The 144,179-nt window shown below is 35.8% G+C and overlaps 1 protein-coding gene across 3 annotated transcripts; it reads left to right on the top strand.

The window, feature by feature from the left end:
- The first annotated feature begins 46,931 nt into the window (after positions 1–46,931).
- Positions 46,932–124,656, top strand: CHD1 (chromodomain helicase DNA binding protein 1). Of its 3 annotated transcripts, XM_030325563.1 has the most exons (37): positions 46,934–47,411; positions 49,502–49,697; positions 71,820–72,021; positions 72,972–73,079; positions 74,108–74,172; positions 76,825–76,974; positions 77,104–77,375; positions 79,337–79,562; positions 80,020–80,120; positions 80,346–80,524; positions 81,440–81,567; positions 82,321–82,537; positions 83,225–83,314; positions 84,381–84,571; positions 85,287–85,475; positions 87,196–87,358; positions 88,434–88,586; positions 91,421–91,492; positions 91,945–92,094; positions 98,381–98,529; positions 98,917–99,013; positions 99,122–99,217; positions 101,132–101,308; positions 103,713–103,873; positions 105,175–105,216; positions 106,562–106,692; positions 107,412–107,550; positions 107,772–107,922; positions 108,910–109,032; positions 109,851–109,979; positions 110,432–110,695; positions 111,049–111,189; positions 116,394–116,572; positions 118,258–118,354; positions 119,345–119,396; positions 119,895–120,105; positions 121,866–124,656. In XM_030325563.1, exons 2-37 carry the CDS (start codon positions 49,645–49,647, stop codon positions 122,209–122,211), a joined length of 5,394 nt encoding a protein of 1,797 aa, XP_030181423.1. In that variant the 5' UTR covers positions 46,934–47,411; positions 49,502–49,644; the 3' UTR covers positions 122,212–124,656. The 3 variants fall into 3 exon arrangements, with proteins under 3 accessions (XP_030181441.1, XP_030181423.1, XP_030181431.1); XM_030325571.1 differs by lacking the exon at positions 110,432–110,695 and having other exon boundaries at positions 46,936–47,411; XM_030325581.1 differs by lacking the exons at positions 110,432–110,695; positions 119,345–119,396; positions 119,895–120,105; positions 121,866–124,656 and adding an exon at positions 118,598–119,326 and having other exon boundaries at positions 46,932–47,411.
- Positions 124,657–144,179: the final 19,523 nt, after the last annotated feature.

The following is a 144,179-nucleotide window of genomic DNA, read 5'->3' as shown; positions in this document are numbered from 1 at the left end:
TGTATATGTCCCCCAACTGATTTAAGTGAGTTGTGCTTATCAATATTATTAATAAAATGTTTATTTTTATTAAATTATAAGTAACTACTAATACTTTAATAAGATATTCTTAAATTTAATACAATATTTTTATTATATTATAAACAAGTGCCAAAATATAACAGTAAAATTCAAAACAAAAGAAATATGAATGTACAAGACAGTTTTTATCTATAAAAACTAAATTTAATGCCTTATAAAGACTCAATAAAGGTGAGTCATTTTTAAAAGGTTGCTAGCAAATTAGACTGTTCATGGCAACAGTAAAAATTGGGAGAAAGTCTTAAAAGTCAAAAGAGGCTGCACTCAAATTGCTTTGTAAGTATCATTAATTCTTATTTCACTTTAAAGAAACAGAAACTACGAATCAGAAATGATGCAATTTGTGTATTCCATTATGACATTTTGAGTATTTTTTCATACCAGAAAGAAGACATAAGTAGACTTGCATTCAAAGAAAATTCATGAATTAATGGATATGCATGTATTAAGTTAAGATAAAATATTTAAGGTAGGTTTGTGCTTTTTTTTTTTTATTTCCTAATCTTTATTGACTTTTGGTGTGAACCAAACAATTCTGGGTCATCTTTGGGTCCTACTATTAATGTTTTTGAAATTTGTAACTGAATGCATTTATGTAGTGCTTCATGGGACTATATTATTTTATTTCAAGGGGAAAAGAAATGGCATCATATTACCAGAGGATGTTCTGTTGTACCAGGGAATAATATATAGGGAGAGTGTGACAAATAGGTAAGTGATAACATAGTCTTCTCAGAATACAAATAAGCCATAACTTTAGAAACAGCCTTAAATAGCTAAATAGGATTTTTGGAGACTTCTTTGTTTTTTCACTTAAATTTTGTTAAGTGAACCCAAATTTTAGTGATAGTCTATAGGAATTAGTGAAAATAAAGTCATGTAATATAAACTGAAGTTTAAACATGATTTCTAGCACAAAATCACACTACTATTGAAGTTCATCAAGTTTTTATAAGGATATAGTACTCAGTTCCATCCTTTCTTTCTATCCCAAATTATATCATTTAATTTTAAGCTTTTATTTTTCTAAATTTTTTAATGTTTATTTATTTTTGAAAGAAAGAGAGAAGAGAGAGAGGGGAAGAGGCAGAGAGGCTCCTAAGCAGGCTCCAGGCCCTGAACTGTCAGCACAGAGCCCAACACAGGGCTCGAACCCACAGAATGGGAGATCATGACCTGAGCCAAAGTTGGACGCTTAACCAACTGTGCCACCCAGGCATCCCTAATTTAAGCTTTTATAAAATGCATAATGAATGTGCTAATCTGCAGGTGACTTTCAACAGACTAATTTTGCTGGGAAAACTGTGTAGCTAAAGAAGTAGTTACCCATTCATCTCTTTTTAGTGTGCTAACACACTTTAGAAAGCAAGAGATGAGGAGCAATATTAAATCCAGTGTTCAAAATTAAGAATTTTTACATAATGCTGTCAAATCACTTTTATTTATCCAATATTTATAAGCTTTATGCTTTCCATTGATTGGCTTTCTCATAGCAGGAGAACTTTTTAGTCACGATAACAAGTGACTAAAAGAAAAATTTTATGCCTAAGAGAAAATCTGAATTATTCTTACATTTAATTAAACATAAACAAACTTCTTAAAGTCCACATAAACTCCTGTCATAACTTGCCTGTGTCCCGTTAAAAAACATCTTCATTATCTCATTTAATTTATATTACTAGGAACAGTGATATGTTTAACATTACAGTAGAACGACTGATTAAAGCTTTAAATAAAATTCCATAACTCTTCTCATTAGAGCAGTTTTATGTGACACATTATGCCTCAAAAACTTATAATAAAACTCTTCTCTCTACTTAGGGATCCCAAAAGGATATAAAACACATTATGAAGTTCTACAATGATAATTAATTATGAAAATCTGCACTCTTAATGGCACATGTTTTTAAGTTGCCCCCCCTTTTTTAAACAACCAAGGACATACACTTTTTAAATAACTGCATATCCCTCTTCACTTATAATGAATATGGAAATGAAATTATTTTGCTCTAACTGGATAGAAATCTTTATTTCTTCATTTAAAAATTATTTATAGAATGCTAAATATGCCTGGCACTATTCTAGATGCTGGAAATCTAGCAATAAATAAAATAACCCTTTTGGAGTTTATATTACAGTAGAAGGAGGTAGACAATAATAAAATTAATAAGTAATTGATGACTAAGTTTTTCAGCCAGTGACAAGGGCTCAAAATAAAGCAGGGAAGGCAGATAGAAAGCATGGGGGATATGGGGGAATACAGAAGGCAGTTTGAAATTTTAAATAGGATGATCAAAATAGGCCTCACAAAAAAAGCTATTGGTAGGGCTTGCAGACATTTGTAAAGACTTTAACTACTATATTAAGTGAAATGGGAAGCTTTTGGAAGTTTGGAAATAAGTGACACAATCTGACTCATCTTTTAAAAGGATCCCTAGCTGCTGAGTTTAGCATAGAATGGTAGGCAGTGCTAAGAGACTGCAGGAGTAAGGGAGAATGCAGAAGATAAATTAAGAGGCTACTGTAGTAATAGCCAAATTATGGCAACAGCCCAAGTGTTCATCGATAGATGAATGGGTAAAGAAGATGTGGTATATATTTACAACGGAATATTATTCAGCCACAAAAAGGAATGAAATCTTGCCAATTGCAACAATACAGATAGAGCTACAGAGTATAATGCTAAACAAAATAAGTTAGAGAACAACTAGTACCATATGATTTCACTCATATGTGAAACTTAAGAAATAAAGCAAGTGAACAAAGTGGGGAAAAAAAGAGACAACACCCCCCCCGCCCAAACTTTTAACTATAGAGAAAACACTGATGGTTACCAGAGGGAAGGTTGGTGTGGGGATGGATAAAATAGGTGGAGGAGATTAAGCATACACTTATCATGATTAGTGCTAAGTAATGTATAGAACTGTAAAATCACCATATTGTACACCCAAAACTAATATAACACTGTAATTTAACTACACTGTAATTTAAAAACTTAATAAATTTCTTTTATCTGGTAAAAAAAAAAAGGCTAAAAGACTAAGATGGTTTAAAAATCATGAAAAAACTTTGGAATTGGGATATCTTTTGAGGGAGAATTCTAACAGACTTGGTAATTGGATGTGAGCATATTAAAAAAAAAAATCAAAGACTACTCCAAATTGTAAATTCCTTACTGTAAAACAGCACTCCGAAAAAATTAAATTAAGCCCTTGTTAAATAAGAGCATCTTTAAAAATAATAATAACAATAGCTGTATTACCAGAAAAGCCTAGATTAAGCAGCTATAAGGAAAGAAAAGGAAAGGAAAGGAAAGGAAAGGAAAGAAAAAGAAAAGAAAAGGAAAAGAAAAGGAATAGAAAAGAAAAGAAAAGAAAAGAAAAGAAAAGAAAAGAAAAGAAAAGAAAAGAAAAGAAAAGGGGAAAAAGGAAAAGTCTCAAATAAAAGTTAATTTCTTCTTTTAATACAAAGTTCATTGCTGGTTCAGGAGTTGTTCTGGGGCAGCTGTGTTCCACAGACTTTCCAGTAATTCAGATTGCTTTCATGTGTTGCCTCTTTCATCTCAACCTGAGCCCTCCTTCATGATCAGCAGGGAAAGAAAGATGAAGAATTGCAAATGGCCTTTTCACTACTCTGCCTTAAAGTGATATGCATCACTCTGTTCACATTTCATTAATCAAATTTAGCAGCACAACTTTATTAAACAGAGAGGGAGATGAGGACTAGCCTTCCATGTGTCAGGAAGGGGAGAAGAATGTATATTACTAAAAGCTAGCATTGTCTACTATATTGACTGACATTATATAGCATTTTCTATGTGATAAGCTATGTGTGCTGTGGCCCACAAATAAAGACTTCCAGTGGTATGTTCTCAATGGTTACCACCTTGATTAGAGCAGCACTTAGTCATGTTCAGTCTGGGCTTATTGTCCTAGACCACAACAGATGAGACTTCAAATGCTTGGGAAACTACCATTGACTTGGATTTACAAATGCTCTGGGAAAATTCAACTATTCCCAGATATGTACATGCAATAACAGGACAAGAATTATGTCTATCAGTTTCTACCTTAATTTGTGGGTCATAACATACCCCAGGGATGGTATTATGGTACCAACTAGAGACATACCCACGCAAATAAGCCACATGCTTAGCAGAATCCATGCTTGGGTATAAATATTCATAAACTCTGTTCTTCCAGTGTTTGGATATCAGATTTTATGTTTTAGGAAGTTGATAATGGGTCTGAAAAGATTAATGGAAGAAAGCCCTTCCCTGGGGCATTCTCCAACTTCATAAATGTTACTCCCTGACAACAAACAGTTAACTTTCACACCTCATAACACTGAAAGAAATCCAGGACATCAACATGGCACCATATAGGATGAAGATTCCTGAGCCAAGGACTGAATTTAGGCTCAGTGTTTCTGCTATGTTGTCATTTCCCTCAGGTCACTCATTGACCTAGAAGTCCAAGGGACTGTTAAAACCACTTTGACTCCCTCACATCTTTAAAAGGCATCCCACTACATTAATTGTCTCAGAGCCATTCTGCAATACCAAGTGGTGGTGGACAGGTTAATTATAATCAACAACTTATCTTTTATTCAAGGCCATACTCAGCCCCAGACATTACAATCTTTTGGTCCTCAATGGTACACCAAAACATATTCAGTTCAAGTTCAGTTTTTAGAAAATACAGACTCATTATAAAGGTGGAGAGATTTTTATTATCTTAAAAGCAAATGTAAAAATCCCTTTTATTGAAGAAGAGCTATTTTTACTTGGAAAATACTTAAAGTCAAGGGAAGGAGCTGGGGTCCTGAAAGTCTGGGTATTAGCTGGTATAAACACTTAAAAGGAAGGGAAAAGTAACTCTTCATAATAGAAATATAATAGAAGTTTGAGCTTCTGGGGAGTATTTGACAGGGGAAGAGAAGTGAGTTAAGTTGATGGATATATGAGCGAAGGGTCAGAGAGAATAAACCCCCACAGGCATGATTTCTAAGAAAGAACTTAAGAAATCAGTGATGTCCTACAAGAAAATGAACTGTGACATGAAACCATTCCTCCTTGTCCTCTACAGTAGCTCAAATGAAGCCCAGATTTATCACTAATATTTTAGTATGAGTCCATTTTTATACAGAATATCTGAGTTCTGCAACTTAGATGATATAAAGTAAAACAAATTGAGCATAAGGGGATGCAGTAGGCAAGGAAGAGGCAGTTCTTATTGTTACCTTTGTTATATCTTAAGACCACCATACCCAGGTTCTCTCATGACTGTCCACCAGATGGATTGTGTGACATGTGTTCTAAAAGAAATACTCTAATCTTATTACCAGCCAGTGGTTGTGTAGGAGAAATCAAAAGTACATTTAAGAGAAGAGTCAACAGTAGAGACAAAGGGAAATTTTTAGATCTTTTTTTGTGAAATTGTCTTACTTGATTAAGCCCATAACTCCATATTCTCTAAAATTGTTGCCTATCTCAAAAAGTATGGCAGATACTGTTTTAGATACCCCAAATTCATATCTTTGCCTAAGCACACAGATAGATGATATTTCCCAGCCTCCATTGCAATTAAATGTGTGATAAGATTGAGTTCTAGACAATGAAATATAAGCATCAATGACATGAGCCACTTTCAGCTTGACCCATAAAAATAGATCTCCTACCTGATTGAAGAGATCTTAGAGGAACTAGAATAGGGCACAGTCTGGGCCCCTGAAAAATACTTGGAAGCCCTCCCAATCAGGGCCACAAAAATCAGACTGCAAAAGAATAAGAAATAAATCACTATGTTAAACCACTAAAATTTGGCATTTAACTATTACAGTAGCTAATATTACAACTTAATTAATACAAAGAATAACAGTTTTAACTACAAGAAAAGACTCATGTTTTCTGATGCTTAAAAAAAGTCACAGAATTCTGGAGTTAAGCGTGAAATAAGAAATCATCCAGTCCAACATGTTCTGCATTTACCAAACCCCAAGATTGTCAATAATTCTTCATGAGCGCTCTTCTAAATGACATAATTAACTTCCGGCTCCATTTCTCACAGGCTCTCACTGTTTCCAGACTGGGTTTGCATATAGCTTCCCCAAGTATGATATATGATATCTTAATTATTCAGGAATGGTGCTTGCTTTTAGGTTACTCCCAAGTGGCAATGTAAAGTCATAAGCAAATTACACATTATAAATAACAAGTTTTCAAGGTGCTAATGTTGTTTTGGAAGAAATTATACTCCAAACATTTCTGTAAGCATATAAATAAGGTTCAATATTTTCCTTTCAGATTAGTAATATCTAGGAATTTAACACTTAGACTATCGTTCCTGTTAAATAGTTATTGTGATTTTCCATGATTTTACCTTAGGAATATGTTTATTTCTCCTGAATCTATCTTTCTCATTATGGTTACTCTGTTATTTCAAAACAAGCTCCCACATATCTGTCACTGATGAAAACTCTAGATTACTTTTGATCTTTGGCAAGCCATGATTCTTCCAGAAGCATCTTTTCAATATGGATTTTTTTATATATCCACACTTGTAAATATGTAATATATTTTTTGTATCACAAACATTTAGTCTCTATTTAAGAATCTTATTTCAGTGCTTAATAACATTAGCAACATCACTATATGATCTGCTTGATGAAATATTGTTTTGTGGTAAATCTTTCCAGACCACCTTAGGGCTTTCTGCTAACATGTTCTATTCCTTTTTTTACAAGCAGTTCACATTTAACCTTAAAGGAAGGACTCGGTTCACTTCTGTTGTACAAAAATGTCTTTATATCTCATATTCCTTTGCTACTATAAAAGTTTATATTATAGCAGGTAATATGCAACAAAATATACCTTAAGCAAATTGCATGTTAGATGGTTTATTTAAATGTCAAAGTAAAACTTTGTCTTTTGAACCAGTTCATAATAAGAGCAACAAATTTCAAGTTCTGTATATTTTCAAGATTTGTGTTCCATTACAGAGTCAGTAATCTCTTGAAAGGCCATGGAGCATCAAAATAGTTCTCTAATATTTGAAACGTGTAGTCTTCCTGCTTTGTAGTAACAATTTCCATTGCATGTTTTCCAGCATATCTTATTTGCTTCCTTGCAAGATAGATCTCCTTTTTCTGACAAAACAGTAACAGAATTCCCATCATGTCTTAATAATTACAATCAAGATGTTTCATAAAACTTATGTTTAGTGTTACTATCTAGAAAACAATTTGATGAATTTTAGTATTATTTTAGTGGGGGGTTGTTTGTTTGGTTTTGAATATTTGTGATTCTTTTCATCTAACCCAATGGAAACATATACAGTTATACTGATCAAATAGTGATGTTTTGTTTTCAGAATAAACAAATACCATTCCTAACTGTAAGGCTTCAGAATAGCTTCCCATTATATTATTTTTATGGACAATATCTATTAGAAAAAATAATATTTCTAATGCTTCCTCCATCTTAATGTCTCATGCATTATTTCTCTTTTCCTCTTTCCAATGACTTATCCTAGTGGGCTAGTTACTGATACCTTTGGATCAGTATGACTATCATAGATTCCTAATTATTCGCTCTCTCTCTCTCTCTCTCTCTCTCAAAACTTCAGTCTCTTCTGTACACAATGGTCTTATTATTTTTCCTAAAATTATTACATCAGATCATTTTCTCATTCAATAACCTTCTATTGCTGACCAAAGTAGTAATTTCTTGGTCAATTGCATCTTATTCATTTTTGTAACCCTCACTCTAGTACCAAGTTCATCTACACTAAATAAATTATTTTAGCTAATGTCTTCAAAATTATTCCAAGTGGTACTAGAGGAGTACAAAGCAAAAGGCAAGTAATTCTGCAAGGCAAAGAGGAAAGTAAAGAAAAATACTATGTAATGAGCTCTTAGCATACTATCTTATATATTCCCCTCAACAGCCTGTGAGCTAAATATCATTATTTTCATTTCATAAATATGAAACTAAAGCTAAAGCTAAAGCTAAAAAGTTAAGTGATGGCCAAGTGCAGACAGCTAGAAAATGGCAAGCCAAAAGTCAAAGATGGGTTTTACTATAAAATCTTTTTTTCCCCCTTTTTCCGGCTCCAGGCAGTGCCATTCTTGTGTTGAAACACACATTTTGGTTTCTCAGCTGGGAAAGAAAGGGAAATTCTATGATAAGGAGAGGAAACAGTATGAACAAATAGGCTTATACACATGGGGCATTTGGGAAAACTTGAGTTGTCAACTATTGTTGAAGCACAGTTCCACCACTTCTTCCATTGGTGAATCAGGTAGATAGGCTGGGGAATCTGTCAGTGTTCTAGATCAGGACTTGGGGTAGAGGGTAGATTTACCCACTAAGCAGTTAGCGATATTGGTATATGTGTTACCAGCGATACTGGTATATGTGCTCTGGAGCAAGATGGAGCTATCAGCTCTCGTATCTTCAAAGGTAACCATTATTCTAACTTCTGAAATTTAGTTTCTGAAATTTTTATTAATGGGACCATGCAGTTATTTAACATCTGGTTTCTTTCAGTCAACATTATAAGATTCATCCATAATGTGTAGATAGAAATAAAATATGTTCATTTTCGCTGCTGAACAGTATTCTATTTTATAATAGTGCCACCCATTATTTATCCACTTTTTATTATTATTTTATTGTGGTAAGAATATTGTGGATTAACTGTAAGATCTATCTTTTTAACAAATTTTAGGTGTATATTATTGTTGATTATAGGTACAATGGCAGAAAGCAGATCTCTAGAGTTTATTCCTATTGATTAACAACTCCCTATTTCCCTTTCCACCCAGCCCCTGGTAAACACCATTTTTATCTTTATGAATTTAACTATTTTAGATGCTTCATATAAGTGAAATCATGTAGTACTTGTCTTTCTGTATCTCGTTTATTTCACTTAGCATAATGTTCTCAACGTCCATCCATGTTGTCATAAATTATGGAATTTTCTTTTTTAAGGCTGAATAGTATTCCGTTGTATAACATACACACCATGTTTTCTTTCCATTTATCCATTCTAATTCCATCTGGATTGCTTCCTGTTTGTAGTCATAGTAAACAATGCTGTTATGAATTTCCAGTGTAGTTTTGATGTTTATATGTATGTGTTTCTATTGGGTGTATGTCTAAGACTGAAATCACTGTCCATGGAGTGTACATATGCTTAATTCTAGTAGGTAATATCATTTTTCCAAAGCTGTACCAATTATACTTCTACTAAATGGTATGAGAGTTCCAGATCAATACCAACACATGATATCCAAACCTACATCAACTTTTAGTATTGATATTTTTAATTTAGCCATTCTGGTCACTGCCTAATGTTAATTATAGTTTTTTTTTTAATTTTTTAATGTTTATTTACTTTTTGAGAGAGACAGACAGACAGAATGAGCAGGGAAGGGACAGAGAGAGAGAGAGACAGAATCTGAAGTGGGCTCCAGGCTCCAAGCTGACAGCACAGACCCCACACGGGGCTCGAACTCACCAACTGTGAGATCATGACCTGAGCCAAAGTCAGACGCTTAACTGACTGAGCCACCCAGGCACCCCATTGAATTATAGTTTTAATTTTCATTTCCCTATTGACTTTGATGAGTGCCTTTTCATATATTTATTGAAAATTTGAATATTATATTTTATGACATATCTATACAAGTTTCTTGTCCCTTTTACTACTGTTATCTATCTTTCTTATTAATATGAAGGATTTATTTGTTATATGCATTGCAAATGTCTTTTCCTATCTTAGCTTGCTTTATCACTCTCTTGATGGTAGCTCTTGATGAAAAAAAGTTCCTAATTTTAATATTATCCACTACTTCAATATTTGCCAGTCTTTTCCTTTATGGTTAATGTACTTTATAATGATGGTCAAGAAATCTTTGCCTATAGAAATGGAATGATAAATAAGAAGTGTCTCTAAGAATCAGGAGTCAGTTAAGAACAAGATCAAAACAGATACAGAAAAAGAGCAAATGAACAAGGTCAAGTCTTGTATCTTTAGGTTCATGGTATGTGGATGTGTTTGGATTACTTAAGACTACAGAGTTGAAATGGACACTACATCCGACTGAGATCCCCTCTGCCAAACAGGGCTCAGTCTAAGTTTCTTTGCAATGACATAAGAAAAAGCTGGTATATATTCAAAGCTAATCTTGGTAGGAGGTTAATTGCAGCATACTAGGTTACCAGTGTACTACTTTTACTATGTACTCAGATTCTGAAGCTATCTGAAGCTATCCCATCTGAAGCTATAGGTCCTAGATGTAGAGCAGTGTGTCTGTCAGCCAGGTTTGGCATGAAGAAATAAAAGATAGCATAAATGAGCAGGGGTAAATATAGGGGGGGATACTAAAGGGTTGGTTCACTCAGCAAATTATTTTAAAGAACCTTATGAATTATCCTTATAGAGATGCAAGTGTAAATGCCTATAAGGTAGAGAAAGCCATCCAGTGTTTCCCATTGGTCTCTGTCTGCTTTGATATTTGGTATAGGTTCTATACACTTTATATTGTTCCTTCCATATTGGACAGTATATTATTCAGGTTTTCCAGTTTTGAGATTCAAACTGACTTCTGGAGAAAAGATAGGAAGGGGAGATAAATCTCTGCTTTTTTAATTGAAAAAAATCAAGATGTTTATAATTTCAGGCATAACTAAATATTCAGGGACTCAAAGACAACTTGGTCTCTGTCTCTCTCTCTCTCGCTCTCTTTTTTTCTGAAGTCTATGTATTTGTAAGAGCTAATTACCAGTGTAACATACTGGTAATGAACACAAGTTCTAGATCCAGAATTGTCTAGGTTCAAGTCTCAGCTTTACCACTAGCTGTGAAACTTTGGGCAAAACATTTAGCCTCATTTACTGCATCTCTAGATTGGGGATGATAAATCTTTATCCTGCCTCTAAGGATTATTGTAAGACTACAACAACTTATAAGACTACAAGTTGTGTGGTTGACTGTCACATAGTAATTGCTCAATTCATATCATCTAGCCATATCTTGATTCTGTTTTCACCTGCATTAACTTCAATGTCAGATAGGTTCTCCTTAAGCAGGCTTTTCACACATGGTGGCAAAATTGTCACTAACAGCTCAAGTTGTTTATTATTGGTTTAAATCTGTTATGAAGAGAGATATTTAGCTCCCCAGCAATTCCAAATATAGCTCAGAAATTATCTTCCTGTCTTCTGTTGCATAGTTATCCATGACCCAAGTACTATGGCTCGATTAATGTGATTCTCCAACTGGATCACATAATCAATCCTGGATCAAAGCCAGGAGAGGATCAGTCCCAACCTAATAAAGTGAATTAACAATGGAAGAGAGGTGATGCCCTAAAAAAAGCTGATGGCTTTGCCATAAGAAAAAATAACATGCTGGCCAAGTTGAAACATTAAATGTCTAAGAGAAGCAGGGACCGTACAGGTTTTCTGGAGCAGCTCATCCACGTAACAGTCAGAGCCTTGTATTTGGAAGGACAGGAAATGGGGAAGTAAGGATGGAAGCTTTGATTGCATGAATGTTGTGATTAGCTGAATGGGTAGAGCAATACACTGAAAATTACACTGTAGTGGATTATGCCTTGGGCTTGTATAGTAAGTAGCAGTGGAAATAATCTTCTAAAACATGGTTGGTGTAGTAACTGGTCTAAGACGGTCAGTGATGGACAAATGGATCTGAAGATACAGAACCTTGAGCAGAGAGTGTTGGAAGTATGTAGAATATCAGGAATAGGTAGTTTTTCTTAATAAATCATATGACAACAATGACTAGGGGAACTGAAGTTTCAGTAAAGAGAATGAGGCCTGCCATTTTGGTGAACACATCTACCAAGTTTCTGATGTGGTCTTTGAAAGATGTAAGTATTTTATCAATCTAGGGTGATGGTTTTGCAGATGGGCTAGGGGGATTGGAGTGAATAAAGAAAGTCTTCCAGAATGTCCTAATCCCAAAGAAAGAGACAGCTGGGTTGTGCTATAGTATAGGGCATTGTGTTTAAAGAGGGAGAACTGAAATTTCTAAGACCAACATCAGCATAAGAGTACAATTAAGACTTATGTCTGTATTTCCTCATTTAAATGGTGGAGCATGATGTTTTTGTCTAGTTTAGGACCTGATGGGGGCTGTGTCTGGCTTACTACCAGACACTAAAAGGCATAATCTCTACTTGTTGTTTCTGCCTAATTGTCTCAATTATTGTCAACTGTGGCCAACTAGTGGACTCACAGTCTGGGCCAGCTTCCCAGTCAGCTCTCTCTTGAGGTCCTCCTGATCTAAGTTATAAAGTGTGGGCCAATTTCAGGCCAGTTGCTGCTAGAAGAACTTAAATTCTACACTTACACTTTCCAATACAGATGTGCTAAATATTCTGTTAGGGTAGGCTGGACATTTCAAACATAGTCTAGAAGATGGCCAGAAACCCACACACAATTCACCAATGGGAAACTGCTAGGTTACCTAAATAAAATTATGAATTTTCTTATGGCTAATTAGCAAAAGACTAAAAATATTACTTTTTAGATTCCATTTCCATTCATTAGAAAGTATTTATTGAGCACTTATTATGTGCCAGGAAACTCTGTGTGTGTGTGTGTGTGTGTGTGTGTGTGTGTGTGTGTGTGTGTGTTAAGTTCTGGGAATGTTTCTGTGATTACAGCAAATAAAAATTGCTGCCTTTATCTAGCACACATTCTAGTAAGGTAGGACAGACATTTTAAACATAGTAAGTAAAATGTACAGTATGGAAGGAAATGCCAGAATGTCTGAGATTTGCTTTAAAATATATCAAAAGTAGTGGGGGTATAGGTTAAATAACATTAGTAAAATATTGATAATTATTGAAGCTTGGTGATGAGACATGGCAATTCATTATACTATTCATACACACACACAATTGTTCATTTGTGATAAATGCTATATAGAAAAGTAAAGCAGAATAGGAGAATAAATGGTAGTTGGGGAACTATTATAAACAGAATGGTCAGAGAAGGCCTGTAGGAAGGTAACATCTGAGCAAAGATCATAGGGATAGGGTCACACATTTACTTCCTACACTCAGATATACAATAACTGGGGTATTTTCATTTTCTGTAACCTATCTGATCTTCCTTATAAGCCCCCACTAGCTTTTGGGAAGCACATAAGAAAAAATAAATAAATAAATCTAAACTTAATCCTGTCCAGGAAAACCGTAGCCTAATCTACTTGTTGCTTCAAAGGTGCAGGATGGGACACACTAATGAGGCAATGCAGACACACAAACTTTTATTATCTCTATACTGAACACGAACTTCTCAGTTAAATATAACAGGGCTAAGGCATCCAAGTACTTTCTATGTATGCAGGTCTATACATATTTATGCCTCACCCGAGTTTATTACCATTTTTATGTTCTCATCTTTCTTCCACAATTTCTCTCCCTTACCCTCCAATTGCTACCTTGTTTTTCCACAAGGTAACAATAAGTAGACCACAGGTTGCTCTACCGCTGTTTAACCATGACTTCGTTTTCTTATTTTCTCTTCTTATTAAAATATCATTATCATGAAGAGGGATTACATTGCTCAGGACATCAGGAGTGTGGCCTTCTACAGCCTAAGTCAGTTAGAGCCTGTCCTTTGGTCAAACTACAATTGTGGTCTTTAGCTCCTCCTATGCTTATCATCATAAGAATGTAAACATTCTGCAGTTGCCTCATCCTTATCTATTTTTCATAATGTTTTGCTGACCTTACACTTTCCCCTGAATTCAGTGACCTCATACATTTTGCTCTGGATAACCCACATTAATATAATTTCATCCTCTAATAGAAGATATTTTCCTTCTGATCAATTCTACTCCACATCAAGGATTTGAATAGTTTAATCCTTCTGATTCTCTCCCTTAAGCTTTGCCTCAGACCCTGCTCTCCCGTCCAGAAACTGACTGAACCTTCCTTTTTCTGTCTAATTGAATTCTCCCTTTTAAAAAACCGCTAGGCTAGTTTTTTTGTTTGTTTTTTACTCTGATCACAGTTCAGTGTGTTGTGAATAGTGTATTAAAAAGAAATGAAATTATAATGAATAAAGTATATCAAAATACATTGCAAACAATAATTATGTAACAGCTTCGTTTCAGCTATAACAGAGATAGATGATAGATAGAAAGATGGTGGATAGATAGATAGATACTGAATATAATACATACAAGTGAACTGGGTCATAACACATTGTTTTCTATTGTGATTAGTGGTGCTTTGAAAGCCCAATAGCTATCAGGCCTAGCTTTTGATATGTTAAATGCAAGTAAGAGGAGTTTGGGAAAACCTTTTCACTCTCCAGGTTTGCAAGACAATTCTCTTCCTAGAGAGGTCAAGAAAGTCAGCTTTTGAGTCTAAAGCTCACCAATGTCCTTTTTGGTGCAGCTTCTTTTGTATAATAGTCTCTAGCTCTTTTTTGTGTAAGAAGTCTCAAACTCTGGGGGAGAAAAGATGCAAAAAAAAAAAAAGCACTAAATTGTATCAGTGTTATATTGTAAACTATTACCCTATTAAACATGCCAATTATAAGTCTTGGGCTTCCATGTAGATTTGCAGTTGCTTAAGCAAGAAAGGCATTTTTTCTCATTGACCTCCAGACATGTTTGAGGAGATGAAGCAATGTCGACCTGCAGATCCCTGGGACAGCTGTGGGAGAAGATGCTGGTACCTGCAGGACAAGCAGTTTCTCTTCTTAACTAACTAGTTCAGCCAGGTGGGTAGGTATAAATATTATGGTCAGCATTCCCCTCCCTCATCTCTGGGCTTCAACAGATGTGCTTATCCCACTAGACTACAAGCATTTTCGTTGACTGCTATATCATTAGCAATCAGAACTGCATCTAGCGTTAGTGTATACTCAAAAAATTTTTTTTGTTGAAAAAAAAACTGCTGATTTAAAGTGTATTTTTTGCACCTATCTTTAGGAAATGTATGTTCCTGGAATCAACAGCAGCAGAACGCCCATTGTCCCCACACAGGGATTAAGTATTAGGCTGCCTGGGCTACAGACCTTCAAGCATGGGAATGACCACGGTAACTACATTGATTGCAGAGGCCCAGAATAAAAAAAGGTAAGTCAGAATCTCAAAATTCAAGATTTAAGAGCCAGAACATACACACAAATGCCAAGTTCAGGAAGTAGAAGAGATGGAGTGAAGACTCAGTGTGTGTATAAGAAATGGACCAGAACCAGGGAAGTGGGGCCCAGAATGGGTTTTGCAAACACCACCGAGTAGTGTCTTTAATAGGCCTACAGTTAAGTGACCTATAGTGAATTAGACTAAGAGGTACAGGACTGAGAGAGAAAGTGGGGGATGGTTAAAGGAGCAAAACTTGATATTTTGGGGGGCTTTTGGGCAAAAAAAGTAACAAAAGAGAGAGAGCCTGAAGAAAGTCAAGGAAAAAATAGATTTGGGACACATTTGTTTTATTGTAATCTTCAAGATTTGGTGATCAAGTGTTTGCAAACTCTTAAGAATAACAATATTAAGGTAATCTACTTTGAGGAACTGAGAAGATAGTGATTGTATTAAAAAGGAATGGAGACTATGGGGGAGCAGTTTTGTTCGTTTTATGAGTTTACTTCTGAACATAATGAAGTGTCTGTAAAACATTCAACTTGAGAAATCAAAAAGGCCTTTGGAAAATTTTATGTACATCTTAGAAAAGACATTAGAGCTGGAACTAAAGATTTAGGAATCCAAAGCACCTGGGTGGCTCAGTCAGTTGAGCATCTGACTCTTGATGCTGGCTCAGGTCATGATCTTGTGATTTATGGGTTCAAGCCCCCACATCAAGCTCCTCACTGACAGCTCGGATCCTGCTTGGGATTCTGTCTCTCCCTCTTCCTGCCCCCTCCCCTGCGCTCTCTCTCTCTCTCTCTCAAAATAAAGAAATAAACTTTAAATAAAGAAAGATTTAGGAATCCATTTGTAAGTGTTAATGAATTTCATAGGAGTAATTTGAATGTAAAGATTGCTCATGGAATCATATAGAGAAAAAAGAATGAAGCATGGAAGGATGAGGTAGTTTAACATTTAGGGATATATGGAAGAAGATCATCCAGTAAAAGGAATATAGATAAAATAGGGCCAGTGGTATTTAAGAAAATTAATTTGTTATTCAAGTCTTATTTTCTTATCCTTCCCCCATGATTATGCTACATGTGATAGCGAAAATTAATCACCTCATTCAGATTCTTCCTTTCTCTCCTCCATTTCCACATATACAAATATGTATATTATTGCAGATTGGGATCCCAGGAAACAGACTCTAAGATTCTAAGATCTGCATGCAGGGGTCCCATGGAGGAGGGAGATTCTCTTGGAAAAAAGATCTGTGAGAGGTAAGAGAAATAGGATGGGAAAGAGGGAGAATTTGCTTATTTTTAAAAATGTGTGTGTATGTATGTATGTATGTATGTATGTATGTATGTATGTATGTATGTATTTATTGAGGCCAGAGCAGGGAGGGGGCAGAGAGAGAGAAAGGGCAAGAGAGAATCCTAAGCAGGCTCTGCATTGATGTGGGAGGGGGGCGCGGGGGTGGTGAGAGGAGAGGGGTTCAATCTCCAGACTATGAGATCATGACTTGAGCAGAAATCAAGAATCAGATACTTAACTAACTGAGCCACCCAGGCACCTCGGAAAGAGGGAGAATTTGAACTGTGATGCAGTTATAACACAGGCCTCAGTTAACCCACTTGGAGCTCGGAAGCCCCTTGAGAGAAATTCCCGACATCAACAGAGGGTGTAAATTTGATGCAGGAGTTTTTTTTAGGTCAAGATGAATTTCCAGAGAATACAACTATGAACAGTCAGCAGCCAATACTCTAGGCAGATGCAAGCATGGGTGTCTCAGTCCTTAAAGGGTTGAAATCTGGGTGTAAAAGCACAGCATCCACTACAGACTCTCGTTTATATCTTCATAGGCGTGAGCTCGCTCACATGTGTGTGTGTATTCAGTTATTCTCTGGTTTATCAGTCAGTATATAGTAAAAAAATGATTACTGATGACAAAAGCATTTTGGCGATTTAACAAATATGTTGGTACACTGACTGAACCTGCTGTTGTTGTGAAGCTACTAGTAAGAACAATTTTCCAACTCATATCCCAGAGGTGGAAACAGCATAAACCTGGGTGGGAAAACCAAGGTCAAGAAAGCTTATCTCTTCCCTAAGAGAAACAGTCAATTAAAATGTCTATTTTGGGGTGCCTGGGTGGCTCAGCTGTTTAAGTATCCAACTCTTTATTTCAGCTCAGGTCATATCTCATGGTTTGTGAGGCTGAGCATTGAGGCAGGCTCCCCCTCCACTGGGATTCTCTCCCTCTCTCCCTGCCCCTCCCCCATTCTCTCTCTCTCACTCTCTCTCTCTTAAAATAAATACATATTTTTTTAATGTCTCTCTTATGCCCTGATCTTTACAGTTTGCTTATATTGTAGCATTAGAATGGGAACTGTATTATATTATTCAGAGCTACCTACATAATAACAAATGAGATGTTTGCCAGAAATTTTCACAGCCTATCATAGTGCTTACTAAGGATAATTTTTAACAGACATATAGACATAATGTGTTGTAATGATTTTTTTTTTTTTTTTCTGGAAGGGACTTACACTATTTCTGCTTGGGCTCATTTGGAGCTCTCAGAGGCACTTATATGACAGTGAGGGCCAGGCTCTGGCCAGGACTCTGGTGTCTGGAGGTTATGTGCACACAACATAACCAAGGTTTTAGCTTTTTGGTGGTAAGGAGGGGGAACCATAGTTCAGAGCAGGGAAAGCCCCCAGATGCACCATAAGCAGGGCAATGCAGAGTTCTTACTGACTGAATAATAAAAGAAGCATCTAGTCAAGCAAAGTAGTACAGACCTGGGATTTCATATGCAATTATTTTTATAGATCATCCAAACTTAATACTATAGTACAAAGCAAATCTAAGACTTCCACACTTTATAAAAATATGTTTCTGGGTTGTCTCAAATCCTCTTTGTAAAGAATTCAGATGTATGTAAATACTAACATAGTAATAGAAATAGTAGTAGTCAGTGAAAACCAGGAATAGGATCAGGAAGAGACGTCAGATTTATTTGTGAATTCGGGTAATACAAATTAATAATTTTTGACTCATTTTTTTGAATTATTAAATAATTCTGAGGGGATAAACTTGACTTTATTCAAGCCTAAATTTCTTCAGATCTCTTCTAAATCTACTGCAAAGTTCATAAGTAGTTTCCATTTCATGGACACATACTAAAAAAAATGGTTTGTTGTGTGGGTGATATTAAGGACAAAATCAAATTCTGCCATCAAGTGGTTACATAGTTTTGGATATATCACATAAACTCTTTAGGCTTTCATTTTCTTACCTATAAAATGAGGGGTTACACAATTACTAAGGATCCTTCATGCTATAAGGGATACATTTGAGGTATAAATGATTCATTAGTAATGAATTTTAAGAGCTTAAAGAACATAAAACTGAAGGAAGCATCTTAAAAGCAAAATTATAGAATTTTGCCTCTGACATATATGCTAAGCTATAGAATTCTTGAAAGTAGTCTGTTACTGCCCTCTCCTGTTAATTATATGGTGAAGATAAGAAATAAACCATAAGAAATGTGAAAGGTACTAATAGGTACATGAAAATATACACAATATCACTAATCATTTGGGAAATGAAAATTACAATCACAATGAGATATCACCTCACATCTGGCCATCATCAAAAAAAACAAGAGACAAGAAATGCTGATGAGGATGTGTAAAAAAGGGAACCCTCATGCAATGTTGTTGGGAATGTAAACTGGTGCAGACATGACAGAAAATAATATGGAGGATCCTCAACAAATTAAAAATAGAACCACGGCATGGTCCGGCAATTCCACTTCTGGGTATGCATCCAAAGGTAATGAAAACCAACTCGAAAACACATGTGCACCTCTATGTTCACAACATTATTTACAATAGCCAAGATATGGGACAATCTAAGTATCCATCAATGGATGAGTGGCAAAGCAGTCATTTACCCTCCTACCTATACACACAGTGGAATATTACTCAGCCATAAAAATCCTACCATTTGTTTTGTGACAACATGGACAAACTTTGAAGGCATTATGCTAAGAGAAATAAGACAGAGAAAGACACTCTATGACCTCACTTGTATGTGGAGTCTAAAATAAACCAAAACCAAAAACCAAAAACCAAAAAATCGAAACTCAAAGAAAAAGAGATCAGACTTGTGGTTAACAGAGGCAGGAGGGTTGGGGGAGAGGGAATTGGAGGAAGGTGGTCAAAAGGTACAAACTTATAGCTATAAGATAAATATGTATTAGGGATGTAATGTATAACATGATGACTACAGCTAATACTGCTACATGATATATAGAAAAAAAGTTACAATAATTCCTAAGAGTTCATCACAAGAAGAAAATTTTTTCATTTTTCTTTTCTTTTTATTGTATCTATATGAGAAAATGGATGTTAGCTGAAGCTATTGTTGTAATCATTTCACAATATATATAAATCAAACCATGATTCTGTATGCCTTAGTGATGTATGTCAATTATTTTTCAATAAAACTGGAAAAAAGTAAACCAAATATGAAATATTTTTATTTTAAACTAACTTATTAGATTCCTAATACCTCTCCCAACAAATATTCATTTACTCAGAAAGGAGGAAAGATATTAAAATACTGCATTCATGTTGAGATTGATCAAACATTGTAAATTTTTATAGTTAATAAAAAAGCCCATGACTATCACTGCATTAAGAAATTGATTCAAGGAAATAATATGCAACATATGAGGCATCATGAATTCATGTTATTAAATTTAAGTGTAACACTTCCAAAGCAAAAAACAAAAAAAAAAAAAAAAAAAAAATTAAGTGCCATAAAGGATCACAGCTGATCTCATCACTATTTTGCCTTTGAAAAAACAGCAAGGAAATTTCTTTTATATGCAGGCTTGCCAAAATCTCAAAGTTCAAGGATATATCCCAAATATCTTTAATGTCTCCTGACAACTAATGCTGCTATTAGGTATTTTATGTATATTTCCTGTTTTTATTTTGTTTTCTCTTGTCTTTGGTTGTTGTTGTTTTATTCTGAGCATCAGAAATAAACATTTTACCCTACAACCCAGCAATTGCACTACTAGGCATTTATCCAAGGGATACAGGTGTGCTGTTTCGAAGGGACACATGCACCCCCATGTTTATAGCAGCACTATCAACAATGGCCAAAGTATGGAAAGAGCCCAAATGTCCATCAATGGATGAGTGGATAAAGAAAATGTGATATATACACACACACACACACACACACACACACACACACACAATGGAGTAGTACTCAGCAATCAAAAAGAATGAAATCTTGCCATTTGCAACTACATGGATGGAACTGGAGGGTATTATGCTAAGTGAAATTAGTCAGTCAGAGAAAGACAGAAGTCATATGACTTCACTCATATGAGGACTTTAAGAGAGAAAAATGATGAACATAAGGGGAGGGAAACAAAAATAATATAAAAACAGGGAGGGGACAAAACAAAAGAGACTCATAAATATGGAGAACAAACTGAGGGTTGCTGGAGGGGTTGTGGGAGGGGGGATGGGCTAAATTGGTAAGGGGCATTAAGGAATCTACTGAACTCATTGCTTCACTATATACTAACTAATTTGGATATAAATTTTTAAAAAAATAAAAAATAAAGTTAAATCAAATAAAAAAACTGTACAGCATAGCACATTAACATTGAAATATAAATTTTGAAATATAATTACTAATAACTGTATTACCAGGTCATTATTTATTAAATATTGATATGTACAATCTGTGCATTAATTTTAGAAATGCTAGCATCTTGTAATGAATACATACATTACCTATAAAAATAAAATTCACAGGGAATAAGACAAAAAAAAGAAATAAACATTTTAAAATTGCTACATGAATTAACGTCTACATTCAAAATGCAACATTTTATTCACTCAACAACTTTTTTAACTGTTTATTTAGGTTTTGAGAGAGAGACAGGGCGGGGGCGGGGGGAAGAGATTGTGAGTGGGAGAGGGGCAGAGAGAGAGGGAGACACAGAATCTGAAGCAGCCTCCAGTCTCCAAGCTGTCAGCACAGACACAAAACAGGAGATCATGACCTGAACTGAAGTCAGAAGCTTAGCCGACTAAGCCACCCAGCCACTCCAGCAACTTTTTTAAATTGACATGTAACTCACATACCATAAAATTCACAACTCTAATGTATACAGGGCAGTGATTTTTAGCTAAGTCACAAGGGACAACAACTATTTACCGAATGCCTACCATGTTCCAGGTTTCTGGTCAATTTGATCTTCATGTACTATCAGAGTTTTCAAATTACAACATGAAAATTCCTTATCTATACCACATAAATCAGGCAATGTTGGAATAATTCTTAGTTCCTGACCAGAGATGAATTTAGCCAATACAAAAAATGAAATATGCTTCCAGAGTTAAAGACAATTCAGAGTACAATCAAGTTTTGTTTCCCCTTTGGCATAGTCTGCCTTGTTTCATGAACCTAGATTAAATCTCTGTTATCACCTGGATAGATGTGGAATGGTTTATAAACAGGTAGAAGGAGATCATAGAATTTTCGGGCTGAGAAGTGCCTTAGAGATCACCTATATCCTATATCTCCACTGAGAAAATCAGGGAACCTAAGACCAGAGAAGGTTAATGACCAGCTCAAAATCACAAACTCAGAGCATAGCTTTCAAATTCTTTCCTAGGGCTTATTTCTCTGTAACAGTTTCCCAGCTGCATTTGTTAGGGGCCCAGGATTCTTGAAGGAGCCAACAGGACTTCCAGGACGACAGAGAGGTAGCTGAGTGGAAGAACCTCTGCAGCCCTCCCTTACCTTCAATTCTACCATCTTTACTTTTACTTCCTTGATTGCCTATGATTCTAAACAAGTTTTTGTTTAAAGATAGCTTGCCTGCTAAAAAATAAATACATTTAAAATTTTGGAAATGCTTAACACCCAAAAAATAAATAATCTAATTTAAAAATGGGCACAAGACATTAATAACATTTCTTTTTTTAAAAAATGTTTATTTGTTTATTGAGAAGGAGAGAGAAAGAAAGAGAATGAGGGGGAGGGGGAGGGGCAGATAAGGAGGGAGAGAGAATCCCAAGCAGGCTCCATGCTGTCAGTGCAGAGCCTGACATGGGGCTCAATCTCATAAACTGTGAGATCATGACCTGAGCCAAAATTAAGAATCAGAGGCTTAACCAACTGAGCCACCCAGGCGCCGCATGAATAACATTTTTCTAAGGAAGATGCACAGATGACCAACAGACACATGAAAAGAAGCTCAACATCACTCACCATCAGAGAAATGCAAATCAAAACTATAGTGAGATATTACCTCGTACCTGTCAGAATCACTAAAATCAACAACATAAGAAACAACAGGCTCTTATGGCAAGGATGTGGAGAAAGGGGAACCTTCTTACACTGTTGGTGGGAATGCAAACTGGTGCAGCCACTGTGGAAAATAGAATGGAGGTTCCTGACAAAGTTAAAAATAGAACTACCCTACGATCTAGGAATTGCACTAGTAGGTATTTACCCAAATAACACAAAAATACTAATTCAAAGGGATACATGCACCCCAATGTTTACAGCAGCATTATCTACAACAGGCAAACTATGGAAATAGCCCAGGTGTCCATCGACTGATGAATGTATACAGAAGATGGGGTATATATACACAATGGAAAATTACTCAACCATGAAAAAGAATAAAATCTTGCTATTTCCAACAACATGGTTGGGGCTGGGGAGTATTATACTAAGCCAAATGAGAAAGTCAAATACCATATGATTTCACTCATATGTGGAGTTGAAGAAACAAAACAAATCAGCAAAGGGAAAGAGAGAGAAAGAGAATGAAGGCAAACCAAGGAACAGATTCTTAACTATAGAGAACCGATGGTTACCAGAGGGGAGATGGATGGGGGGGATGGGTTAAATAGGTAACAGGGATTAGGAATGCAATTGTGATAAGCACAAGGTGACGTATGGAAGTATTAAATTATTATATCGTATACCTGAAACTGATATAACACTATATGTTAATTAAGTGGAATTAAAATAAAAACTTTAAAAAAATAAAATAAATTTTGGAAATGACTGAAGTACTCCATATTGTCCAGAGGAGGTATGCACCTTATTACTGCACACAGGGTAAATATTCTGCCTAGAAAACTGCTCAACACCACCTAAACACTTCAGAGATTTCTTACTAAATGATATGTTTTACAAATTGCTCCTTTTTCATGCTAGCAGGATTTTAAAAATATATTGTCCATATTTGAAAGTCTAAAAAGGAAAGCATTTTTTCATTTACTGACCTCATATTCAGGTACTGAAACTACAGAAAACAAATACACATGGGGAGATGATTGTATTTATTAACTGAATGTAAATATACATGAAAAAAAACCCCAGATTCCTGACTATAGTTTCCATAGTATTAATTAATCCGAATTGAAAATAGATTAGCATCTTCCCAAGAACACTTGATTTTTAAAAGAATTTATAAAGGCTTTAAAGTCTAATTATGCCTAACGGAGCAATATAGACACTTTGCCAAATAGTTTACTCAAATATATACTCAGTACTAGTATCGTACTTCTACTAATATAGTATTTATTTCCTAGGGGAACCAGTCTTCAAGGAGTACAAAAGGCTGATCTGACACTTAGCGTGACCAGCTGAACTAGGGGGTAAAAAGAGTGGGGTGAACACAATAGATTACCAAAACTCTGAAAATCATGTCAATAAATTGTCTTCTGTACACTTTGATACTTTCTAGGTCACTTAGTATATTAGTTTTCCCCAAGAAAGTACCACAGATTGGGTTTCTCAGAAAACAGAAATTTATTTTCTGAGTTCTGTGATGCCAGAAGCTCAAGATCAAGGTGTCGGCAGGGTTGATTTCTTCTGGAGCCTCTCTCCTTGGCTTGTTGGCCATTTTCCCCCGAGTCCTCACACGGTCTTCCCTTCGTACCCATTTTCAAATTTCCTTTTTATGAAGACACCAGTCATATTGGATTAGCTTAATTCCCTCTTTTAAAACTTTATCCCCAAATGCAGTCGCATTCTGAGGTACGGGGAGTTGGGACTTCAACGTATGTATTTTGGGAAGGCACAATTTAGTTCACAATGCTTACCATGAAGCAATAAATGCTGCTGGTAAATGTTTAACAAGCAGCTCTCCAAAAAGGAAAGGTCCTGCATGGTAGCATTTGCTAGTTTCTATGATAAAAATTCTCCCACCACAGCCTATTTCAAGCTACCAATGTGATTTCTCTGAATACAGATTTAGGAAGGGATATGCCACAACACACCATTTTTAAAATTATTTCTGCCATAGAAATATATAGACATAACTAACCTTAAGAGAGAAGGAGTCAACAAACTTTTCCGTATAGTGCTAGCTAGTAAATATTTTCGATTTGCTCACCCCTTGTGTTGTAGGAAGAAAGCAGCCATAGGCAGTATATAAACAGAAGGTCATAGCTGTGTTCCAGTAGAACTCCACTTTCCCGTTGGCCTTTGCCTGGTGATACGGACTTGGAGAGATCTAGTGTTGTAATTGCTTCTTCAGTAGCTTTCAATCAGCCCTCCGTATTTCAGCCTTCCTTCCCATCCCCTGGATCAAGTTCTTTGGCCACTCGTTGCTGGCACACCTGAGCCTTCTCAGGCTAGATCAGTAGGGCAGACATGGAAGTGCACTACTTCGATCTCCCTTCAAGATAGAACTTGCAGTTCAGCTGCAATTAATGCCATTAAAGTAATTGCCTCTACCTGCAGCATTTTTGAGTTTTGATACAGCATTCCAGTGGAGACAACCTCTTCTCTGGTAGCCCACAGCCAATGACTGAGCGTGGCAATCACACTAGGGCACAGCCATTTCTCCCAATGTAGGATTTCCCCAACAGGCAATATTTGTTCCAGAGCTCCATGTCGTGTTGTGTGAGCTTTTGCCAGATTTGTACCATAATCTGAAAGCTTTGTTTCCCGATGCTGCTGTCTTTCCCTTTACCTTTCTTCCAATAGACTTCCTGTACAACTAACTTCATGTCATCTTTTTCTTGGAACACTCAAGGCGGCACAGTTGATAAACGGTGTCGTCTGAGAAAGCAGTAGATGGGGTTTGGGAAACTAAATCAGAACTGTCCCACTGTCAATGAACCTCACCACACATGGTATCTGGGGCACGGAGAGGCCCTAGGAGAAATGTGGTGGCCCAGTTATGCCAGTTGGCGCTAAGGCAATTATTCTGAAGCAGAGGAATGCCGTGGCTGGGGCAAAAATTTCAGGCAATTCAAAAGTGTGTGTACATGTAGGAACAATACATACAAGGTCTTATTGAGTTGCACAAAGGCCTACAAAAGGTTAATGAAAACCAGAGAGCAGTTAACCAAGTGAAAACTCACTACTTCACTAGTAGCTTCCAAAGTCACTCTTATCCCCTACCCTGGGAAAACAGAAAAAGCTTGAACAGCAAACTCAAAACTTAATTAATCAAGAAAGTTTTAAAACAATTGAAGCCAAGGATAGGTAACTTGTTGGACAACTTGGGACCCTGACACATGGGATATGGACAGCTGTGCGGATGCCCCCAAAGATTCTGGGTGCTGAGACTCATCTGAACACTCAGAGCCTACGTATGTTCCCCACTTTTCTGATTAAAAGTTAGCACTCCCTTCAGGCAGAAAGTTACTATAGTGAGTGGTTCTGAACAAAGCAAAAGGAGGCTCTCTCAGAAACTTACCTCACCTTCTCTCATGGCTGCCATACCAATAACTAGGGTTAAGTCATAGCATAATCCACATGGGAATAAGCTACCCCTGATTTATATCCCAAAGAAGAGCAAGAACTAGTCAGCATATACTGACAGCAAACAGAGGAGTATTTGGGACTGGATTTTCAGAGTGCTTCATCAAGAGAGCTAGAACATAAACTAGACAGGGCTGAGCTTATTGACTTGGAAGCGTTCTTGGAATATGGGATTTAACACCCTGGCAGGGTCCCAGGGGGTGGTGCAAACCTCCAGTTAGGATGGTTCCTAGAAGTCTGGACAAAGTACTGGTATGCTGAGAGATGTTGAAATACCTGAACTGCCATGGCAAGCAATGGAGGGCGAGATTTAAAAGATCAGAAAAGTAGATATATTATTGAGGCCAGGAGCCCACAGGGAAGATTATGTTCCATGAGAGAGGTCAGAGGATACACCATTCACCAAAACATTGGGCATGCCCTGGTAAGAGAGGCATTACCCTTACAAAGAAGTTCAGTGACAGCTTGCCTTTAAAGGCCAGAGTTCATAATAGGTGATATTATCATAGAACTTGGCTTATTAACAGCAACAGGAATGTTGGGACCCAAATGCACAATAGATCCAGAAGACAAAACTTAATGCTAGAAGTCAGGGTATTCACAATTATCCTAATAAGTGTCAAAACCAGCATGATAGCCAAAGGAGTTAACCTGGAAAGAGTTGTAGAGATGTTTTCTAGAACTCAGTGTTCCTAGGGGGAGAAATTGATGGGCAGTCAACAAGGATACTGCCTAATATATGTAATCAAAGAAAGCAAGAGTGGATGAAGATACTTGGTCATAATAGAAACAAAAGTCATGATCCCTTGCCCAGTTACCAGATCTGAGCTCATTTTCAGGCCCAGAACCTGTTGATTATAGAGGCAGCCAGGTCCTGGAGGAAAGGATTCCACAATACTATGGAAAATAGATATTATACTGATTCTTCTAGTTAGTCCTTCTCCCAAAGGAACCTCGGCCATTTTCTCAGGTGACTGAACATTAAGGAAAAGGAAATATCCAGACATTTCAGGGAAAATTGGACATAGGGTATGAGTTGACATTGATACTTGGAGACCAAGAGTATTATCCTGGTCTCCCCATTAAAAATAGGAACATATAGGGCGCCTGGGTGGCGCAGTCGGTTAAGCGTCCGACTTCAGCCAGGTCACGATCTCGCGGTCCGTGAGTTCGAGCCCCGCGTCGGGCTCTGGGCTGATGGCTCAGAGCCTGGAGCCTGTTTCCGATTCTGTGTCTCCCTCTCTCTCTGCCCCTCCCCCGTTCATGCTCTGTCTCTCTCTGTCCCAAAAATAAATAAATGTTGAAAAAAAAAAATTTAAAAAAAAAATAGGAACATATAAAGGCCAGGTAATAAATGTAGTCCGGGACAGATCTGAGCTCGCAGTGAGTACAGTGTGTCTGTGGAAACAGCTAGCGCTCTCATTTCTTCAGTCCCTAAAGGTTACGAGTATGAATGACATATTCGGCAGTTGGAGTAATCCCCACATTGGGTTTTAGCTCCTAAAGCAAGAGCTGTTACAGTGGGGAAGGCTAAATAAGAGTCTTGGAAACTAATACCCCGTTCACTTCTGACTAAACTACAACAAAAACAAAGCAATATATCTTATTTTGGGTACAGATGGTAAAGATGAGTGCCACTCCTAAGGATCACAAGGATGCCTGGGTGGTAGTCTGTAATGGTTAATTTTATGTGTCAACTTGACTGGGCCACAAGGTGCCCAGATATTTGGTTAAACATTCTGGGTGTGTCTGTAAGAGTGCATCTGGATCCAAATTTACATTTGAATAGGTGGACTGACTAGATTGTCCTCCCCAATGTGAGTGGCCCTCATCTGGATTTATTGAAGACCGGAATAAAACAAAAAAGGCTGAATAATGGAGACTTTTCTCTGTCTGTCTTAGAGCTGGGAATCAGTCTTCTGCCTTTGGACTCAGACTCAGACTTGAACTTACAACATCAACTCTCCTGGGTCTCAGGGCTTTGGACTAGGACCAGAACAATACCATCAGCTCTCCTGGGTCTCCAGCTTGCCAAATGCAGATCTTGGGAATTAGTCTCTAAAGCATGAGCCAATTCCTTAAAAAAAAAAAAAATTAAAGATATATATATTTATCTATCTCCTATTATTCCATTCCTCTGGAGAACCCTAATACATGGTCCCTATCATATCTGCATTTAATTCACTTGTCTGCCCCCTGCAAAAACTGGGTGAATCCTGGAGAATTATCATATACTACCATAAGCCCAAACAAGTAGTAGCCTTGACTGCAGCCCAGGCTTGGCCTGTCCCTTTAATAGAGCATATTAATATGGCTTCAGTTACAAAGTATATGGTAAAGCAAACTGAGCACAGAATCTTCTGGAAGTTTATGCTATTTTACTTTTTTTTTTTTTAATAGCTGCCTCACACACACACCTCATTTATCTGAATATTCTTGGCCAGTTCTTTCAGGTTTTCAAAATCATTCCCAAAATTTTTGTAGAAACTAGTTTCCCTTCTTAGTTCACCAGTTTATGTAATTTTTTTCAATGACTTAACTACAATAACAAGTACAACTAGCATTAACAGGCTTCAAAGAACAAACACATAATTTAAAATATGCAATTCAACTTATAGGAGCAGAAATGTATATTGCACTAGAGTAGCTTACCACCTATAAGCCTTTAGAAGTTCGGCGTGCTGATGACAGCAGTCAGTGTGTTTTACAGAGGGAATAGAAAGGGTGGGTTCTTCATTCCAAGGAGGTGTAGTGGATTTAAGATTAAGTGGCCCTCAGTTGTGATTATGTTTATACTCAGAAAGGACATGATTCTCCTCTCCTTCCTAGAGCCATGTATGTGTATATGGTGGGGGTGCAGATGAAATGAAAGGCAGTGGTACAGAAATGTACTTTTGATCTTTCCAACCCTAAACAGATCTGATCTTATCCTTTGCCTGCCCCAGACCATTGCTAGTTCTCATTGCTCTCAAGACAAATAAAAACTCCTTCAAAGTGCTGTGTAAATCCGTTCACCAGCTCGGAGTCCCTGTGTTTTCAATCATATTTGTACCTTTTTCCACTTCCCCCACCGACCCTCCTGCCCTGCCAAAGCAGAGGGGATCATGCTTTTCCACTTGCTTATGACTTTGCCACTCAGTCTAGAATGAAATTTTCTTTCTTCTTCAGGGTGACTATATAATTTACTGTCCATACTGGTACATACTTGAGAGCAAAAGGGGATACGAACCAGGTGTGACAATGGGAGAAAATACAAAAACTGGGTTGTCAATATTCATTATGGGCCCACTGATTTCCTCACTTCTGTGATCTCAGTGCCTAACACTCAGAGGATGCTCCAAAAATTTTGGTTGAAAATTGATTATTATATTCTATGATCTTCTCCTACTGCTGTTTTTTATTTCCCTCTAACACATATAGAAACTGTGTGAATTATCGAATGTGCCCTTTCTTCATGGCAACAAATTCCAGACTACATAGCAAGAGGACACAGGCTGGATTTCAGCCACTACTTTCCTCTCACGCGGGCATTTTTCTGTAGTGAAAAAAAAATTAAATGTGTCTCCAATTATTTATCCTATAAAAAATTAAGTGGTTGTGGGAGATACAGAAACACTCCACTAAAATATATGTTAGACAACATTTGAAATCTGGATGAGAAAAGATGCAAAGTGAATTTGTAGTAAGAGGAGGAAAGTATCAAATTATCCATCTAGAATTTTATGCAGAGTGAACAAGAGAGCACTGTGAAAATCTATAGGGGAACGATAAATTTGCTTCATATTGAAACAGGAAAATATTTTACAAGAGGAGCATGGGTCCATAATATTACTTAGAGAAAGCATACTGTCAGTATCAAACTAAAAAAAAAAAAAAGAAAAACTGATACTCTTATTGCTCAGAAACAGGTTATAACAACTGTATACATAAAATGCTCATTTTGTTCCAAGAAATCTTAACAAACAAGAATTCAGTATTGTTTGGGTTGTTCAATACTTCTGCAGCATAGTACATACATTTAGAGATATTATCCACTGGGCACTTTAAAAACAGACAAACCTGCTAACTTTTTATCTTTTAAGAGCCTGCCTTTCTTTCTATGTGCACTCTCTATACCCCACTCTTCTATTACCATTCTCTACATCTAGGATGTCAGATACTTTGGTTAAAAAGTAATTAAAAAATCATTTTTTTAATGGACTCAGTTTAAAATTCTACACTTTAGGGTGTCTGGGTGGCTCAGTTGGTTGAATGTCCGACTCTTGATTTCAGCTCAGGTCATGATCCCAGGGTTGTGGGATCCAACCCCGAGTCAGGCTCTCTGCTGAGTATGGAGTCTGCTTGGGATTCTCTCACTCTCTTTCTCTCCCCCTACCCTCTACCCCTCTTCCCTGCTCATGTTCTCTAAAATAAAATAAAAAATTCTAAACTCCTTTGGTTCTTTTTGAAAAAGTCTAAAAAATTAAAGTACATGGTTAAAAAAATGAAGTAGTTTTGATGGACTAACAACTAAAAGAATAACCGATGCCTCCTTTCTCTTCTCTTCATCTCTGGGCCCTGAGGCAAACACTTTTCAGGTATTTAAAGCTGTTTCTTCTGTTAACAAGCCCCATTTCCTAAATAATATATATTAAAAGCTATTTTATTTCTTTATTTACATATTTTAGACAATGTCTCTTCACTTGTTAAGAGACTTATTAAGACAAACCTGATAGGGCAGAGGACACCTGCGTGGCTCAGTTGGTTAAGTGCCCAACTTTGGGTCAGGTCATGATCTCCAGTCCTGACAGGGTTTTGTCAGGTAGGATGCCTCAACTTCTAGTAATATCAATCCACCTCATTTAAGAAATAAGAACTGCACTGATTTCCACAATTGGAAGCCCAGAGTTTATTGTGAACCCGAGTCCACTTCCAGTGGCACTGGCTCCATTTCTCTGTGGTTCCCTCAGTTCTACTATCCTCAGTATGATGTCCCCATCCTTAGACTGCCTCTCCTGTGGAGGTAAATGGGTTGTAGGAATTCCTGGTTTCACATTAACACAGCTGACATCCAAAAGAAAGAGGTCATTCTCCGATTTTTCACATTAAAACAAAGAAATCTCTTTTTCTGAATACCTAGACAAACCCCCGATAGACCTCTACTACAAATTGGGTTATATGTTCATTCCTGAACCATTCCCTGTAATCTAGGGGATGCCATGAATTTATTGGCTTCGAACTGCCCATCCACAGATTTATTAGAGTAGCAAGGGGAATTGGAGTACAATAATTGATTTCCTCAGGATGAGCTCTAAAGGGACTACATGGCCACTATGCAATGGGGAAAGGGTGGAATGGATGTTGGATCAGCAATGCCAACTTCCACCATAGGCATTTAGCACTCACTTACTACATCCACCCCCTACCACTCCAGGAGGATTACATTGCCGTATGTATTAAAATCCCTAATAGTGTCAACTTCATGATAGCCATGAAAAAGATGGCAAGAGGGTACTACAATTTTATTTCCTTTCTGTAGAATGTTTGTTTTACCTGTAATTTTTAATTGCTTTTAAAAATCCTACCAAAAAAAGTTACTTTTAACGTATCCTCAAACTTTTCCACATGTTTCATCGTATCAACTGATCAGGAAGATTATCTTGTAGTAGGGAAGAAAACAATAGGCCAGTAAGACAAGTAAAATGAGATAACTGTAAATCCTAATCACTATTTGTATGAGGAAAATAAAGAAGGGAACTAGCAAAAGTAACTGAGGAAAGCCTCTTTAGAGAATGCTGTTTAGAGGGCCTCTCTGAGGAAGTGACATCTGACCGGAGACCTACAGGATGACGGATAGCCTGCAGGAGAAGAGCTGAGAGAAGCATTCCAGGCCTAGAAAGGACAAGAGCAAAAGCCTGCAAGTGGAGAAGAATTTGGCAGGCTTGCGGATAGAAAGGAGGCCAAGTGGCTGGGACATAATGAGTAGGGGGGAGAATGATGGGGTAAGACTCTGCAGAGCTAGACTGAAGTGAGGTCATGCAGGCTCTTGGAAGACCATGGAAAAAGGTTGGATTTTTCTGAAAGGGTGTCAAACAGTGGAGCAATAGGATTTACTTTATGTTTTTAAAGACACTCTACGGATTCTTTGTTAAGAGTAGATTCAGAGGGTGGGTGGGATAAGAGCTGAAATGGAAGTATGAGAATAGGCACGATACTGCTGCCACTCCCTTCCTCATAGCAATTCTACAGACTGTACTCTTTATACTATGCTATTTATTTATTTATTTATTTATTTATTTAATTTTTGTTTATTTATTTTTGAGAGAGACAGACAGAGCATGAGCAGGGGAGGGGCAGAGACAGAGGGAGACATAAAACTCAAAGCAGGCTCCAGGCTCTAAGCTGTCAGCACAGAGCCCAACGTGGGGCTTGAACTCACGAACCGCAAAACCATGACCTGAGCCAAAGCTGACTGAGCCACCCAGGTGCCGCATCCTATGCTTTTTTTTTTTTTAAAAAGTTTGAATAGTGTTTAAAATGTTTAATCAGCTTTATTTATTAATGACTAGATGTTAATTTAACTATGAAGACAGAAAGAACATCAAATTTAAAGTACTTGTACTTGTTTGTCTTATTCATTTATTTCAGATGAATCAGGGAGGCTCACCTACCATCTTCTCTGGAAGTTTTGTTAGTGACATAAATAAAAGGATAGTGTCATGTAATTTTTACTTACATTTCTCTAATGAAAGTGATCTTAACTAGTCAGAGTAAAAAATAGATGATCCACCATATTAAATAATATTAAGAAAGCATAAAATCAAATTGATTTTTAGTTTTTTTGTTAAATAAAGCATTTATGCCTTAATATGCTATACCAAATCTCTAAATATTTCACATTTCAGGGTGAAAAATTAACAACTATGGAGAATTTAAAATGTGAAATGTGTGCCGGGATGGCTCAGTTGGTTGAGTGTCCGACTTTGGCCCAGGTCATGATCTCATGGTTTGTGGGTTCAAGCCCCACATCGGGCTCTGGGCTGACAGCTCAGAACCTGGAACCTGTTTCAGAATCTGTGTCTCCCTCTCTCTCTTCCCCTCCTCTGCTCATACTCTGTCTCTCTCTCTCTCTCTCTCAAAAATAAATAAACTTAAAAAAAATTTTTTTTAAATAAAATGTGAAAAGAGATAGAGAAGCTTCTGGATAAATGAGCACTTTTACTTCCTCAATGTTAATACAAAAATTAGTATAAACAAACAAATAATTTGAATGTGAGCGCTCACTCTACTGAACTCAAATTACATTCCTTGTTTATTATTATGTACCCTCTGGCCTTATGGCTTTGTCCTCTCTCTTCCTTCTGCATGGAATGCCCCTGCCCCTGCCAAATATCTGCACGACTCTCTGCTTTACTTTATTCAGTTTTTGGCTCACATATCTATGACCTTATCAGAAAAGCTCTCTGTGACCTTGTTTAAAATACCATCTCCATCACCCTCTATCCCTCTGAAAATACGTATTTTTTTCTTCGCAGTGCTTACCACTACCAGATATAAGGTATGTTTAATTTCTGGCTCCCCACACAGGAATACAAGTTCCAAAAAAATGCAGAGACTTGGATTTTTTGTTGATTGCTGTATGTCAAACACCTAAAACAAAAAGCACAATATGTATCTGTTTCACATATAGCTGTTGAATAGAATGTGTCCCTATCAAAATAGGACCTACATTCTTAGCATTAAATGAGTCTCTGCTGTATTAAATTAATAATGACTCAACTATATTCTTTTCAATGGAAGACTTTCTTTGCCCCTATATAGTGAATCCCAGGGACAGGCTCTGGGGCATGTCCTCCTTGTCTCCAAAAATAAAAGGTCCTCTGAAGCTAATGTCACAGCTCTATCACTGGTCAGCCCTCCACAGCTGTCCACTTCTAGTCATTCTGTTATTTATTGACCGCTTTATTTCCTGGTTTATTATCCTATTTCCCCTTTCCAACACTATACGTAGTCATTCTCAGTGACTTTCAAGTATATTTAGATGATCCATCCAATGGATCTTTTTTACGTTTTTGTTTTTTAACCTCTATCATTCCTTTTTGTTTCTTTCTTAGGATTTCCAACTCTCTCCGTACATTGCCCATCTGCTCTTTTATGCTGCCTACTTTGTTCACTATTGTTCATTGTATATTAATCATAGTTGTTCTAAATTCCTCATCTGATAATTCCCAACAACTCTGCCATGTCTGGTTCTGATGTTTACACTGTCCAAGTTGTGTTTTTTTTTGCCTTTTGGTATACCTGGAAATTTTTTCTTCATAGTTGGACATAACGTACTGAATAAAAGGAATTGCAGTAAATAGACTTAGTGATACAGTGTTGAGGTGTTGGTGGAGGAGAAACATTCTACAATCAGGTGATTAGATCCTAGTCTTTAGTGTCCCTAGGTCTCTGAACTGTGAACTGGGTTTCTCGGTTTTTTTCTGTCCTCCTGAGGTGGGACAGGATGACTAGAGTGGGTAGGAATTGGGTGTTTCCCTTCCCCTAGGTCAGTTAGGCTTTGATAATAGCCTAGCAAGTTAGGTAGGTGCTGGCTAACTAGTTTCTCCTGAGGGCAAGCCTGTTTTAAAAGAAGAGAATGATCTGAAGTATGTTCAAATGGTTCTTTCCCCCTCCCCCTGTAGAAAGCACAAGGGAATTCTTGTCAGATATTTGCTGTGGGAACCTAGTCAAGCTCTTGGAGGTAAATCTCACAATATTTGGGTAGGCCCCTCTATGACTGGGTCCCCTGATTTTGTAACTCTCAGAGTTGTCTACACAAAGCCTCCAGCAATTCATCAATTACAGTTCAGACTTTTCTAATCTGTGTATTTGTTTGTCTTGCCAATCTTGGTGGCAGAGGTTTGTCCTGTGTTGTCCCTTCTCTTCCTGATCCAAGAAGAGTTGCTGATTGTATAGTGTGCTAGCATAGAGTGGAGACTTCCAAGCTCCTTACACATGGAACCTTCACTTCCAAAGACCATTGCCAACCTCAGTTTATATCCTGGACTAATCCTGGACTGTGTAAACACTGATAACTGTACTCTGTGAAGTATCAATTTTGAACATCCTTTTTGGTCCACTACTTCCTATATGTCCAGCTCACTTTAGTTTGCTGTAAGTCTTTAGCTTCTTACAGACCTCCAGTTCATTGACATCCTCCTCCACTCCCACTGCTTTTTAATTATCTATATTCACTCTTACATTTACCCAGCTTGGATTTCATGTTTTCATCATATGACCATTCCTTTTGAAGTGAAATCAACTGCCTTGGTTCCCATCTCTCTGTTGAGCTCATTTCACAAAATCTGAAATCTGCTTGATTTCAATTATTTGTTTCTTTGTACAGAGACCCAAGCAATTTCATAAAGAAATAATACAATCAGCTAACTCATTTCTCTTTAAACTCATAACCACAGACTGCAAACAAACATCCAAGATAATCTGGCAGTCCTACTATGCTTCCCTAGGACATTCGTCTTTACATCCTATAAGGGGAAAATGCCATATATATATTTTTTTCCTATCATGTCAGACTCCTTCACTTTTACTCATTTTCAGCTGATGATCTATTTCCATAAGTCATGGTGAGTACAGAAACCATCAGACAGGATTTACTTCATTTTCATTATAACAAATATTCAAACCTCTCTGCATCTGCACTCACCTTCTCAGCCTTCTTTTCTGTTAAAATGGAAATAGTGTCATTTTCCCAATCATGGGCGACTGTAACTCTTGACACCTATATTTTCTCTTCTTCTCAGTGTTGCTTCTTCAGTTATTCTGTCTACAGCACATCATCAAACTTTCATTCTCTGCTTATTATTCATGCCAGTGTACCAACATATATCAGTATTTTCAACTAAAAAAAATGCTTTGTTGACTTATACCATCCATTACCACACACCTTTTCACAACAAAGGTTTTATGTACACACACACTTTTTTAGTAAACAGTGATATTGAATGTTTATGGGAAAAAAATAGCATCTCCCTCTCCCAGTCATCTCCACTCTGAAATACCTTCAACATTTCTAGTGCTTTGATATTTATCTCCACATTCCCCTCCAAAAATACTTGTTTGCTATTTACTGATATATTTAGATTCTACTGTATAGCAAATAAGGTCCTCAACTCAAATGTTGTTACTCTTCCATCCCAAATTAATCTTGATTCCACCTTTTCTACATTTCAAAGATACTCTTCTAATCCTCACAGCTATTGTATACTAGAATAGCTTTATAAGTGGAGAGTTAGAGCCATTTTCACTTTTGCTACTATTATCCATTTTCTACATAGCAGCTACAATTTTGTAGAAAGTAAATCAGATTATGCTATTCTTTGGTGTAAAGCCTTTCAAAAGCATCTTCTTGTGTTTGGAATTAAACCCAAATGCTTTCCAGAGACGACAAGGCTCTGGATCAAAGGAGGTTCCTTGAATGTCTTTTGAGTCCATAAGCAACTTAACTTCTCACACACTATGCTACAGCTATACTTGCCTCCTTTGGTTCTTCACATAGAAGAAACCCCTTCTTACCTTACGGTCTTTGCACCTGTTCTTCTTCCTGCTTTTCCCATGGTTCTTCATACAATAGGCACTACCTCATCCTACCAGTAACAGCTCAAAGAAGCCTTCCCTGATCACTCTACTTCTCTTTCCATTTAAGTGTTTTTACTTTCTCTGGCGTTACCTCACCTTTCCCCTACAAAGCCCATCCCAATTTGTAACTTCTTTCCTTAATGATCTCTCTTCTTTCCCTCCCCCAAAGTAGAATATCAACTCCAAGTGAGAAAAAAAACCCATGTCCATCTTAACACTGCTTTCCATGTACCTACCACAAGGATAGGCATAGAAAGCGAACTTAAGAGGGGTGCCTGGGCAGTTCAGTCGTTTAAGCCTCCGAGTTTGGCTCGGTCATGATCTCACGGTTCCTGAGTTTGAGCCCTGCATCGGGCTCTGTGCTGACAGCTCAGAGCCTGGAGCCTGCTTCGGATTCTGTGTCTCCTTCTCTCTCTGCCCCTCTCTTGCTCACACTCTGTTTCTCTCTCTAATAAACATTAAAAAATATATATATAAAAAAAAAAGCACCTAAGAAATACTTGAATAGGGGCACCTGGAAGGCTGTCGGTTGGGCGTTCAACTTCGGCTTAGGTCATGATCTCATGGTTTGTGAGTTCCAGCCCCGTGTGGGGCTCTGGACTGACAGAGCCTGGAGCCTGCTTCGGATTCTGTGTCCCCTTCTCTCTCTGCCCCTTCCCCTGCTCACACTCTGTCTCAAAATAAAGTTAAAAAAAAAAATACTTGAATTCTGCAATATGGGGACTAAATGTAAATTCAACTAGTTCAACTAAATTATATATTATATGCAGCAGGAATGGGATAGTAAATAGGCCCTTGAAATCTTATCAGGCATGAGCTAATAGACCCACTTCCTAGTAAGTTATTAGGAAATCTGGCTGCACCCCATTTGTATTCTCATTTACAGAGTCTTCCAGGGCCACCCCTGACAAGGGACACTAAGGTTCTTCATTTGGGTCAAGGGTGCCCACTTCTGGCTGGTGCATTCTTTTGTGCTGGAGAATGAGAGGTGTTTGAGGTAGTCTGTGGTCTGAGTCTACTCTGGGGTTTATGGCATGCAACCGTTCCACTGTGAAGGACTGCCTGCCAATTTTCTTTCAGGGAGATTTGTTTTGTATTTAGCTAATGCTGAAGACCTTAGTGGGTCAGGTTTCTCCTAAAGTTGTCAATTCTTCTGGACTTCTGTTTCTTAGCAACAGCTGTGATTCTGCCCATCCTCATTGTTCTGAGTTAGCCTCAAAGCAAACAAGAGGAAACGTGTGCATGACAGCTTGCAGTTTGCCATTTAGTAACATTCCCAGACACATAGTGCATTCCAATCTTAGCAGCTACTGATAGACAATCTAAAAGATCATCACACTTTTGTGAGGCATGGAAGGGGATGGGCAGTGAAAAATGTTTTGAAGGAAACTGAAAACCTGGAGTTCCTTAACATCATTTGCTTCTTCTTGAGTGTTCCATTGCTATTAATAAAACTTCACTTTCTGGAATTCAATGTAAAAACTTCAGTGTTAAGAACAAGGTGGCAAAAAAAAAAAAAATGTTGCAATTCAATAAACCCCTTAATTTCTGGAGCTGTTTATACGCTTTCAGACCAAAGGCAAATTGGCTTCCAATAATTGTCCAACGTGCTAAATTTGGCATAAATAGCCAAATTTGGTGCAACTGACTTTCTTCAGAGAACTTTTAGAATTTCTCTTTTCTAATCAACTTTTAAAAACTCAAGTGCATATAGTAACCAATGCACTTGACTTTTTTTTTTTTTTAATGTAGCTACAAAATTCTCTAATGCCTTGCCTCAGTGTATATATACTTTGAGTTCTAAGAGACTATTGGAGAAAGCCTAGGTAAAAGATTCAGAATTGTGTAACACAAGCTAACAAGTCCGCATGTTAGGGGAGGAAGTATTGTCTACGATTCCACCTTGATTCAGTCAGTTTCAGTTACTCTGAGCTTTGTTATTTTCAATCCCATTCACAGTCAAACTGGAGACTCTTCTAGTTGCAACTGGCAGAAATTCACTCAAGCTAGTTTAAGCAACGGCAAGAAATTTTACTATAAGGATAAATTATGATGAAAAATTCAGAGATAGGAAGCAAACTCAATCTTTTCAAGGCAATTAGATCAAGAAATGGAAACCTATCTGGAGCCAAGGCAACTCTTAGAGCTGTTTCTGATCTGTCAGCATGGCTTCATGGAAAGCACAGACTCTGGAGTCAAACTGCCTGAGTTTTATTTTAGCTTCCTCTCATGTTTACTTTGGTCAAGATTCTGAATTTCCTCACCTGTAAGGTAGGGATAATAGTACCAACCTCACATAGTTAGAACACTGAATGACATTATAATCTGAGATCATTCTTAGTCTGCAACACAACTCAGATTGAGTTTGTACTGGAGAAAGAGAGGTGCTTGAGAGGTTGAGGTATCTGTGGTCTGATTTGCTGCTCCCAAGTAAGGTAGCCTTGACCTAACTTCCTTTCTCAGAACAGATCAACTGATAAACTTTCTCAACCCCAATTTTATTGTTTTTAATTTTTTGAGAAAGAGAGAGAGAGAGAGAATGAATATGAACAGGTGAGAAGGGCAAAAGGAGAGGGAGAGAGACTCCTAAGCAGGCTCCATGCTCAGCACAGAGTCCAACTCAGGGCTCCATCCCATGACCTGAACCAAAATTAAGAGACAGACACACTCAACTGACTGAGCCACCAGGTGCCCCTCTCAATCCCAATTTCAAATGCTCAAGAGAATCTGACTGGTCCAGATGGGATTCAGTTGTTCATCCTAGCTAAAGACAGAGGCATTAAGTTACTTAATACATATATATTTGCTGAAGCTCACCCCTGGATGTCTGTAAATATTTCTCAGTGGTGGAGGATAATGAAATAAGACTAAAATTAAAACAAAACAAATGGTGGATTTTTCTATACTTTTAACTCACTGATCTTCTGTTCTTCCAGTCACAAAAAAGTCCCAATATCAGTGACTTGCCCAATGTCACATAGCTAATAATGAAGCTGTGGTTCAAAACTAGATATAACTCCAAATCTGAAACTTATTTTCACTAAAGCAATGCATTAGAGTTGTTTGCATTGTGAACCTATTCGATAACACTGTATTTAACCAAGCACTTGAGATACAAGACTTCAAATAGTTCAAAATTAGGTTTCCTAGTTTCCTTCCTCAATTTTTTAAAAAAAAAAAATATTTATTTGGGGGGGGCAGAGAGAGAGGGAGACAAAGTATCTGAAGCAGGTTTCAGGCTCTGAACTGTTAGCACAGGGCCCTACAGCGGCAGGGCTCGAACCCGTGTACCATGAGATCATGACCTGAGCCAAAGGTAGATGCTTAACTGACTGAGCCACCCAGCACCCGTTTCCCAAATTTTTAAGAAATGGGGATATATTATATACACAGTAACAAAACTAAAATGTTCAGCTCAAACTTTTTCATGTTTACACTCATAGAATCAGCCAGATCAAGATATAGAAAGAACATTTCCATCATTTCATTTATGCCTCTTCTAATATCCATGCCCTGAGAGGTTACTATCCTTTTATCATCATAGTTTTTTTAATTTTGTATAAATAAGATTATATAGTATGAGTTCTTTTATATCTATTTCACTGAACACAATTCCTGTGAGATCCATCCTTGTTATTGTAGGTCTTTTTGACTGCTGGGTAGTATTTCATTGCATAGATATACTTCACTTTGTTCCAGTTTGATGCGATAATCAATCAAACTGCCACGAACATTTGTATACAAAACTTTTAGCAGACACCTACATTAATTTCTCTCGGATATACACGGGATAGAAACTGCTGATATAGGGCAGGCGTAAGTTCAGCTATAATGGATACTGCCATCAATTTTCCAAAGTGGCTGTGACCAATTTATACTCCCACCAGCAATAAGAGTTTCAGGTATGCTGTATTTTCTTTTAAACAAGGAAAATAACAGTCTATTAATGCTAGTTACATTTCTTTGTTCCGCAAATGTATTTGCGGGTTGTTTTGTTGTTAGCTACAAGCAAGGCTGAGTTTAGGCTGTCAGAGTAAAGCCTCCTTCATTAGCACCCTTACCAAACCACAACTCCACCCGTTAACATTTCACTAAAAATACTACCTTGCTTGTCATCTTTTATAGGAGGGTTTCTCAACAATGGTACTATTGTCTTTTGGGGCAAGATGACTCCTTGTTGTTGGGGCTGTCCAGTGGATTGTAGGATCTGTAGCAGTATTTCTGGCCTCTACCCACTATATGTCAGCAGCACCTGCCATTCATCTTGACAACCAAAAATGTTTCCAGATATTGCTAAATGTCACCTGTGGGCCAAAATTTCTCCTTGCCCCATTAATAACCACTATTGTCAAAATAAGTATCCTGGCCTCTCCACAGTTTATCTAAACTGTCATGAGTCAATGCAGTGTTAATACAATGATGTCCACAGTTTTCCAGCACTAATAGCACATTAGAATCATCTTTAAAAAAAGGTGAGCTTTTGGGGTGCCTGGGTGACTCAGTCAGTTAAGCGTCTGACTCTTGATTTCAGTTCAGGTCATGGTCTCACGGTTATGAGATGGATCCCTACACTGGGTTCTACGCTGACAGCACGGATCCTGCTTGGGATTCTCTCTCTCTCCTCCTCTCTCTGCCCCTCCCCTGCTGGTGCTCCATCGCACAGATGCACTCTCTCTTAAATAAATGTTAAAAAAAAAAAAAAGAGGTGAGCTTTTAAAGAATGCATAGGCCAAGGCTTCACCTCAAAACAATGGGATGTAATCTCTTGAGGTAGGGCTTGAGCATTTTTCTTGCAAAGCCACCCAAAATTTCTTTTTGCACAGTTGAGAACTTACTTTATAGCATAGTACTCTTCCCAGCAATATATGCTTTAAAATAGATTTCTACCAACAATTTTTCAAACATTAGTAGAGTATGAGGCATACATACATTTGGGGAATAGAAGGCTGCCGGAAATTCTCAAATCACATTAACCACCTATAGCCCCTAAGTATAAACAGTGGTATCTTGCGTTTAGTTCCTGATTGAAAAAAAATATATTTTTTTCTCAGATCAGACTTTTAATGTATTTCCTTTTTTGAATGATGAATATGTTAATCCTTCCAGCTAATTCTTATCCCTCTTTTCTAATCAGCCTCTCTCAAAAGGGCATTTCTCACTGTCTTTGAAACATGTTAAGTCTTTCACCTAAACTAATAAAAATCCACAGCCCTTCCCCCGTCATAAGCAAACTGAGCAGTTTATATTTCCTCCCAAGTCAAAGTCAAACAATCTGAAAGAGAATTTTAGACTCAATGATCCAATTTCTTCATTTATCACATTCCACTCCAGTCTGGCTTCTAGCCCTATTATTCCAACAAAATAGTTCTAAGGCAACAGATGCTTATCGTGTTACTGAATTCAATGGATATTTTGACTTTATTTCATGATTCTCAATAGTACTATACACTATTTACCTACCGCTCTTTCCTTGAAGTACTTGTCTTTGTTCTCCATTGCACAACACCCTTAACATCTGCAACTCCTTATCCAGCTCATCTTCCTCTACTGGCCAAAAATTAATTTAAGTTCTTGACTGCATACTCCTAGGCTGTCTTCCAAGTTAATTTCATGTATACTTAAGACTTTACTTCTCCGCACACACTTAACAGCTTTTATTCAGTCCAGATCTCTCTTCTAAGTTCTGGACTTCTATCTCAAAGACTTAGATGGCTCAGACGCATCAGAAAGTCAGTTAAATCCCAAATTTATGATCTCCACACCTACCCATCTCCAAACATTTTACAACTGAAGTGAATGCCATTACCATTTTTTCCATTCCATTATGTGTACAGCTTCCCTCCTCCTCCTAACCCTGAAATCTAGTTGCATCGGCAAATCCTGTGGACACTTACAAATCTGCTCTCTTCTACCATTAACACTATCAAGTTATTTTTTAGCCTAATTCACTCAAGAATGTTGTGTCTTCCTTGACATGCCACTAATCTTTTTTTAAGGCTAAACTTTCCAATTTGCAAAATAAACTCCACAGTTTAAACTCCTCCAAAAGTTTCCTTTTGTTCCAAGAACCCACTTCTTTACCTAGCTTTGGGCCCTGAATAGTCTGGCTCCTACACAGCTTCATCTCCCTCAGTACTGTCTGTTCTAGCAGTACCAGGTTCCAGACCAGTCCAAACCAGAGCATTTCTAAAAGTGAAAAATGCCCATCCTCGGCAAACTGGGAGAGAAGTTGACCTCATTTCTCTGGCCCCAGAATTTTTGCCCATGTTATTTCTTTTACCTGTAAAGCTCTTTACATGTCGTTTGCTTACCTACTTCATATTAATTCTTCAGTTCTCAGAATGTCACTCCTTTGGGGAGACTTTTCTGACCAGGATTCTCCATTATGAATTCTCTTATGATTGATTTTTCATACCATTTTTCTGTTATGATTTCACACTAGGATTGTTTCCTGTACTAGACTTTAACTCTTTAAAGTATCTGTTTTTACTCTATTATGATCCCCTCACAACTCTCCCCGTCCCCCCGCAGAATGGCTGGTATGCAATTTATTGAATAAATATCAACATAATGCACTGGGGACAGACAGCCTGTACTCAAGGAGCTCACGATGTAGTATGAAAACAAATGCTTTATTACAAAGACACGGCTGCACTTAGAATACACAATTTGATGACCTAAAAGGGAGGTGTCGCATAAGGCGTCAGTACAACTGCATGAGGACACTCAACAATCCTTCACGACTTACTTAAACTTGTAAGAGGCTAATTCATAAGATAAACTATATCCATTTACAATGAAAGGTACCTTTAGGATGACCTGAAGAAATGTATGGCTAGTGTCATGTGCCTCTTAGGAATGACGGGAGGCAATGCTGGGGTCAGATTGTGAAAAGACTAAATAAAATATGTAGGCAGATTTGTGGTATATTTAAATATGTGTACTTAAATCAGGGGAGCAATTTCATTGGATTTCAAGTCTGAAAGGAAGCCTACAGGGTGAGCTAGAGGAAAAGAAGTAGAGAAATTGAGGCCTAAATAAACATAGTGAGGATTAAGAGAAAGGCTGAAGACAACATACATGAGGTAAAATGGACAATAAAGAATCTGCAGGTGAGGAATGATACAGCATCAATGTACCAATTTGATATTAGTAGCTAAACTTTTTACCATCTGTACACTTAACTTTGAAATTAGAGGAGGCAGAATCTTCATATATACTCCAATGGTTAGACTTTATATATTGTTGCCCCTTAGTATCACCTCTTAAAACTTTCATTTGAAATTTAACTTGTGATTCAAGAATTTATCAGTAAAAATAACCCAAATGCAATGGCCATAAACATGGCAAATGAGATGTTGGTGGATGTCAGAAAAAATTTCTAAACACTATCCAGAACCTAGAAATTTCTGTGCATCAGAGAAGGGAAGGGAGTGCCCAATATGTATCTTTAGGAAAAAAAACTTCCTAGGTACAGACTCCTGCCCCTTGCCCAACGCTGGGAACCACAGCTCCTGTTCTAGAATTTTAATGATTAAGAAAATAGAAAATGTAAATATTCACTATAAGGTGACTTAGAATTTCCTGGGTTCTATTTATAGAGGGCTCTGTAAATTTAAGTATCATATTTGGAAAGCTATTCCTCTGTTTGGCAAGGATCTGGGGGATGATGACATAGGTTTAGATTCTAAGCTATTTTAATACTATTCTGATTGTTTTAGCAGCTTCTCAAACACAAATTCTCTAGGCAACAAGAACATAATTATGGAATTAAAATCCTATCTTGGCATCCAAAACATTTATGAGAAAAACAAGAGTTACCATTGTCTTTATGTTGAACATCTTGCAATTCTGGATGTTTCTTAATCTACCTTCACCTACAGATACCCATCAGTAACTAGTCCCAGTAAAGCATATCAGAATCAAGGACCCACAAAGGGCTATCCAAGATTTTGTAAAAGTAATATGCTTTCCAAAGAATATGGAATTTCTCAAACAGGAAATAATAAAGACTTCCTGGTTGACATTAATTTTCAGGATTTTGTTAGTCATGTGCTGAGATTATCTACTGTCTTTTTAGTACCAATAAAGACAAAGTTTGTTCAAACAAAGTGAACCTAAAAATTTAACTGTACAGATAACAAATATCAAAAAAATACACTTGCTTTATTTATCAAATAACTTAAAAAACTTAACTGGCAAGAGTGTTCCCATTTTCCACTTACCTTGTTATTTCTTCACATTCTCAACAGTCATTCTAAAATTCTGTGGAGTCATAAAGTATATTATGATTTTACCAGAAATATAAATCTCCAAGGTTCAATACTTTCTTATAAATTTATTTTTTTTGCAAAAAAATCCGAAGTGTCTAGTGTTTATATGTAGTATATCACATCCGAATAGCAATCAGTAGTTTAAAAACATTTGCTATATGCTTTCAAAAAAAAAAAAAAAAAAAAAAAACAGAGTAAGTTCATACAATTGTTTTTGTAAGATAATGACAAATTACAGTACAGTTATAACTGAAGACTTTATTATCTGAATCATACTTCTGATGATTCAGAATGGTTACTGCAATGGTTACTGCAATGGTTACTGTTTTTCTGGGCCTTTTTCTTTTTACTTACCACTCTAGTAATCCAAGAGAGATTAGAGGCACAAGAAGCCCCTATCAATAAGGCATCTTTATATTTTCAAAGCATAATATTAAAAACTAGCAGTTCCTACTTTTAGGGACTTCAGAAATGGATATTTGTTATGATCCTATCATTCTTCACAATCCAGCATTAGAACTATTTAACAACTAGGAAAAAACAAAAATAAAGAGACTGAGGCATACATCATTTTGCAAATTATGGTAGTGTTACATTTTGTTTTACTAGTCATTAATATTTTTTTGAGTAGACTATGTGCACCTGTTTGTCCTTCCCTACTCCCAAAGGGTGAATGAATATACTCTTCCATATAACGAACAGGTATTTGGAGATACGTTTTGAGATCTTTTTGAAGGCTTTAAGCCAAACTATTTCAACAGCTGGTAGACTAAAACATGAATATTTCCCACAGGAGAAAATCATTATTTTGGGGATGGAGCTACCACATTCAAACTCATTTGGCTTGGAAGGGAGGCCTTTGCACCAAATCCAATCACTGGAGAATAGGATTAGAGAGTTTTATCATTAACCTCGATTGATTCAAGACTGATCAATGGACTGGAAATAAAGTATAAAACAATTTTGATTTTAAAAATGCTTTCAAACAGAGTGAAACGGGACACCACCAGGCTTGAAAAGTGTTTCCGTCGACATTTCTAAAGGTTTGTAACAGGCCCGCAGTTACAGTTATGAAAGAAACCGTCAACTAAATTGCAGCAGGTTAAACTGACACAGTTACCAACGTCCCTTGAGTTGTTTTTCTGTTGCGAGTTGGCACCGCACCCTCCACCCCGCCCTCCAGGGACTTAGAAAGGTAGTAAAAGCTTTTTACTGAACCAGGCAAGGGATACCCACAAATGAAGAAGAGTTATAGGAGGTTAATAACCCCGTCTCTATTTTTCTCCGTCTCCTCAGGTGCCCCGCCCGTTCGGATCAACAGCCACCCCCCACCCCCCCCCACCCCGAGGGAGCCTGTGTCGCAGGTCGCCTAAACGTAGCAGGCGGCGGGAGGTGACCACAGTTGCCCAACAGTTGGGTTCCCAGGCCTGGTGTGACGCACAGCCCCTCCACACCCCTCCGGACAGGCGCTCTGTCTGGTCCGGGAGCCCGAGGGAGATGCGATTCGAGGCCTGGGCAACCGGACCCCACGCAAGACCCTGCTCCCTCCGCGTATCCACCTCGGCCCACCCGCTGCACCCCCAAGCCCAATGTGGTTTTTAGCATTTCCCTAGCCCCCCTTCCCCCCGCCCGCTTCCCCGATAGCTTCTCAGTCTCTTCGCCGCGAGGTCCTTGCGCAACGTTCCAAGTGACAGCAGCGTCCATACCCGCACGGAGCGGGCCTGCAGCTCCCACTTCCCGGAATTCAATTCCGGGCCTCTAAGGGAGGGTGCCGGAGCAAGGATCAGCAGCCCACGGCCGTGGCCAGAGTCCTGCGGCCTCCGCGCGGCCGGCGTGCGCGCCCCCAACCGTGAGCGTGCGCGCCTCACTCTCCGCCCGCCTCAGCACCAATAGCTTTCCTTCTACACCCCACGGCTCCACAACGTAGCCCCTCCCACCGTCCGCGCGCCAGCAGGAGGTGTTCGGCGTGCGCGCGCCCGTTCGCCCGCCGGCCCGCCTCGCGCCGAGTGGGGAAGGGGAGTGAGCAGAGGCGCTTACGTCGCGCGGGAGGCGGAGGCGACGACGACCTCGGTGGTGGTGGCGGCGGAGGCGGCTACGACGGAGACGGTTGCGCTCGCTCTCTCGGCGTCATGGCGGCTGCCGGGAGCCGATAAGCGGCGGGAGCGGGAGCGCGCGCGTGGCCGCGGCGACGACGACGGCTCGTTACTTCTCGCTTTTGCTGCCTTCGCCGTTGGTGCTTCAATAATGAATTGATTGTTGGATCCGCTCCGCAGGGGATCGCGCGTTGGTGCCGCGGCCCGGGGCTTCCCCTTCCCCTCCGCGTCCTTCCCCTTCCCCCTCCCCCTCGCGGACTCCGGCTTACCCCGAGACGCCCGGAGCCCGAGGACTCACTCGGCGGCGGAGACCGCGGGCCCGGGCGCGGGGGAGGCCGCTGATCCGAGTGGGCTCTCTCCGCCCCGCGAAGCCTGCACGCCCGCCGGTAAGAAAGGGGGTGGCGGGCGGGTCAGGATGTGGCGGGGAGGACGGGAGCCGGCCAGGCGGAGGGCGGGGGCGGCGCGGTGCCCGGGCGGCGGCCCAGCGGCCGGGCGCCGGGCGAAGGCCGGGCCGCTCTGCGAGGGCCGGCGGTGGCTGACGGGCTCGGAGCACAGGGGGCGTGTGAGTGGTGAGCGCAGGCCGGCGCCGAGGAGCGCATCCTCGCGCAGGACGGGCGGGCAGCTGGGCAGTCGAGCCCGGGCCTCCTCGGCTTGGGGCTGGCCGGGCCGCGAGGGGAGAGCTGCAAGGCTCGAGCGGCAAGCACTTGCCCGGTGCGTTGGTCCCGCCGCGACCCGGGCTCCCAGCACGTGGGGAGCGGCGGGGAGGGGGAGGGGGCGGCGGCCCGGGCGAGCCCGGGAGGGCGCGGGGCGGGTCTGCGGGAAGTTTGAGGCGGGAAGAGAGACTCTGGGACCGGGATGAAGGCCCAGAGAAGGACGGGGCTGGAGTGGGGTCGTGTGCGTCTGGTTGGGAGGCTGCTTGAAGCGAAGCTGCGAAGTATAGATGAGGGAGGGGGAAGGTTTCCAACCTCCTTTCGAGTACCGCTTTGAAAACTTAGCAGGAGTGAAGCAACTGTGAAAAGACGGGGCTCAGAGAAGGAAGATTGAAGAGGTTTAGCCACTTAGGGAAGAGTCATTGTTAAGACGCGTGAAAGGCACCAGAGAGCTGCGTGCGCTTGGAGCTTCACAACTTAAGGTTGTGAGAAGGGTCTCAGAAAGAGGACTTACTCCGACAGGGAAGATGAGGGGGGGGAAAGGAAGTTACAATGTACGGAGAAAGCCATTTTGAGGGGCGAAAGGAAGGTGAAAAGGAAATAACGAAAAGATGAGTGAACTTTCTCGATGAAGAGAGACTTTCGAGAAAGAGAGGCGGTTTATTAAGTAGCTAGATTTTTAAGACCTAATTGTTTTATGGTGTAAAGCTCTTTGACTAGTTGGAATTAATATTTAGCGTTAAGAATAAATGTTGCGTGGAATGGTTACTTTTTGGATGACCAGTTCTTGCAAAGAGTCTACTGGACTGTAGTCTCTGGAGAATTACAATCCCAATGAAGATGCAGAGTTTGCTCTGATTGAGTTGGCAACAGCATATTTTCCCCCTCTTTTTTTGTGGAGTGGAAATAATCGTAGGAGTAAATTTCTCTTTGCTGAGGTCGGCGGACAGCTCTGCTTTCAGTCGCCTGTCTCGGTACTTTCTGGCTGGGGAAGGATCTGACGTCTCCTTCCCCCGCTTCTTCCTCTCCCTCCCCTGCCAGAGATCTCCTTTGTTTATTCGTGGATGGCTTGTAGGTGACTCTCCACTGTTGTGCTGAAATCTTGAAAGGTGAAAATGCTGTGTCTTGGCTCATGATTTCTACCCCAAGCCCCTTTTCTTAAATAATCCTAGTGTATATTACCTTTTTTGTTGTTGTTTTTGAATGGAACCCTGCAAGCCCAAACTGGATAAATATTATTTAAATTTTATCACTCCACTCTCGGTTTACCTGTGAAAGAACACAATTGTTTTGACCTATACATTTTTCGCTGAGATTATGTGATACACTTTTATTATGTTCTTAATGTGAGCATTTTCAAAACTTTTTCTCACTCAAGTACAAGAAGTTCTTGATAATAGGAATCAGTGCTTGATTAAGTTTTTCCCCCTTCATTTGTTTGACCAAGTATCCATTAAGACTTCATTTTCGGTTCTTGGGAAACATACATGTATGTATATGTTATGTACTACCACTTTGCTTTAGTTATCTGTTTATCTATAATGTGTATATATGTGTACTGACACACAGTTTTAGTCTAAAAGTTTTGTCATTCCACAAATATTTTAATTTCGTCTGTTAAAAATAAGCAATAGTGTGCTAAATTCTAGCAAGTAGGCAGGAGTGTAGTTAGTAGAAGCCTAAGCATTTTGAGTGAAAGACTCCTACTCCTTCCTTACCATCTCTAATTTAATTGGCCTAGGTAGATTTGTATAAGTTCTAAATAGATGGATTTATCTTTTTTTCTATAGGATATTTTCTTAACTTTCTTAATATTTTTTTTTAAGGTGAATCAAAAGGGCCCCAGGAAGCCTGTGAATGTTGAAAAGAATTCATCTGTGAATTTTTGATGTTTAAGGAGTTCATATTTGTATTCATCTTTTTAACTGGGAAGATTTGTGTTTTATTTTAAAACTTCTTGATATTTACAATGAATGGACACAGCGATGAAGAAAGTGTTAGAAACAGTAGTGGAGAATCAAGGTAAGCACTTTATTATCAAGTATGTATTATGAAGAGAATGTAAAACTTGTGTGACTCTTTAGTTTTCCTAATCGGTGGCAGAGTTTTCAGATCAAATTCTTCCTCTTAGTTATCCAAACAGTTAAGTTTCTCATACACTTTGTCGATAATACAGGTTTTCATTTTTTTTTTTCATTGAGATGTACAAAGAAGAATTTAAATACAGAAAGTTTAGGTGACTTAAATCTCTTTGGTGGTTTATATTGTTTGGGTCAATTAATGAACTAGAGCAAGTAAAAAGAAACATTTAAATTGATTTGCCTGTTAGTGCACTCTCCAAATAAAGGCAGCAAGAAGTTCTTTACTTACTTTTTTCCAGGATTTTGTTTTCTATACCTGTCCTGTCCAGTATAGGAGCCACTAGCCACATATTGCTATTTAAACTATTTAAAATTACAGAATATTCAAAATTCATTTACACAGTCATGCTCAACACAATTCAAGTGCTCAAAGCCATATGTGGTTAATGGCTACCATGGTGTATTGTGCACATAGAAAACCTTTCCCTCACTGCAAAAGTTCTTTTGGGCAACACCGTTCTGGACATCTGTTAAAGTATTGTTGCAACCCTTTTTTTCCTCTATTTTCTTTTTAAATTTGAGTTTTAATTACATACGAATGAGTAACTTGGGCCATGTCTTTGCAAAGAAGATATAGTTAATGGGAATAAGCCATACTAAGCTGTTTGAATGTGTAAGAAACCTCTTAAATACAAAGACTCTTTAAATTCTTCTGTAGCCCCCTAATTTTGAGTTATCTGCACGTTGATACAGCCCACATAGTTATGTGTACTTACCAGTAGAGATCAGGAATGTGAGTATTAGAGTCAGACTACCTGATTACTTTTCCCAGTTCTCCTTATTGGCAGTGTCAGGGAAAATTATGTTACCTCTAAGGTTTTGATTTTTCACTTACAGATGGGTATTACAATATTGTTTATTTTATTTAAAATTGAGGATAAGTGAGGTGTTCTATGTACAGGTCTTAAAATAGTTCCCGATATAATGAGCACTCAATATTTGCTTATTATAATTAGCATCATGTTTTATGTACCATAGGATACTACATAACTGGAACGTTAAATTACAGTAGTGGAGAAATGTGATGGACAAGAAACAGGAAAGTTTTGGCAGTTGGGAGGGTTTCAGAAAAAATGTTGGATAGAAAATGAGAAAATGAAGCAGTGGTGTAAGTATTTGACTTGAAACTTGGTATTTTCTGGTCATGTTAGGTAGGGTTTATCAGCTTTCACAGGCAGACTATTTAGATAACAAGAACATAGAGAAAAAAGAGCAGTTATGGAAAGCAGCATTATTTAGTTGAATAGGTGTGGTATCAACATTACAAAACCTGAGTTGACAACTCTGTGTTAACTTCTTTCTCAACTGTAAAAAAAAAAAAAAGACTTAAATGATTTTGAAGTTTCATCCTACCACTTAATTTACAAAGTATAATAACGTATCAGACAACGGAGTTCCAGAATCACCAGAGTTGAGAGGTTAAATTATAAGAGTTGTGAATCTCATCTTTGATTCATATCTCTATAGCTGTATTGACTGTATTAAGTGATTGGAAGAGTCACCTCGTCCACATTCTTTTATTCATCAGTGAGCAATGAAATGGTTAACAGAAATATCTAGAGAATACCCGGCAATTTAATAAACTACTCACAAAATAGGAAATAAGACTCGTGAGAGTAAATCTTATAGTTGAGTATTCAGATAGATCTTGTGCTTTTACGCTGTGAGCCCTTATTGCTCCAATCATGTTTTATGTATTTTGCTGCCATATCCAAAGCAAAAAGGGAGTAGTGGTAAGTCAGATTTGGTAGTATAAAGTGAAAAAAAAACCCTGTGAAATCAAATTCACTTAAAGCAATCTTTTATATGTATACTTATTTAAAATAATTGCAAATCATATTCTCTAATTATTCTGAGTCATTATTTCTAGTGTATAAGTTTTATGTCCTTCTGGGAAGTGTGCTTGTCAAGTTATCTTGTTCTTGCAACTGCCTTGGTGTTTATCAGAAGGAGGGAGACCTGCTTCTAATTTGCTTTCATTTTCTTCCTTATTGGTGTTATGCTATCCTTTTCCTTTGCTCTAGTGTCATTGTTACCAACCCTCAGTCACCATCACCCCTCACCCCAGAAAAAAAGTTTTTATATTAAGGCAGTACAGAGAAGGGAGATTGTGCCTAGTTAAGAATGAGGATATGAATTTATATGTAGGGGGATTTCTTGCAGAAACAAAATGTAACTATGAATATTAATATAGGGTTGAAAGAGGAGAAATACGCTCTGCTTTTAAAGTTGATACACATTCTAAATAGTTTTTAAGGTAAAATTTGATTTTTATTAGCTAGAAGTTTTAAATGTACTTGTGCTTTAGATTTTTTTTTTTTCTTTGTGGAGGTTCCATTTGTTTCATGAAATAAAATTAAGCAAGTAGCCATTTGACAATTTTGGTTGGTATAATTAGCTTTCTACTGAAAGTTTTTTTTATTCTTGTCATGTGGAAAGGTATCTATGACCATTGACTGAAAGGAGGAAGAATACACAGGAAGATGTCTCTTTGGCTATGCTATAACTGACAATTTTGAAACTTATTTACTAAGAAATGTGGGTCAGGATGCACCTGCACATCAGTTTAAACTCAGCATAAAGTTTATTATATAACTGAAGTTAAGCTTTCTAAAGATGATATTGGAAGATTTCAAAGCATCAATTCCCAGCTGTGTGCATTTGAGAAAAAAACAAAAACAAAAACAATCCCTCCCCCCCCCAGGTTTTCCAAATCCTAGTTAGACTTTTTATTTTAAAGTTCTCTTGAATGATGATTTAATCCAGAAATAGATTTGTGGATGAAGACCAGAAATATATAGTCACATTTTGCTAATTTTCAGATGATTACTACATGCTTAATCCTCAGAAGAATTTCTCTCCTTGGCCTGCAGATTAAATTTTTAATAATCTAGAATTGTTCATGTAAATTTGATTATGTATTTGAATCACTTTGATTAGCAAACTATGCTCTTGAAAAATTTTTAGAGTGAGGGAAATTGTTGGTGATGTGCTACAGTGGTCTTAAGCATTTACACTTAATGTATGTCTGGCAATTGAGCTTTATCAACCTTACTCTTAAAATTCTTTGGATTTCAACTTTTAAAGTGTTTTGTATAACTATTAAGTAGGAAATACTATTAATGAAAAGTTTCCAACTGAAAATCTCCTTTTGTAGAAACTCACAGTTCTTAAAAGGCTTTTTAAAAGACTTTCAGAAGCCCTGTAGTCTAAAGGACCTGTTAATTTTTTTTTTTTTGATGTTTATTTATTTTTGAAGAAGAGAGAGACAGAGCATGACGGGGAGGGGCAGAGAAAGAGGGAGACGCAGAATCCTAAGCAGGCTCCAGGCTCTGAGCTATCAGCATGGAGCCTGCCCGGTGCGGGGCCAAACTCCAGAACCTGGAGATCATGACCTGAGCCAAAGTCAGAGGCTTAACCTACTGAGCCACCTAGGCGCCCCTAGGACCTGTTAAATTTAAGGAACACCCAAGTTAAAGTTAACTTAGACACAGGCCATGTTGGTTTTTTTACCATATATTTATTTGTTAGTGTCTTGTTGAAAACTATTGTGGTATACCATTTTTGGAAACATTGCATTTATGTACACACATTCCAGAAGGTTTTCTTGCATCAAAACAGTTTTTTTCACTAAGTAAATTTGAATAATTTTTAAAGACAATACTAGTTAAAATGGTATTTTCTAAGTTTCTTTGCATTTATCTCCGTTTTAAAAAAAGAATTCATTCTAAATTTTTTTTTTAATGTTTATTTATTTTGGGACAGAAAGAGAGCAAGTGGAGGAGGGGCAGAGAGAGACGGAGAGAGAGAGAGAGAGAGAGAATGAGAGAGAGAGAGAGAGAGAGAGAATGAGAATGAATCCCAAGCAGGGTCTACAGTGTCACTGCAGAGCCCCACTTGGGGCTGGATCCCATTGACCTTGAGATCTTGACCTGAGCCGACATCACGAGGTGTGCACTTAACTGACTGAGCCACCTAGGAGCCCCTCAGTTCATTCATAAATTTCAAAAGGTTGTGCTAAGAAACATTTTCCTATGATGTCATTATTTGCAGGAAAGTATAGCTCTTTTATGCCATATTCTGTTAATCCCCGTTTTTCAGCTCTGTATATACCGTCTTCATCTTTTCCTGTTAGTTTTTTCTTTCCTCAAATATTCTGTATATGCTACTTAATCTAAGATCATTTCTTACATTTTGAAAATTCAATAAACCATTATCCAGGAGCTTTAGCAATAGGTTACTCTCTCTCTAAGTAGAATTTATTGAATTAAAATTTTCATAGTATTTCCTAGGATGGTTGTTAATCTAGATTACCATAAAGTGTTTAAATGTACTTATAACTGGTAAGGATAAGACAACTGTATATGATTTGACTTTCAAATACATTACTTTTATCTGCATAGGCATGAGATAGTGTGGAGACAGACATTAATTTGTAATTGCCCGTTTTTATACTGTTTACATAGTTGTTTGTTTAAGGACTTGGTGACTGGTAGGTTATATCTGGTACAGTTCTGTATTTAAAAATAAAGAGTATTTCTTTGTGGTGAAGAGATAAAGAATAGATGGAAAAAATTTTCTTACCTTTTTTACAGAAAATTAAAAAAAATACATAAATAGAAAAGTTAAAGCTCCAGTTGTGGTCCTTGGACCAGTAGAATCACCTGGGAGCTTGTTTGAAATGTACAACCTGGCCTTCCCCCATCCCCACCCCCAGCCCTCCTGAATCAGAATCTTCATTTTAACAAGATTCGCAAGTGATAACGTGTTCGTATTAAATTCATATGTATGTAGATGAAGCTTTTTGCCTGGAGTCATTCAGTGCCTTGCTATTTTTTTTGTTATTGAACTTGTTGTTATTACACATGCTTTCTGCCCCCCCCTTCCCTGGAACCCCCAAAAGATGGTGTCATGGCCCATGCCAGCAAGAGGTTGAATACATTTCATATCTCTTGAAACAATCTTAATGGCATGCAGTAATTATTGAGCTCTTATTCTTACTGAGGCAGGCATGGTGCACATAGTGCACAGTGTATTACATGAATTTATCATAGTTCATTCTCATAAAATTCCTGTGATGTATGCAGTATTATGATTCCTACTCTCCAGAAGGGGAAACCAGATTTTTAGCCATTTTTAAAAATCTTTTTTAAAAAACTACTAACTAAATTCCACACTTTACTTGGATTTCATTGGTTTTTCCATCAATGCCACTTCTGTTCCAGGATTCAATCCAGGGTACCATGTTGCATTTAGTTGTCAACTGTCCCCAGTATCCTCTGGTCTGTGAGAGTTTGTGTCTTTCCTTGATATCCTTAACAGTCTTGATAAGTGCTGGCCAGGTATCCTATAGAATATCCCCCAATTTAAATTTTTCTGATGTTTTATTAGGGTAAACTGGGGTTATCAGTTTTTAGAAAGAATATCACAGAGATGAAGTGCTCTTCTAGTCACATAGTATGGGAAGCATTAATAGCCACATGATATTACTGATGATGTTAACCTTCATCACTTAGCCAATGTAATATTTGCCATACTTCTCCAGTTAAAGTTACTGTTTTTTTCCTTCCATACTGTATTCTTTGGAAGCAAGGTACTATATGTCCAGCCGTCTCTCACATGGCTGGGGGGAAGGTTGGAATTAAGTTCCATCTCCTGCAGGGAGGGACTATCTACATATATTAAATAGAATTCTTCTGTAAAGAACTCTTCTCTTCAATTTATTCAGTCATTCATTTATATGAGCCTGGACTTTCATGTATATGTATTTTATACTTTGGATTATAATCCAGTAAATTATTTATTCTGTTGCTCAGGTTATTCTAGCCTTGCCCATTGGGAACTGACTTTCAAGTTGGCCACTGTATCCTTGTTACATACTTCTATCCTTTTGCCCTAGAACCAGCCATTTTTCCAAAGAGCTCTGGATCCTTTTGTTGGAGACAAGGGTATTAGAAACCAAGGTTTGGGTGCTAGGTATGCTCGTTACTATGCAGTTATCACTGCTTCCAGGTTCTCTCAGTGGAAAAAGCAGACAGAGCTATGTAGTATATATATGTATACTAAACTACCTATATCTGCCTATCTGTAGTTTCAGTGTCTATCAGTATGCATGTTAAGGTAAACATGAGTTCGTACTGATGTCTCCAACTCTAATTCTGTACTACAGGATTCATCCTAACCTTCCTTTCTTGCTCCTTTATAACTTCAATCTCCTTCAGAGAGAAAGCTGGCTCCTACCATCCACCATCCCATCATGCACTTCAAGCTCATATACAGGTAAAGCAGTTTCAGAATTTTTAGGCCATACTCCCAGAAGAAAAAAATTATCAGCTAGAATACAGTGTTTATGTATCGTATTTACACAGTTGGTAATATATTTAGCTTTACAGTTTCTAGTCAAAACACTGTTTTCTAAAGTTACTAAAGTTAGCTTCTTCCTCCCACCCTCTTCAGTGTGGTTGTCATAAATTTGTAATAAAGTTAGATTCATTTGGCACAGTTTACATTCCATTCTGTGTTCTTCAGTCACATGGGTTGATTTTTTTTTAATTTGCATATATTACATTTACTCTGTGATGTACAGTTTTATGAGATTTGACAAATGCACAGAATCATTTATCCTCCACCCCATTACTATACAGAATCATTTTTTCGCCCTAAAAGTTCTCCTGTGTCAGATATACTGAATCAGAATTTTCATTTTAACAAGATTCCCAGAAGATTTGTATGCATATTAAGTTCATGTGCATATAGGAGAAGCTGTTTATCTGGAATCATTCAGTATCTTGCCATATTTAAAAATTATAATTAACTTGAAGAAAGATTATTATGATTTAGAGGTGATAATGGAATAGCTAGGTATTAACGCACAGTGAAGTGAATATACTCAAATTCATGGAACATATAGGTATACAAGTGAGGTGAAAGAAAATGGAATTACTGGAGTAAATAATAGGCTGTAGGGAAAGTTTTCATGGAGCTCTTCAACTTTGTAATCTTGATGATAAGAAATGATGTAGTTTGGAAAGAAAGGGAGAACAAATGGTATATATTCAGTAGTGGGATGGAGAGGAAAGTTTTTGCAGAGGTCATAGTCCCCCAATAAAGAAGTATAAGTTCCTAATAAAGAGAATGTGTTGGACCTGCTACCTTTGCAGTTCTTTACTCTGACGTTTAGTCCCAAATGAAGGAAGGAGAGAAAAGAAGTATAGCTGAATAAATGCAACGTGTATTTTTTTAAATGTTTATTTGAAGAGAGAGAGAGAGCACATGTGTGCATGCAAATAAGTGCCAGCAGGGGAGGGAGGGAGAGAAGGAGAGAGAGAGAGAGAGAGAGAGAGAGAGAGAGAGAAAATCCCAAACAGGCTCCACGCTCAACTGGAAGGCAGACATGGGCTTGGTCTCACAACCTTGAGATCATAACCTGAGCCGAAATCAAGAGTCAGACGCTTAACCAGCTGAGCCACACAGGAGCCCCAAATGCATCATGTACTGAGAGAAAATCGCTCATGTGAATAGACTGGTCAGAACCACTGGTTTAAGGAGATAGTCTAGAAATTTATTGTACCAGAATCAAGTTCTTAATGTATGAATGACTGAGAAAATTGCTGTTTATAATTAAGGATATATTATCTGTCACTGTGATAGGAGGTGATTACTTAGTCAACTTTAAGTAAATGGTAAACTGTATTTGGAAGTTCTTTGGTGTGGATGTATTGAGATCTAAGTTATCATTGAGATTAAAGTACAAAGACATGGAAAGTTTTGTCTAAACAGTACTGGTTTCTGGCATCCATTGTCTACAGTAACTCTCGGAGATGAGCCATAAGGCACAAAAATAGTGAGGAGCTCCTTCCCTCCCTCCCTCCCCCTCCCCTCTTCTTTCCCTCCCTCCATCCCTCCTTCCTTTCTCTCCCTCCCTCCTTCCTTTCTTTTTCTTTTTTCTTTTTTTCTTTCAAGAGGGAGAGAAAGAGAATTCCAAGCAGGCTCTGTGCTGCCAGTGTAGAGCCCACCACAAGGCTTGAACTCATGAACCGTGAGATCATGACTTAAGATGAAACCAAGAGTCTGATGCCTAACCGACTGAGCCACCCAGGTGCCCCTAAGTCAAGTATTGGCAGTGTCAGGTGGTTATAGTCGATACAAACAGAATGACAGCGTGCATCAATTTGAAGGTAGGAGACAGAGAAGTTTAATTGTAAGACAAATGGTTAGTTTCTACATCAAGCCCAATGTCAGAATGAAATTTTTTATTGTTGTTTTTTAAAGAGATCTTGTAAAACCCTGGTGATCTTAGATTTTATGTGTTAAAAGTCTTGATAATGGGGCTTTTATGATAGTGAGGTATATTGACAGGCTTAGGCAAAAAGCAAAGAGAAATTTTTATACCCAGGAAAATGATTGGTTAGATGGCAGTAAATACTGTGCTGGAGAGCTATTATGTAAAGAAATGGGGCCATTGGAGAAGAGTGGAGTGGCAGTCTAAATTCCTTCAAAGGAGACCATTATTTTTGTGCTTGAAGTAGATTATAATATGATTATTGCCATTTGATGCAAACTACTACAATATTCCCATTTCTAAATGAGTAAATCCTGAAGTAATAAGAAGTATATGAAAGGAAATTTTATAAGAATTACAATTAGTTGTACATGAGTACAAAAAATGTAAATTTCTTTATTACCGTTTTTGTATGTATTTTATAGCAAATGATTGACTTAGGGTTTGGTAGTTTGTCTTAGTCATGTTATACTACTTTGGTGATTTTACTTAAAAAATTTTTTTTAATTGAATGGTTCACAGTAAGTGGAGGTTTCTGTTGTGTGCAGTACACTCCCATGGGTATCTGCAGAGTGATGAAATACTATAAATAACTTTGTTAGTAAAGCATATAGTGCTGGGAACTTAGTTTTTGTAGTAGTATTCATTAAAGTAATAAAAAGTATATACAATACATGTTTCAAAAATCTTTCTTGAGAGAGAGAGAGAGAGAGTGTGAGTGAGTGGGGGAGGGGAAGAGAGAGAGGGAGACAGAATCTGAAGTAAGCTCCAGGCTCTGAGGTGTCTGCTCAGAGCCAAGCTTGGGGCTTGAACTCATGACCATGAGATCATGACCTGAGCTGAAATCGGAGGCTCAACCGGCTGAGCCACCCAGGAGCCCCTCGAAAATCTTTTTTAAAACAAATTAATCAAATGGATAATCTCTTGAATGTTTATTTCTTTAATATTTGAGAGAGAGAGAGAGAGCAAGCGAGCTCACGCCAGTGAGGGAGAGGGGCAGAGGGAGAGAGAGAGTCTGAAGCAGGCTTCATACATGTGGAGCCTGATGTGGGGCTGATCTCATGACCTGAGCTGAAATCAAGAGTCAGACGCTTAACTGACTGAGCCACCAAGGTGTTCCTGGATAATCTCTTTAAAATTAAACTTTTAAATATAGTCATTTTATTTTATTATTACTGTTAACTTAAAAGTTGAGGATAATCTTAAGCATATGCAAAAGTAGTGACCAGTAGTAAAATGAACCCTCATGTACACATCATCTAGCTTCAACACATTTCATCTCATGGGCAATCTAGTTTAATTTCTAAATTCTCCACTCATTTATTTTGAAATGTCGTAATTTCTACATAGATTAGACTTATGGTAGGAAATACTTATGGGGAAAACATAAATGTCATCAGTTAAGCTTTATCTACTTGTTATAAATTACAGAATTAGATTTGTGTCATGTCATTAATATTAACAACAGATTTTATGTGTTCTATGAAACTACTGTTTAGTAACTTTCAAATATATATAGTAGCCTTTATTTCTCATCTGTCTCCCTGAATATTTATTAGAGAAACTCTTGAGTTTACTGTCTTTACCTGATATTCAACATGACTAAACCTAGTCATCTTTGCAATTAGTGATGCTAAATGTGACCCTTCCTAGCATCTGTTTCTAGCAGTTTTATTCTTATTTATGCAACTGGAAACTTTAAGGTGGTAGAAGCATACTGTATTGTGAGTTTATAGAATTTTGACTTGGTTTTGTAATTTAGAATGCTAAAAGGAACTGTTGGGTTGATGTTCAGTGTCTAACAAACAGTGACATTAGTTGGTTTTCAGAACCATACAGATGGATAGATACATTCCATATTTTCTCAAACCTTTAATATTTATCTGATGGCTTATAGTGAAAGATAAGCTGGATAACAGTTTCTAATACAATGTAATTTTAAAGAACTTAAAGGTAGTCTGATCTTAGTTATCTAGATGAACTCTTGTCATTTAAAAATTTTTTTTAAATATTTTTATTTATTTTTGAGACAGAAACAGAACATGAGCAGGGGAAGGGCAGAGAGAGAGGGAGACAGAGAATCCAGAGCAGGCTCCAGGCTCTGAGCTGTCAGCACAGAGCCTGACGCCGAACTCTTCTCATTTTTTAAATGATTGTTCTAGGGTAATATATTTTAAATAGTAAGTTGCAGCATGTTAGAGGATTATGAACAGTTCTTTTTTTAGTGAGAGAGGATAGTGTAAACTAGAATAGAAAATACAGTGTGCCTCTTGTACCAGTAGTAGTTCGCCACACTTTTATGCCTTTGTGTGCATGCATGTGCATGTGTGCACTGCATCATGATATAAAACGTATAAGTCATAGTCCAGAAAGTTTGAGAGCCATTGCCTTTGGCCACCAATTCGTTTTCTTAGTTTTAAGTATTTCCTCAATACCTACTAGTTTCCATATTGTTTCTCTAGTCCTGTTGAAGTAGATAACAGTCTATAAAAATAATAGAAATGAAGTCCCTGACTTAATGAATCCTAGGATGTAGAGATACATGTGCACAAAAATAATTGTAATATTGTGAAAGAATAATAACATGAGCAAAATATCATGAACACATATGTTGGTACAGTGATGTGCCTGAAGAAATTGGAGAAGGTTACATAAAGAATATATTTTTGAGTAACTTTAGAGTGGATTATCAGTTACTTCAGAGATGACTCATTCTCTAGAGGGAAAATTATGGGGAATACTACCAGTGAGTTCTAAGATGACTCTTTCCATAAAGCCTTGCCCTTGATTCCATTTCCCTTACCTCTGGTTCCTTAATCAGGAATCAATGCATCTTTATATCTTTGATTCTCATAAGTTTTACTTTTTACCATGGTATTTTGTCTCTTCTAAAAACTCCTGTTAATTGAAGAGATGAGCCAGTGAATTCACATTGTATATGTATAGAACTTATTCTTTCAAAAGTGTTTATTGCATAAACGTTATTATAGTATGTTAAGTAGAGAACCTGTTAAAGTGCTGTATATACTAGATACCTCAAAACACAGGGGCTCACATAGTCACTTCTTTTCCACTCTCAGGTAAGTGAGCTCTATTCCTTGAGGTTATTCAGTTACCGTGACTAGTGGGACAGTTTTGCTATCCTTAATACATAGCTTCTTTTGCTCTACTAGTTGCCGTTTTCAGACCACAGGAACAAAATAGGGTAGGGGAAGATTTAAGGCAAGCCACTTTATTAAGGCTATGACATAATAATCCCACATCACTTCTAGCCATATCCCGTTGGCTGGAACCTGTTCACATGGCCACATGTAGCTGAAAGATAGACTAGGAAATCTAATCTTTAGCTGGGTGGGTGTATAGCAATGAAAACTGGACAACAGTTATGCAATACTAAAGGGCAAACAAAATGGATACTGGGTGAGTGTCGAGGAGCAAGTAGACAACGTACATAAGGCATAAATATAAAAAGTTACTTTAAAATAATCACTTATACTAAGAAATTAGTGGATTTTATTTTTCTGAATTTTCTTTCATTTCTTCACATGTGTTCATAATTTGTACACTTGTTACAATACTGGTATTTGGTTTCTTCACTTATCCTTCTCTGAGCCTCAGTTTATTTATTATAAAAAAATGAAAGGATTAAATGAGAATCCAGGTTCTGGCACATAGCACCAATTAGTAATCACCCTGTTTATCCTTGTTAGTAATTTGTATTGAAAACTTGAGTACATCATAGGTGTTATTCATAGACACTTTATATATTTATAATTATGACAGTCTGAAGAACAGCTGAAAGCAGAACTTGAAGTAATGATTCTGGTCTTGAACTCAGGAAAAAGACCAATTTTTTTTTTTTTTTTTAATTTCTGATATCTACTAGTATTGAATTCCCACAATACATCAGACTATATGCTTTACATCTCTTAATCTTCACAGTAATCCTTAAGTATATTTATTATTTCCATGTGCAGAAACCTGAGGCTTGTCTAATGGGTGTACATATATAAATATAATTAACAATCTGAAGAAAGAGCTAGAAAGCTAGGAAAAAATAGGTTAGGGTTAAACTTCAGAGCATTCAATCAGGTTAGCCCTGAATTTCCCCCATAATTATTTGTCAAAAACTTCTTTCAAAACTTCCTCCAAAGAACTCCTTTTGAATGGTATTGATCTTAAAACAGTAATTAGGAGAGGGAACAAGGCTTGAAATGAGAATTTAATGCAGTATGTTTGTTCTTTAGCATAGTAAATATAGTTGTTTGTTTATGTATTACTATGTCAGGCATTTAATCTTTTATTAATATTTCTGTGGAAAAGCAGTTTACGTTTTATCAGTGTATCCTATAGCATTCCTTCCCTATCTTTCCAGAATCTAACCTACAGTTTCTTGACTTTGTCAGTCCATTCCTAGTCCTTTATCAGGGCCAGTTTCTTCTGTTGCCGATTTGATGGTAAGGGAAGCAGCTGCTCCTTGTTGCCATTTTCTTAGAAGATTATTTTATTCATTCTTCCTTTGTGTGCCATTGCAGACTTAGTTTCCAATTCCTGTGATAAAAAAGCAAAAAAATACTTGACTTTTTTTTCTTGTAATACAGAAGAATCTTCGTTTATTCACTTGAGAATATATTGTTTTCATGTACCCATTATAGGTCTTGGTGGTTTTTTTTTTAGTTTAAAGGACTGATTTGAGTGGAGAGTTGAGTGCAGATAAAGGAGGTGTTGCTATGCTGTCATATGCTAGGTTAAGCTAAAAGATTCTCCTAAAGTATTTCCTACCCACAAACATATGAAAATCTAAATAAAATAGTGCAAGTGGGCAAAAAATAGGCACACTGCTAAACTTCAAAGAAGACTTCATTGTGCCAGCAATAAAAAAGACCTCAAAGCCAGCATTAGGAGCAGTGAGCTCTGAGCAAACATGGCAGCACAGGGGTATTTGCAGGGGCTATGGGGTCTCTGGACAGCAGGGTGAGATTGGAATTGAAAATAAGTGTTTGACAATGGAATTAAGTCTCCTTAAAGTTGGGACCCTGTGTTGTATGGATAAATTAGAGTATAGTGATGAAGATATTTTGAAATCTGTGAAGAGCTACTTTGTTTTGTCTAAACTAGAGTATAAATGAGAGAAAGGACCATAGGGTCCAAGCCGATAACATAAATGAATGAAGTTGTCTGAATATAAGACACTTGTTTGTGGGAGGTGACCAGTGAAGGTCATGCAGAAATTTGGTGATTATGTGCATCATTGGAAGGAACCAGTGCTACTTGGATATAGACAATTGTGACCATGTGGGAAATAGATTCAGTGTTCTAGATTTTCTGTGTCCTCAAAATTATTTCCCTCAAACAATTTTATTTTTATTTTTTTACATTTATTTATTTATTTATTTATTTATTTATTTCTATTTGAGAGAGAGAGAGCACGTGAGAAGGGGAGAGGGGCAGAGAGTGAGAGAATCTAAGCAGGCATGGGGAACCTAACGCAGGGCTTGATCCCACGATCCTGGGATCATGACCTGAGCTTAAAATCAAGAGTTGGACGCTCAACTAACTTTACCACCCAGGCACCCCTCCTCCAAACAATTTTAAATTAGATGACTTAGAGAAAGAAAAAAATCTGAAAGAAGAAAAGTAGAGGCAGAGAAACCAGGAGGAAGGAACAAGACAACTTTGAAAGACTTAGGCTTATGATATTTTGAATAAAAAGCCAAGAGGTGGTAGTACTGTTTACTTACATATTTTTAGAGTCTGTTAGAGTCCTAGAAAGTAGGGGTAGAATTAAGTAAAATACCCAGGCAATACAACTATCTTAATCATGTACCACTGCCAGAAATCTTGCTAGGTGTCTTATGTAATCTGGGGGTGGAGATTTAGATTAACTTGATTGGAGAAGTGAGGGATGAGTAAAGTAGGAGCACTAAGGAATAGTGCAGAAAAGTTGCAAAAATAGTACCAAGAAATTCTTTATATACCCTTTGCTCAGATTTGCTACTTTAACTTTTTGCCTTTATATTTATATATGTGATGTATATGTAATACGTATTTATTTTTCCTGAATTGTTTAAGAGCACATTGGAAAAACCATGCCACTTTACACTTTAGAATATATGTATTCCAAGAATATAGGCATTCCCTTACATAAGGCATGTATAGTTATTAAATTTACATTGATGGAATAATCTTCAGTCAGTAGTGAGTTTGGTCAATCCTAGTCATCTTTCCATATAGAGTCCAGTCTGAGATCACATATTGTATTTGGCTGTCATGTCTCTTTAATCTCCTTTAATCTGGAACACTTCCTTTTTGTTTTTCATGGCATTAGTATTTTGAAGATGATAGGCTAGTTATTTTATAAAATATATTTCTTAATTTGGGCTTGTCTTCTATTCACTTCGGGTTAGATCCAAGTAATGCATCCCATACCACATGCATCCCTGGCTGGAGTACTGTGTAAGTGGTGATATATCTTTCTCAGATATATCTGGAGGCTCATGTTGCCTGTTGGTCCCTATTCACTATGTTTGTTTTGATTACCAGGACAGGGTGGTTTCTGGTTTTTCATCTGGTTTCTCATTTATCAGTTACACCAGAAAACAATTTCTAAGAAGACACCTTGAGACTGTGCAGGTATCTTACTCATCAAACTCTATCCCTAGATTTAGTGTCTCTTGATGATTCTCGCCCAAACTAGTATTTCTATGGTGATTGAAAATGGTAATTTTCTAACACTGCTCTCCTGGCCGTATTGACCAATTGGTGGTCAGAGCCCTATCAGAGCCCTCCACTGTCTTTCTTTCTGCCTGTCTGCCTACCTACCTACTTATTATCAGCATGGACTTGAGGATTCCTGTTTTATTTACTGGGTAGTAACCTTTGATGGACTGTTTCTATGCTTAGGTCAGATTTGCCAATGAAAGCTTCTTCAAGTTGGCTCCTATGTCCTGTTTTGTTTGTTTGTTTGTTTGTTTGTTTTTTCCTGTTCTTTTGAAATGCCTCCATTTCTTTCTTTTTTCTTCTTTCTTTCTTTCTTTCTTTCTTTCTTTCTTTCTTTCTTTCTTTCGCTTTTGGGTATAGCAGGATAGTTTAGGTTCGTCTTGTACTTTCCCTGTCTCTAGAACCTGCCATTTTTCAAAGCACTCCCAGTTTATTTAAGTGTGGAATAGTACTTAGCTATCAGGATCTGGGTGCTAGGCGATTATAAAATTTGAAACTTTAAAGGGATATGTTTACATTGGTTGATAAGTAGCAAATCAAAACATATGCTGTCATAAATACAAAAAGATGTATGCAGTGGGCCATGTTTTTAGGCTTGGAAGCAAAGCATATTCATCTTTGAGGGACAAAGTGAAACTGTGATACATCTACAAAATGGAGTATGTGTAGTTGCATAAAGGGAGAGGAAACAAATCTGCTGTGGAATGATCTCCAGAATACAATGTATATATATCATTTAAGAGTGTAAATATGTTAATGATTTTTTATGAAAGAGGAGATATATACAAATATATCCTTATTCATAATTTGCTTATATTGAAGAAAAGGGAAAGTACATTTAGAACTTTAAAAAAGAACTATAGGGGGAGACGACATAGTGTAGAGGAGACAAAGATGGAAAGTAGATTTTGACTTTAACTTCTGTAGCCCTCACATTGGATCCAAGTAGATAACAAAGCAAAATTAAATCAAAATGAGTAAAAAGCAGTATCTAAAATGAAGAAAGGCAAATGATCCTAAGTAACCAAATTGGTGGCTCTACAGCAATAAATTATTTCAGTTGTTTTAAAGCAATAATTTGATTCTAGGATTATTCTTGGGACAAAGGAATTTTAAGAGATTTTAACATTTAGTAATCATTAATAAGGTATCATTTTGGAGCTATTATGTACATTCTAAGATAAGGAAATAAATAATTTTAATGTCATTTGGAACAAAGAAACTCAACCCAAGTGATACTATAAATATATAACCGAAAAAATAAAAACCTACAAATTTAAATTGGAAATGTTAGTATAAATTCTTAATGCATTGTCTTTAAAAATGTATGTTACTAGTTCATTCCATTAAAAACAATCTTAAAAACAGTGACCAATCCCATAGTAATAGAGTCACCTAGTACTCAGATTGCAGTTTAAGTTGTAATCTAAACAAAAGCATTTTGATGAAATGGCTGAATTATATTCTGAAGCAGGAAATACACAAGGTGAGCCTGGTTCATCTTGTCAGACAAGAAAGTAAGGAAGCTATCAAAGACTACTTGAGGTCTTGTCAAAAGGACTCTGGAACTAATAAAGTATTTCCTGTGGGCTAAAGATGGGACAGTTTGAACGTCAAGAATGATATAGTGGATTAAAACTTATCAAAGAATTCAAAACCATGAGTTCATGAGACATAAAAACTATTGGTCAACTTTGAAAAGATGCTAGCAACTTAACTCACTTTCAAAACTAACAAATATAAGGAAAACAAATAAAAATGGCTTTCAGGTATGAACTGTACCTCAAGGTTAACAAACATGAGGGAAAGTTAATTAATAAATAAATGGTATAACAGGTAAGTGAAGAATGGTGTATTACCATTTTACTGCCTCTAAATAAATAGATGATAAAGCCATATGATCAGTGGCTGCTAAAAAATTAGGTGTAGAGGTTATAGGGAACTGTGTAATGGATGGATAAGGCTGAAAATGCCACAGCTAAAATTTATCTTTACTTAAAAAGAGACAACCAAACTTCAGTTTCTTCTAAGTCCACAACAACTCTTTAAAAATATTTTTGCTAAAAGAAAAGCTGAAGTTGAATCTGAACCTCTTGTTCTAACAGTTTACAAGAAATACAGGGACCAGAAAAATATGTTAATACCACAGAGTTACAGTAAGCAAAATCTGAAAAAGCAGAAACAACGACCTAATTTTTTCCACAAAATAAATTGCAAGGGAATGCAAAAAGGAAGAGGGAACTGTCACATTAAGAAGACTTAAAGAGTTAGAGAAAACAAAACAAAACAAAACATGATTTTACTCATCTATGGAATTTAAGAAACAAAACAAATGAGCAAAGGGGGAAAAAAAGGCAAACCAAAAAACAGACTTTTAACATAGAAAACAAACTGATGGTTACCAGAAGAGGTCAGGTGGGAGGATGCGTGAAATAGGTGATGGAGATTAAGGAGTACCCTTGTGATGAGCACAGGTGATGTATGGAAGTGTTAAAGCACTCTGTTGTACACCTGAAACTAATACTACACTGTATGTTAACTAGAATTTAAATAAAAACTTAAAAAAAAAAGATGCAAGTGCAATGTGTGAACCTTTAATGTTCAGGAGTAACTCATGCTTTAAAGGTATAGTACTGTTTTTTTGGATATTTAAAAATAGTGTTCATTTATAATACTTTAATACTTAAATATTTATGGATACAAGTTTAGAGTGCCTGAGATGTGTGTCTTTGGGAAGCTAGATTGTTTGAAACAAGATTGGTAAGAGTTGGTAATTGTGAAGCTGGTTTTTAGATATATGGTAATTCATTCTATTGCTCTCTTGTTTATATTTGAAGTTGAGTATAAAAATAAGCCCAAAAAAAGACTTTAATTTGAATTGCTCTTTTATTTTTTAAATGCTGTGTTTCTATTTAATTTACTTTAAGAAACAATATAATTTTATCAAAGTGCCTATAAACTTAATGGTGAATTTTCTTGTGTACATTGAGAAAGATGAGGAAAAGAATTCAGTGTTTCTAGTAACTACTGCTTTATTGTTACTGTGCTAGTGAGATTTAATATAAATAATAAGGATAATTCTTAAGTGGCTTATGTTGTTTAAAAAGTTACTGGTATTGGTTATTACCTAAATAAATAAAATGTTAGAGCTCAGCAGTATTTCTTGTAGGCAGATATAATTGTGACTTTTATACAGGAATTCTAACCCATGTATCTTGGATTTATGTGTAAATCCATCTACCCATCATTTTTAAAAAATGTTTATTTATTTATTTTGAGAGAAATAGAACACATGTATGTGTGTGTTTGAGTGAGGGAGGGGCAGAGAAAGAGGAGAAAGAGAATCCCAAGCAGATACCACACTGTCCATGTGTGCAGAGCCCATTGCAGGGCTCCATCCCATGAAGTGTGAAATCAGGACCTGAGCCAAAATAAAGAGTTGGACACCTAACTGACTGAGCCCCCCAGGTGTCTCCCCCCTCCCTATTTTTTTTTTTATTTTAGAGCATGAGTAGGGGAGAGGGACAGAAGGAGAGAGAATCTTAAGCACACTCCACACTTAGTTTGGAGCCTGACGCAGGGCTGGATCCCATGACCCTGGGATCATGACCTCAGCTGAAATCAAGAGTTGGTTGCTTAATCAACTGAGCCACCCAGGCGCCCCACCCATCAAACATATTGAGTTCTTTGTTTGGTGTAAAGGGCAACAAGTAAAAATCTCAACACTCTAGGAACATATGATATGATAGAATATTAAAGATGAGATACCAAAAAAAAAAAAAAGCCATGAAAGAAAGCAGAACTACAGTGATCATTGCATAGTGTACTCACAGCCAAGATAGTAGTAGTATGTATACAATGTTTTGGGAGTGCTGAGGGAGGATACCTAATTTACAGTTGGTTTGGGAATACTCTGGAGTCAGGAGAGATTTGTTGGAGAAGTGCCTCGGAGATGAGGCTCAAGTAGGAATTATATAGTGAGGGAAAAAAGAGAAGTACTTGTACAAAAGCAGGAAGTGGAAAGAGAAACCGGCTCTCAGAATTACAAATAGTTTACCATTTGTAGAACTAAAGGTGTAAGTGGCTGGAAATAGGTTGGCAAAGACAGATTCTTGAAAGGCCTCATAGTACTTGCACTTTATTATAGAAACACTGAAAACTTTAAAAAAAAAAAAAAAAAGAGGGCCATGCCCAGACTTTTATTCTGGAAAGAGCATCTTATAGCAGTGAGCTGAAACAGAATTACTTTATTAGGGAAACATTAGTCACCGATTTTAGCTCATAATTTTATGTCTCAATATAGATATTTTTTCCTAAACCTGTGTCAATTTTTCTTGAAATTTTTAGGATTTTCTTTTTAAAAAACTTATGTAAAACATATACATGGTTTGAATCTGATGATTTATTTCAGACCTTGTTCCCTCTACTCTTCCCTCTGTCCCGCCCTCTGTAGTTAACCATTTTTAACTTAATTGTTGGTTTATCTTGCCGTTATTCCCTTTTTTAAAAATATAGGCAAATATGTATGTTTTTCCATTATACAAAGGAAGCATAGTATAAAACACTGTTTTTGAATTTTGGATTTTTTTTAATTAAAAAAAATTAATTTTTAATCTTTATTTATTTTTAAGAGACAGAGTGTGAGTAGGGGAGGAGCAGAGAGAGAGGGAGACACAGAATCCAAAGCAACTCCAGGCTCTGAGCTGTCAGCACAGAGCCCGACGTGGGGCCGGAACCCACGAACCGGGAGATCATGACCTGAGCCAAAGTCAGACGCTCAACCGACTGAGCCACCCAGGCTCATGTATTTTTTTTTTTTTTTTTAATTTAACTATATCCTGGAGATTGTTCTGTGACAGTATGTAAGATATTTCTTACTTAATCTTTGTATATATTCTTAATCCTACAAAAAGCAACTAAATAAAATAAATTCTTTGTGCTTCTAATGCATAAGGTGAAGACATTCTATAATAAATCTGTGTCATTAGAGTAACCTAGATTCAGGCTGTTTGCTTTTATCTCCAGCCAGAACTACTTCTACCTGAAGAGTATGAAAGGAAATATTCCTACTTTCACTTAGAGTTTTGTTATATTAACAAGGAATTTTGACCAGCCATTCATCTGGAATGGCTAATCAAGACATAATCAAGAATATAGGCCCATGATAGTCCCCCAAATTCAGTCATTCTCATGTGTCTGCTTTTCAAGTATCTATTGAGCACCCTCATTGTGTAAGGTGCTATTGTTAGGTACTCTGGAAAAAAATAAATGGTATCCTCGAGAAGCTTACAAGAAATCACAGAGATACCCCTCTGCTTAATACTCCTTTTCTATCAACTGCACTTTTTTCTCAGTGTTCCCCAATTACTTTTGTTAGACTTGGTTGTATCTTCAGTGCTCCCCATACGCCTGGATCTGTTATCTTAAAAATCGCACAGAACAGCATTTATTGGTGTATATGACTGTCTCTCCATACCAAGTTAGAGGTTCTTTTAATGGTAAAACTTAGTCTTTCCCAGTCTAATAACATACCTCTTACTAAAATTTATTGGGTAAGTGAGTTATCTCTTAGTGGGTTAATGGAGAAACAAAATTCTGTGTCAGGAAAAATATCTTCTTACTATTCTTGCTGAAATTTCTCAGAAGGGACCTGAGTAAAATATGGGTAAGTGGGGTTTGTTGTTTGCTTATTTATTAATTAAAATGCATTGTGTTGTTTTTGATCTCTGAGCCATGTGACCATTGGTTAGAAATTGTGGCAAAAGTGATCTTAGTATCACAGCCTTTAAAAGGCAAATTTTGCTTACTGTTTTCTGTGAAGAAAAACATTTATTCCTCTAGATTCCCAGATTTTAAAAATATGCATATGTTCACACTTTGAGCATTTTGATTTATATCTAACTTTTGGAATCAAAAGTCTTCTTTCATATTTTTATGTCTGTGTTTCCATGTGAATACTAAACTCCTTGCTCTAGAAAAGGAGATATTACTTTTATAAATGAATTACTTTTAATATTGCAATCTATTTCCCTAGAGTAATACCTCCATCTGGTGGTATTTCTGAAAATTACAGCAGAGGACATGAAGTTGAATTTAGCTGTGTTGTGTATACACAAGCTATATTACCTGTCGTTTGTCATAAAGTCTGGTGAAATTATATCAAAAGCTGAGTCTACTGTGTGTGTAAAAAATTTAATGCCCTAGTTTTCAACAATTCATATGTAAATACTTTGTGAATAAACGGCCTTGGAAATAATAGTAATTTACACAATCACCTGTTTAGGCCAGACCATTTCTAGGTTACTTTGGACTGAAAATTAGTATTAGGAAAAAAGGTAGTTTCTCAGTGAACTGTTAATTGTTTTCATAAGTGTATATACAGAGTTTAAGAAAGATTGTGAGAATTTACTATTATTTCATATTTACTGCTGTGGAACCATGACAGATTCAATGATTTCTTCAGAGAAGCAATTACTGATTCTATCTTTCAGTAAATTGTATTTGATCATAGCTTAATATCAATAAATTATTTTCCCCTGGAATGAAAGAACATAGATATAAATTTGAAAATAAGTAGAAGCTACAAATTTTTTTCTACCTGTGACTGTGAGAATTTTCAGGATGTGTATCCTTTTTTTTCCACACAATTTCTACATTATATTTACTATGGTTAAATATTAAATAGCCTTTTAAGGATAAGGATTATGCCTTCAATTTCTTGTTTTCCCAAGTTCGTAGCCCAGAATTCTGTAATTTGATAGATTTTGCTCATTATCTTTGAGAAAGATTGTGGTCTGATTGCTTATGTTTTTGCCAAAATTGTACTAAATTTATCAAGTATGTCAGTTACTATAGATTAACATCAATTCTTTTTTCTATTTGTTTGGCTGTAGAAAGTTGAAATATGAAATACAATTTAATGCTTTGGGGCTTTCTGCTGACTTAAGGAAAATTAAATTCCTAATAAATTTTGGTTGAAATCTGTTTATTTTCAAATTGTAGCCAGTCGGATGATGATTCTGGGTCAGCTTCAGGCTCTGGATCTGGTTCAAGTTCTGGAAGCAGTAGTGATGGAAGCAGTAGCCAAACAGGTAGCAGTGACTCTGAATCTGGATCTGAATCGGGCAGTCAGTCAGAGTCTGAGTCAGACACTTCCCGAGAAAACAAAGTCCAAGCAAAACCACCGAAAGTTGATGGAGCTGAGGTAATAAATACAATATCCTGAAAGGTAGATTTCTTGTACTAATTTGGGAAAATTTATAACAGTGGTTTATAGCATTCTTAATCTAGCTTTTAGAAAACATTAATTTTAAACGTTGAAATTACTTTCAGTGATTCTTAAACTTGTGGTTAAATATCTCAAAAATGGTTAATTGGCTTGGAAGAGAAGCTGTCAAGCAAGTACAAAATAAACACAAATACAACTTTCTAAGGCATAAACTGAATTTCATAAATAGTTATTGTTTCATGGATAAAAATGAAAGGCTTTGTGAGGTCTTTCTGTTAATCTCAGTGTGTCTGATCTTTCAAGATCTTCAAAGGAGATACTTTGTTGCTAATAGGCGAATCTAATCGATTTGCTTCCTTGAAGATACTTGGTAGAGTAGGCTAAGGGTCCCTCTGAACAAAGCTTCTTTAAGATTTACTAAAACCTGTCTATACCTCATAATAGAATACAGTAGTGTTACTTAGAGTACCAGTCATGATAAGATGGTTGGGCCAGGATATACATTAACACACTTCTTTTATGGAGGCAATCTTGGTATCTAATAAATAAAAAGTTCGTTGAACTGAAACTGCTTAGTGACATAGTTGATTTGCATTTTGACACAAGCTCTTCATCTTCACATCAATTAAAAAACTAGGCACTTTTTGAGTAGCACTGGTGTCACATATTGTCACATTGTTTTTTGAAAATAATATTCCACATCAAAGAATATGTTGATTAATATTGTTTGTCTCAGCACACCATAAGTTTTTTTATATGCAACTAAGGTCAGAAGTTTAATTGCTATAATACCATATTACATACAATGTAAGGAAAATAGTCTGAATTTATTATTTGGAGGCAGTGAAAATGTTCAGTAATTTAACCTTGTTAAAATTTTTTTCAAAACTTCATCCTTCACTAGTTCATATTTCTTTTTATGATAGTTTTGGAAATCTAGCCCTAGTATTCTGGCTGTTCAGAGATCTGCAATGCTCAAGAAGCAGCAGCAGCAGCAGCAGCATCAAGCTTCATCTAATAGTGGATCAGAAGAGGTGAGTTTTCATTATGAAAGCTCTTATTTTAAAAGTAGATATAATGTGCCATCATTTAATTAGGTGTAGATATTTATGAAATTATTAGAAATAGTAAATGTTTTGAAAGGATAAGGAAATAACTATGTTTAAGTATATGTATCAAGAGCCTCGAAATATCAATATACTGTTATCCAATAATTCCAATTTTAGGAATTAATTCAAAATAACCAGTGAAAGTGTATGTGCATTTGTGCATCACAGCAAAACTGGAAATAAACTAAATGTGAATACTATGTGCACAGATCTACACATTTGTCTATTAAACCATATTTGTTACTCATATTGAATAACAGAATTCTCAATATGTTTTTAAAAATACAGGCTACAGCTTTAAACAGTATAGTTCCTATGCACACAGAAGCAACACCTGCATATTTGCATGGAAACATTTAGGAAGAACTATATCAAAAGCTGTCTAGGGGCACCTAGGTGCCTCAGTCGGTTAAGCATCCGATTTTGGCTCAGGTCATGATCTTGTGCCTGGTGGGTTTGAGCCCTGCATCATGCTCTGTGCAGACAGCTCAGTGCCTGGAGCCTGCTTCAGATTCTGTCTCTCTCTCTCTCTCTCTCTGTCTCTGCCCCTCCCCTGCTCATGTTCCGTGTCTCTCTCTTTCTCTCAAAAATAAATAAATGTTAAAAAAAAAAAATTAAAAGAAAAAAAGCTAATGGGGAAGAAAAATACTGAATCAAAATTTGACATACCAACAATTAGAATTCCTTTTGAAGGCCATACTAAGCAACAATAATGGTCTCTAAAGATAGTAGATTGTAATGTTTTCTTAATTTCAGTGGCTGTTATAAATTTGTAATAAAGATGTTATTAATTACTTTATGTGCTAATGATATAAATATAACATGGGAAAAAAGCTCTACAGTTAGTGTTATTAGCAAAGTGAATGTTAAATAGTATGACAAGCAAAAATTTGATATCATGGTCAAATTCTAATCATTAATAACATTAACCCTGGTTTTTTTTTTCTCTGTAGGATTCTTCCAGCAGTGAAGATTCTGATGACTCATCAAATGAAGTCAAAAGGAAAAAACATAAAGAGTATGTTATTTTGTTCAACTGATCATTTTCATACCAGGAAGACCCTATTGATTTTGTGTTTCTTTTATGAAAAATTATTGCCAAAAGTAGACTTTTGTAAATTCTTGGCTCATGACATTTTATTAGGTTAATTTAAACCATTAATCCATAACATTTATCTTTCTGTGAGGACCTGAGATTTTTTTTGTGCCACTTGTTTATTGTCTGTGATCCCTCTCTCCAGAGGGGTGTTTTTAAACTCGAGAGATCCGGGGGTGCCTGGGTGGCTCAGTCGGTAAAGCGTCCGACTTCGGCTCAGGTCATGATCTCATGGTCCATGAGTTCGACCACCGCGTCGGGCTCTGTGCTGACCGCTCAGAGCCTGGAGCCTGCTTCAGATTCTGTGTCTCCCTCTCTGTCTGCGCCTCCCCTGTTCATGCTCCGTCTGTGTCTCAAAAATAAATAAACATTAAAAAAAAAAAAACAAAACTCGAGAGATCCGCCTAGTCATAGTATCAGAAAATATTAATAACTTGGGAAACCTACATAGAAATGTAGGACCAGTGGATGATGAATACTGGGTATTTCTGTTAAATTTATGTTAATAGCTATCTTACTTTTAATCTGCACGTGAAATTTGCTTTCCTGTAGAACTCATTTAGAGACTCACTATAATTTCCTCAAGATCTTGACCTGGAACGTGTTTGAGTACTTCAGATTTTCACTTATTTAGATGGTCTGGGTTTTTTTTGTTTTTTGTTTTTAAGTTTATTTATTTATTTTGAGAGAGTGTGTATGTACATGCATGAGAAGGTAAGGGGCAGAGAGGGAGAGAGAAGGAGAGAGAGAATCCAAGCAGGCTCCATTCTGTGAATGCAGAGCTTGATGTGGGGCTCAATCCCATGAACCATGAGATCATGACCTGAGCCAAAATCAAGAGTCAGACACTCAACCGACTAAACAATCCGTGTGCTCTCGGTCTGAGTTGTTTTCTCCCTTGTTTTGTCAAAAATAATGTTCCATTGTCTGTGTCTTATTTTTCTACTTTCCTTGGCTGTCCTGCAGTTTTACTTTGGTATATCTACCTTTGGATTTGTTATTTATTTGTTCCACTTTATTCACTCCTGTTATACATCTTTTAACATGAAGATTCCTATCTTTTATTAGTTTCTGAAAATCCAGTCATTGTATCCCTGGACATTTTCTCATTTTGTAAATATCCCTGGTACTACTTTAATATGTATCTTTTTTACTGGATTGTGTCTGTGGTAGATATCTATTGGATTATCCATCTTCTGTGTAAATCTTACTGTATCATGTTTTTTATCCCTTTATTGCTGTGTTACATCCTGGCTAATTTCCTCAGATCTGTCTACTGGTTTACTAGAAGTTTACTAGTTTACCTTTTCAACTACTGTGTCTCATCAGCTCTATAACTCTTCCACTGAGTTAGTAATTTCGAAACTTGGCATAGGTGCAGGCAAGGACTATTTTTAAAACTAGTGATTTGGGATGATGGGTAGGTTTGGTTAGGTATAAAGGTCATAATGTGTATTATAAAAAATATGGAGACATTTTCATATATTTTACCTATCTGTTGCTATTTCTAGTGTGCATACTCTGAAAATATCTCAAGATAAAAAAGGGATTACTTCCCTGTTACGGTTTTACCATGAACCAGATTTTATCATATGTGCTTGCTTATGGAACCCTTAGCATAGTCATAATTGATGCTTGAGGTACAGAGCAGTGGAGTAGAAGAGTAGCTGTGAGACTAGTTAGGGCATATATATAAGAATTTAATGTGTATCTTCCACTTGAAGTTGATATTATAGCAGAATATTAATGTGTACATCCAGTAATTTTTCTCTACATGTTTACTAGAATTAAATAGACTGAGTATAGACTCAAATTAGCAATAAAGCTAAGATAATAATTGAATGTTGGTTAAAATGCACTAGTTTTTTTTCTTTATTACATTTTTCTATACTGAGTATATTTTAGGTTTCTTTATGAACATGTATTTAAAAATAAGTTTCAGAGTGTATTTTTTTTTAAGTTATTTATTTTGAGAGAGGGAAAGCGAGCGTATGTAAGGAAGGGGCAGAGAGAGGGAGAGAGAGGGAATCCCAAGAAGATTCCTCACTGTCAGCGCAGAGCCCAATGTGGGGCTCAGACCCATGGACAATGAGATCGTGACCTGAGCTGAAGTCCGATGCTTAACCAACTAAGCCACCTAGGTGCCAAGAGTGTATATTTTTAAAAATCAGTCTCCAGAAAATTAAAATGAAAGAGATTAGAATCTTTTTTTTTTTTTGAGAGAGCAAGTATAATTATACAGGATTTTCAAAATTAAACCCTGTGACTCTTTAAATTATCTTTCCATGTTTTCATTCGTAGTGATAATCAGAATAACATTTACTTATTTGCCACTCATTGAGGTATAACTAAATGATTAACAAAACCCTGGAGTTATAGGAGAACTGTATGAAGAATATTTTCCAGCATTTTTTTTATTCTACACACATTTTAATATGTTAGTGTAAATGAAAGCAATTTTTTTTATATTAACTAAAACATAATTTATTTGATTTTTTTTGTACTTTCATAAGAGGTAAAATGTGCTATACGATATAAGGATAAATAAACATACTTTGTATATTCTGTATACAGTGAAGATTGGCAAATGTCTGGGTCAGGATCTCCATCTCAATCTGGCTCAGATTCAGAATCTGAAGAAGAAAGAGATAAAAGCAGTTGTGATGAAACAGAATCTGATTATGAGCCAAAAAACAAAGTTAAAAGCAGGAAACCTCAAAATAGGTAAGTATAGTTCTCAATTTCACGCTGGAAATTGTTGGTTACAGAGATACTCCTTTTGTATATAGTGTCGCATGTCTTGTTTTATGCCATTGTTTCTGTAAAACACCTCTATCTCTTGGTCTTCCTTAGATCTAAGGCAAAAAATGGAAAGAAAATTCTTGGACAAAAAAAGAGACAGCTTGATTCATCTGAGGAGGAGGATGATGAAGAAGATTATGATAATGATAAAAGAAGTTCTCGTCGCCAAGCAACTGTCAATGTTAGCTATAAAGAAGATGAAGAAATGAAAACAGATTCCGATGACCTACTGGAAGTCTGTGGAGAGGATGTTCCTCAACCTGAGGAAGAGGAATTTGAAACAATAGAACGTTTTATGGATTGCCGGATTGGGAGAAAAGGAGGTATTTTCTTAAAAAACCTATTTATTTGATTATTTCAGTGATATTTACTAGAGTAAATAAAGTATTTCTTTTTTTTTTTTTTTTTATTTAAAAAAATTTTTTTTTTCAACGTTTATTTATTTTTGGGACAGAGAGAGACAGAGCATGAACGGGGGAGGGGCAGAGAGAGAGGGAGACACAGAATTGGAAACAGGCTCCAGGCTCTGAGCCATCAGCCCAGAGCCCGATGCGGGGCTCGAACTCACGGACCGCGAGATCGTGACCTGGCTGAAGTCGGACGCTCAACCGACTGCGCCACCCAGGCGCCCCAATAAAGTATTTCTTGAAGTTATTTCAGTTTTGAAAGTCAAGAGGGTGGCTTTTCTTCTGTTTTACTTGTTATAAACTATACTTTTCTTAGCCTGAGTATTTTCTCCCCACAAAATGATCCATTTAACCTCACTTGACCTTACTTGATTTACTGCAGATAATTAGAAAAAATTTTAACCTGTGTATCAGAGTTTTTCTGTTATACCTAAATAATAGGTGTTACTTAGGTACTTTCAACTTTACAAATGGTTTGGTTATTTCAGAATGTTTTTATGTAGGTTATTTTTAGTTATCTTGACATGCATTTTTTTTCTTTTCGGTTTTATTGAGATATGACGTAGAACATTGTATAAGTTTAAGGTGGACAGCATAATGACTTACATATATTGCAAAATGATTACCGCATTAAGTTTAGTTTCTATTTATCCATCATTTCATATAGGTAGAATAAGAAAAAAAATTTGTTATGATAATTTAGAATCTGTTCTCTGAGCAGCTTTTAAATATACCATATAGCAGTGTTAACTATGGTCATTATGTTGTACTTTATATCTCCAGTACTTACTTATTTGTCTTATAACTGGAAGTTTGTATGCATCTACATCATTATCCCCCCCGCCCCGTTGCCCCCCCAACCTACATCCACTCGCTGCCTCTATTAACTACAGTTCTGATCTCTTTTTCTATGAGGTTTTGTTTGCTTTAAATTACGTGTATAAGTGAGATTATACAGTGTTTGTCTTTGACATTTCACTTGGAGTAATGCCCTCAGTGGTATTCTACATTGTTGCAAATGTCAGGATTTCCTTCTTTTTTGTAGCTGAATAGTATTCTATCATATATCTATATCTATATCTATATCTATATCTATATCTATATCTATATCTATATCTCTACGTATATCACATTTTCTTTATCTTTTTGCCTGTTGATGGATACTTAGGTTGTTTCTATGTCTTCGCTATTATAAATAAAGCTGCATTGAACATGAGGGCTGCAGATATCTCCAACATAATGACTTTGGACATGGCAGTTTTTAAAGATGATTTTTCATTATTTGTAGTTATCAGGCTTCCAGTCATAAGTTGTTATAAATTGCTGTATGATCTTAGGTGTGTCACTGACTTTTAACCTTGTTTTTTCTAATTTTAAAACTGAGGAGATTAAATTAGATATTTCTGTTCTAAAATGCAGAGTTTCTTTTATGTATGTGCAATGCAATTTTACTTAAATTCTTGTACCCTGATATTTTGCCTATTTAAAAGAGAACTGGGGTGCCTGGGTGGTTCAGTCGGTTGGGCTACAGACCTCGGCACCAGATAATGGTGAGGCATGTGGGTGGCTCAGTCGGTTAAGTGTCCGACTTTGGCTCAGGTCATGATCTCACGGTTCATGGGTTTGAGCCCCACGTCGGGCTCTGTGCTGACAGCTCAGAGCCTGGAGCCTGCTTCATATTCTGTGTCTCCACCTCTCTGCCCCTCCCTTGCTTGTGCTGTGTCTCTCTCAAAAATTAATAAACATTAAAAGAAAAACATTAACAAAATAAAATTAAAAAAAAAAGAATATATTTTTCTATTTATATTGAATTTTTGAGTTGAAGGAAATAAGCTTATAACTGAATTATATGGAATGTATTGTGCTTTCTTTTTCAGCTACTGGTGCTACTACAACCATCTATGCAGTTGAAGCAGATGGTGACCCAAATGCAGGATTTGAAAAAAACAAGGAACCAGGAGAGATCCAGTATTTAATTAAATGGAAAGGATGGTCCCATATCCACAATACTTGGGAGACAGAAGAAACCCTTAAGCAGCAGAATGTTAGAGGAATGAAAAAATTGGATAATTATAAGAAAAAAGATCAGGAGACAAAAAGATGGTAAGTGTTTTATATTACACTTAATTTTTTAGCAGTTCAAAGGTTATTACTAGAGTTTTGTTAATAAGGAATACATAGTCAAGAATCCAGTAATAACCTAAAATAATTATTTATAGACTTATTGTATTGCATCTCAAGGTAAAACTTTTTAGAAACAGCCATATCTAAATTTCTCCTTGGTGACGGTCATATAGAATGTGTGTCATATATAATGTAAATATATATGCGTGTAATGTAAATATAATATAATATATAATGTAAATATAGCTTACACATTTTTAAAATTAAAAATTAATGATGCTTCACTTTATTTCTATTTCAATTACTTCCTTATTCAACTGAGTCATATTTAGATGAGTGGCAAAATGGGAGATTTTGTGCTATAGAGAGTGTGGGGGGGAATGGGTTATTTAGAGGAGATTTTTAAGTCTAATTCTGGATTAAAATAATTTTTCAGGTTGAAAAATGCTTCTCCAGAAGATGTGGAATATTATAATTGCCAGCAAGAACTTACAGATGATCTACACAAACAGTATCAAATAGTGGAACGAATAATTGGTTAGTAATAAATGATTCCAATTAAACTTTTATCTTTCCATGCTTGAAATCAGAAAAAATAAATAAATTTACCATTTATACAGCAAATACAGTAGCTTAGTCTTACTGTAATAGGGTAGTATAAACCAGATGGCTAATTTTTGCTTGTGGTGTTGTTTTACCAAAAATTAGTCCTTGGATAAAATTCATTGTAAAAATAAATAACTAACCTGATTTTTCTCACAGCTCATTCCAATCAGAAGTCAGCAGCTGGTTATCCCGATTATTATTGCAAATGGCAGGGCCTTCCATACTCAGAGTGCAGCTGGGAGGATGGAGCCCTAATTTCCAAAAAGTTTCAAGCATGCATAGATGAGTATTTTAGCAGGAATCAATCAAAAACCACTCCTTTTAAAGATTGCAAAGTGAGTATTGTTTGAAATTTGTAATTGTTGAGAATAGTATTTATGCATCATAAAAATATTACAAGCTCAAATAAAGAATGTATCCTGCCTGATTTCAGATAGGCTAAGAGAGAGAGAACTGCTTGGTTGGTAGGTCTTATAGGAAATGGTGTTCCTGTAATTGATATGTGGTCTTAGATGTGGCACTGTCTTCTGGCCCTGGTGAGTGAAACTACATCAGTAAGATGATAAATTGGTGGTGGTGTTGTGAGGAGCGGCTTGGGGAGACCAAATAGGAAAATTTCCTGAAAAATAGGTGTGTGTGTGTGTGTGTGTGTGTGTGTGTGTGTGTGTGTGTGTGTATATATATGCTTGGTTTAAAAGATAGTATTTTCTTTGAAGGTAGGAAAGAAAAAGAAGGATGTACCCATAGGAAAAAAGTTAGTACCTAAGATTACCTTGCTTTAATATAGGATGTTTATACTTAAAGTGATTATTAGCAATAGTTTTGAGGATCTATATGCTAGTAAAACTTGTTTTCTTATTATAAGATTGAATTAAGTTGATAATGGTAATTAAGAAATCAGAAATTTAAGCCAGTTGTATGGTTTATTTCTGGGTCAGGGCTGCAGCAGCAGTTAATTGAATGAATTTAACATAGGTTTTGTTTGTGAACTATGTGAGACCCCAGGTATTTCAGTCAGAACTTACTTCTATCATTTTTTGTCCAAAAAGGGCAAAATATTTCACTATACTTTGTTACAGTAATAGAAAACAGTCTTTCGATGAATCCTGAGATACATCTTGAGTCATGGAATTTCTGATTTTGATGATTTGAGATGAAATGTCAAAATTTATGGTAAAAGCTGAGATTTTCATGTTTTAAAATAATTTCCCACATTTAATGGTTCTTATTAACACTTATTTCTACTAAAGGTATTAAAACAAAGGCCAAGATTTGTAGCCCTAAAGAAGCAGCCATCCTACATTGGAGGACATGAGAGTTTAGAATTAAGAGATTATCAACTGAATGGTTTAAATTGGCTTGCTCATTCTTGGTGCAAGTAAGTATATTTTGAATTATCTGTTTAATTTGAGAGCATACGAATTTTACAAGTAGAGGATTTGGAAAAGATTTCCACCAACATGAAGGATAAAGACTGGTTTTTATATGCAGGTTTTCAAATTTCCTTAGTATATAAATAATACTTATTATATACTAAGAAGAAGATCCAGTGGAGTTTGAGGTTTAACCTGTTTGCTGCAGCACTCCATATTGAATTTAAAATCAGCATACATATATATATTTCTATCCTACAGTCCTGGACTCTTTCTCTTCCAGTTATTTCTAATATTTAGGCCTCTTCCCCTGCCCCCCCCCCCCGGCCCCGCCCTGTGTTTCTTGTTCTATTCTTGGCAATATAGGTAACCCTAGGGTGCAGATTTTTTGTATTTAAATTTTACTGTAGCTATAGTTTATCCTGCTGTATATTTTCTTTCTGCTAATTTTTTTACTTATTTAATATGTCTGGACTCTATCACTTGTAGATTGTGTTCTTGGCTGCATAACTGATTAAAAATAATACGTTAATCTTTAAGCTTCTTTTGTACTAAAATGGTAAACTTTGTCTACTTAAACTATTACAAAGGCCTTTATTTACATTTATTATTTATAGGTAATAAAAGTGGTGTATTGTTTGTATACCTGTCAGATTTATTTTAACTGTTCATATAAATTTGTACATAGGTTATGTAAAAAAGTTTCTTTACAAATTTGAATCTTTATTGCATACGTAATTTTTGTTTTTACTTTGTAGAGGAAATAGTTGCATACTTGCTGATGAAATGGGCCTTGGAAAAACAATACAGACGATCTCATTTCTGAACTATTTGTTTCATGAGCATCAATTATATGGACCTTTTCTGTTAGTGGTACCACTCTCCACTCTTACTTCCTGGCAAAGGGAAATTCAGACATGGGCTTCTCAGATGAATGCTGTGGTCTATTTAGGTGACATTAACAGCAGAAATATGGTAAGTTGTTTCTCCACAAATTTAGAAATCTAGATATACTTGTCTTTCAGGATAGGTATTGTATGTGTCTTTGTAGTCTTAATTTTTAGAGTAAAACTTGCCACAAGCAAGTGCTCAATACGTGTTTAATTGGCTGAATACTAAAAGTCAATTTTCAGTTGAGTGTTACTTTATGAAATAATTTTTTCTCCTAATTTGTTGTGGAAAATTTCAGATACACATGAAAGCAGACAGAAGAGTATAATAAACCTCCATGTTACTCATCTCCAGCTTCACAGTTTTAATGCATTGCCAGTTTTGTTTCCTCCCAGATATTGTGAAGCAAACCTGAATATCATTTCATCCATAAATGCCATGTTATTAAATGAATTAATCACTTACGTTTTGTTAAATGAGAACTTCCTTTAGTGGAAAATGTGTAAGAAAAATATATCTGCTATTTTTTGTAGGTTTTGATATGCTGTGGCATTTACATTTTATTTATAAGTAAGATTAGTGCAGCTTGTTAGGCATTGTTAAGAATAAAATGATTTTTAACAAAAATTTAAATAAAATAATTAAAATGATTTTATTACATAAACATATACATTGTTTTTTGTGTATTTTGAGATTTTATTTTAGATATTCAAGTACAAGTATACTTTTCATAATGATTATCTTAAAATTATCTTTAAAATTTCTTGATAGATAAGAACTCATGAATGGATGCATCCCCAGACCAAACGGTTAAAATTTAATATACTTTTAACAACTTATGAAATTTTATTGAAGGATAAGGTATGTATTACCTATGGTTTTCTGTTTGGTGTATATCCATTTTTCCTTTACCATGTGTTGTGGATAGGATGAGAAGATAACTTAAATCAGGGGTCAGCAGACTACATCCTGTGGGTCAGATCTGGTTTATTTTTTATGACCTTTGAATTAAGAATATTGTTTACATTTTTAGTGGGTGTAAAAACCAAAGAATATGCAGCACAGGTCACCACACATTTGTCTGCACAAGCTAAAATACTTCATGTGAGTCTTTACAGGAAAAGTTTGCCAACCGCTGACTTACATGCAACGAGTTTGGCATAGTGCTTTGATTTGTAAGGTCTTTGAAAGAAGAGGAGAATACCTAAAAGGATTAAGCTACCCATGGATGAAGCATTGTACTAAATGCTTGATAGATGTTGTCTTATTTAATTCTTTATAGTTAATATGTCAAGTAATTCTAATCTATTATGTAAGATCCTGCTGTCATCTCTACTTTATTGGAAAGAAAAATCATGTCTCAAAGTGGTTATTGAACTTGTCTCTTGGATCGTACAACCACTAAATAGTAGAATCTGGCCTGTCTCTGTTTTAAGTCAGAGACCCATATTTATATACACAGATCCACAGTGTTTAAAGGTCATACAGTGAATTATTCCTACACTTGGAGTAAAGACACTTCCAAATTTATATCTTACTTTCTCCAAATTGACACTAATAGAAGCTTCTGCTGCTCTTCGGCTAAAAATCTTTTGTAAAAATCTTTTGTAAAAATTTTTAAATGATAACTATTTTAAATGACAGTTATCATTTAAATTTTTTAATTTTTTTTCTCTCTCTTTTTTTTTTTTTAGAATGTGTATGCTATTATGCTCTGTTTTCCAGTGGGTGAATTAGTCATGGAGGGAACTTTATTTTGCATGTTGAGTTACTTGATTTGAAGATTCCAATAAATCTTGAAATAATACGTAGTTTTTATCTGAAAACAAGACAAAAGCATGTTCTCAATTTTAATTTGCCTCAGTTTAATAATTTGAATTTCACTTTTCTCTTAAAACATTAACTGTGTTCTTCTGTTCATTTTAAGGCATTCCTTGGAGGTCTGAATTGGGCGTTTATAGGTGTAGATGAAGCACATCGATTAAAGAATGATGACTCTCTTCTGTATAAAACTTTAATAGACTTTAAATCCAATCACCGTCTCCTTATTACTGGAACTCCTCTACAGAACTCCCTTAAAGAGCTGTGGTCTTTGCTACATTTCATTATGCCAGAAAAGTAAGATAAGTTAGGATATGAAATTTTAATGTTAGTTTTGAATGTTAAGCTTAGCAAGAAAACATTAGTATAGGTAGTAATAAGGTCTGTAAGAAGTATTAATTGTCCTTGAACATTAAATTACAGATTTTTAAGAAGGAAAAAAAAGGGGGGGCGATGCAGCATTTCACATTTCTAATATTTTAACTTTTCAAATTTGTAAATAATAAGCTTGAGTCATGTGTAATAAATTACAACAGTTGATTCTGCCCATGTTCAAAATATACTTTGCTTGAAAAACAAACAGTATCATTCTTAGTACTTAATATTAGCAATAACAACAGTAATAAGGTACTGGTAATCCCTTTTTCTAAATGGGGAAAACTAGACTAGATAAGGATAAATAACTTGTTCAAGGTCACAAAATTGCTCTCTTTCAATAGATTCAGAACTTTAATATATTCTTTGAGAAATATTTTAGTGACAATTCTGTACTTGAAAATATTTTATTTAATATCTTTAACTCCAGGAGAATCCTAATTTTCATAAAATAACCTATTTTTCACCTTTATGTAGATATAAGATGGGTTTCTTGGGAAGGATAGTCCTTAGAAGTGACTAATGTTAGCTAGTCTTTTCCTGAAAGTCTATATTTTGCTTATATGTGACTACCATGAAAATTTTCATATGCAGTATGACTTTTTCAGTGATTTTTCCATTTTCTTAAATTTTTAAGGTTTTCTTCCTGGGAAGATTTTGAAGAAGAACATGGAAAAGGCAGAGAATATGGTTATGCAAGCCTCCACAAGGAGCTTGAACCATTTCTGTTACGCAGAGTTAAAAAAGATGTGGAAAAATCTCTTCCTGCCAAGGTTGAGCAGATTTTAAGAATGGAAATGAGTGCTTTACAGAAACAGTATTACAAGTAAGCTGTAAACAGAGCACATGTTCTGGACCTTTAATTCTAAATAATCCCCCTATCCTTGTCTCATGGAGGTGCTGTCTCTCCTCCCAGTAGGGTCTTAGAGCAATAACAATTCTTGAATATTAAAATAGGTTTATATTATGACATATTGAAGCAAAGAGAGATCAACTTGTCCAAGATAATGGGTAACCTAAGATTAATTAAATCATCATTAATTGCATTTGTCTACTTTATGCTCTTTTAACATACATAGGGTTTCTGTTAAATATTAGTTAATACTGACTACTTAAGTGTTAGTGATACTAAGGCATTATTATATAATTATGATAGTTACATAATTGACAGAGGTAGAGGCCAGAAAAAGAAAGTTTTAGGACACACCCTCTCTTTTCCCTCATGTGGAAGAATATTAATTGCACTTTAGATAAATTATATATGTTGGAGCACCTGGATGGCTCAGTTAAGCATCCGACTCTGGCTCAGGTCATGAACTCTCAGTTTGTGAGTTTGAGCCCCACGTCAGGCTTTGTGCTGACAGCTGGGAGCCAGGAGCCAGCTTCAGATTCTCTGCCCCTCCCCTTGCTCATGCTCTGTCTCTCATTCTCAAAAATAAACATTAAAAAAAAATTATGTATGTCAGAACTATACATAATGTTTCAAAGAATCAAAAAGAGAATATCTATCCTAATATCTGTTTAAACATTTAATTGCATAAAATCCATGGCTACCTGCATTTGGATTTTCAGAAATTTATGGTAAAACTGTAAGTGCCATACATTAAAAAAAAAAACATTCATTGCATGAATTTTAGGTTTGTATTATGGAAAATCTCAAGCATATACAAAAAGAGGATGACATAATAAACCCCCAACACTCAGCTTTGTTTTCAATTCAGATAGCCAGTCTTATTTTATCTCTAGACATTCCCATTTCCTATCATTTTGAGGCGAATCAGAGATAAATTATTCCAAGTTCCTTCAAAGACTAACCTTATAAAAATGAAGAAAATAAAAGGTGGTAGAAGACAAAGTACATCATAATGAGAGGAAATGTTACATAAATAGTTTGGAGTAATAAAATCTACCTATAATTTTTCTACAAGTTGTAATTGTATTGTGTTAACTGTAATTTAGAGAAGGCATTGTGGTTAAACCAGGTATGCTCATGAGGTTTTTTTATAAGTCTACATATTGGTTGCCTAATATACTAAGATTTGTTGGAAGGTTAATATAGATAATAGTTAACCATTAAAAAAATTTTTCTTTAATGTTTATTTTTGAGAGAGAGAGGGGGGACAGAGCGTGAGTGGGGGAAGGGCAAAGAGAGAAGGAGACAGTGTCAAACAGGCTCCAGGCTCTGAGCTGTCAGTACAGAGCCCGATGCGGGGCTTGAACTCACGAACCATGAGGTCATGACCTGAGCTGAAGTCAGACGCTTCACTGAGCCACCCGGGTGCCCCGATAGTTAACCATTTTGAAGTAACTTTGGGGGGAAAAGGATTAATACACTATACTCACTATGTTACATTAAGCCTTTACTGTATATTGATCGGATTCTCAGTCTTATGAACAAAGTTCATGAGTCTTCTGAACGATGTTTGGACAGAAACAGTTTTGCTTTGGTGCTTGATTTTTTTTTTTTTTTTTTTTATGGTTTTAGAATTCATCCTGGTAATTGTTCTGCTAACCATCATTTTCATGGTATTTTTTTCTTTAAACAGATGGATATTAACTAGGAATTACAAAGCCCTCAGCAAAGGTTCCAAGGGCAGTACCTCAGGCTTTTTGAACATTATGATGGAGCTAAAGAAATGTTGTAACCATTGCTACCTCATTAAACCACCAGATAATAATGAATTCTATAATAAACAGGAGGCCTTACAAGTAAGGATTTTTACTTTGTAGTCAAGCAAAATTCTAGAAATGTTTATTTCAGTTATAACTGAAAATGGCATGATGCTTTAATATATTGGTTAGAAGTTTTCTTTGGTTATGGTATATTAAATAATGGTGTTAATTATTTTCTTTGTCTTTATTAAAAAAGCCTTCAGAATTATAATTCATACAATTATTTTGATCATTTTTCTAAAAATGGATTTGTATGGACTACCAAGAGTTATCCAGGAGAAATCCCTTAGTATATTCTTAAATGACAAAAATTCACATTATGATGCTGAATTTGTGATATGGCAAATGATAGTTTTTTAATAAATATATGTATATTTTAATGTTTCTTTTTTTTTGAGTGAGAAAGACACCGCACGAGTGTGGGAGGGGCAGGGAAAGAGGGAGACACATAATCTCAAGCAGGCTCCAGGCTCTGAGCTCTCGGCACAGAGCCTGACCTGGGGCTTGAACCCACGGACCACAAGATCATGACCCCAGCTGAAGTCGGATGCTTAACCCGTTGAACCACCCAGGCACCCCAAATGATAGTCTTAAGAAAGGCATCTTGAGCTTAGAGTTTACACTTCCTATTGCTTCTGGTAGACAGATGAGGTGTAAAGAGGGCCACAATTGCCATTCAACCATAGTAGTGCTTTAAAAGAGCTAGGTTCAGTGGCTGATACATATAAATTAAAATCTGTTTTCTTTTAACCTTTAGCTGCTTAGTTGCTGCTGCTTTCAATGTATTGTTTTTCAGCTGAGATTTTTGGAGAAGTGGTGTAATAACTAGCAAATATAGTGAAACACGCCCCCCCTTTCCCCAAAACACAATGAAAATCTAGGTGCTAAATGGCAAGGAAAATTTTAGCTTAAATCGTAGATAAAAATGATCCTAGAAAAGGTTCTAGAAAATTTTGGAAACTGAAATAAACTTTTTCAACATTATAAAAATACAAAATCTCAATTTTCAATAATTAAAGAAGCTAAAGTTTTAAGTGGGGCATTTGTTTCATTTGGTTGATTCTTTGCACATGCTCACATGCTCTAACCATTGTAATTTATTGTTTCCTAGCACTTAATCCGTAGTAGCGGAAAATTGATTCTTCTTGACAAACTGTTAATTCGCCTAAGAGAACGAGGCAATAGAGTTCTTATTTTTTCTCAAATGGTGCGGATGTTAGACATACTTGCAGAATATTTGAAATACCGTCAATTCCCCTTTCAAGTAAGCGTTTCATTTTTTCCTTTTTGTTGACAAATTTCATCGGATCTTTACAAAATTACCTGTGAAATTCTTGTGTAAATGAAGTATAGATTTTTTAATAAACTGTATTTTCAAGATAATATATCTGTTTTAAACATTTCTATTTGTCATTATTCCCTTTTTTCTTCTTGACCTTATATTTAGCAGCAAAGTAATTTTTCTATTCTCTAGTCTTTATTTTAATTTTGTATTTCTTTTCTGTGCTCAAATGTAAATGGGCAGCCTTATGAGTTAGGCTTTATTTTGAGGAAGGGAGAGAGGGCAGCCTTTGTGAATGTTACCAGGACTGCTGCAGATTCTTTTGCAGTGAAGGGGAGGGTGTGCTTTTCCTGTGCTCACCACCCCCCCCCCTCCGACCCCTGTCTCCCTCCTTTCTCTGCAAGCAAAAACAGCTCCCTGCCCTCCGCAGCTTCTCTCACCACCAGTTCACCTCTCCGTGCCATGTACCTGCTGAGTTCTGTAGTTCAGGTTGTGCAGATTGTTGTGTTAATCCTTAAATCAGTTTTCTAGGTGTGCAGGATGGTTTAGTGTTGATCTGGGTGTATTTCATGGATGCGAGACGCAAAAAAAAAAAACTATGCTGTTCCCTCAACGACTTTTTATTCAGTGCCTGCTGTGTGTCAGCCAATATCAGGGCTGTTACAGATTCTGAAGAATAATGTTCTATAATTATTCTAATGTATAGTTTACCGAATAAAACTTTTTAGATGACTTTAGGGAAGGTATTAAAGACCAAAATGAGCTTATATTCCATCTATTCAGTGTTTATGTTGAAATCTATTCAGTGTAATTAAAGCTAGTATGAATGAGTGTTTAATGTTAGAGTCAGGTGCTAGTTTCAGTACTTTTCTAATAATTTATTTAATCCTTATTTAATCCTTTCTTGAACAGTGCCTAGAACATAGCGAACATTCACATAGCTAGTAAATGATGAATGTTAGTGCAGGCAATAAAATAGAAGTAGAATTATAATGATGAATCTCAACAGACATCATTTGAGGGACGGGTCTTTGGTGATATGAACGTGATTGAGAAATATATGGTCATTTAGGCTAGGGAAAAATATAGAAAAAGTACTATTGTTTGATTTTCTTAACGTCTTTATTGAGATGTGATTTCTATTCCATGCAATTAATTCATCCATTTAAAGTGTACAATTCAGTGATTTTTAATATATTCACAGAGTTGGGCAGCCATCGACACAATAAATTTTAGAATGTTTTTATGACCTCAAAAAGAAACAGTACCCTATAACTATCACCCTGTTTCCTTTCCACCCCTCTATCCTTACCCCAATCCTGTGTTGGTTTGTTTTTAGACAAATTATTGTGTCTACATGGTCAAACAAAACAAATAGTAAACAAGTGCTGGTAATTAGTTCTCTGCCCCTACTCCCTTCTCATTCCAGTATTATTTCCCAGAGAAAAGTATTTTTAACATTCTTTTAGTTTAGATCTTGCCTTAATAAATGATATACACTGGGTTTTCTTTTTTTGTTCTGTTTGTTTTTTTTAATTTATTTATTTTGAAAGAGAGAGAGTGAGCAGCAGAGGGGCAGAGAGAGGGAGAGAATCCGCGGCAGGCTCCGTGCTGTCAGCACAGAGCCTGATGTGGGACTCAAAGTCATTAATCATGAGATCATGACTTGAACCTAAATGAAGGGTCGGATGCTTAACCGACCGAGCCACCCTCCCTGGTGCCCTGATATGCCACTGTTTTTAAGAAGTTTTTACTGATAGTAATTTTTAGTGAAAATGAAACCAGTAGCACATTTAAATTTTTAAAAAATGTTTATTTATTTTGAGAGAGAGAGAGAGTGAGAACTGGGGAGGGACAAAGAGAAGGAGAGAGAATCCTAAGCAGACTCCACTCTACGTGGAGCCCATTCAGGGGATAGGGGCGGCTGGATCTCAGAACTGCAGGATTACTACCTGAGCCCAACTGAGCCCCCAGGCACCCTAAAATTTTTTTTTTAATTTTGGACATCAGCTAATGTTTAGTAAGCACTCAATATATATGCCAGACACTGTGTTAAGTGTTTTACTTTGTTCTCTCACTGAATCCTCTGAATTTTATGAAGAAAGTACTATTATGTTCATTACCTAAGAAAGAAACTGACAAGATGAAAAGTCCGATCGCTTGCCCAAGGCACCCATGGATATTGAAGATACTCAGATTTGGGCTTTTTGACTCAAATCAGTGACTTTGAAACTTTAATCAGGGGCTTTGCTGTACCTCTTTTCTCAGAGTTTCTGATTTCAGTAGATTCAGTAGATCTGGGATGGGGCTCAAAAATTTGCATTTCTGAGTTCTCAGGTGACAACGATGTTGTTGGTCCACTAACTACACTGGACTTCACCACTGTTTTTAAAACTGTGGACTGTAACCTGTTAATGGATCTGGGAATCAATTTAATAGGTTGTACCAACATTTTGAAAAAATGAAATTTTAATATATGAGGCCATATCATGATACATGTGTCATGTAACTTGCTTTGGATGTACAGTTGTGTACTCATTCACATGTAAAATATATTTCTTACAGTGAGACTCATACACAATGATAGCCAATGCTATTTACTATTATTATCTGGGAAAATAGTCCTAACGGTTAAGAGCACAGACTCTATAGACAGAATGCTTGGGCATTGTTTTCTTGACTAATAAGTACCTTCTACTCTTATAGTCTTAACGAAAGTAATGCCGCATTTTCTTACTTAACTTCATAATTGATTTTAATACCTTTTTAAATATTTGATTCTGTTATGTGAAGTATTTTAATGTGTTTTATTTTAGAGATTAGATGGATCAATAAAAGGGGAGCTGAGAAAACAAGCACTAGATCATTTTAATGCTGAAGGATCAGAGGTATGAATGCTTTTAAAACTAAATAATTTTAGTCATAATTTTAGTAAATTATTTTTGTCATTATTGGTTTTTTAAAAAAAGTCTTATTAGCTAGTTTTACTTTCTAAATGAGGTTTTAAAATCAGTATTTTATGTTAATCTGGAGAATTTTGCCTTATCAATACTGTTTCAGCATAGAACAGTTAATTTGCTTCTAAATAAATTATCCCATTTTCATTTAAAATTCATTGTAGATTTGGTGTTCATTATTTCCATGTATATTTGTATTTTGGAATCCTGTTGATTGATTTTGCTAGAGGTTTTTGTATTTTATTAGTATTTTTAAAACTCTTTCAGTTTTATTGGTAAAATACTTTTAAATTCAAAAAACCAGTTGTAAAATTCTCTTGCTGATTATTCATATTCACGGTTCAGAAGAATTTAAAGTTGAGCCTATTTATAATTTCTTACAGGATTTCTGCTTTTTGCTTTCCACAAGAGCTGGAGGTCTAGGAATTAATTTAGCCTCTGCTGATACTGTTGTTATATTTGATTCCGATTGGAATCCACAAAATGATCTTCAGGCACAGGCTAGAGCTCATCGAATTGGGCAGAAGAAACAGGTATTTTTTATTTTGTTTATTTTGCTTTTAGAATCTTTTTTTATGATTAGTGTTTGGAAGTGATTTTGGTTTATTCTCCTGGAAACCTCATTGGAACACAGTCATGTTGCTCTTTAACATGTAAAATACTAAGGAACAAAGATTTACCAAAATCACCTGTAAGGTTTGACAGAATTGAGGTAACTATGCCAAAATAGGATCATGCCCTCTCTTTTAGTCAGAGTGTTTACAACTGTAGAGTACAGTGTTTTTCATTCAATACATAAACCTTAAAATGTATTTACTTAATTTTAACTATTGGGATTTTGCTTAGTATATTACTACCTTTTTGTTAGCCTATATTTTATCCATTTGCCTATAAAATTCTTTATGCAAACAAGCCATTCTAAATTTGTAGTTTTTGTATTGCTCTCAGTAATAGGCCTTGAGAAAAACCATCTGTCATCATTCTGATGTGTTTGTTGTATTTTAATTGATTTACCACCATCTAGGGCAGTGCTTCTCAAAGTTCTTTAATGCAGAAGATACGAACAAGTAGCACAGAAGGACTTCACACATTTATATTACCCTTTAAAAATTTCATATTTTCTATTTAAAAATGTATCCATCATTTTAAACTAAAAAAGTATTTTACCCAAATAATTCTCATAAAACTATTTCATTGGGAATATAGTACACTTCTTTCTGTAATGTTTTAATACTCTGGAACGATGTTGTGCACCCTTAAGTGAAATCTTGTATTTAGAGTAGTAGTTCTTAACATCATCGGACCCAGTGACCCCTCTTTACAACAACTCTTTTTAGCAGCCCCTCTTCCTTGAATTGGATACATTAATTTGGAAGGTAATTTTAATGTCCTAACACCAATTTAGGTTTAAAAAAAAAACAGAGTTCTTTTTAAATATATATATCTATATATTTTTTACACTTTTATTAATTTATTTTTTATTTATTTAATTTATTTTTAAAATTTACATCCAAGTTAGTTACCTTATAGTGCAACAATGATTCAGGAGCAGATTCCTTACTACCCGTTACCCTTTTAGCCTACCCCCCCCCCCACCCCTGCAGTAACCCTCTGTTTGTTCTCCGTATTTAAGAGTCTCTTATGTTTTGTACCCCTCCCTATTGTTATATATTTTTGCTTCCCTTCCCTTATGTTCATCTGTTTTGTATCTTAAAGTCCTCAGATGAAGTCATATATTTGTCTTTGACTAATTTTGCTTAGCATAATACCCTCTGGTTCTATCCATGTAGTTACAAATGGCAAGATTTCATTCTTTTTGATTGCCGAGTAACACTCCATTGTGTATATGTACCACATCTTCTTTATCCATTCATCCATCAGTGGACATTTGGGCTCTTGCCCTACTTTGGCTGTTGTTGATAGTGCTGCTATAAACATTGGGGTGCATGTGCCTCTTCAAAACAGCATACCCGTATCCCTTGGATAAATACCTAGTAGTGCAATTGGTGGGTCATGGTAGTTCTGTTTTTAATTTTTTGAGGAACCTCCATATTGTTGTCCAGAGTGGCTGCACCAGTTTACATTCCCGCGCTGCACCAGTTTACATTCCCGCCAGCAGTGCAAAAGAGATCCTCTCTCTCTCCGCATCCTCGCCAGCATCTATTGTTGCCTGAGTTGTTAATGTTAGCCATTCTGACAGGTGTGAGATGGTATCTCATTGTGGTTTTGATTTGTATTTCCCTGATGATGAGTGATGTGGAGCATTTTTTCATGTGTCGTTTGGCCATCTGGATGTTTTCTTTGAAGAAATGTCTGTTCATGTCTTTTGCCCATTTTGTCACTGGATTATTTGTTTTTTGGGTGTTGAGTTTGATAAGTTCTTTATATAGATTTTGGATACCAACCCTTTATCTGGTATGTCATTTGCAAATATCTTTTCCCTATTCCATTGGTTGCCTTTTAGTTTTGCTGATTGTTTCCTTTGCTGTGCAGAGCTTCTTATTTTGATGAGGTTCCAGTAGTTCATTTTTACTTTTGTTTCCCTTGCCTCTGGAGACGTGTTGAGTAAGAAGTTGCTGCGGCCAAGGTCAAAGGTTTTTGCCTGCTTTCTCCTCGAGGATATTCATGACTCCCTGTCTTACATTTAGGTCTTTCATCCATTTTGAGTTTATTTTTGTGTGTGGTGTAGGAAAGTGGTCCAGGTTCATTTTTCTGCATTTCGCTGTCCAGTTTTCCCAGTGCCACTTGTGAAGAGACTGTCTTTATTCCATTGGGTATTCTTTCTGCTTTGTCAAAGATTAGTTGGCCATACGTTTGTAGATCCATTTCTGGGTTCTCTATTCTGTCCTTTGATTGGAGTGTCTGTTTTTGTTACAGTACTGTACTGTCTTGATGATAACAGCTTTGTAATACAGCTTGAAGTCCAGGATTGTGATGCCTCCTGCTTTGGTTTTCTTTTTCAAGATTGCTTTGGCTATTCAGGGTCTTTTCTGGTTGCATACAAATTTTAGGATTGTTTTCTACCTCTGTGAAGAATGCTGGTGTTATTTTGATAGGGGTTGCATTGAATATGTAGATTGCCTTGGGTAGTATTGACATTTTAACAATATTTGTTCTTCCTACCCAGGAGCATGGAATATTTCTTCAGTTTTTTGTGTCTTCTTCAATTTCTTTCATAAGCTTTCTATAGTTTTCAGTATATACATTTTTCACCTCTTTGGTTCGGTTTATTCCTAGGTATTTATGGGTTTTGTTGGAATTGTAAATGGGATTAATTCCTTGATTTCTCTTCCTGGTGTTTCATTATTGGTGTATGGGAATGCAACCGATTTCTGTGCATTGATTTTTACATCCTTCAGCTCTCCTGAATTCATGTATCAGTTCTAGCAGTTTTTTTGGTGGAATCTTTTGAGGTTTCCATATAGAGTGTCATGTCATCTGCCAAGAGTGAAAGTTTGACCTCCTCCTGGCCGATTTGGATGCCTTTTATTTCTTTGTGTTGTCTGATTGCTGAGGCTAAGACTTCCAATACTATACTGAATAACAGTGGTGAGAGTGGACATCCCTGTCTTGTTCTTGACCTTAGGGGGTAAGCTCTCAGTTTTTCCTTCTTGAGGATGATATTAGTGTTGGGTCTTTCATATATGCCTTTTATGATTTTGAGATAGGATCCTTCTATCGCTACTCTCTTGAGGGTTTTTATCAAGAAAGAAAGTTGTATTTTGTCAAATGCTTTCTCTCCTCCATTTGTTGAGAGGATCATGTGGTTCTTGTTCTTTCTTCTATTGATGTGATGAATCACATTGATTGTTTTGTGGATATTGAACCAGCCCTGCATCCCAGGTATAAATCCCACTTGATTGTGGTGAATAATTTTTTTAATGTACTGTTAGATCCAGTTGGCCAATTTCTTGTTGAGGATTTTTGCATCCATGTTCATCAGGGAAATTGGTCTATATTTCTCCTTCTTATTTTTTTTTTTTTTTTTTTTTCTTCAACGTTTATTTATTTTTGGGACAGAGAGAGACAGAGCATGAACGGGGGAGGGGCAGAGAGAGAGGGAGACACAGAATCGGAAACAGGCTCCAGGCTCTGAGCCATCAGCCCAGAGCCCGACGCGGGGCTCGAACTCACGGACCGCGAGATCGTGACCTGGCTGACGTCGGACGCTTAACCGACTGCGCCACCCAGGCGCCCCTATATTTCTCCTTCTTGGTGGGGTCTTTGTGTGGTTTTAGAATCAGGGTAATGCTGGCTTCATAGAAAGATCTTGGAAGTTTTCCTTCCATTTCTATTTTTTGGAACAGCTTCAAGAGAGTAGGTGTTAACTCTTCCTTAAATGTGTTTGGTAGAATTCCCCTGGGAAGCCGTCTGGCCCTGTACTCTTGTTTTTTGGGGGGAGTTTTTTGATTACTAATTGGATTTCTTTACTGGTTATGGGTCTGTTCAAATTTTCTATTTCTTCCCGTTTCAGTTTTGGTAGTTTTTATGTTTCTAGGAATTTGTCCATTTCATCCAGATTGTCCATTTTATTGGCGTATAACTGCTCATAATATTCTCTTATTGTTTGTATTTCTGCTGTGTTGGTTGTGATCTCTCTTTCCATTCTTGATTTTATTTATTTGGGTCCTTTCCTTTTTCTTTGTGATCAGACTGGCTAGGGGTTTATCAATTTCATTAATTCTTTCAAAGAACCAGCTTCTGGTTTCATTGGATCTGTTCTAATGTGTTTTTTTGTTTGTTTGTTTTTTGGTTTTGATAGCATTGATTTCTGCTCTAATCTTCATTATTTCCCGTCTTCTGCTGGTTTTGGGTTTTATTGGCTGTTCTTTTTCCAGCTCTTTAAGGTGTAAGATTAGGTTGTGTATCTGAGACCTTTCTTCCTTCTTTAGGAAGGCCTGGATTCTACATACTAATAATTTATCTGCACGTTATAAAGAGAGGGAAACTTGAAGTAGGAATAACATGCCAATATAAATTACAGATTGTCATAGAGGAGATGGTGAGAAAATAAGATAATTTCACAAGTGAGCTGGGCCTAATGTAGATGTGAATACTCAAAATAGACCTCTTTTATGAATGAGATGGGGAATAGTGATTAATTGCACTAAATAGCAGATACCTCCTATATCGAAATCCTCGACCATGGCTGAACTCGCATTCTGTTTATACTTCTCAAACAACTACTTAAAGACTATTTAAAGGCCACCATATTTTCTAATAGGTGATAGAAAATAGAGGGTATTAGAAGAACCAGTTAGGCAAGATACTGTAGAAAGTTGTGTGGTAGACCTCTGGGAAGAATATCTGAATAAGATGGCAAAATAATAACATGTATTTCTAACCATTATGTTACAAAACTGCATAAAAACAAATGTGATATAAATATGAATGTTTTAAAATATGATTTAATACATTATTTTACATTTGTTTAATACATTATTTAATAACATTTAAAATATAAATGAATATATAAATACATTTTTATTAATGATTTTGAGATGTTTTTAATTATTTCATTATTGATGCACTATGGTAAGATTCCTGTGCTTTTGTACCTGCTCTTTTTTGTTTTTATGTAAATTCCAATTAACATACATTGTATTATTAGTTTCAGGTGTATAATATAGTGTGATTCACCACTTCCATACAGCACCCAGTGCTGATCACAAGTGCACTGCTTAGTACCCATCACCTATTTAACCCATCTCCCCTCCCCTTTCCCCTCTGGTAATCATGACTTTATTCTCTGTAGTTAAGAGTCTGTTTGTTTGTTTCTCTCTTTTTTTCCTCAGTGATCATTTGTTTTGTTTTTTAAATTCCACATATGAGTGAAATCATATGCATGTACCTGCTCTTTTTTTTACTAGTATTTGGTTCTAAATCTGACACAGGTGTTTCATATTTCTTGTTAAGTATTTCCATGCAAGAACTACAAAATGAGTATAGATGAGCAATACAGGTGAGCTTTATTTGTGACACCAATACTATACACATTTGGAGATGATAACTTTGGCAGAGATCCAAATAAAACAGTATCTAGTTATCTGCTGATTCATGCAATAGTTGCAGTGCTGAAAAAAACTATAATGTTCATTTAAACTTATTTACATTAAAATAGAGGGTGAATTGAGACTCAAGATAATTTAAAAAGTTTTGAAAAATCATTTGAAAGAAAAGACTCAGGATAGGTTTTCTTTGTGTCTGAAGGTACAGTTTAGTGCAGAGGGTCTAGTGTCCCAGGTCACTGTGCTCTTAAGTACTCGTAAGCCCACCTAATCATTGCAAAAGCTACAATGTTCCTATAAATTTTCAAAATATCCCTTTGGGTGCTATTTGATATAGAACTGCTAACCTTGAGAAATAGGGCAAATTACTGCACATCAATTTTTGTGTATTTTGGAAGTCTTCGTTTTATGGCAGGATTTCATCATTAACCTGGGGTATGGTTCATAGAATTTTGAACTATGTGGAGTATTGAAACATTAATTAGAATTAAGGAAACAGGTAGAAATTGTTATAAATTTACCACTTTTTTTCCTTCTCAGCTAAAAGATAAAAATTACTGTTATCCCTTTAAAAAAATAAAAAGCAAATAAAATCTGTTCAAAATGCAAGAAGTACACAACCATAAAATACTTTTTAAATTGAAGAAATTTAGCTTTTATATATATTGTTATATATTTTTTAATTTTCATTTTGACTAGTGAAAATTTCACATAGTATGAGTTTCACTTTATGTACAGTATTTGGGTATTTCGCATTAGCAAAACAAATACTTTTTGCTACATTGTATTTTCATTGTGTGTATCTTTACAGGTGAATATTTATCGTCTAGTTACTAAGGGATCAGTTGAAGAGGATATTCTTGAAAGGGCCAAAAAGAAGATGGTTTTAGATCATCTTGTGATTCAGAGAATGGACACAACTGGGAAGACAGTACTACATACAGGTTCTGCCCCGTCAAGGTAGTTACCTTAATATATTTTTAAAAAGTCATTTTATAATCGTACTGTACTCATTTTCCTGAAATATTACATGCTATAAGCAGATCTTTGAAGTACTATGTTTAGTATTGTGATTTTTTTAAAGCATTGGAGTAATTTCTAGTCAAAGGCACACGTTCATTACTGGTTTTTATCACTCAAATTTTGTTAAGTCTTGGGAGAAATTCCTTTAATTTCCAGGTTTCAAGTACTTTACTTTTAAAATAAGTAAACTAAAAATATTTCACCTAACTCTGTCGAATAACTTCCATAGAGTTGACTGTGTCAATAATTAATAAAAGTGCAACATAAATGTTAAATTGTTAACTGTTAGTAGTATTAAGCTTTTTTTGTTTTTCTTGGTTTTAGTTCTACTCCTTTCAATAAAGAAGAATTATCAGCTATCTTAAAGTTTGGTGCTGAGGAACTTTTTAAGGAACCTGAAGGAGAGGAACAAGAACCCCAGGTTAAAAAATATATATATATATGACATTTCTTTAAACTATAAGCATAAGGCATATTTACTTTAAAATATATTAAAGTATACTTAATAAAGATTTCTTTCTAATTACAGGAAATGGATATAGATGAAATCTTGAAGAGGGCTGAAACTCATGAAAATGAACCAGGCCCTTTAACTGTAGGAGACGAATTGCTTTCCCAGTTCAAGGTAGATTTTCTTTCTTTTTTATTTTTCTTTGTAATTATTTCAGTTGATAGTGATTATTTTTTTGTCATTATGTGTTTTCTTAAAACCTCTTTAAGCACAATCAGCAAGATCATTTCTTAACATTTTTGTTTTAAAATTTGGTATGGTGTATGAAAACTTTTCTCCCTTATACTGACAAAGCAGTAGCAGCTTGATGTGGAAAGGACCAAATTGTATATGAATAGATACATTTAGTGGAATGAGGAGGGCAGTGATTTCCTAATTAGCATGTAAAAAAATGCTTGGCAAATAGCATGTCTTCAAATATTTGGGCAAATGAGGGAACGTGGTATCTCTAAATTTAGATTTCTGTGACCAAAGGCTTTTAGCTACTGTTTGTTGGAGTAGTTCTGCAGTTTTTGACATTAGATTAAATTAAGCATTATCACAACTAAGAAAATCCAAGTTAATCAGTCCAAGTAAGCAATGAGCTCCTGTTAGTACTTATAAATACTCCTGATAGTTCCTCTATAGCCATTTTCAACAAATTGAAGTTTTTCAAATGGGGAGGGTTTTTTTTTGTTTTTTTGTTTGTTTGTTTTAATTTCTTTTGTGTGTGTGTGTTTATTTTTGAGAGAGAGAGCAGCAAGCAGGGCAGGGTCAGAGAGAGAGAGACAGAATCCGAAGCAGGCTCCGGGCTCTGAGCTGTCAGCACAGACCCTGATGTGAGGCTTGATCCCATGGACCATGAGATCATGACCTGAGCCAAAGTCAGATGCTTAACTGACTGAACCACACGGGCGCCCCCACAAACTGGAGGTTTTAAGGAGCAGTCCAGTTTGTGTCATTTGTTCATTCACCAGTTATTTATTGAGCACCTGTAGTGTGCCATGCACCAGGGACATAGCAATGAATAAAAACTTTTTTAATTTTAGTGAATCACTCTGGCTGCAGTGTGGAGGATATACTATAATGGAACAAGAATTAAAAGCAAGGTGATAAGTTAGAAGACTATTCTTTAATCTTGAGAAATAAACGTTTCTGGAACCAATACTCATTCTGGTGTGATGAACTCTACATTAAGTTATACTATTTGGTTTTAATTTGACTAACTGGCAGTCTGAAAAAAATGTCACTGATAAGCTAACCAAAGTAAATACAGATTATTTTTACACCAGTGAGTTGATACTCATACTGCTCGCTTTAGGATTTTCATTACACTTAAATAATAGACATGAGAAATGAACACTATTTGTGCAGTGTTATTCTTTACACAGGGTGAGCATAGGTTCTTTCATCTAGCTTCTGTAAGTTTTAATGTTCCACTATTAGCAGTTAGCTTTAATGAGTGCTTTCTGTGTACCAGTCTTCATAGTTCCTTAAATGTATTCTCTCATTTAATCTTCACAAAGTTAGTGAGCTCTTTTTATCCTTTTTTTTAAGAGATGAAGAAACTAGGAACCTAAGTAAGTTTATGGACTCAGAGCTCTTTGTGTTTTGTTAGCTCTTTGTACTATATTATGATCCTAAAAATAAGAATATTGTATTGTCTACAGCACTTTGTAATTAATGCATTGGTGTGGTATTTTCTGCAGAAGATGATTAGCATGTTACTATACATTTTGTTGTTCTGTTAACTAATTTTGTTGAGCAGCAGGACAAAAGAGAATCATTCATGGAGGAGATTTCTTACAAGTCTTTTGGTTTGATCTACTTCGACCTAATAAAGAAATCATAAGTAATAAAGAACTAATAAAGAACTTAGTTTAGCAGGCAATTTTGGTTCAGTCCATAGTCATATTCATTATCCTGAGGATATTTAAGTTTTATTGTCTTGTTCTGGCATGTCACTTCCTCTTCTCTGAAATGTAAAATGTAATTTAAGGATGAGTTCTTCTTTAATGCTTACTATTTCTTAAAATTCTGGAATTTAAGGTTGCCAACTTTTCAAATATGGATGAGGATGACATTGAGTTGGAACCAGAAAGAAATTCAAAGAATTGGGAGGAAATAATTCCTGAAGATCAACGAAGACGATTAGAAGAGGAAGAAAGACAAAAGGAACTTGAAGAAATTTATATGCTCCCAAGAATGAGAAACTGTGCAAAACAGGTGACATTTTAATCTAAAATATATGTCTGTTGATGTAAGAGTAGTCGTACCTGGGCTTATCTGGTTTTGTTAATAAGGCATACTGGTCCATCCTTTTCTTCTTTTGTAAGTGTTTTCATCTGATTTGATAATTTTTGCCTTATAAAATGAGTTGGAAGGTATTCTCTCCTCTTCTGGTTTTGAGAAGAGTTTGTATAGAATTGGTATTCTTCACTAAATGTTTGGCACTATTTGTCAGGGAAACCATCTAGGCTTGGAGTTTTCTTTGTTAAAATTTTTAACTCTTAATTCCTTTTATAAACAACTATCCAGAATATTTCTTGAGTGAGTGAGTTTGGTAGTTTCTTTCAAAGAAATTGTCCATTTTTTCTAAGTTGTTGAATTTCTAGGCATAAAATTACTCATAATATCTCCCAAAAAATCATCCCAGGTTTCATTGATCTTTCTGTTTTAAATTCATTTATTTCTGCTCTTTCATATTTCTTCCACTTTGCTTTAATTTATTTTTTAGTGTCTTAAGATACACACAACAATTGAATCAAGACCTCCCTTTTCTAGTATTACTAGCATTTAATGCTATAATTTTCCCACTCTTAACTACCTTTTCTGAATCTTGTAAATTGTTGATACCTGTTATGTTTTCATTTTCATTCATTTCAGAATATTTTCTAATTTGCTGTGTAACTTCCTCTTTGGTGTTGTTTTTGTTGGTTTGTTTTGTGCTTTTTTGTTGTTATGAAGGGTGTTGTTTAATTTCCAAGTACTTGGGAGGTATTCTCAGTATCTTTGTTAATGAATTCTGTCATTGTCGTAGAACATACCTTGATTTGATTTATGTGTTTTGAATTTTTAAATATTTACTGTTTATGACCCAAGTGAAGACTGTAGATTTTTGAATAATGGTAAAAGTGCTTCGCTAGGCTGTATCAGATCCTACAGGAAAAGGAAAAAGGTTTAATACTAAATTTTTTTCTTTGCATTAACTTTTGTTTTTTTGGATATTGTGTAACAAGATTATTGTTGATTACAGAATCTTTTGGTGCCTCCTTAAATTTTGAGTCTGAGGCATTGAGGGAATTGCCTAGTCATTATTCTGCTATCTTTCCCCCGGGGATAGAGTTTTTTTTTTTTCTTTTTTTCTTTTCCTTTTCCTTTTCCTTTTCCTTTTCCTTTTCGTTTTCGTTTTCGTTTTCGTTTTCGTTTTCTTTTTCTTTTCCTACAACGGTATTAGTTCTTCTGTGCCCTCAGTGCAGTAGATGACTGCTCCCTTTCTCCAGGCCATCTTCAGGAAGGAAAGTTTTTTTCTGATCTCCTGTGCTCTGTCTGATTCCAGTCTTTCTTCTGAGCACCTGTTGGGAGTTTTGTGGAGGAGTGCCTGAGAGGGAGTACAGGTTCTGTTCTGTACAAAGCTTGAACAGCCGTCCAGTTTGGGTGGGCGGGAATCTTTTCTGTCATTCTTTTCAAATGGATGATACAGATGGAGATAAAAGGTGGAAAATTAAAAAAACACCTTTAGCCAATTTTAGCTAACTTCCCTTTACCTGCTTATATATTATTTGGTGTCTACGACTCATGCTTTTCACCGGAAAGCCAGTGTTCAAGTATCATCTACTGTATTTCCGTATGTTTTAGACTATTAGATTCCCTTGTGGTTTTGATGCGTATAAAAGAAGTTAGGCTTTGGAGGTGAGGTTTATTGTTAGGATGGGAGCATCCTATCAACTTTCTACATCCCAGGCAGAAATGGAGCCAAATAATGTGTGTTTGGTTTGAAAGTGCCCATATACAGTTTGTTATATAGTGATTATTTCTGCCAACCCCAAAACGATCTCCTTTTATAGTACATGGGAAGCATAGCATTATATTACATCTTGTCAAAGCATGAAAAGAGGGTAGAATGAGTGAGAACTGTATACCAAGCTTGACTTTGAATTAGCTTCAACATATTAGGGGTTCAGAATATGCACTGTGACTGTGGAAAGACTCCAAAGACTTATAGAAAGTATGTTTTGATGTTTCTGTTAAATAATAGATGTTATAAATAAATAGTTACTTTAATTCTCATTTGAAAAAATTAGCAGTGAGGTTCTATAATTCTGTATTTATGTTATTTGATTAATTGCTTGTTGATAATTTTTCTCATATTTTTACCGAAGGACAATCTTGTATTTTCCTGCTGATTTATGAGAATGTTTTAAAAAAATATTAGGGCTGTTACTAACTCTTTGCCATTAACCTGCCATGTTTTTCTCTGTTTTGTTTGCTTTTTAATATTATTTATAGGAAATTTTTGATATACAGACCACATTTGAATTTGTTCTGTTGATCTTTTTGTAGTCTTTTCTTTGCTCTTACCATAGAAGCCGCCTTTAAGCTTCGGTAAATTTTTGTTTTCCAATTCCAGATTAGTTTTAATGGAAGTGAAGGGAGGCGCAGTAGAAGTAGGAGATATTCTGGATCTGATAGTGACTCGATCTCAGAAAGGAAAAGGCCAAAGAAACGTGGAAGACCACGGACTATCCCTCGGGAGACTATCAAAGGATTTAGTGATGCAGAAATTCGGCGGTAAGATGACATAAGACTATTTTACTTCAACTTGATTTTTTTAGAAGGTGAAATAAAATATACAAATTCCATATTTTCAAAGATTAAGATGAAAGTTTTAGAGGAGGCAAATATATGATTGTGCAGGGATTAGATGGTTCTGGTTTTGGGTGTTCATTATAGCTATGAAAAATAAAGTTTGATTTTCTAGTCTCTGCATGTTATTTATTGTTAGTCTATTTAGACTGCTACATTTTTTTGCTTTTACTAATCTGGTTCAGAATAGTGGCCCTATTGAATAATACATATTTTAGTACATTCGATTTGTTTATTAAAATTTCTCACTGCATTTATGATTCCCAGCGTTACTATTTTTATGTGAGAATACTTTAGTTCCATATTTTTCTAGGTTTTTTAACACTGAGATTTGCTTTTTGAAAGTAACAATGTTAAAAGTATTTCTGATATGTCCAGGTAGGAATTGAGGTAAGATAGTCATGTAGGATAAATTGTAGTTCTCTTTCAAAATATGCGTTTCTTTATACACGTTTATTTAAGGGGAACGGGATAACAGCCAACTTTTGTTTATGTCAATTTTTGCTTATGAAATTTGTGAAAAGGTTGCTCATTGCTGTATTTTGGGAGTTTGTTGTTTGTTTCAAGTCATTGTAACTCTTTTCTTTTAAACCATAGACCTGACTGATAAAGTTCTTCCTCCTTCTTTCTGCCAGAAAACTAAATATATTGTTAGATTTTATTAAGAGTACTTTTATGACCACCTGATTTGCTGGACTTTCTGTCTTTAGTTGAAGAACATTTCAGCTTCTACTTTTCCTGGATATTTTCCCTCATCCATCAACCACTTGGGTAGCTTTGTTCTTAAGTAAAATTTTTATTTTCCATTGTTGGTATAATAACCATACATCTGAGTTAAAGGTATTATTCAGAAAACAGTACTTGGAATTTGAGGAGGTGTACTATGATTGATTGATAATTTGGGAGACACTTCCTGTGGTAGCCTTGAACTTGTCTTGTGAAAATAATAAAGTAATTTCTAAAATAAAATTTAGCTTCTATTGTTTTATTTATATTGGTTTCTGAACATCATCCTGGGTGTTAAAATATGTCTTGTCTTACTTGGTATATCTTAATGTTTTAACATTTTTGTCTTTAGCATAGTTTATTCATTTGTGTTGGTAGTAAACAGTACCTTGAATTAATTTTTGAACTAACAAGTATTTTCTTATTTCTGTATATTTACAAATCTATTGTTTAATGGATAGTGAAGCCCACATTTAAACCAAACAATTATTTTCTGTTAGGTTTATCAAGAGTTACAAGAAGTTTGGTGGCCCTCTGGAAAGGTAAACATGTTTGTCATTCTCATAGAATTACATGTGGGTTACATGCAGTCAACTTTATTTACTTATGCTAATACTCACTTTAGCTACTTTGTTAAATTTGCTTTAAAAGTCATTTACAAAGTCTGTAGAAAGCAAATTTCAAGTAGACTTTTAAAAAGATTTTTATATTCTCAATTCCTTCTAGTCTCTAAAATTTTATCTACAAATGAAGTTTTCTTTAAAATACATAGATCTAGGGGCGCCTGGGTGGCGCAGTCGGTTAAGCGTCCGACTTCAGCCAGGTCACGATCTCGCGGTCCGTGAGTTCGAGCCCCGCGTCAGGCTCTGGGCTGATGGCTTGGAGCCTGGAGCCTGTTTCCGATTCTGTGTCTCCCTCTCTCTCTGCCCCTCCCCCGTTCATGCTCTGTCTCTCTCTGTCCCAAAAATAAATAAAAAACGTTGAAAAAAAAAATTAAAAAAAAAAAAATAAAATACATAGATCTATAAAATACTAAGCATTTTTTTTAATACTCAGCGTTTTCATAATTGTACTTTGCATATGCTTTTATCCCTTTTTTTCCATCACAAACATGAAAAGCAGATTTATCCTTCCAGAAGGTGAGCTGCTAATTTCAGTCTTTGAACTTAAAGGCCAGTTCTGTTTCCCTACTAGGGAAATTTTCTTAAGTTTCCCTAATTAGAGTTCCTTCTTACACAAGCTATTAAAATTCAGATTATCAGGACAGGTTTTTTGTTTTTTGTTTTTTGTTTTTTTTAAGTTAATGGTTAATCTCAGTAATTGTTGGTGATTTGAATATTCTTTGACCTTTGGTTGTGGCTAACCCACTGTCTGAATATACAGTGGCAAAGACTCAAATTGGTTTAGTTCTATTTTTTCTCTCTTAACCTCCATTTTAGAAGTATTTGTTTTATTTTGAATATTTAGAGTACTATACTATATTTATCGAAAAAAATCCAGATAACTGGACCTGCCCAGTTCAAGCCTGTGTTGTTTAAAGTTCATCTGTATTACAGTGCTTAACTGCTTTTGAATTTAATATTTGGTTATTAAAAGCTTTTACAGAATTATTATATAATCTTCAATTTGAAGCATACCATTCTGTAATGAATTGGTTAACTTTATTATTCTTGAATATATAAATGAATTGTTTCCCTGCCAAATATTTTCACATTTAAATTTTTTTTTTTTTTTTTTTAATGTATCTTGTGCCAGTTATCTGAACCAGAATTTGTAGGGCATGGAAAGTGACTTGTAGAGCTTGAGATAAAGTGAAACTCAGTCTCCCTTAAATGGTGCCACTTTATTCTGCATATTTACCTGAGAATTATATTATTTCATTAACAGATTAGATGCAATTGCTCGGGATGCTGAATTAGTTGATAAGTCAGAGACCGACCTCAGACGACTAGGAGAATTGGTACATAACGGTTGCATTAAAGCTCTAAAGGATAATTCTTCAGGAACAGAACGAACAGGTAATATTAAAGTGAGAATGATTTAAAGGGAGGTAAATAGAAGTTTCAAATTAATGCTTTTATTGAATTTGTATTGAGTTTGTATGTATTATATCTTAGCTACCTATTCATCACTCTTGAAAGATGCTTTAAAAAACAAAGCAGGACCATTCCTGGGTAATAGGAAATGGGTAATAGAATTGTATTACTGAAACCAATAGAGTTTGTCTTTCTGTCTGGTATATTCTAGCTGGTAGGTAGCATTAGGTGTTACTGTATTTTTTGTATATAAATGGCTAGGAAAAGATAGTGTACATGTATAATATGGTTTTTGGACATAATTACTTCATTATGCTTATTTTGTAATTTATCTACCTAAATGAAAATATTTAGATAAGATTTAGTAATAAAATGTACTGGAAAAAATCATGCTAGAACTCTTATTTAGAAGGTGACAGCATTAATAGATTGAAGTATCTTGTGCAATTGGTAAAACAATTAAGAAATGCTTTCTGTGAAATGCTTTCTGTGAATTCACATCTGCTATAATGTAAGTACTAGTATGTACTGAAAAATCTTGTAGTGAATTTAAAGTTTGCCAACAAGTGCCCCCTCCCAATAATATACACAGGTAAAATGAATTGATTAGCTAAATAAGTAATGCTTATTAATATACATCATAGTATATCTTGCTTAGAATTGTATACTTCATACTTTTTTATGTCTTAAAAAAAATTAAGGTGGTAGACTTGGAAAAGTGAAGGGTCCAACATTCCGAATATCAGGAGTACAGGTGAATGCCAAGCTCGTCATCTCCCATGAAGAAGAATTGATACCATTGCATAAATCCATTCCTTCAGATCCAGAAGAAAGAAAACAGTGAGTTATTTACTATACCCATTATAAAATATTTATTGTTACTCAATAATTCAGCTGTGTATGGATGTTCAAAATGTTTTTTTATGTCACTGGCTAGCTTGAATGAAATGTTTTTAAAGATAAAATAAAGCATAGTATTTTGAAGTTCTAATCAAATATGTTTTTCAAAATTTTAATATGGCAGTTATAAACTTGACAGTGGTTATTAACTTTGTTATTAGGTATACTATCCCATGCCATACAAAGGCAGCTCATTTTGATATAGACTGGGGCAAAGAAGATGATTCCAATTTGTTAATTGGTATCTACGAATATGGATACGGAAGCTGGGAAATGATTAAAATGGATCCTGACCTCAGTCTAACACACAAGGTACTTAAAATTTGTTTCTGTTGACCACATATGTTAGATTTTTTCTTTTAAATTATGTTAGAAATTAATTAGACTGATGGGAAACCAAGGCCCTAATGAGCTGTATGACCTTGGCTTCTTGGTTTTCATGAAGGGATTGAATTTAAATGATGTGAGATTTTGCTTTACCTCTAAAATTATATACTTGTTACGAAGGCATAGGTATATTTTTCTTCATAGCATTAAGTTTAAAGTAAACCTCTAATTCCATCATTATCTTATTTTTAGCAAAAAAATGATTCTGAAATATTTTATAATTTTTTGCTAAAATCAAACAGTGTTTAGGGATTTTGGTGATTTGATACTACCCTGGTAGCTAAAATCATTTCTTTGCCTAAACTGGAAAACACTGGAAGCATTGCCTTATCTTTTTATCTTATTTAAATTATATTTTTATATTTTACTTTTTCATAGACAGAGGGGAACCTTTTGATATTGGTGCTGTGTCATTTGTTGCCTGTGAGGCCAAACTTAAAATAGTTTAAAATCCCGCTGTGGATATTTTCTCAAGGTGCATGCTTTGGGTCACCTTAAATAGATGATAACATTGTTCTAGGACTCTTTGTATACTGTACAGTTAAATGTACTGTTACTGCGAAAGGAAGGATATCTAAGAATACTGTAATGTTTAATAACACTGGATGCTAAATACACTTGTATATTGGAAAAGAAATTTTTAACCTCACACTTTGTATTATTATTTTGAATGTAGGCATTTTTTTTTCATGTATTTATTTAGAACTTATTCGCAGGCAAATTAAATCTTTGCTGTGGGGTAGGTATATAAAAATGTATTTTGCACTCTTAGTTGTTTAATGCCCATAAATTTTAACAGTTGTAACCTGTCAGTAAATTATATGTATTTCTTTCAATGAGTGAGAATTTTTTAGGCAGTAACATTTTCATGTAATTTATTAAGAACAACCTGAAAAAGTTAATTTCTTTCAGATTCTTCCAGATGATCCTGATAAAAAACCACAAGCAAAGCAGTTGCAGACACGTGCAGACTACCTCATCAAATTACTTAGTAAAGATCTTGCAAGAAAAGAAGCTCAGAGACTTTCTGGTGCAGTAAGTTAAAATTTAGTGCTTGAGAGCAATTTACTTTTCAGTAAATGTAGTTTAGTGATAGCCCTGGACATCTGAGTCTAATATGACCTTATAAGTGTATTTTTCTATATTTTAGTAGCTTTAATTGTATATGGTGATATTTGCCTTCAGTTGTCTCTGTATTTCTTTTAAAACTGGTAAGTCTTTCAGAAGTAGGATCCTGGGTTGTGTGTGTATGTGTGTGTTTCCTGGTGTTTGGATAGGTGGTGGGGGCAACTTGTTTAGAGAGGCGTAATTTTTGAGAGGTCGGGCCTCTATGACTATTTTATTTGGTGTTATTAGAGAGCTAAAGGTACAGCATTAAAGGTCACAGAGCTTATTTATGAGAGGGGTTCAGAAGAGTAGGAAAAATACACTGAAAGAGAGGTCATTAGAAACAGTCTTTACAATTTACATTATAATCACAATGTGATTATATAATTACATTGTGTAAAATAATTTTTATGTAAAATAGTTTTAATGCTATCTCTGTTAGGATCAAATTTAGTTGAAGATAATTGTAAATTATGAAGGTGAAAAACCTCCCATTTTTTTCAACTTCCACTTTGCTTTAATTCTTTTTTAAAGGAATAATTATAGTTAGTATCAGTTACTCATGATAATATGTACTTGACTCATTAAATTATGTCAGTTTTGTTGACTTTTTAAGATTGGTGTAACTTATTACCAATAGACCAAGGATTGGGTAGGAATATGTGTTAACTTTTAAGATTTACCACTTAAGGAATTTTTTAAAATTGAATCTCTGGAGTTGGTTAGAATAAAATAATTATTTTTAGGGAGGTTCAAAGAGGAGAAAAGCAAGAGCTAAGAAGAATAAAGCATTGAAGTCTATAAAAGTGAAAGAAGAAATAAAGAGTGATTCTTCACCCTTGCCCTCAGAGAAGTCTGATGAAGATGATGATAAGGTAAGAATGTGTTTTGGAAGAACAGCCTTTTTATATTAGAAAGGGAACATAACGTGTTTTAGTATACTTGCCATTTAAAAATTGAACTAAGACCTAAAATTTTACATTTAGGTACTGAAGTTCCTTTTGTGTAGTTTATTACATAGTCTCACATGCAGAACAGAATTCTACTTGTCCCATAGAATGTCACTAAGAGGGATAGAGGAAAGGTTCTTCCTTTTCAGAGGTTTGCCATTTAAATGAGGTTCTGTCTCCTTTGATTTTATTTTGAATGGGACTGGCTTGCTTTAGTTTTTATAGGAAGGTTGAACATTGCATGTATCATTATTAATGGGATTCTGGGTTCTTTCTTTCCGAATCCACATACATGCAATCCATAGTCATACAAAGAAAGAAATTAGTCTTTGTCAAGATTTGGTTAGTAATACATTGGCCATACTTGCACTTTTCAGGATGAGATCACTTCTGTGAAACATCCAAATAAAAAAATTAAAACAGAAAGAGACAGTGAAGAAAGACCTGAGCCAGATGTTTTTATAAAGAAGGAATCAGAAGAAAAGAGGGAAGCAAAAGAAAAAGAGAATAAAAGAGAACTTAAAAGGGAGATAAAAGAAAAAGAGGATAAGAAAGATTTAAAGGAAAAAGATTTTAAAGAGAAAAGAGAAAACAAAGTAAAAGAAGCTATACAGAAAGAAAAAGACATAAAGGAAGAAAAGGTATGCAAATCATAATGTAAAACTTAGAAAGTGACAAAGTCAACATATTTACATTTTAGGAAAATAAACTGCCTATCAGCCCAAATTAGCCTGAATAAGTTCTTTAAAAATACATGTGGGTATCTAGAAGAGGAGAAAAATAGGTTTGGATCTGTTTTTTTAAATGCCTTACCTGTAGGGTAATGTTACATAGTAATTTATTTTTGGTTTCCCCAAGTAAAATTGGGGAAAGATAAAGAGTATGGAATGTGAACAAGCAATTATAGAATAAAAAGAGACATTAATTGTTTTCTGAAAGTGTTAATCATTTCACCTTTGTTGTTGCTGGATTTTTTCCCCCTCTTTTTCTTTAGTTGAGTGAATCCAAGTCTGATAGCAAGGAAAGATCCAAGAAATCTTCAGTGTCAGATGCTCCAGTTCATATCACAGCAAGTGGTGAACCAGTTCCCATATCTGAAGAATCTGAAGAGCTAGATCAGAAGACATTCAGCATTGTAAGTAGTAGACTTACTGGTTATTAGTAAGAATTCATATAATATTTTATTTTAATTGGCAGTTTTATCTTTTGGAGCTTTTAATTTAGAAATGTATTTGAATTGGGTAGTATTGCAATTCAGATTGATAAAGGCAATAGATTTAAATTTTGAAAGTTATCATAAATGTACAATTAACTTGGAAAAACTTCTTATTAAAGACTTTAGGGAAAGTCATTTAAGGAACACTTAGAGTGAACTTTTTTCCCTTCAGCTTCAGAATAAAATTTTAAAGTTTTCAGTTCCTGAACCTTTTATCTATATAAAACAGTGCTTCTTATCTACAGTAAATGACTAGCTATTTTCCCCCCAGTATTTTATAGGCCAGTATTCTTAGAAAGTATAGTAAAAAAAAAGTATAGTTTGACATAAAATTGCACTGTCAAACTGATATGAAGGTTTCTAAAATTTCTGTACCTGTCCCCCATTGTGGACTAGTACAAGTTCATAGACCTTGAGTAACACTGGTCTAAAAAAATACTGGTTTTACATGGTACCATGCTTTTATGTTCATCAAAGTCAAAGAGGAACTATCTTGGCCTTTTTCCAGATGATTTATTTACTGAATATAATCAGGAAACCAAAATAGTCTCAACTGTGAAATTAACTGTGATAACAAATTTTGAGGAAAACTTTATAGTGAGGTTGCAGTGTGGAAAAACAGTTTGGTATAGTAATTGAATATACTGGCTCTGGAGCCAGTTCGAAAAGTAAGTATAATGATTAAATGAGTTAATACATGGAAAGTTTTTCAGCTAGTGCCTTTATTTTAAGAAATTGTTGTATGGGGCGCCTGGGTGGCGCAGTCGGTTAAGCGTCCGACTTCAGCCAGGTCACGATCTCGCGGTTCGTGAGTTCGAGCCCCGCGTCGGGCTCTGGGCTGATGGCTCAGAGCCTGGAGCCTGTTTCCGATTCTGTGTCTCCCTCTCTCTCTGCCCCTCCCCCGTTCATGCTCTGTCTCTCTCTGTCCCAAAAATAAATAAACATTGAAAAAAAAAAAAAAAAGAAATTGTTGTAGTGGATGTTGTTATTGAATATAGATATGCCATCAGATTGATAAAGGACTAAAAGAATCCAGATACAGAGCAAAATCAAGAAGGAGTAATACTGTTAGAAAAAAAAAAGACTGCATGATATGAGACCGGTACAAATTATCCTTGAATAAGAGACATGCTGTTATTGGTAGCACCCAAAGTGAAAATTTATAGTCTGATATATAAATGTATATCTCATTGGGGCGCCTGGGTGACTTGGTAAAGCATCTGACTCTTGATCTCGAGGTTGTGAGTTCAAGCCCTACACTGGGCACATCCCCTGGGCATGGAGTCTCCTCAGAAAGAAAGTATCATATTTATATATAGTTACAGTATGCACAAATACGTGTAAATATATATTCTTATAAGAAAGAGTATTTCCTCTTTAGGATCCCTAGAATCTGAATCTTTGGCACTGCTAAGGTGTAATCTTAAGTTTATCGCTGGTATAAATTAAATGCTAGACTTGAAAGGTGGAAATTTTCACTTCTAAAATCACATTTTTGTTTTACCTACTGTACCATTTTAGATTCCCCGGGTTAACTTCTTGTCCTGTTTGCTTCTACTTTGTATCCTAACTAGAGAAGGTTTATCAGTGACCCCATTTATTCATTCCTGCTAATTCCATGGCATGCCCTAATAGGGCTTCAAATATTATTCATGCACTTTAAGTATAATAGTTCCTACCATAGGTTTTTCTCCTCCTTATTTTTGGCTGTTCACATCCCTCCAATCCCTAATAATATTGGAGACATTCAGATAAGCTACTCTTGTTCCTGTCTTCCATCTTACTTATTTGTACATATCTCTAGACTTTTCATTTCTGTGTCTTCAGGTTTACAGGCTGGCATTACGTAGCATCTTTTTAAGATTAATCTTTCTGTTTGTGACTTGGTTCTTCTTAACCTAGCCTATCCATTTTCTATTAATTTTTTATTTTAAACCCCTCTCTGTTGGGTAGAAATGGAAAGGTAGATGGCGATGTGCTTTTGCTTTTCTGAGGTGAAAATGAACTCTTTGAACTGCTTCCTTTACCTGCTCATTACTGAGTTTGGTGAAATTGCACCTCTTGCCTCTTTTTTTTGCCCACATTTCCTCCTTGGCTTTCTGACTTGTTCATATAACTGCCTTAAAGGAAAATTTCCTGTTGTGCCCAATACATGAATTTCTTCTTCACTAACCTTCATAATTGATCTTAAAATCTCTTGTATTATGGAGATGAAGAATGGAATAATTTTAAACATAGACTCTGGAGCCAGAGCTTACATGATTAGAATTTTACTACTGTATAAATTTTATTTGGGAATAGCTGTAATTATAAATTTAATGGCCTTTTCTCAGTCTTCATTTTCCTTCACATCCTTGCCTAATTTAACACCTTATTTTGTGCCTTATTGATCTGTCTCCTAAATGTGAGTATAATTTAATAGTCAAGAATGAATACAGAGTTCCAGGTCAGACCTGGGTTTGCCAGATGTTATTTCAGTCTGAACTTCAGTTTCTTCAATACAATAAATAGTATTTATTGCAAAGGCCTACTACTGGAATCAAAAGAGGTGCCTTTTACACAACACACAGCTTCTGATACATAGTAAGTACTTTATAAATTTTTATTACCATTGCTCCATTTCCCATCTTCAGGCCCTGGCCTTAGCGCATGGATTTTTGTCATGAATTCCTCCTTTTTTCTTATCCCCTTCCCCCACCCCCCAATCAGTCAATGAACAAATGATACTGGACTAAGCAAATGATATTGGCTCTGCCATACAGCTTCAAGCTACAGCCATCTCTTCCCTGGATTCTTTCAATAGCTTCATAGCTGTTTTCACCATTCCCACTCTATCCCCTTCTATACCCTTTTCGTTCCTCAGTGCATACTCCCCATAGCAACCAGAGTGATAGCGACTGTCAGGGAGAATAGTCACCCCTCTTATTTTTTACTTAAAATCCTTGAGTGGCTTTCCCTCTCACTCAGGATTAAAAGATTCATAATTATAGGCCAAAAGATGCTGCATCTGATTCATTACTCCCATCATCTCTGCTACTTCCCTCACTTAGTAGGTCCCAGCCACACTGTCATTTATACTATTCCTTTGAACATAAAAATTTTAGAACTTCCTCTGCTCACAATGGCTTACTCCTTCATTTTCTTTAGATGTCTGCTCAAACATCACTCTTCTCTGATACTGTATATGAAGTAGAAACCTCTCTACTTTTTCTTGCTTTCTTTTTCTTTATCACAGTTGTCACCATCCATCACACAGTCTATTTATTTATTGGCTGTTTTCTCCTACTAGAGTACAGGTTCCACAAAGGCAAGGTGTCTTTTTATTTACTGCTCTATTTCCTGAGTCTGGGACAATGCTGAGAACAGGGTATGCAGTCAAATGACATACACTGAATGAATCATTTTCTAGCAGAATATAAACTACCAAAATTGAACAAGAAGCAGGAAATGTAGAGAACAGATACAGGAGTAATGCTAAAAATTAGAAAGAAAAAGATTTCTTTAAAAAAAAAAAAATCAGGCCTGGCTGAGTTCTAATTTTAAGTAAAAAATATTTGATTCTAATGTTATTTAAGTTATTCCTGACAAAAGTTGGATAACTTCCAAATGATTTGGACAAATAGGTCAGTAAAACAGAATAAAATCCACAGAAACAATTCCACACATAATATAGACAGTTAATTTATAATAAGAGTGGCCCTTCCACAGCAACAATACAAGGATTTTTTTTTTTTTAATGTTTATTTCTGAGAAACAGCACGAGTGGGACAGGGGCAGAGAGAGGGGGAGACACAGAATCTGACGCAGGCTTTAGGCTCTGAGCTGTCAGCACCGAGCCCAACACGGGCTTGAACTCGCTAAATATATTGTCTGTAATTGATCCATCCTTAACATTCCTGAACTAACCCAACTTTACTACTTGTAAATTATTATTAATCATTGTTCATTTTAAATTTGTTTTACATGTTAATATATATTAATATATATAAATTAGTTTGCTTTTTTAGTGATATTTTCATTCTACTTTTGGTGTAAGGTTATAGTTTGTTTTGATTTGTTTTTTAAATCTTTTATTTATTTTTGAGAGAGAGAGAGCAAGAGCGAGCAGGGGAGGAACAGAGAGAGAGAGAGAGGGAGACACAGAATATGAAACACGTTCCAGGCTCTGAGCTGTTGGCACAGAGCCCAAAGCGGGGCTTGAACTCAGAAACCTTGAGATTGTGACCTGAGCCAAAGGTGGATGCCCAACCAAATGAGTCACCCAGGCGCCCCTAAGGTTATAGTTTTTATTGCACAAATTGTATTTTAACTGAATCATCAATTTTTGTTATGTCCTCTTTTTATTAGCATGCTAGTGATATGTAGGGTAAGGAAAAAGGTTGGTTTCTATCAAGTATCTCCAACTCTTTGACTAGCCAAAATATGGTAAGAGCAAAATTCATTAGTTACTTTGTTTTGTCCCAAAGGTTTAGAAGAATAGACAATTTATACTTATAGGTCAATTGATTTTAATAGTTTGACAGCATATTTTATTTTATAAAAGATCCTCATATTTTTACATTTTGTTCTACATTAGAGTGAGTCTAGGTATTAAGTTATAGTCTGAAATATTTTATTTTTTAACATTCTGTGTTTTAAGACTGCTTGATGATAATTGGGGCGCCTGGGTGGCTCAGTCAGATAAGCACCCAAGTCTTGGATTCAGCTCAGGTCATGATCTCAACCTTGTACTGTCAGCATGGAACCTGCTTGGGATTCTCGGTCGGTCGGTCGGTCTGTCTGTCTGTCTCTCTCTCTCTCTCTCTCTCAGCCCCTCCCTCACACAAGTGCACATTCTCTGTCTCTTTCTCTCTCGAAATAAACTTAAAAAAAAAAAAAAAAGACTGCTTCATGATGTGTTGCAGTGCAGAAAGTAACCATTTTTACAGAAGGTAAATTAAAACCTTACTTTCTGAAGAAAATCTGAGGGAAAAAAACCTGATATTTAAGAGCTGTGAGGCGAGCTTTAATGCTTATTTTAACATCAAACAGTGCTATATTTACTCATATAGATATCATTGAAAGAAGTAGATCTTTGTTGAATTCTTATTTTTAATACATGTTCTTATTTTCCCATTTTAAAGTGTAAAGAAAGAATGAGGCCTGTCAAAGCAGCTTTGAAACAACTTGATAGGCCTGAAAAAGGCCTTTCAGAAAGAGAACAACTGGAGCATACTAGACAGTGTTTAATAAAAATTGGAGACCATATCACAGAATGTCTGAAAGAGTATACAAATCCTGAACAAATCAAGCAGTGGAGAAAGTAAGTGATGTACTTTTCAGGAAATGTTAATTTCCTAAATTGTAATTATGTAACCATCTAATTGTCTCATATTTCAGTTTATTTTTCCTATTCTGAAGTTTAGATAACAAAATACTATTTAAAGAAGTAATCTGAAGGCGATTGTTTTCATTTTTTCCCTTTAAAGCTTTTTATTTATGAATGATTGCTTAATTCACATCATGATAAGGCACAGGTGGCACCTCTGTCATTAAGAAATAGTCAACATTGTTTCATTAAAATTCAGATTGCATTTTATTTTTAAAAACCTCTGCACTTCACCAAATTATTGTTAGTAATATCTTTAGTTTGCAGTTCCAAATAAACAAATTTGTTACATAAATTTAGCAATTCATCTTCCAGGTGTGAGTATATAGCCTTGTAAGAATTAATATTCTCAAACAGTGTAAAATGCACACTTTTATTTTCCCTTTTATTTTAGAAGCAGCAGCACAGTTGATCTTAAAATTTTAAGTCTGAGCTGCTGTATTATACAAATCACTTAATGATTACCAGATCAGATCAGTGTTAAGCCAAACTGCAAGACAAGTTAGGAATACTATAAAATGACCATAAACCAGTCCTGTCAGTTTATTAGTCTGCTGATTTCTTGCTTTATGCAGTGCAGCTACATACCAAAGCAAAAAACTGTAATGACATATTTCTGAAGGAGTGATGATTAAAGTTAAAAAAGAAATTCTATCCTTGTCCCCTTTCTCCTTAATGCACATTATCTGATGGTATCTTTACTCAGACTACTAACATAGCTTGTTTCTTTTATACCTAATATAAATCATAATACGAGTCCCTTTTTGACTTGTAAATTTACATATTTTTGGTTTCAATAGGATGGATTACTGCTTTTTTGCTCTAAAAGGCTATAAAATTAAGGGATTTGGAAGAGAACTAAAACAATGTTTGGTTTTATTTGGAGTCTTACCCAAATGGGGACACCAATTTGGCTCAGTGGGTGGAGCATGCGATTCTTGATCTCAGGGTCATGAGTTCAAGCCCCACGTTGGGTGTAGAGATTACTTAAAAAAAAAAAAAAAAAGGTTGGAGTCTTAGCCATATAAAGTTTTTATTTTATTTTTATTTATTTATTTTTGAGAGAGAAAGCACAAACAGGAAGGGGCAGAGAGAGGGAGACACAGAATCTGAAATAGGCTCCAGGTTCTGAGCTGTCAGCACAGAGCCCGATGAGGGGCCCGAGTGCCCGCACTGGAGATATGACCTGAGCCGAAGTCAAAGGTGTAAACAGCTGAGCCACCCAGGCACCTCCATATAAAGTTATTTGTTTATTTTTTTATTTTTTTTTTAATTATTGTCAAGTTAGCTAAACATACAGTGTATACAGTGTGCTCTTGGTTTCGGGGATATATTCCCATGATTCATCACTTCACATACAAAACGCATTGCTCACCCCAATAAGTGCCCTCCTCAATGCCCATCACCCGTTTTCCCCTCTCCTCCGTACACCACCGCCCCCATCAACCCTCAGTTTGTTTTCTGTATTTAAGAGTCTCTTACAGTTTGTAGAAATAATCTCTTTAGACTTTGTTCTATGGAAGGCTAAGTATATGTGTATGTGTTTCTACCTAGGGGATAAGGATTTCATGAAAAAGCTAAATATTTTCTACCAGACTGATTACCTGTTCTTTTTCTAGAAACCTGTGGATATTTGTATCTAAGTTTACGGAGTTTGATGCAAGAAAATTACATAAGTTATATAAGCATGCTATTAAAAAACGGCAGGAATCTCAGGTAAATTGATGCATCATATTTTTTCCTTTAATTTATGTTATTAAAACTGAGACATTCTTTCTTGTAGAATAATTCAATTAATAAATGTAGGAGGAATAAAGGAAATACAGAATCACTGTCAGACCACAATAAAAGTTGCTGCAGGTAGATGTTCTGAAGGAAACTAAAATTAGTGGGTGAGAAAATAAGATATTGGCATTGTCTAAAAGTATCTTATCTAAGATGTTTATTAATTACAAAGAGAAAAATAATGACTTTATAGAAGAGAAATCTGCGTACACCACCTTAAATGGTGAAGGGTAACATCAGCTAAAATAAGACCTATCAACATCATGAACCATCAGTATAGTGCGCTAATAAGAAAGGTATATCACTTCTGTGGAATTCTTGGCAAAAATGTATTACCTTAATTTGATCATGTGAAAATACCAGACAAACCCCAATTGAGAGAGGTATTCTACAAAATAACTGTCTTACATTTCCAAAGTGTCAAGGTCATTGAAGACAAAAAAATGTAAAAAGCTATTCATTAGATTAGAGGAAACTAAGAAGATAAGAAAACTCAATGTAATACGGAGTTCCAGATTGGATCCTGGAACAGAAAAGGGATCTTAGTGGAAAAATGTTAAAAATTTGAACACAGTTTCTAGTTCATTTCATAGTATTGTACCAGTGTTAACACTTAGTTTTGATTATCATACTGTGGTGTTATGTGAGATGTTAACATTAGGAAAAGCTGGGTAAACGGCATATGGGAACTTTACTGTTTTTGCAGCTTTTCTGTAACTCTCAAATTATTTCAAGGTCGAATTTTTTAAGAAAGACAGTCTATGTTTTAAAAAAAAAATCTGCAAGTGATGCATTTATACATGTGTATGAGAACTTCTTTCAGCATCAGGATTTCCGTTTTGGGGTGTTTTTTCTTTTTCCTATTTTGTAAGGGTATTTGAAGCCACTTAAAAGATTCTTACATGTGTGCATTTATTTTAGCAAAATAATGACCAGAACAGCAGCCTGAATGCTCAAGTAATTAGAAATCCAGGTAAGTGTTACTAATTGTTTTAGAAAGTAAATTTAAAAACTGTTTTCCTCTTTCAGGTTTGTTTTAGATAACACATACTCAGGTTTTAATATTGAATCTTTTATCTTAAACAATAGCTTATTAACCTTTCCATAAATCAACCTTTTTTGCCAGTTTCAAGAAATGATAGAATAATTGTTGAAATGAATGTATTTTTAAACAATATTTAGAATATGATGTATTCTGTCTGTGCAAGAATCACAAAAGTATAGTCTGAGAAGGAAATGGTCTCCAAATTGTTTCAGTTGCGGTTTTTCACACTTCAGAATACAGTAACCCTTTATAAGACTTAGCTCTGCCTTTATAGACCGGTTCTGAAGTCTTTAACAGTATTTGGCAACTGATTTTGTTTATCTGGATTTGAAATAAGAGTTCTTATAATCTAGCAGCAAAGTTACTTTTGTTTACCATGTGTTTTTTTTAAGTCATTAACAAAAGCTGTACTCTTTTATCTAACAGATGTGGAAAGATTAAAAGAGAATACAAATCACGATGATAGCAGCAGGGACAGTTATTCATCTGATAGACACTTATCTCAGTATCATGATCATCATAAAGACCGACATCAGGGAGATTCTTACAAAAAGAGTGACTCTAGGAAAAGACCCTATTCTTCCTTTAGTAATGGCAAAGATCATCGTGACTGGGATCATTACAAGCAAGAAAGCAGGTAAACTGGATGTTTTTGCGGTTTTGCTTATTTGTGTCCTTCTCTTTTTGACCTTTATGTATTCTATTTGACCTTACCAGCCAATTCATTATTCAGGTAATCAGAACAGATCTTATGTGAAATTAATTTGTTTACAAATAAAAAAAACAAACAAACTGATATAGAGTACTTTTTGTTAGTATTAAGAACCGAATTTCTCCAAAAATTTTTTTAGTTACAAAGTATGCAGTAAGAGATGAAAGTATAGGGAGTTCTGTATAAGTCATAAGATTCATTTTTGTTGGTTTTAGAGGATATTGGCTCAAATACTCTTCAAAATACAATAACAGAGTAAAATTAAAGCTTGATGGAATATGACTGAAATTTGATGAGCAGAATTCTGTGTTCCATTCCACTAAAAACTCCTAGGGGAAAAATTAATTTATGTGAAAACACCCTACTGAGGATAAACTTAATCATGGCAGTCTGGGGTAGTCCTGAAATCAGGAAGTTTTCTCTGTTTAGTATTGTTTTGTTGTTTTTTGAAGCTTTAAGTAGTTAAACAATCTGAATATAACAACAGAATACATTTTATTTCATAAAGGAGTATTTTCATCAGTTAGTTATAATTAAGAAAAACAAAAGAAAAAACTGAGAAGAAAAAAAGATCAGAAATAGAGGAATTAGTAGATTTTCTTCGCATTTTAGTTGTGCTTACTTTAATCATTTCTTCTCTATGATAGAAGTGCTGTCACATAATAAGTATCAATTGTAGAATGGCTCTTATAATTAGAAAAGGGCACAAAATACAAAGCCCTGTTTGTAGCAGTATATATTTATAATTTCACAGACTTATAGAACATAATTCATATTTTTTTTGTAACAAGGACTTTTCCCCAACCAGTGAAAGTTCTCTTCTACAAATTAGTTCATAGACTGAATTTTAGAGGTTTTTATTTTTTCTGCTTAGTTTCATAAAAGGCTCTGATTTCAAGGGTATTCTATATCATTATCCTAACCCCCACTTCCAGATAATTAAGATGCATTAATACGAATGTCCCATAGAATAAAAAGTAACAATCAGTTGAAAAATGGGCATGTGAGCTAATTGAAATAAGTTAGAGAAAGACAAATAGCATAAAATTTCACTTGTATCTGGAATAAAAGACAAAAACAGTGGACAAACAGAAAAGCAAAAAAGACTCATAAAGACAAGAGAACAAACTGGTGTTGCCAGGAGGGAGGGGATTGGAGTCAGGGAGATGGGTGAAATAGGTACAGGAGATTAAGAGGTACAGATTTTCAGTTATAAAATAAGTCATGGGGATATAAAGTACAGCTTAGTAATATTGTAATAACTTTGTATGGTGACAGATGGTAACTATACACTTACCATGGTGAGCATTTCATGATGTATATAATTTCATATCACTGTGTTGTACACCTGAAACTAATATACTGCATGTCCATTATAGTTTAGTTAAAAATAAAATTATATTAAGTAAATAAATAAAAATGGGCATGTAAAATTAGATGGTATCTGAGGTTCTCTGTATGGTTCACTTTAGTTTTGTGAATTGAATGATTTTTCCACAGAGGCATGCAGAGACAGGTCCAGTGACTTAAGCTCACTGAGGAGGTCTTGTTGTGAAACACAGAGCTTCTATAGAATTTAAAAGGATGCCTTAAAGTATTTTTCTGTTTTATTTTTTTAGTACTTTTTCTATTTGGAAACATTTAATTTCCATCATTAATTTAATCCCTAATTTCTCTTCCATTAGGTATTATAGTGATAGAGAGAAACACAGAAAACTGGATGATCACAGGAGTAGAGATCACAGGTCAAATTTGGAAGGAAGTTTAAAGGACAGATCTCATTCTGATCATCGTTCTCATTCAGACCATCGGTTGCATTCAGACCATCGGGCAAGTTCTGAATATACACACCATAAATCTTCCAGGGATTATAGATATCACTCAGATTGGCAGATGGACCACAGAGCTTCCAGTAGTGGCCCCAGATCACCACTAGATCAGAGGTCTCCTTATGGCTCCAGATCTCCATTTGAACACTCAGTTGAACACAAAAGTACACCTGAGCATACCTGGAGTAGTCGGAAAACATAACAAAAACTGATACTTTTTGTCTTTCTGGACTTTTCTTTTAGCCATATATCATAAACCAACACAGTAATTGCCTTACATGACTTGAAAGATATAAACAGATCTTCTATCAGTAGCAGTATTGTTACTTCTTTCCAGGATGCAAGGTCTATTATCCCAACAGAAGAGAAAATATTTTTATATTTAAGGATTATGCTGCACTGTACTACAAATACTGTAGTACTTTTTTTTTTTCTTTTTTAAAGAAATGGAAAATGTTTACTATTACAGGGACCTCAACACTGCCCTTCCATATAGGCTGGATAAAACTGTTTTTAAGTCAGTGATTTTAGACTGACCTCCATTTAAATTATGTTTGTATATGAACTTTACTCTGACCTGTGATCATGTTTCAGGAAGGAATGAAAGAGAGTTCTTTTCTTAATAAAGAAAAAACACTCAAGGACTTTGTTCACTTTCCAAAGCTACTTGTTTACATTGTACACTGCGACCACCTTGCCGCTTTTCATCACAAGCTTGAATATTTAAATTCTGTACTTATATCTGTAAAATAGCCAGGAATTTCCTGTTTGTGATCTGTTATTATGCCTTTTTACACATACACACACACATGGCTGTAAATATTGTAAATGGATTAAATGAGCTTTCCTTCCTTTCCCTGCTCAGGCTTTTTTTGACTGTTCCTTTCCCTACCAACTCAGGCCTTCTTATCATTTAAAAAAAATTATCAGTGTAATAACACTTTTTAATGATTTGTCTTGATGGAATCATTGTTTAGAATGTAAAAAATGGGGAAAGGGGCCACTTAATTCCATTAGTCTCTTTTTATATTGACTATTTTATTAGATAAATGTTATTTCTTTCATTTTTTCTTTTTTAGTAAATATTGTGTTTGTAGTAACAAAATGGTGAGATATGTAAAATCTAAACTGCATGCTCTGGAAACATTTTTTTCAGATGCATTTGGTTTAAAAGGGTAGGTGTATGAACACTTTTCAGAATCCAAAATGGCCAAAAGTTATTGTAAAATCCATTTGTTTTCCCTTTTCATGTGGGCAATAATGTCAAATGTGCTATGCAGCCAGGTAACATTTTAGATAAACTTGATTGACTTTTAATATAAACTGTTACAATGCACACTGATTGTATATAAAAACCTTATATATGACAAATTAAATTTAAGAAAAAGGATATGTGGGCTCCTGTAATTTTCTGCTGCATTCTTACTCGCTCAAGCACTTAACTTTTTTTTTTTTTTTTTTTTTAAGTAGTAACGTTTAGCTACCAGGCAAAAGGTATTTTGGTAAGCAGTTGAATATTAAGTGTGTGGCACTACAAAACTAAGTCTATTTTAAAGACTATATGAATCTATGAAGTAAAATTAGATCATAGAAATCTTTGTTGGTTTCCTGCAGATTTTATTTCAGAATGCCTTATATTTATTCACAGATTTTTATTTTGTTATATTCAGTGGGGATTTTTGAACTGTGACACATTCTTGGATGTGCGCTGTGATGTAACAAATTTGAATCTAACTTTGACAAATATAAGTATATTGGTATATGCCTATAATAGTCTTTAAAGTGTCCCATGTTGATTAACTGTGGGAATAATCTACAGAAATTGTCCATAGATTGATGTATTTTTTTAAACATTTTAATTTTCTCCATTAAAGTCTAAAATTTTATGTGAACAAGCTTTCCTTTTTTTTTTTTTTTTTTGTGATCCCTCTTTTAGTTACGTGAAGAACGATAATCTGTTTTTTTCCTGGCATATCAGATAACATAGGAACACTAACTCAATTTTTAAATGTCAATTTATAATTAAATTTAAAAGTGATAAACAGTGCCGGTACACATTTTTAAGCTTTTCCACTTTTTCCACATTTAATGTAAATGATTATTCCACAAGATAGCATTTAACACAACAAGATAATGCTTAACGAAGTTATAATATTGACATAGTAAAAAGATCAGGTTGCATTTTTAATTCATCACTTTGTAGCTGGGATATTTGCATTATATCCTATTATACAAAATATCATAGAAGAACAATACTACATTTTTGAGGCAATGGAATGGGCTCTTAACAATGCCATATTTAGTTGAATAGATCAATCACCTAATTAGCTGAGTTGAATGGAAAACCTAAAACTGTATGTAACATTAATTGATGGAAAATATGTTCATTATTTGTAAAAAGTCAGCAATCATGTAGAAGAGGAACAAGCCATAAACTTACTAAGACACAATGGAGAAGAACATTGGTACATAGATATAACAGGGAACATTCTCTATAAAATATGCTTAAATTTTGTCTATTACATGCTCATTCTGCTTTGCTATTTATATCCATTTGTGTTTAAATTTTTAAGGGTGAGAGATTATGCATAGTACTGTACCAATTAACCCTCCACTTTAATAATATACAATAAATGATTTCTTATTAAAAGCAATGGCCTGTTTGCTTATAAAGAAAGTATTCTTGGTCAGGGTATGTTAGAAATAATTTTAGACTGGAAACCTGTGGAAACTGGAGTGTGAATGATTTGTTCACTAATTTCAGAGTGAGTGGCTTAATAAAACTGAAATTTTATAGAAGTTGCATAAGACATGGTAGATTACAAATACGATAATTTCTGTAATTCATTTTTGTAGTTAAATTGTGAAAGGGTTGTATAGATACACTGATTTCACTTTCTTGAGATTTATCAAGACTGTACAGTGGTATAAATGGCATAATTCCTATCTTCGTTACTCTGTTTCTGACTAGACAATGATCTTTAAGCCATAAATAATAATGTAGGTTTATAGTTGTGATATTTATTGTCAAGGGCTGTGGTGATTTGAAAGGGGGAGGGGGTTGGAAAAGCAACTAGTTTTTAAATATGGGCTTCATTTAGACTTACCCTGCTTCGTCTGAAATTTTAATGTGAACTTGTAAATGTGGCTTAATTATTAAAATTTTGAGTAGTTCATTACTTAGCAAATAATGGAATAATATTTTTAAATGTTTCTAAATTGATGTCTAACATTAATATAAACAACTATCAAACCCATTGCTTAAGTTTAAGACTCGATTTAAAAGTACAGATAAAACTATTACATATGTTGCAGCACCTTATGCAAGATTTATGAGCATGTTTAAGGGGAGGCAACTAGGTAATAGTACAACAAAAATATCTTGACAATGTCAGAATTTCTGTGTTAAAATTCTCATCTTCTCATTTTAGACATTTAAAACAAACAATTCAATTGAAATTATATTTTCTCCTGACAATGACTGTAGTGAGTAATTTTATAGATTCTTTATGCTAATATTTTTCTTTCTTTTTTTTTTTTTTCTCCAAGAACCTAATAGACTGATTTATTAGGAAATCTTTGGATTCTTTTTTAAAGAAAGACCTAAGGATAGGAATATTAGCTTTGTTAAAGAATGAAAGATAAGATTACTTGGTAAAGTTAGGATTAAAAATTACTTTCCAGGACTGTTTCCAAGTATCTATACAAATTCTTCAATGGATCTTTATGTGCCACATTTTCTATCCTAAAAGGCTATTGCCATCTTGGCCTTCAGTTAAAAAACAAAAACAAACTGGGGGTGCCTGAGTGGCTCAAGTCAGTCAAGCATCAGACTTTGGCTCAGGTCATGGTCTCATAGTTCTTGTGTTTGAGCCCCACATCAGCTTCTATGCTGTCAGCATGGAGCTTGCTTAGGATCCTCTGTCTGCCCTGTCTCTGCCCCTCCCCTGCTCCTGCATGTACTCTCGCTCCCCAAAACAAATAAACATTACAAAAACATAACCAACCTTATTTGAGACAAGATTGGTAGTTCAAACTGAAAAATGAGTAAGATGCTTTTAATTCTATGTCCAGTCTACATTTGAGTCTGGATCTAAATATTAAGTTGAAAAGGTATAAATAGCCTCAAAACAAAACCTGAGCTCATAATGCTTCTGTTAAATGAGCTAGGATGATTGCATTGATGCGTTGATTTACATTATCTGGCAGAAGTGGGAATTGCATTTTAATTTTATTACTGTAGGCTACTATTAGGTTTCCAGTCTGTAGATGAGCTGTGGAATTAACCTGGCACTCATTGTTTTTTTCCTGTTACTACCTTTCAAAACTTTGCTTTGTCTCTGTTCTTCAGTTTCACTCTGCTGAGTCTGGGTGTGGTTTTGTTTATTTATTTATTTTTGTTCAAGTCTTGTCCCTTGACCAGTTCTGTTTTCTGGAAACCTGGTATCACTATCACAATATTTTTGATTTCTGTCCTCTGTCTTAACAACTTTACTATTTTTCCTTCTCTTTCCATTTCTCTGCTTGGTCTCTTCAGCTTCAGCCATTCCCCTGAACTCGTCTCCACTTAGATATCTAATAGGTATCTACTCTTTTTCTTTATTTTTACTCCTTTTAGAGAGCAGGAGCAAGGGAGTGGGTCAGAGGGAATAGAATCTTAAGCAGACTCCAGGCTAAGCCCTACTGGGGCTTGATCCCACACACCTGGGATCATGACCTGAGCCTAAATCAAGAGTCGGATGCTCAACCAACTGAGCCACTCAGATGCCCCTAATAGATATCTACCATTAAAATATAGAAAACCAGACTCTTCTCCACCAATGACATTAAAAAAAAACTGGCAGGGTGCCTGGGTGGCTCAGTTGGTTGGGCGTCTGACTTTGATTAGGTCATGATCTCATGTCTTGTGAGTTTGAGCTCTGTGTCAGGCTTGGTGCTGATAGCTCAGAGCCTGGAGCCTGCTTCCAATTCTGTGTCTCCCTCTCTCTGCTCCTCTTATGCTTGTGCTCTCTCTAAAATAAACATTAAAAAAATTTTTTTAATAACTGCCAGGGTTCCATAATTTTTGATAAGGGAGTAAACTCAGCATTCACAACTTTTATAATCTATGGCGCTTTATCCCTGTTTTTTTTTTTTTTCTATTTTTTCTGCCTCACTCACACTACCCTCTTATAATGCACCAAAGAATACATACGGATCTTTGTTTCGCTGTTTCCTCTGTCAAGAAAGCCTTTATCCCTGATTTGTACAAATCTTGTTCCCTCACTTAAATGAGTCCCATCAAGTCTCTAAACTGGTAACATGCCCCTACCATTTTTGTATCCCTTATCTGCTTTTTCTTCTAGCACTCACTATTACTTGACTTCATTTTTTTTTTTTATTTGTCATTCCCTCCTTACTAACATGTAAGTTTCATTAGGGGAGGGACCTTATCTTGTTCACCACTGTATCCCCTAGCACTTTAAACAGTGTCTCAACATATCAATTGTATTTTTTTCCATTATTTTTGTTCTTTCCCAGAAATGCTATGTCCCATAAGTGGCCAGCATTATTAAACTTTTTGTCTTTCCATTGTTACCTGATCTGTTAATGTTTTTAGAGACATTTGTATCACTTATCATTATATAACTAGAGTCTTTTGCTATCTTTTGTTTTTAACTCAACTAATAAAAATCACCTGAAACATATGTCTAGAAATTAAAATAGGCAGAGAAAGGCCTCAAGTAATATGATTGTAGAATTTTAATATTATTCTGTTGACTTGAATAATACAGAGGTTAATTCTCCTGTTATAATTAAAACACTTACATAATGAAAAACTAGTTTTGTAACTTATCGCTATTTAAGAAATATACTTTGTGGAGAGAGATTCAGAGATGTATGTTAGGAAAATATAAAACATTTTGATTTGTCTTTATCTTTTGATAGGACATGTTTCTAGGTGGCATGATAGATTGTCTTTTTCTACTCATAAGGAGAGAACACAACTTGTAAAGGCACCATAATACAGAGAAATATGTTGAATTTCCAATGTTTTTAAAGTGAAATAGAAAAAACATCTCTCTGGTTTTGATGTTTTTTTCCCATTAAAAAAACTTTAGATCGTGTTTATATAAGGTAAATTCATCCTTTTTAGGTGTGCATTGTAATAAGCTTTGACGTATTATACAGTTGTTCAACCACCAACATATTTAAGATCTAAAACCTTTCCATCACCCCCAAAAAGTAATCACACGCTGATTTCCCCACATCTAGTCCCTGGCAACCACTGATTTGTCCCTATAGTGTTTACTTTTTCATGTTATTTAAAGGAATCATACAAAATACTGGCTTTGAGCCAGCCTTTCATTTAGTATAATGTTTTTGAGATTCATCTGTGTTTTTGCGTTTATCAGTGGCTCGTTACTTTTCATTATGGAGTGATATTCTTTGTATTGAGTGTTTACAATTTGTTATCCATTCACCAACTTGGTTTCCAGTTATTTGGCCATTTTGTTTAAAGATGTTGTAAACTTTCACATACAAGTCTCTGGGTACATATTCTAAATTTGGGGGGAAGTGCTTTGGAGTGGGATTTCTAGATTGTATGCTAAAATATATGTTTACTTTGTAAAAAAACTGCCAAACTATTTTCCAAAGTGGATATACCATTTTATGTTCCCACCAGCTATAGATGAGAACTCTTGTTACTCTTCAACCATGTGAGAGCATTTTGTATTGTAGGGTTTAATTTTTCATGTAACCATTCTGATAGGTAGGTAGTGATAACACTTAATTTGTATTTCCCTAGTGACTACTGGTATTCAACATCTTTTAATGTGTTTACTTGCCATTCTTATTTCTAGTATTCAATTTTTTTTTTAATTTTACAGAGTAGATTTGTTGATAAAATTCATGTATCAGATAAACTATGATATGAGTTTAGATAAACTAGTCTATGGCTTATCTTTTTCTTAACAGTATCTTTTGAAATGGAGAATTTAAAAAATTTTGATAAAATCCAGTGTTTCCTTTTTATTTCTACTATGGATGGTTCCTTCTTTGTGTGTAGAAATCTTTGCCTAACTCAAGATCACAAAGATTTTTGTTTTATTTATTAAAAAAATTTTTTTTAATATTTTGGAGAGAGAGAGAGACAGAGCATGAGCAGGGGAAGGGCAGAGAGAGAGGAAGACAGAATCAAAGCAGGCTCCAGGCTCTGAGCTGTCAGCACAGAGCCTAATACGGGGCTCGAGTTCACAACAAGAGATCATGAGCTGAGCTGAAGTCGGATGCTTAACTGACTGAACCACCCAGATGTCCCTCCTATGTTTTCTTTTAAAAGGATTATTATACCTTTAGGAATTGCATTAAGTCTATGAACAATTCAAGTTGATTTTTGTATGTAGTGTGGGGTATGAACCAAGCGTTGGGGTGGGGGGGGTTGGTTTTTAGTTTTGACTTTGTTTTTGGATATGCATATCTAATTTTTCCAACACCATTTGTTGAAAGACTATCACTTTCCACTGAATTTCTATTTTACCTTATTGAAAATCAACTGTTCGATATGGCTGGGCCTCTTTCTGGGCTGCCTATTCTGTCTTAATTTATATTTGTTTATGCCAATAACACGTCTTGATTACTGCACTTGAATTCGTAAATTATGAAATCAGGTAGTCTAAGTTCTAAATTTTATTATTTTTCACAATTGTATGGCCTTCCAAATTCCTTGGCTTTTCCACATACGTTTAAAATCAAATTGTAAATTTCTACCAAAAGCCTGCTGGATTTTGATTGAAATTATATTGAACCTATAATCAATTTGGGGAATATTGTCACTTTAACAAGATTGAGACAGCTGACTTCGGAACACAGTGTTTGTCTCCATTATTTAGGTCTTTAATTTGCTCAACATTGTGATTTTTCAGTGTATAAATCTTGCACATATGTTGTTATATTTACCCCCTTAAAATGTTTTTTTATTTCCATTTTTAGTCTGTATTGATTTTGGACTCAACTTTTTTCCTGTGGACCTTGCTACACTCAACAATTAGTTAAAATAGCTACTTCCAAGTGCGTTAAGATTTCTACATCAATCTTCTCTGAAAAGTTTTATTTGTATCTTCACAATCTTTTATGCCTTTTGTTCTTGCCTTAAGTACTTCCTAGGACCTCTGTTATACTGTCTGTAAGAATAGGTATCTTATTATAAGAATTGCCTTATTCCCATCTGGGTGAATTCATTCTTTTCGCCAATGAGTATGGTATTAGCCATAGTTTTTTTGTATGTGACCTTTATCTTGTCAAGGAGATTCCCTTCTAATCTTAATTTTCTGAGTATTAAAGAAAAAAATGATATCTTTCGCATTGTTAGTATAACCACAAGTATTTATTCTTGAAATATGTGCACCTGTTGTACAACTTCTTAAATCATGGAATCAGATTGGAGTCTGCCACCCTCATTACCTATTCTACATTGATTTTCTCATAATACTTGATTCTTATGAAAGAAACCATCAAAAAACAACTTTGTAATGTAGTGGGATCTAATGATGAAACTGAACTATCTCAAGTGGATAGTTAATGTTGTTTTGGACAAATGGACATTATCAATATGTTTCCTTCAAAAATTTAAAATTTCCTGTAGTGCCTCTGTTTTTTCTGCTTTTGCAAACCACAGCACTAGCCCACAATCAGCCTTTAAGAATCCATTAAAATTAATGGATTGGGGGTGCTGGGTGGCTCAGTCAATTAAGTATCTGACTCTTGATTTTGGCTCAGATCATGATCTCACAGTCATGAGACCGAGCCCTGTGTCGGGCTCTGCACTGTATTCTCTCCCTCTTTCTCTCTCTCTCTCTGTCCCTCCCTCATGTGTGTGCTCTCACACACACACTCTCTCTCTGTCAAAAATAAACATTTAAAAAATGAAGAAAAAATAACTGATTTATTCTTTTAAGTTTATTTTTAAGTAGTCTCTACACCCAACATGGGACTCGAGCTCATGACCCAAATCAAGAGTCACATGCTCTTCTGACTGAGCCAGTGAAATGCCTCTAACTTATCCTTAATTGCTTTATGCACGTCAATATACAGTTCATTATATCAGCTCCCCTTGGAGAATCTTGTCACTTTTAGAATTCAGCTCACATCTGTTGCCTGGTGACCTCTACTCTCTAATGGGTTCAAGTAAAAACTATGATTTTTAGATTAACTGTATTGTTTTCCTTGTTAGGATAGAAGGAATGTTCTCTTATGACTATATCCTAAGAGAAGCACTCCAAAATGTGTGTGTGTGTGTGGTGTGTGTTTCTTTTTTTAGTCACCTTTATTGAGGCATAATATACCTACAACAAATTGCATGTACTGTACTTGTGCAGTTTGGTGAGGTTTGAGAAATGTATTATAGTAACATAATCATGATACAGAATATTTCCATCACCCTAGAAGTGCTCATTGTCCCCTTCACTGTCAATCCCTACACTTAAAAGATAGCCCAGGAAAGCACTTACTGATTGGCCTTATATTACTTTATATTACTACAGATTACATTTGGTCCAACTAGAGTTTAGTAAGTAAATTAATGAAATCACACACTCTTTTTTTGGTCCGGATTCTTTTGCTCAATATAGTGTTTTTAAAAAAAAATTTTTTTAACGCTTAGTTATTTTTGAGACAGAGAGAGACAGAGCATGAACAGGGGAGGGGCAGAGAGAGGGAGACACAGAATCCGAAGCAGGCTCCAGGCTCTGAGCTGTCAGCACAGAGCCCGACGTGGGGCTTGAACTCATGGACTGCGGGATCGTGACCTGAGTTGAAGTTGGACGCTTAACCGACTGAGCCACCCAGACGCCCCTCAATATAGTGTTTTTAAGATTAGTTAATGTTGCATGTATCTGTAGTTCCTTTTTATTGCTTTATAATACTCCACTGTGTAGCTATACTGTTCACCTAACGAATGGGTTTACAGCTTTTAACTAATATAAATAAAACTTCTATGAAAATTTCTTTACACATTGTTTTGTGCATATGTTTTCATTTCTTGGGTAAATATCTTAGAAAATAATTGGCAAATCATATGGTAAACACTTAATGAACTTTTAATGAGCTGGCAAACTTGTACAATGTAGCTGTAGCATTTATATGAAAGTTCCAGTTGTTTTGCATCCTTGCCAGCACTAGCTATAGTCTTCTTTTTTAAGCTATTATAATAGTTATGTAATGCAATGACATGGTTTTATTTTTCATGTTACTGGTGACTGATATTAATCTCTTTTGTGTGCCTTTGGCTATTTATGTGTCTTATGTGAGTACCTATCAAAACTTCTGCCCATTTTGTAGTTGGATTGTTTGCTTTCTTGTTACAAGTTGTAAGCATTTTTTCTGTCCCAATTTTTAATAGATTTTTTAAATTTTATTAGAGAGAATGCACATGTGAGCGATGGAGAAGGGCTTAGGGAGACAGAGAGAGAGAATCTTAAGCGGGCTCCATGCTGAGTGTGGATCCCAACGCAGGGCTCAATCCCACGATCCTGGGATCATGACCTGAGTGGAAATCAAGAGTTGGATGCTCAGCTGACTGAACCACCCACGCATCACTATATTTTATTTTTTAAAGCAGTTTTACATTCGTAACAAAATGGAGCAGAAGGTAGAGATTTTGCATCGATCCCCTTCCCTCACACATGCACAGCCTCCTGCATTATCAACATCCTCTCTAAGCATTTTAAATATAAATATTTTATGTAAATGTAAATAACATATTTTAATACTAATCTTTTATGAAATATATGTATTGTAATATTTTCTCCAAACCTAAAAGGTTTTTTTCTTAACAGTAATTTTATTTTTTTTTTAATTTTTTTTCAACGTTTATTTATTTTGGGACAGAGAGAGACAGAGCATGAACGGGGGAGGGGCAGAGAGAGAGGGAGACACAGAATCGGAAACAGGCTCCAGCTCTGAGCCATCAGCCCAGAGCCTGACGCGGGGCTCGAACTCCCGGACCGCGAGATCGTGACCTGGCTGAAGTCGGAGGCATAACCGACTGCGCCACACAGGCGCCCCTTAACAGTAATTTTAAAGAGCAAAAGTTTTAAATTTTTATGATGTCCATTTTCTAATTTTTTCCTTAATATTTCATACATTTTGTATCACACCTATATAAGGAGATTTTGTCTACCCTAAAATCAAAAAATTTCTTGTGTTTTTCTTAGAAGAGTTATTTAGGTCATTGTTCCATGTCGACTTAATTTTTCTGTATGATTAGAGGAATAGTTGGGGTTCATTTTCCTCCATGTGGATATCCAGTTTCTCCAGTATCATTTACTGAAAAGAGACTAGTTTATTAAAAAAAAAAAATCAGTTGACCACAAATGTGTGTCTATTTCTGAACATTCTATTCTATTGACTAAATATCCATGCCTATGCTAAAATAAAATAGTCTTGATTATGATAGCTTTATATTAAATTCTTGAAGTCAGACAGTAAGAGTGTTTCAACTTTGTACATTTTTCATATTGTTTTGGCTACTAGAAGTCGTTTATCTTTGTTGGTCATCAAAAAGCCAGCTATTGAGTTTGTTGGGGAATAGCAGAGGAATTGGATTTCAGGGCAAATAAACTATGGTGAACCAGAAGCAAGTCTGGAGAACAGAGATGGGCTTACTGTTACAGAAGAAAGGAGGAAGCTGAGAGGAGTGTTTCACTGAGTTCTCATTAGCTGGGCTGTTGCTGGACAAGGAGAAAATTCTTCCTTCCCACTGCTGGAGTATGTAAGTAAGTTTCCTCTGGGAAATATCAGGTAGACTTCTTGCAGTGACTGACAGTACATGAAAGATCACCCTTGGGGCTTCCTGATTCCATTTTAATGAGGTTTTCTTTTATTTATTTTCACATTTCCCCCTTTTGATTAAGATCTTTCCTCAAAACACTACTGCTCAAGATCAGGGTGTTTGTTTGTTTTTTTAATGTTTATTTATTTTTTGAAGAGAGAGCAAGAGAGAGAGAGAGAGAGGGAGACAGGGGATTCAAAGTGGGTTCTGCACTGACAGCAGAGAGCTCAGTGTGGGGCTCAAACTCACGAACCATGACCTGAGCTGAAGTAAGATGCTTAACTGACTGAGCCACCCAGGTGCCCCAAGATCAGGTTTTTGATATTCAGTGGTTTTGTCCCTTGGTGCCCGAAAGGACATTTACAGTTGTCCTGTTTCACGTCAGAGGGAAAGTGCACAGATTGCAAACCATTGAGGCCATATTTGACTAAAAGGAAGGGAATGAGGGCAAAAATCTCAGGTATTTTCCAGCTGAGGTCTGTATCTTATCAAGGCTGTAAGCATTGGATATCATCTCTAAGTGCTGAGCTAACACCACCCACCTGGGTGCATCACTTCTGTAGAGATTTGACCACACGCACAATGTTTAAAAATGATTATATAACAGGACAATGACTCCAGTTTGTATGTAGTTCTAAACCAGGAGCAACCAGGTTACTTCAACCTGGTTGAAGGCAACCAGCTAAAGAAGTATGGCTATGGTTAGAGAAAGGTTAAAACAGGCATGAGAACATCTGGCTCTAACAGCATAACTGAATAGGTCTTGCAGATATAATTTTGGGATACTTGCTTACTGATAAGACCAAGGGATCCCTGGCATCATGAATAGACTGGAGTTTCTGATAATAGATCCAATAGTCAGAGAGTTTTCCTCTTTTTTGCAACAAATTGGGTCAAGAAAATAAAGGAGGAAACAAGGTAAGCAGCAACAGGAAGAAAAAGGCATACAAGCCTGGTTCTGTCATCCCGGGAAAACTATCTCCTTGAGCTGCTTCAGTTCCTGGAAATCTTTATTTTCAGGCCACCAGCTGGTGTCAGGTCCAGTCAGGGTTTGGTGCCTTCTTTAGATGCAACACATGGATCCAAGAGTCTACTCCTTGGAGTTTGGCTGCATAAGGGTTGGTCAGCAGTACCTGAGAGGGGCCTTTCCAACAGAGGTGCAGTCTTTCTGGAGATATCGCTTCCGATAGACAAAATCTCCAGGCTGCAAGGTGCGATGTTTAAGGTCTTCGCCCCCTGGGGTGTGCTGTGTAAAGATTGTTCTACTAAAGCGTGGTTAAACAGGACTTTACAATAACGTCAAAAGGGGTAGACCAGAGATTTAGAAGGATTAATGGCAGTGCCTTTGGCCAAGGTATCTGAAGGGTCTCTGCAAATTTTGCTAATTGGGTCTTAATTATGCAGTTTTTGTGCTTGAGGAGTGAGGGTAGTAAGCACAGTGGAAGTGTAAAACTGGCCAACCAAACAGCACAGACCTTTCCAATCGTTTGCCCAGTGAAGTGAGTTCCCCTATCACTATGAAGTTCCAGGGCGGTTCCTCAGGTGGGGATAATCTTTTCTAGTAGATCAAGATCTTTTCTTGTTCTGAAATGAGGGGCCCCAAATATCAAACCTCCTTTAGGGAATGTAAAGTACCTGGGAGCAGTGTGGACAGGTTTTCTTGAATTGCATTTTGGCAGGTGGGGTAGGCAAGCAAAGTAGGCACTTTTTGCAGCTATATTAATATTTCGCCACCAGTGTTGATCCATGAAGATTATCATTTTTTTCCCAGTATGCCAGTGATTCAATGCATGGGTAGCAGTCAGTAATGGAAATTCAGAGTCTCTCGCAAGACTGGATTATTATTTGGCCTAAGCCAGAGTTTTCTTTTTTTAACCAAAAAACAATTAGTAGATTTCCAATATTGGTTTTCCTTTTCTAGATCCAATTGTTGGGCATCTCTGGTCAACATTTCTAGATTATCATTTGGAGGAACATCTCTTGGGCCACGACAGGAGTTTGGTTATTGGCTCCTTTGAGAGCAGTGCTCTTTGTGGCGTTCTAAAGTCATGAGCTACTGCAAAGCATACCTATTGTCCTATAGGAATATGCAGTTTTGTTTTTGGCTAAAATACAGGCCGAAGTAAGACAGTTCAGACTGTTGGGCCGAGGTAACCAAGGGCAGATGACTTCAAAAGGAGTTGATATAGCATATCCAGGAGTTTCTGGTAAGACATCAGGCAGGGTCAGGGGGGTGATCTATCAAATAGTCCTGAGAGCACCATCCACAGAAGAGGGAGGGAGGGTAGCAGGGTGAAGATTAGTTATGTGGGGAGTGGGTAAATGTGATGAGAGTTTAGGAGGGAGAGGAAAATAGGAAGTTGGTCATTGGGATGATCAAGAGCAGGGTATTTCTTTAAGCTTTCCTTTAGGGTTTTAAAGGATAAATCATCCTGATCTTCCCAAATGATAGGGTCATATGTGTTGTTTTTTTCATACAGTAGCCTGCTTGTCTGAGAAAACCTTGTAAATGGCACTTAATTTTCGGTTTGGGCAAGTTGAAGATGCCATGGAAACTATTTGGATCTAAATGTAGCCCTTGTTCTGAAATTGGGTGCCCCAAATAGCAAAGTTTAGTGTAAGCAAATTGCAATTTCTCCATGAAGACTTTGCGTCCCCTTAAGGCTAAAAGTTGTAACAGGTGGATGCTATCTTCCTGTGAAGAGCCCTGAGAAGGAGAGCACAGAAAGCAAGTCGTCTGCAAATGGTCAGAAAACAGAGCCTTCAGGTAACTCTGTATCATCTAAAACTGCTTTTAAATTTGGGGAGAAGTAGAAAGGACTTTTGGTAAATCCTTGGGCATTACTGTGAAGTTGTAACGTTTTCTGTCCTAAATAAAGGCAAAGAGATATTGGCAGGTCTTATCCCCAGGGCAGAAGTAACGAGGCCCTGAACCTTCTTATAATATTTTATTATAATCTTTTATTATTGGGGTGTGATGCTCTACAGAAGATACAGTAGGGAACAATTGTTAATATCTTTAAAATTAGGTCTAGTGTTTTCAGAGATGGAACAAAGATGATGAAGGTTATTAGATTCATCTGGTTGCCGATTTTGGTTGCTGCTATCATATTCTAGAATTATCTCCCCCTTTCAGGAGAAAGAAATTCTAGCATGATATTTCTCTTAAGAAATCTCAGCCCAAAAAGAATAGAGGTGAAAGAAGTAAGGAGAAAAGGATGAGTATCTCTTAGAGGGCTTAAATAAAAGGGCACTGGTTGAGAGACAGGAATACATTGAGTTTTATTAGAAATGCCTGGTATTTGAACCATTTGAATACTCTGAGGCAGGGGTTATTTAATAACAGTGGGACTGAGCTCCAGTGGTGTAGCCTTGCTGTCAATAAACACAGAAAGAGCATCATTTCCAAACTTAAGCATGTACAATGAACTGTAAATATAAATAAGTTAGAGATTCTCTGATACTCATATATATAACACAGCTGGGGCCACTCTGTTCGTATCCTGTCTCCTACACCTGCTCTCCAGTAACAGGAGAGACTGCTGTGGTCAGGTTTGCTCTTTGTGACTGTATTAGTCAGGGTTTTCCAGAGAAACAATTTCTATCTCTATATCTACCTATCTACCTATCTGTATTTATAGACAGAGAAGGGAAGGGGTCAGAAGGGGAAGGGAGAGAGGGAAAGATTTAACTTTAAGGCCCTGGGCCACATGATTTTGGGGGCCACTGAGTCCCAAATCCTTATAACAAGTCCGAAGGCTGGAAGCTGAGAATTTCTATTCTGCAGACTTGAAACAAAAGTTCTTCTTTGAGAAAACTGTCTTTGCTCTCAAGGCTTATAACTGATTGGATGAGGCTCCCTCAAATTTAGGGGAGGGAGGAGGGAGTTAATCTGCATTACTCAAAGTCTACTGATTTAAATGTTCATCACATCTAAAAAAGCCTTTACAAAGAAGCATATCTACTGGTGTTTGACCAAACAACTGGGCAACATAGCATAGGCAAATTGATGTAAAAATTAACCATCACAGTGACCCTGCCACTCCTTGGCCATAGCTAATTGAGAAAAGATGCACAATTTAAGCTTAGACTAATCCGGTCTCTCTCATGGAAATTTATTGAGGGAGCCTAAGAGACTCTTGTGGGTCTTTATTGATCCCTTGACCTAAAAAGTTATATACTGGAAGTATTCAAAGGAGCAGAAGAAGGAAGCAGACATGCAGAGACAAGGAGGAGCAAGAGACTAAGTGTACTCAGAGAGGCCCAGTGAATTCTCTTCTAGGGCTTGGCTGTATTTCCTGCCCTTAGATTTTGTGAGACAGTAGAGATTTTTGTTTTTCAGATGAATCTTTGTCTACTTAAGTTACTTTGGGTGAGTTTATATTCTTTACCATCAAATCATCCCTAAGATACCATTTGCATCCGCCATATTTTTTTGCTCATTTGAGCGGTCAACTGTCAGAAATTGCCAAGGAATCTATTAAGAACAGAGAAGGGTTTATTGGATTTGGTGTCAGAATTAAATTTCTCACCTTGACAAGCCTCAGTCAAGGGGAAGGACATTATTCCATATGGAGTAGATTGAAGAAAGCATGTGATAGACACTGTGAATATAGACAACACTTTCAAGATGTTTAATGATGAAGGGGAGCAGAGAAATCAATCATTATCTTCAGGGTTATGTGGAATACAAAGATTCTTTTTTTTTTTTTTTTTAGTGGGTACAAGTTGTTTGTTTGAAAGAGAAGCAGATATATGAGGATATTTTTCGTTAGAAAGGAAACAAGATGATGCAGAGGAGAATGGGTAATTGTGGTGGTCAAGCCTTCATGAAGGTGAGAGTGGTGGAGTGTCGGAACATGTGAGGAGAGCAGGTCCTCCCCATAGTGAAAGAAGTGAGCATGGCATAGCTGTTAGCGTGTGACTAAGGGCAGGCTGGTAATTGTGGAGGCTGCATCTAGTTTCCTGTTACAAACCAAGTTCAATCACCTGAGGAAGGGAGGAGAGTGAGCAAGTTTAATACAGATAGAAGAAAGGTGAAATATTTCTCTCAGAGGGTAGGAAGAAAAACACTAAGGAAGATATATGTGATGGCACTGCTGTGACTGAATAACTCAAAATGACCAAGATACCTGGAGTGATTCCTTGTGACTATATTCTGTGTCCTCCAAATGGAAAGACCTGCTTATCTGTCATGGGTGTAAAATAGCAATAATTACATTTGGTTGATATTTTTGAGCACCTTATCTGTGTGTTTTTACAGTTGTACATGGCATCCGTGAGGTCGGTTATTTACTGCTGTAGAAACTGTCCAAGAGAATTCTATTAATTCTACCAAGATCACAGTTAGTGATGGGTTGGGTAAAAATTCAGATACTATTCTTTCCGATTTCATTATCCCCTGGCCCGTCTACTAGGCCACACTCTCTCCATAATGGATATTGTAGTTGTTGACAGCACCAGGGCATGGGGGGCCCCCGGGGGTAGAGATAGGAGGGAAAGGGCAACGAAGGAGGAAGTTGTTGCAGAAACTGGAAAGGAGGTAAATTCCACATTTGCACAGGGAACAACCCGAGAGTATGGGCTGATTTTGCATTCAGCTGATGGAGTGTCCACATCATGGGTCTAGACTCTTATGTACAGTCTAGATATCTCTGGAAAGCAAAAATCTTGTTACTTGGTCAATACCAAATCACAATTATTGAATGCAGACAAGCTGGGTTTTTTTGACCCATTTGGTTGTTATATACTAACTTTCAAATCCTTTTACTATATCTTCATTTCATAAAACTAGTACAAGTATGTGAGATGTAGTCATCTCTATGACCAGTTGCTATTTATTCAGTGCAACAAGAAGGAAGTGCAATTCCTGTGTTTCCAAAATGCCACATGTCTAGGTTTGTACTTCATGTGTTCCACCAGTGAAACCACAAGAGGGCAGTGGAAATCCACCCATCAAAGTGGGCAGGGGTTCTGCAAAATTTTTGCTCTCAGACTTTTAAAAATAATTTTAAAAATTGTGAATCCCCTCAGAGAATTGATAACTAAATTTAAGATATTTAAAATTCAGCATCTTTATTTACGTTGGTATCTAAAAATTTTCAAGATGAAGGCATAATTTTTATGTTACAACATGTCATTTCTCATACATTTTTAAATACTGACATTTTGAAATAAAATGTATATAATATTTTCTATACATCCAAAGGAATATAAACACATGACAATTTCATAGATATCACCATCCATATAAAAGTTAAGATGGTGGGGTACAGAGGAGGGAGGTCCCAAGGGACTGTGCTTTCTATGGGTGGTGGTCCTCTACTCCTGCCCTGCCTGGACTCACCCTTGTATTTAACTAATTTAAAAACAAAAATAAACAAATTTTGTAATCCCTAAAAAATCATAAATTGAAAACAAACAACCTTTGCAATTCCTTAAAAAAGTTATAAGGAAAATCTTCCTTTAAAAATTGGAAAATTTGTACTTTTCTACTTCTTATATATAAATTCCACTTCCATCACAACATATATACTTGTAGGGTTTTCTAGATTGCCCTTTCAACTTTTTCCTGCAACAAATAGAAAACTTAAAGAGTTTATATTAAAAAAATCAAGTGACCATAATTATTAGTTATTACTAATATATAATTAATCATGATAGCATAAATATATTATGAAGGTTGATAATTATTGAACTTAAAAAGTAAAACTGTATTTGAAATGTAGATGTTGATGAGATGGATGAGGAGATGTTTATTTTAGAATGATACAGGATTCAGCATCAATTTTATTTCTTCTATTCTGACAAACTTGATCACATAAATATGTAGATAAAAATGGAAAGTGTTTTGTTGAGGCAATAACATGATTCCTTAAACTCTTCCCATGTCATATGCTGATAATCACAGTGACTGAGCATCAGAAATGTTTTAATGGTCTAGTAGTTTAATGACTGGATTAGATACTCCTACTTGGTGGTAAGAAGAATTGAAAACTACTTGATTTGGAAAATGCTTGTTCCCCATTCATGAGAGTCATTCACTTGTGTAAGTAGTATTTTGACTTGTCCCAGGGCTTGATGCTCCAGAGGTTTTTCAAATCATGGCACTGTCTCATGGTAAAACGAGGGATGAGTGAAGGACATGCATTTCATTTTGTATATTGGGAGAAAGGCAGTTATGTAGATGGAATGGGCAAGAAAAACCAGCATTGTCTTCAACCCCAAGGATGTCTTCAGGCAGAACAATTTTAGGACATACTACAAAGGAAACAAGCAAATCTGGAAATCATGGGCACAGTGAAAAGTATTAATGTAAGCTAGTTGGAAGTTTGTTGTCTAACTAAAAACAAAATACAAGGCTTTTATCACATCTAGACCTTTGAGATCAATTGAGTTGAGAACATGTGATGAACACTGAGAAGGATGCAAGCCCCATATTTCATTTGTATCTAAATAAACATCCTGTTTATTTCTTCAAGGAAGAAATTTCTTTCTCCAAATCAATATATTTATTAATTCGTACCTTCTTTTTTTTTAAGTTTATTTATTTATTTTGAGAGAGAGAGAGAGAGAGAGAGAGCGCGCATGCACTCTGGACAGAGAGAGGGAAAGCATCTCAAGAAGGTTCTGCCCAACGTGGGGTTCAAACTATGAGATCATTACCTGAGCCAAAATGAAGAGTCAGAGGCTTAACCAACTGAGCCACCCAGGTGTCCCTATTAGTTCATACCTTCTTTTAATTCTTGTTCATATTACAATAGATATGATTTTGTATTCTGCATTTTAACTGTTTGAAATATACTTTTTAATTTTTATGGAAATTAAAAATACACATATTATAAAGACATAGATACCTCCAGAAACCTATTATGAAAAAGAATAGTCCTCTGTCTGCCCCACTTACCCCTCACATTATTTGCCTGCCTTTTTAGACTCTCCTGCCTGATCCAATGGCTGTAACTAACATATACCTAAATACAATGTGTGTAAGGCTACTTCTCAGTCTTACCATTTTAGGCATTCACTATTAACTTTTCATTTAGAAAGAAGAGGATTTAGTTCAATTTTACTCCATCTTAGTCCCACACAGAGTTGCCATGGTGATCTTTCCTGTATAGATAGAACCTTAATAGAAATAATATTCAGTTTTCATATTATGATGACCTAGTAAACACTGTCTGCTGCTGAGTTAAACAAACAGTACATTGTGATTACTCTGTCTCATCTACACAATATTTTGTTTTCCTTGGAATTATGTCTTATTTATCATTTACATAGCTTTATGTACTCAACTCACTTCCAAATTCTCCCTCAATTGTACAAATCTTCAATTAATGTGTTCCAACACATTGAGTACTCTTCCAATTCCATCTTTAAGAAGCCTTTTCCAAGTCTACTGATTTTTCTCATTTGGGATGGGTGGGCCTCTAGTTTCTTGCACAGAGATAGTCTTAGGATCTTCCTTTACCTCGTTTTGGGATCCTGTTTGATTCCCTCCTGTGTTGGATGGTTCATGGATCACATACATCCTTTCTTGGTTTATCCCCTTATTTTTGTGGAGCATATCCTCCAACAGCATTCTGAAAAAGGGTAAATAGGAATTAAGTTTCTGATAGCGTATTTCTAAAAATGTGTTTTTTCAAACCTCCAACTTAATGGATAATAGGGAAGACATCAGAATTCTAGGTTGAAAATCCTTTTTGCTTTTTTTGTAATCAATGTGTTTAGTAGAACATGATACATTCCAATCTTTGTCCTTATTTATGGCACATTTCTCCTACTTCTTTTATCCATTATGCCAGAAACACAGTCTTCCATATATTAACTTTTTCACTCCAGGGAACTGGTCTACTCACCACTCACAAATGTACGTAATGTTTCATACTTCTGTGCCTTTTGATTGTATAATTTTCTGGGCCTTGAAACATATCTATTAGCAAAGACTTTGAATTCCTACTTGAGTTCCTATTTGCTTCATGCTATTATTACCATATACTTCTTAAAAAAACTTTATTTTTGAACATTTAATGCAAACTTCCAGTAGCTTTGGGCCACTTTATATGTAAAGCATAGCAACCAATATTTAGGGAGATAACAAAAAACAAGACTTCATCACAACTTTAAAAGGGGAACACTACTTAAACCATGTATGATCTTTGTTTGAAATCGTAGAGAGGAATGACAGTATATGGTCTTCATGAAATTAGCATAGTGAAATTCCATATCTGGGGGATTTGTTATCTTCAGCTCAATTTTATTTTAATTAAAAAATCACATTTGTGTATAATGAGAATGGGAGCGACTGATAACAATTGGGTTTTCATGTTTGAATTGAACAGGAATCTCAAAGTTAAAAGAGATTGCTTACTTTCAATCGCTTCGTTGCACGCTATAAGTGGGCGGTCAAACTAAAAACAGCAATAGCAACAATTAACTTTTAAGGTTGGTTGCTTTGACATATACAGTTGAACTTGTAAGTTTCATTTAGATCTGGAGACATTTGGCCCCAAAATAAATTATTTATTACATTTTCCAAAGAATGAAAAAAAAACAAAAAAAACAAAACCAAAACCAAGTGTTTGCAGAGTCAAACTCCACAATGCAATAATTCGAATTACAGTTTTGTCTTCCTGTAAACAGTTTTATGCTACTTGCAATACAAAATTTGTGGGGATATGGGTTTTGAGCTGTTAGAAACTGGCTATTCGCTGGAGTGATACAACATTAAAGTAAAAATGTTTTGCCTGCTGGCATTTCAAGTGTGTTCACGTCATCCCTCCTTTCAAAAACTCATGTAAGCAACTCTCCCTTCAAAGCCAGTTTACTGTAGAATGTAAAAGCAGAGAAACTTACTAACTCATATTTCTTCACATAGCTTATGGGAAGGAGTTACAGTCATAACCACAGTTTATAGTAATATTTTTCACAATTTCAATTAGTGCTGAATCATGATTGTCATATTCTCTACGTAACTCTTCTCTGTGAATTAAGCAGTGTATAAATTGGTATTAATCTATAGATGATTTCCAATTATGTCTCTTCCTTCTGCATATCAGCTGGAGTGTTTTGAGATACACGTTTAGAGTCTATGGCAGGAGAGTTAGTAAACTTTTTCTCTAAAATGCTGCAGAGTTAATATTTCAGGTTTTACAGGCCCTACATTCTCTGTTGGAACTACTGTTTGTAGCATCAAAGTAGCAAGAAACACTGTATAAAGGAAAGTGCCTGTGTTAAAAACCGTTATGAATGTTGAAATTTTAATTTCACATAATTTTCACATATCAGGAAATTTAGTGTTAATTATTATGAGTATTGTTATTTTTTTACCATTTGAAAGTATAAAAGCTGTTGTTAGC

Source organism: Lynx canadensis, chromosome A1 (assembly GCF_007474595.2).
Source record: "Lynx canadensis isolate LIC74 chromosome A1, mLynCan4.pri.v2, whole genome shotgun sequence".
Classification (NCBI taxonomy): domain Eukaryota; kingdom Metazoa; phylum Chordata; class Mammalia; order Carnivora; family Felidae; genus Lynx; species Lynx canadensis.
Note: the sequence above shows the minus strand (reverse complement) of the source record. Positions and strands in the feature narration are given on the sequence as shown.

What these genes read in the sequence shown, in the direction of transcription:
- CHD1 (XM_030325563.1), top strand. Translation starts at nt 49,645, where the DNA reads ATGAATGGACACAGCGATGAAGAAAGTGTTAGAAACAGTAGTGGAGAA. An exon ending in AACAGTAGTGGAGAATCAAG is followed by an intron (nt 49,698 to 71,819) that starts GTAAGCACTTTA and finishes TTCAAATTGTAG; the next exon opens with CCAGTCGGATGATGATTCTG. An exon ending in ACATTAACAGCAGAAATATG is followed by an intron (nt 82,538 to 83,224) that starts GTAAGTTGTTTC and finishes ATTTCTTGATAG; the next exon opens with ATAAGAACTCATGAATGGAT.